Source organism: Watersipora subatra, chromosome 11 (genome assembly GCF_963576615.1).
Source record: "Watersipora subatra chromosome 11, tzWatSuba1.1, whole genome shotgun sequence".
In the NCBI taxonomy this organism is placed as follows: domain Eukaryota; kingdom Metazoa; phylum Bryozoa; class Gymnolaemata; order Cheilostomatida; family Watersiporidae; genus Watersipora; species Watersipora subatra.
In genome coordinates this window covers 15,127,120-15,255,769 of record NC_088718.1, presented here as the reverse complement: position 1 = coordinate 15,255,769, position 128,650 = coordinate 15,127,120, and the positions used below count along the sequence as shown (strand labels likewise).

Genomic DNA, 128,650 nt, shown 5'->3' with positions numbered 1-128,650 from the left:
TTTGATCAAATTTCACTCTGACAGAACTTGGTCAGAATTGTATTCAAGAATGTTTCCATAAAAGTTGACAAGTTGACTCAGTTCTATTACTATCATGCGTCGTCTGTGTTAGATATCCTAAAGAATATCCTTTTTTATATGTTTGAAATCCATAATTGTATCTTTGTAACAAATTCATTATTATAAAAATCTATATATCAAAATACCACTTTGTCATTGTATGTGTGCGTTGTTGCCTGCATGTGTGAGTTAGTCTGCTTGTTAGTATGTATGCACATGTGCTCACATGCTTGTTGATGTGTATGCATACGTGATCATGTGCATGTTAGTCTGTATGCATACGTGATCATATGCATGTTAGTCTGTATGCATACTTGAGCACGTGCTTGTTAGTGTATATGCATACATGATCACGAGCTTGTTAGTGTGTATGCATACATGCTCACATGCTTGTTGGTGTGTATGCATACGTGCTCACATGCTTGTTGGTGTGTATGCATACGTGCTCACATGCTTGTTGGTGTGTATGCATACATGATCATGTGCATGTTAGTCTGTATGCATACGTGATCACGTGTTTGTTAGTGTGTATAGATACGTGATCACATGCTTGTTAGTGTGTATAGATACGTGATCACATGCTTGTTAGTGTGTATGCATATGTGATCACATGCTCGGTACTGCGTATGTATACAGGATCACGTGCTTATTAGTGTGTATGCATACGTTATCACATGCTTGTTAGTCTTTGTATGCATACGTGATCACATGTTTGTTAGTGTGTATGCATACATCATCACGTGCTTATTAGTCTGTGTAAACACTGCGTTTTTCAATTTTAGCCAATTTCGTCAAGCTTATATGAGTGTGAAGCTTGGAAAAACTATATCTAGTTCCTAAAAACCGGCATCTTGAAGACCTACCTTTGGGCTAGCTGATGGAAGCTTTGGGCTGATTGACAATGAAATCAATCCCAGGCAGTGCGAGACTACGCTAGCATCTATAATATTTTCGTAACATATAGATTATTTAAGCTAATATTGTGATTGGGTATCAATACATTATAACCACTTTTTCATATATCTCTTAAACAAATATACGTAGCATGTGAAGTTTCGCAGGATTTCTTCAAATGATCACAATCTTGTGGGCAGCTCATTGAGCAAGCTCTTGTGCAATTAATAATTTTGTGGGTTCGCACTCTAAAAATCAAGTTAGGGTTCATTCCAAGCGAATACATACATGATTGAAAGCTAGTCATTCATTCTAACCAGGATTAGGAAAAGGGCAGACAACTTCAAGCATGCTTATTGGTCATGATGTACTTGTAGTCCATTTATTTGAGTTTTTATAATTTCTTGTTCTATTATTCAAGTTAATGAAAAACTCTATAATCTCATCTGCAAGAAATAATAATTTAAAGTAATCAGTTTCACTCACGTAAATGGATGACAGTCAACTCAATAAAGCACAGCCTCTATAATTGTGCACATTCTGGTAGAATTTCTACTTGATAAGTAGCAGTGCAAAAAGTTGAGCAAATCCAAAGATGGGATTTTTTTCTGGATGACGGTAGTAATTGACTCCTCTCGTGAAGAGGACAAAACTCCAAGCTTCACCCACTTGCAAGTAATGGGGCATAACCAACAGCGTAGCTGCAGTGATTTTCCTCCATATGTTCTAGAGTTTGCATCTACGATTGCAAAGGCAGATATCTGCTATTCTGAGATTTTACGCTCAACAATGTGACATCAGAAATCTCTCTGAGATCTCAAGATAACATCAGAGCCAATGTCTGTAAGGTAGTTTTGATAGTTTAAAAGAGTCTTGGTTGATGTTGGCAATGAACCAGCTTCACAGTTTGACATCCCAGCTTATCAAAACAAGTCCTACTTGCCAGTTCATAAAGAACACAGATCTCCAATGAAGATCAGACATTTTGCCTGAATCACCAATGGTGCTAATGATAACGTAAGCCATACTATGCATGAGCCTGAACATCCTTACTTTCTCATGAACAAACATCCTGTAGCTAACCTCATCTTATAGGAAGGCAGCAAAGGCATATAACTACCCAATCCTATCACTCTTCTCCCATAATAATTTTATAAAACCCAAAATTGTTTCATTCCATTAAGCACAAGAATGTATCTTGGTTGCAATTTAAAGACGCTTTCAATAATTTGCCATGAGCAGACAATCCTGTCACTTGTACGTAAAATATATTGTAACTCTAGATTGGATGAACTGTTGAGGTCTTTATGACTTGAGTTGTCTACTCTTGTATATTTTCAAGATGTTAAGTATGATTAACAGCAAGATGTGGTACCGTTAATTGTACTTACTCTCGCCGTGAATCGTTTGTACTTACCAACTTCATCATTTTGGCTCAAGAAAGTTTTGTTACTAGGTTGGGTTAAAGACCTGCCTGCGTGTAAACTGGGCTTACTACTGGTGAGAGGGCAGTAAACCAAGCTCAATGTTTAAGAAAGATTCGGTAGAGTGAGTTCTATAAGAGCTGAATTACAGCGAGAGCTCGAGTGAGGGCTTTGATTTACATACTCTTTGTTCAGACATTAGAGCTGTATATACAGCAGCAACTGAGAAGAGGATGAGCATAGATAGATATGAACTCTATTATCACTGGTCAATGCTGTCCAAAGCAAATTATACCATGAAACAAAAAATAAAAAATACTTAAAATACTAAAGTAAAATTCTGTATATTGGAAGAAAAAGCTCTTTTTGCATAACGCTGTTCTATAATGTGGATTGGCAAGATGTCGGTATCTAGTATAAGGTGTAGTGAATTTTCTGGGGTAGTAGGAATGTAATGGATAGTCAGCTAGGTTAGAGATGCGGTCTGAGTATTTTAAACATCAAATATATAATAACAGAGTTAGTTCATCAGCATTAAGGGCTGATGAACTAACTGTCCATTTTGAGTAGCTGAACACTAAAGCCTAATTTTTGAAACTGTTCTAATTCATCTTGATCAGTCTTCGATACAAAAGGATACCAGCTACATTGATGAATAGTCTGCATCATATGAACTCATTGTACAGTGCGATCACGCAATCGATGAAATACTAGTCCCACAGATACTATCATAAGGGAAATATAAGTCAAGCACTTCGCAACAGCTAATCACAATCGCCAAGAAGTAGTACACAGACCGTTGTGGTTGTTTGGCGAAATACTAGGAAAGTTTGACAGCTGCAATGTTTCCTCACATATCCGAGTTGCTTTGGTGACGACATCGGTCTACGGTGCAAATGGTCAATCTATAATCGTCGAGAGGATAACCCCGACATACTATGGTAAAGTGTGTACCAGCCCTAACAGAGAGAGCTGCTTTAAATGTGCGAAGTCTCAGGGCAGCTCAAGTCTATGCTTAGAGAGTGCAACAAGCTGTGGACTGTTGACCTCAACATCTATACTGCTATAATATCCCAATAGCAAAAGCTTCAGATGAATACAGATTTAATCACTGAATGGAAGGCTTTCCAGTCCTGTTTCCTTTTAGCAAATTGTTGGTATATATTGATGCTGTACTGCCATTTGGATGGCTGGAGGCATTGAGGACACAACCCAAACAAATTTAGGTCCCCATGCTGAGGCTGCAGTTGGCCAACTCAAACTGGCTCAGAAAATCGAACTAGGTACAGCCCCATCTGTGGAGCTTGATTTAATCAAACTACCTTGACCTCATCAATTTGAAAGTTTACGGCCAAATCTTTCTTTTTTATACGGAATGAACATACTCTGACTATTAGACCCGCAACTGATATATCTTAGAAGTATCTCGAGGTTTCAGGCTTCATTCTTTCTCAATACCATTGTGACCCAGTTCCGCAGGTCTATATTCAATACCATTGTGACCCAGTTCCGCAGGTCTATATTCAACACCATTGTGACCCAGTTCCGCAGGTTTATATTCAATACCATTGTGACCCAGTTCCGCAGGTCTATATTCAATACCATAGTGACCCAGTTCTACAGGTCTATATTTTTCTCAGATATTCGACCATGTTTTTGACCATGAGTTGTTGATTTTCTAGTTAACATGTATGTAGGCCCTCATTTCAGTTCATGTTTTTTGCCCTCATTAATAGCGTTATTCTGCATTTTACTATAATACATTATAATGAGCCCATAACTTGTGTTCATCACAAAAGTTATTTATTACTTTGGAACAACTCCCAGACCCTAGAATATCACTTAGATTGACATAGCTATAATTAGTAGAGCAGGAACATAAACTTATCTTTCAGCCTTTTCCTTCGGAGGGTGGGCTACTCAAACAAAGATGTTTTATAGTCAGAAATTTATGCTGAATTCAATTATAATGTTTCTACACCTATGTGTTTGCACATTTCTGAGCTAGAGACCACTTTCGAAATGGGAGGGGGCAACTCCAAGTTTGGTTGGAAAACCTTATATATCAGACAAAGAAAACTATTTTATAATCTCAAAAATTAATAAATGTTTTATTCGAGATTAAGTGAGTCAATTCTTAGCATTCCTTAACCCATGCCAAGGATGCAGCAAGACTGCTTGTTTCACTGTCTCGCTTAGTCTGTGAATGAAACCCTAGTCAGAGTGACTAAACTTCAATATGAGACAGCCAAACAGTATTCAAACAGATGGTTGATATTAGAAGAAGAGAGCATTCAATGTGAAATTACTCAAAAAGTGCTAAGCATTGAGAACTTTGATGAGAGTTCAGACTTGTTGTCATTATGCCTGTTATAAAAAGTATTGTAACAAACTCGTTATGGGGAGAGCTGAGAAAAGACATGAGAAGAGAACGAAAGAATGTGATACAGCAGAAGAGGTGAAATTAGATATTTATAACTTTACAAATTCATGATGATTACTCCATGATGATGGTACTTTGGTGGGAGAAAAAGAAAACATTTTCATTTTTGTCTGCATATTTTGTGAGCAGCAAAACTAACTCTTTGCAGTTTACATGACGTGTTATGGCCTACAATTTGGACATAAATTTATAGATAAATTACATGTATGATCCTTCCTTGGTTTTTTGCATATGACCACACAAACTACGCTAGATATGGCACGCTGTACTATGCAGAGATGACTAATCTGAAAGTATAGCGTAGCAAGGTGTATGAGGCTCTTATGAAGAAGGGGTATTTTACTTATCAATCACGACATCACTGTCCATTCAGCTCTATCGCTTGTGATCAATCTATTGAGCAAACATTTAAAAGAGACTCAAAGTCTCACGTTGGAATCATAGGGTTTACCAAGAATCATCGGCCTTTCAATGCTGGACTCTATCTCACCCAGAATGAACAGCTGTACATACAGACATGAAGAAGATGCTAGTGCCTGGTGATTCGGATGCCGCAAGTTATGAGATGAGTGAAAAGGCTTGGAAGGCTGATGAGGAAATGAGGGAAGTCATGAAAGACTCATAACAGCAAGAATAAATCCATTTGCGTTTCAAACCACCAAGCTATTACATATTACCAGTGGTGCAAAAGCCTCCATTGAAGTGAAGCAGGGTCTTGAAATGGCAAATGTGATAGGAGAGAAACAGCTTTCAGAATTGGTCCAGAAGAGATTAAGTACCCAAGAGATTGATTTCAATGCATCCATCAAGTCAAACAAGCTCAAAACCTTTACCACATTACAATCAGCTAAGAAAAAATCAGAAGAAAAAGTCCCAGAGTGTTCCCACAGACTGTTTGAGAATTTGTTAGTGATCAGCCAACAGCGTAACTTGCATTTGAGAAAAGTGTTATCATTCTCTTTTGGCAACATCAGCTGGTCCTTGGCTAACTCTGATGGCTCTATATTGAAGACTGCCAAGTCGGCTCTGATGGCTGCTGTTGAGGAAGATGTTGATGATCAACTATCAATCTATGTTAACCAGGATCAGCTACCAGTCTTTGATCTGTTGTGGTTGATGCTATCATAGCATCATAGCATTGCTATGGCCGAAATTCAGACCCTAAAATTCCTCCAACTTTTGGCATGGTTGCAAGTCAGCTTTTGCAACGGATAGTTAGTATTACAAACATATATCACACATTTCGTGTGGATTTTGTTTGTGACACATATCCTGGTATCAGCATTAAAGGAGGTGAGAGAAGTCGTAGAAGTGTGAAAGGAAGGCAGAAGGTTGCTGTGTTTAGTATGAACTAATTAGTGCCAAACAGGTCTGAATTTTTAGCAGATGGCTCAAACAAGACTGCTTTAGTGAAATTTTTAAAGGATACATGGAGGAAGTCAACTGTGAAGCAGATGGTAAAGAGACAAATTCCATCAATGAAGCACAGTGTAAGATCTTCTGCTCACTGTCTCGCACATCACAACCAAACCTACCACCACACTAGATGAGTTAAATCTCCATATATCTAAGGCTGCATATCAGGCCGCAATGTGGAGAAGAGCCAAGCAAATCATCATCAATGCCCCATCCCCCAGCAACATGGATGGTTTATGGAAGATGGAGAGCTTAAAGCTAGATAGATGACACAATAACCAGCACCTCCTGATGTGCTCGTGGACATGTTTTGTGATGCAAAACTGGGTGTTAGTGTCGTCGCTGTCAGTGCTACAATACAGATCTCAAATGTACGGACATGTGCAGAAGCAGCTGCTGTAGCAATAGAAATAAAGAGGACGGAGATGAAAGTAGTGATGCAGAAGACTCAGATGACTGTGAATTAGAAGGTTAGTATTCGAGTGGTATTGTAACCAAAGGTGCACTTCATGTTTGATTAGAATACATATGTGTCACACTGTATAAAAGACTGACTAATTGCGATTTCACTTGCATAATAAAGTAAACGGTTCAACATAATAAGCATCAATGATGAATATATGTATACTAAAATGTTATATATGCATGGTCTTAGTCTTTAAAAATACTTTTCATTTTGTTTTGCAGATCTGTAATGATATAGGAGTTGCGGAATAACAAGGACAAACTGTAAAGCTGCCACAATATCAACCAAACTGGGAATACATAATATTATATAATACACTTCTAATATTATAATATTTAAAGAAAAAATATTTGAATGTTATCAGAATTGATTCCAACTTAGGTTATTGCTAATTATTTAGTATTTATATGTCATTTTCATTATTACATTGTTGGTAGAAGCACATGAAACATTACAGACATTTATTTAATTAAAATAATATAACAATTATATTGCTCAAAAATGAACAATCTGAGAGGTGTAGAAACCAGATATTTGAAATCAGCTCAAAATTCTGTTCTAGATGCCACTCTTATCACATAGCCCACCTCCAAAAGGAATAAATCACTTTTTGACAGCTTTTTGATGCCCTCCTGCTCTACTAAATGTCATTGTTAAAGAAACGTGTTATAAGTAACAAGTAATTTAACTTCACAGACTACAAGTAGTAATAACAGATTTGACAAGCATGGCTTGGAAAACCGGTCAGATAATGTAGCGGTGGGTAACGAAAGCAAGAGGGCTACTATAATTGGGAAACAGCACCCAATGACTACAACAGAGCGGGCAAAGAAAATGAAAAAGTTGAAAAATATATCCTACATGGAGAGACGATTGAAAATTGCTAACATATAAGAGCAACTATAATCCCAGTAGTCATTGTAACATTGGATACAATAACATCCGTAAATAAAATGTGGCTTGCCAATATACTGGCAACAATCACAGGATCCCTGTCAAAATAGTTCGGTTGCTTTACTAACTAAACTAGTAATGACAGTTCACCAAGTGACTTTCTATATTAGAATGTTCTGGAAAGTCTCACAAGTATTCCATGAGTAATAGTTCCGTCAAAGTTATGCGCGCTGATGGCGCAGCCAGCATCCTTCATTGATTCAAGCTTACTTGTTCTATTCAGCTTCAAGCACCTTAATACTGTCTTCGATAGTGTGAATAATCAATAACCACTATAACCAGTGTTGAAAACTGCATTCATCTTCAGGCTGGTACACACTATATTGCCTTATGTCTTGTTAATCACACAATCCTTCGATGATCATCTGTAATAACATTGTTCACACTATCACAAGCTTAACAACGAGTTCATAGTATTCTCAATATACATGTTATGTACAATGCAGTTGCTGGAACGATGAAATAATAGTCCTGCAGTAACTATCATGTAATAAAATGCAGATCAAGCAAACGAGACAGCCAACCACCATCCCTGAAATGGTACATATTACACAGGTTGTCACACATGTTCGGCTAATTATTGGAAAAGTTTGACAGCTACAATTTCCCCACGCTACTTTGATGATGTCATCGGTTTATGGCGCACATAGTCGACGAATAATCGGTGAGAGGACAACCCCGACATATGGCTATATAGTGTGTACTAGCCTTTAGCAACAAAGCATACAAAGCTGTACCTCATTGCCAGTTACAATCCTCCCATGGTTCTTTGGAATGACTTATTTGCAAAAACACCATCTGTTGTAGGTTTCATGTCCACCAGAAACGAGCAGCAGAGAACATAGTTGAAGCACTATATAAGCTTTTGTGTCATATTGATGCTACTCGCATCTCAAAGAGGTCTGTATTTCATACAGACCTCTTTGAGATGCAAGTAGATCTACTAACAGGAAACCTTATCAGCTGATGATGTCAGCTGTTTCCTAAGTGGTTCCTAATCACTCCCCTATGAATATGGATCATAAGATCCTTCTTTGCACAGTCATCTCTTATAAGCTTATCCAACACGCAGTGTTAATGCAAATCATTCTCATCTATTCTTGTCATATAAAATTATAAAGTCCTAAAGTGTACAAGCCATGTTTGCGCTGTTTGCCCAGTGTGTCCCGAGTAGCTACTGCATTGATGAGCACCAGCATTTGAAATGACTCACATGCAAAAATACAATCTGTTGTAGGTTTTGTGTCCACCAGACACGAGCGACAGGGCACATGGTTTATCAGAGCTATAGTTGAAGCGCTATATAAGCATGCATCCCATAGAGATATAAAGAAACTGTTTGAGAAACAGGTAGGTCTATAGATTGTATTATTATTGGTTGCTTCACTTCATCCATATATCAGTAACAAGCATTTACTACTTTGTTCTAAACTGGTCATTTTCAGGTGATGAAGAAAGTTCGAGATAAAAGCATTGAAGTGAATCGAGTTCGTAACTTGACTGGTGGTCAACAGCCTACACTTGAGTGCTTCCCTACAAAGAATAGAAAACTTTATCTATTTCTTGGTTATAACCCACCAAGTGGCAACTAATATTTTAATCCTTTGCTGCTTTTTTTCCCTGTTTCCAACATTATTACACGTACCGAGGCAGTGCAGCACGTCATGAGAGATTGTCAGGAGTAACAACTAGTGATAACTATATGTAGATATACAATTACATGTATAGTGCAGTGCTGGTGTGTGGCCGCTTGGTGGTGTTGGTAGATTGTTAGTCAGTTGTGTGGAAAGTCATGAGTTCAAATCTTCATGATGTGATATTTTCTCGGATTTTCAACTGATTTTTTTCAACTGATTCAACTCGGATTTTTAGACATTCATTTCTTAAAATCTCTTGTCACTAAACTTAATACTGTCACCTTTGTTATCAAGGTATCATAATAAAAAAAAGCCTATTGTATTAGGCCAACTACAACGAAATTGGTGTTTATGAAATGTGCATACCTTCGACAATGAAACTACACAGAAAACTAACATTCTATGGTGATACGGCTAAAGATTTGTTGCACTTTGAGTCACGATTGAGCTGAGTGTTTGTAAAGAAACCGATTTTGGATTCGTTAAGAATCTGTTGTCCAATGAAAACCAAAATTCCATGTTGCTTTATCATATTAACCAGAAACAAAGCCGATATATTGCAGGCTTGTAATCTTCTGTTGGTTTCTTTGTTTCACTCAACTGAAGACTTCGGTGTTGCAAGCTTAGTTAGCGAAGACGTCACAAAAAAGAGTAAGTGGGAAATCTAGTAGTTGGTTGCCATTCTAGCATAGCAAGTACATTCTATTTATGCAAGCATCCTGGCAGTCTATTGTGCTGTGCGAGATCAGCATTTGTGTAATAAATCTAAGCAATTACCTATCAAATAATTTAATAATAACTATTCAGAAATGCTAGCAGATGGTTGCTTCGCACAGTTGTTAGAATGCTGAACTTCCATGCCGGATGTTGTGAGTTCGAATCCTGCTGTAAGTAATCTTTTTTATGTTATGAATTATACCTGTGTTTTGGGATTGGTATTGAAATATTAACATTAAAATTTGGCAAGTATAACTGCAACTAAAGACTGTAGCCACTTTAGTTAGTTAAAGTTCATCAAGTACAGTGTGGGCAATGTCACAAGACAAGACTAACAGCTGCTTCTAAAATTATCATTTCAAAATACTTTACATTCTCTTGAACTTCTATAACCTATATTAACTTTCCATTTACTGACTCTACTTGCATACAAGCTATTGATTGACCTAGCAGTACAATACGCGCTCAAGGAATTCACATAGCTGTTTGATAGGCGTGTTGGAATATCCCTAAAGCATGTAATTACTGAATTGCTGCGAGAATTGCTGCGAGAATTGCTGCTCACCTACTACGAAGTGCAGAATTAGCTTTCAAGTAAATTCTTATTTGTTTACCAGCAAAGCATTTCTCAAATCCCAGTGAGTCATTTTCCTCTCTATATAGAAAATTTCTGGTGCTTATGACATTATCAATAGATAAATGGCTGTATAGATATTTGTAAATACCAGTCATTATCAGAATGACTCATGATTTTCCAAGCTATGGAAATTCCATGTGGCAACTCATATTGGGAGTATTACTACATGCCACAGCTTATGTAGAAGTGCTAGCGCTATCATTCAAGCACCTTCTCTTTGTTTCCTATACTGTGTATATCGGAGTTCAACCTAGTTGCCAGCACTACTGAACAAGTAAGTCAAATAGAGTGTACAACTGATTTAACTACTGTACTTACCGAATGCTGCTAATTTATGATGACGATGAAATAGTATACTAACTTTGATGATATTACTACTACTCTGAGATGATATATACGGTGATTGGTATAAAATAAGTATTGTATAAACAACACGAAGTTATGATTTACAACCCACCAAGTGACAATTGATAATCTGATCTTTTGCTACCTTTATTCATGTTTCCATTATTTACTATTATATTATTACATTATTACTAAATTACCATTACTAGTACCCAGACAGTTCTGTGTACTGTGGGAAATCATCAGGTGTAATAACTATGCATACAATTATCATAAAACTTCTAATTTAATGCCTGGCACTCTATTTTTCAATTCTTCCTCTATAGTGACAGTCTATTAAAGGAAGTGTTCAAATAGGGGTTTGGGGTGTATTTCTCAAATAGCTTGTCAAAGTTTTCGGAAGATAAATTTAGCCCTATTACAGGCGAAGCAAATGTTGTCTATTTATATGTCTATAATGTTTGCTCTCTTTTTTTTCGTGGAGCGATATTAACCTTTTGGATGCAACCTCCAACTTGTCAAAGACCTCTTAATAAATAAGATATGCATCGCGAAACCGAGAAATATCTCTACAAGTTAATATCTATTGCTTGCAATTGACCTGCGATGATATTATAGCCTGTGTCCGTCTTTACAATTTATTGGCATTTTCAATTATGTTGACATATTTTTATTTTATATCTATAATTATTTAATGTTGCATAAAGCACATTGTACTCATTAATATGTTTGCTAGAGTTTGCAGCCAAAACTAACTTTTCATGTGCAATAGTAGAGGAGTTATGAGCATCGATCCATTGTAAGCCGTGTTTAGATATCCGCAATGATGCTATCAAATAATATGCTATAAACCTGCAAATTTAGAAGTTATGTTATAATAACCTATTGAATGCTTCAAATATATATTCAAAAACAAATGACATAAACCAATCATATCTATAATACATGCAGAAACAAAAATTAACATTATTGAAACAAAAATGTTTGCATCATTTACTCGGCCAGTTGCGTTCTGATTGTTGCTTCCAAGAGAATGTCTATCTTCTGGTTGTTCAATACCTTCTGCAATGTCTTTTAACCACAACTCTTCTTCTGCATTGCTGAACTAGTTGATATTAGCATCCAAACAATTTTTTCAATAGAGCATAACTTTTATGGGTTGCATTTTGCCCAAATAATGATCCATTTTTAGCCTAGTAGGCGCTAGACACATCTTTCAGCCTAAAATTAGATGTTTATATACTATCGTGAATGTAAACCGTTTTTCATATAATTATGTTGAAGGATTGCGACCATGTTGAACAAGGAACTACTATAATTAATCTGATACAGTTATTAATTATTTTGTAGAGTTGCTTTCAAAGTTTTAACAAAAAAAAACTGAAGAAAAGTGTTAAAATTAGAACAAGGATTTTAATACATACTGACACATTGAAAAACTTAATTGTTATCGATGTAACTGAGTCATTATTAATACGATTTTGTGGACACTTTTCTACTGATCACTTGCTATTATGGGTTCGTTAAGATAAACTAATGTCAAAGCGACGATCAAATGGAGGTGGAGTTCTGGAGTAAAAGTAGGGCAACTCTCGAACCAGGCCAAGCAGGAACTGAGGCTTGGGTATAGTAGCATAGGCACCTTCAATTTAACTACACTTCCGCCACTGCCAGCGTAAAAGCCGTCACTACCGACTCGCTATCACACATCCAATAGCCGACTGTGGATATACCAATGCAACGTTCAACAAGAGCCGATCAATCAGACTCTATATACTATAGCCGATAGTAGACTGTGTATACACTAGCACAACTCCAGCAAGAGTTGATAATACAGACTCTATATACTACAGCCGATAGCAGACTGTATATTTTAGCACCCCTTTTAAGCCACGCTGACTTAGTTACAAAAGAAGATGTGTTGTACTTAAATAAATTTATTGTGATATCATAGTATGCCTCACCATACTAGCAAAGTCTCGACTGACCTTTAAATGCAAAAACAACAGTCTATATAATTGGCTCGCTAGTGCTTTTAGCCTGTGCTTCCATCCTTTTTTTCGGCCTTGCTCCGTGCCGCCAACATTTAATTCGATGCTTTATTTTTCAACCCTTCTTTTTTAGTGGCGGTCTAACAAAGGTGGCGTTTAAATGAAGGGGGCATTCAATTAGAGGTTTTACAGTACGTATATGCATTTACATGCTTGTGCATACTCTAGATTGGTAGGCAAAATTCTATGTAGCAAGATCAAACAAATCCTATCTGAGTAATTTGTTTATGATGTGGTTTTTCCACAGGCCAGCCATCTCTCTGATCATTATTTAATTTAAGGCCTCAATGTGTATGTTGTTTCATGACTTAGCAAGGTTCCCGCAAGGTTTGTACATAAAAGGTTTTATAAAGCATATTTATAATTATCATTATAAACATATTTATAATGATATATATACATGTATACAACAATATATATTTTTACAATGAACAATTGCAAAGTAGAAATCAGTTGCTTTGTAAACGTATTTTAATAAACTCACATTTAGGTACATGTACGGTATGTTAAAAAAGTTTAGAAGTTTGTAGTTTTAGTTACTGTTATCTGCTCAAAAGAGCAGATAACTACATATGGTATTCGGACGAGCGTAAACTGTTTGATTCCTATGCGCGCTTGAGAGGACTGAAACAAACCTTTGGGGAAATTCTAAATAAGCCATGACGCGACATTCGGAAAGATTTGTACATTTGTGAGACAGCGGTCAGAAAAGTATATCCGGTAACTGTTAAGAATTTACCTACTCGCAAAAAAAAACTTGCATGTGGTGAATAGACACAAAAAATGGGTTTTATGATTTAACTTTTTTTATATACTTATCAATTAATAAATAACCTAAATTAAGCAAAATTTTTCTTTGGTTCAATAAATTCAAAACGTACGAAAAAACATAAATGCGTTTGTATTACGTAGCGTTTAATGTTCTAATTGGGTGTCCGGTATAATAAACTGCGCGCGACAACTTATTTTGTTATATTTTGTTAAAATGTACGTGAGTCATACAATTGCAATAGCCTTTATTGTATTAGCACTGCCGTGCGAAGTTGTCATTGTCTAACATAGAAGATGAATCGCTGGTTGGATACAAAGAGTTTACAGAGTTTTAGTGAAGCGCTGTTTTCTCATCAATTTAATCCGCCACCCAACCGTAATGACAGAAATGTTTAACTGTACCATTATGTATACTATCCATCGCTAAAAGTAGCTGTTGTCCTAGCACTGCATTGCTTTTTTGAGCTAACTAACCATGACTTAACCACGTATTAGTGAATCGCTTCCGTTCTCGAACGAGCCAACTAGCAACTTACTGAACAATCGTTGCTACGAATAATTCTAAAAAAAGCCGACCTGGAATATAGCTGTACTTTTCTGGATAAATATTCCAGTGCTCACCAGTGAAAACTGTTTTATGCATAACCAGTAGAACTGGCTAAAAAGAAAATGTAACATGAACCAACGCGACATATCAAGTGACGCTTTATGCTCAAGATACAATCGTTCACTTTGCCTCACTAATCGACTGTAGTATTAAAAAACCAGCTTTAAGGCAAATACTTTAGTTGTTATAAGCAAGGAAAATTCTGTAAAAACATCTAGTTAACGGCATTTTTCTACATTTCTTGCAACTACAAGCTGCTTCTGCCATTTTTGCCATGAAAAGTATAAAATTGTTTGAAATACATGGAGCAAATCAGAGTAAGTACTTGTGAGTGGCAACAAATGCGAGTAAGTAGGCTACATGTAAGTGACAATAAATGACAGTGAATACTAGTATGTGACAAAAACAAGAGCAAGTAAGTGTAAGTCACAACAAATGATATTAAATACTTGTAAGAGGTAGCATGGTTTATTCGAAAGCTGTCAAGAGTTTATATGCAAAATATAAATGCAAAATAAGGAATGTAATGCAAAGTAATGCAAAATATCAATCTGTATTGTCTGTATTAGTTCATATTTGACCCTGAAAATGACCGCCTTATGTCACAGCTTGGAGATTGAGTTATGAAAGTTTTACGTCTCAAAAACTGGTTTTTTCTTCTAATATAAAATCATTGCTGAAAAACAAAATACTAAAACTATATGACTATAAATAGATGTGATTTTAAAATGTTGTCAGTTAATTATCAAGCTTAAACTGATGATCACCAGCTTGGTAGATTGATAAAACAAGACGACATATGAATCTTTAAAAAACAACCCTATTTATAAGCATTTGTAAGTTGCAACATTAAAAAGTGCTGCTGAAGCAATTATCAATCTGCTTAATGCATCCAGTGTAGTGTGCAATGGATAGTTCGGCCATTGCGTGCTATTTACAATTCTTCACAACAGCTTTGAAATATGGTAACGAGAATTAGTCAGGTTACTTAGTTTCTTTCAATTCTTTTTGTGAATACCCAACCGTTTCCTTTACAGATTGGTGCATCACCATGAAGATTGCTAATATTTAAAATTCATATACAATTATTTTACTTTTATTATTCTACTAACACATCAGTTATACATGTACATAGATGTTGTATGGCAGGTCATCATGATTTCTCAGAACATTTTGAGTGGATAAAATATCCTTAACCCTTTGGCTGGGTAAAAGCTTGGCAAAAACACCCGAAAGTCGTGTAATTTATTTTTCAAAATTCAATAAAATCGATATTTTATAAACATGCATAGCTCAAATCTTTAATTTATTTCTATGAACAAAGTATTTTGTACATAAACATTCATTTACATATCTACTACTACAAAAAATAGAACCATGTGCAATTGTCCCTGTATGAAATGTTTGGAAGCATTTTTTTCAGTCAAACGCTAAAACATAGCCGAGCTACCATAACGATCGTTTTTCTCTGTATATTCCAAGTATATTAAAAGCCGAAAAAGTTTACATCACTTTTATCATCTGAATTATTTTTATTCTGATCAGACAAAAAATCACTAACGATCGCAGGATCAAATAATCTTTTATTTTATTTTAATTAGTTTTGAAAGTCCAGCCGATGTTGACTGATTTTTCCAACTTTTATTCTTTTCCAAGGAGGTGTTATTTGTTTAGCTTTTAGCCCAAAGCAACGCCTCTCACATAATCGTTTCATATTGTAAATCATCAACTAATATCTTGTTGATGATATTTACAACTTACTAGTGTTCATATCCTTTGTTTAACGTTACTAGGCGACATCTTTATAAACATCTACATAAAGCGACATAAATGCCATTTTCCCACGTAACCGGTAAACGACATTTTAGTCGTTTTCCCAGCCAAAGGATTAACAAACAGCCTTATGCACTGTGTTTGTGAGAGACAAAGTGTCAAATTACATGAAAACCTATAAATGGTTATTTAGCAAAAATTTTAATCCGAGCATTTAAAAAACGTATTTCCAAGTTACAGGATATACAATAAGTGAATATATAGTTTTTAGTCAAGTTATACTTTTATTTTAAATACAAATATGACATATGAATAGTCAAAATAATTAAAAGAAACAGCAAAAACATTAGCAGGAATAAATTTGTCAATTTATAGCTTTTAATTTATTCCATATCACTGAGCCATTTGAAATGTAAGCAAGCTTTAATCAATAAGCAGTTGTTATATTCAAGATTTTGTTCTTCTCGAATAAACATTTTTAACATACGATTGATGATGAATTTTGCTTGTGCGAGTATTACAATGATGACTAATACTCATCGCTTTTGTTACCAACATGTTTCCATGTTGCAGTTTGTCGTATAATGATATATCTTCTGCCAGTCTGTAGTTGCTGTGATTGTTTCATATTGTGTAGGTTGCTTTACGAGTATAGGGCATGACCTACTATGTAGTGTGGGTATGTAAATTATATATTGACAATGTTAACGCTTGATAGACTTTTTTCCTGTCACATTCAAACCAAGAGAACCGAAAATAACAAAAAAATTGGTACATGTAATTAAAAAAGATTATGTACAGGATTATTCAGAACCTTACTAGAAAATAGAATGCATCATTATAATCTTTATCTTGGTTTGCTGGATTTTCCGTCTCTTTCAACATCATGAATACGTTAGCAAAATTGGTGAAAAAGCTTCATCCATCATATTGCAGCTTTGATTAAATTTAAGTTTGAGTCTTGAATAATATCAGGTACTTCTTTGTTATAATGTATTTTGCCCTATACCATTATGCATTTCAACAGCGTTAAAGTTGATCACCCGCTACATTATTAACTAACCATTCTCTAAACCTTGGTTAAATCATATTTTGATCCGTATGTCAGTAATACATTTCATCTTTATGCATGAAAAGGTGTTCTATCCATGCGGGTCGTTACAGCTACATTACTATTCTAGGGTATTCTATTTTCTACTTATTCTATTATTATTTATTTGGCGATGTAGATGATGGAAGGGTCATTTTATGGATCATTTAATTCGTACAAAATAAAACATTAACTGTTGTAATTCTAATCACGATTTTTATCATTAATTATTGGTTCTATGAAGCTGCTACATAGCTTCAGAACCAGTTTTAAAACTGGTATATCCTGTTATCACATCATACTGTCTGTTGGAGCAATTGTAATAATGAATCATATTAATTTTTTCAAATATTAAATATTTTTCATCCTGAAGTCGATTTGACAGTTGCCATTAACTAAGCTATTTGTAAAACAAATCTTGGCAATCTCTGCATGTCCAATACCAGTACTGCCATCTTTATTGCCCAAGCATTGTAGCTGCTAAACAACAATGCCTAACTAAAATTCTCGAAACTCGTATCCAAGCAATGATTCATCATCTATTATGTGTCAACATGATCAAATTCAAAGACACGGTTGTTCAAGTACTGGTTTCAAGGTCACAGTATTGTCTTGATAACTAATAAAGGAAATCCTTTCGCTGTTGACTGTATCAATCAACTTTTATTACAAGGAATAAGTGGGGAAAGAGCTGTTGATGTATCCTGTTTCTGATATATTTATGTTCAACAGATAACGTACTAACTGGTATTCCTATCTGATTTTTTTCATTGGTATCTCTATTTGAATTAATTGTTGAATATTCATATACGATTATTTTACTTTCTTCATTCTACTAAAGCATCAGTTGTACCTGGATGTTGTATAGCAGGCCATCAGGATTTTCAGAATATCTGGAGTAGATAAAAGACCTTTATTTAGTAGTCTTTTAGACTAGTTTGTGAGGGACAAAGTGTCAAACATGACACTAAAACCCCATAAACGATTCTTTTGCAAAAAAGTTTTAACTCGAGCATAGCTTAAAAATGTTTATTTGTACGCTACAGGACATAAAATAATGGAGTAGATAATTTTTGAGGCAAGCCAAACTTGCATTTTAACTGCAAATATGACACATGAATATTCAAAATAATAAAATGGTGTGATTCTGACTATTTCATTAAGTTTAAATGTTAGTCATGTTATGATATACGAGCCAAGATATTTAAGGTAATAATAAATGTTAATTGTTCTGGGACATTGGCGACACAATCATTACAAGCTGACCAGAGTATTTATCAGATATTTATCACTAATTTACAGGTTAAAGTGTCAAATGTGGTTATTGAGCTCTCGCCACCGGGACATTTCCGACAACATTATTTTGTAAACGGTGACAAGTCATTGGACTAGACACTTACCTTGAAAGTTCTTTTGCCATGAATGGAGACAGTGAAACGCTTGAATATAAACGTAGACACACTGTAGACGATACTGAAGAGAAGTTTAGAGATCTTCAAATTGAAACAAAAAAGCGGCGAGAAATGAAGTCAAATGAAATGGAACAACAACCATTAGGTTTCTGTAGCACTGATCGGCCTGACTTTGATGATGTGAGTATCCTTGCATTTAAGCATCATTCATTTATGTATATATCTGTTTTAATTCTTTCTGTCAAATGGTAAACAAATGTTCTTTCCTACTGCCATCGGCTGCTGGGGGCCCGATGAACTAACAAACGTGCTGTTGTTGTAGAGCTTAGTTGCATTGTTCTCAGCACTATAAACTCTCCATTAACTCAATCTGTCTTTCTCACACGCGTATGCAGTATTTCCTCCTACTTCTTGCTTGTTACCTTATGGGAATTTTCATGAAGTGGGACATAAAACATTTTCCTGACAATGTTCTCTTTATCAAATTAGGAGGAAAGATTTGCTACATCGAACCTAGTTCAATGCATTCCCAGATAGTCTGTCAAAGAAGTATGTTTTCTAAACTTTTCTAGCAAGCACTTGTATAAAACACTACTGCTTCTTAGGCCATGCTTTATGACTTCGGTTCTAATCTACTGAAATAGTATTCTGCTAGGTTAGAGCTATTTCAACAGAATTATTTTTTAACATTTTTCTATCATAAATAGTTTTCAAGGTGATGGTTCACAAAGTATTGACACCAGCTCTATGAGTGTTGATAAAGATATGTGAAAGGTGTATGGGGGTTTTGCATATTTATTTGCTTATATTTATTATTTTTATCGCTTGAGTTCATCAGCTATCTAAAACGCACTCGTTTGAAGATAACTTCTTCATGCTTCTTCATGCGTATGTTGTTTGAATGCTTTGTTAGCGCAAGTATTTAAATACGCATTAAAATCCAACCAATGTTAATAATTACATTCTTTTGCATTCAGCCAAGCTCAGCATATGGGTATTCTATTTCTACTCCTCTACGCATACCCACGCGTCCCCACGGTAACTAACCTAGTGTAACTAATGCTGTAACTAACCGCGGTAACTAATGCTAGTTTAGGTGTTTTAGGTCGTCCTTGATAATCAAAAAACATTATTTTAGCAACTATCTGTTAGTAGTAGAAACATTTTGGCACTTGGTTTACAATTTTAAACTACCGTAAAACCTCTATTTGAACGCCACAGCTGATAGAACTCCATTACAGAGAAAAGGTTGAAAATACAGCTCCACCCTTTACTTGAATGCCACCTCTATTTGCCCGCCACCTTGACATCCTTTGTTTTTTATGACCCCATAATAGTGTGTGATCAGTAGAAAAGTGTCCACAAATTGATACTAATAATAACTCAGTTATATCAATAACAAAGAATTCTTTCGTTGTTACTATAGTGGCTGTCATGATTTTAGTGACGGTGTACCTGAGACCATCGATTGTCACAATCATCAGAACTACACTTTGATTAGAAATCACTAAGGTCTAATATCACTAATATCCATCATTTTCAGATTCATCCATAATGTGGTTTCTAATCTGACCTGAAGACTTTAAAACATTTTGACCAATGAAAATGCTCTTCCCGAACACCGTATGACATGATAGCAGACATTTTATGGCGTATTCTAACTTTAAAACATTGAAAACGTCTTTACAATTTGAAAGTGTTATTTCTGTTTTCTAATTCCATAGCTATTCCATAGAAATAATTAATAGTTGTATTTAGTTATAATTTTATAATCAAAGTAGTTTTTTATTTAACTCGGTCTGATATCATGTTTAAGAATTGGTTTAGCAAAAATACTGAGGCGGAAAGTATTAATGTCAATCCGTCTGAAGGAGAGTGCAAAATGTAGGTGGCATTAGCATCGCTTCACCCATAAAAGAGTTAGATTTATCCTCCCAAACTTCTACCCAGCTAATAAAAAAATACAGCACCACCCTCTATTTGAACGTCACAACTAATGAAACCCCACTATAGGGGAAAAAGTTGAAAAATAGAGCGTCGTGGCATTAAAATAGAGGTTTTATGGTAAGTATAGCAAGAAAGGTTACAATTGTAAAATAGTACCTTTTAGCTTTTATTCAAGGTTCTTATGATTTGACTAGATCTGTTGTACATGAGTGAGCTTGTTTAAAGGGTTACTAACCCTGTTCAAGTTTTGTCAATTGCGTTTTAATTGCATTCAAGTTTTGTTGATTTTAATCTTGAAACATCCTTGTAGTCTGATCACTTGAAACGACAAATAAAATCTCAATTGATGAAAAGATATTTATACTTTCTGATAAAGTCTTTAAAAATTTGACAGGAGTCACCCATTAATGGCAGTATTAACTTGTGTCAGCTTATCTGTACTCACTGCATTTTTAGAATAAACACATGTTTTACAGCTTTTACTGATGATTAGGTTCAAGACATTGTGTAACTTTATCTGAACAGGTGAACTATGTGGGCCAACATTTCTGTGTGCATGAAACAAAAGCATGCTTCTGGGTTGATTTTTTAAAGGGCTGCTAATCAGGGTACAAGTGATGATTTTTAGGTCTTTAATGTTTGTGTTCTGTTTACTCCATCAGGACATCCAGCCTGAAGAGATATGTTGTGCATGCAAAATGCCTGCCCTCCAGCCAATCGCAACAAGATGTGGCCACACCTATTGTGGTCATTATATGGACAGCCTGAAAAGAGAGAACGTATCTGAAACGCAATGTCTCGGGACCGATGAAGATTCGGACGATAAACACTGCCATGAAAAGATTTTAGTTCTTAACCAGACGGTCGACAAAGCGTTAGATCGAAGTATCAACAATAAACTCATCAAATGTAAAAATCATGCTTTAGGTTGTTCAGATATATTCAAATTGCGCAAGCTTGCACATCATCTAGATAATATCTGCCTGTTCGCTAATGTTCGATGTCCAAACTGCAAACGAGAACAACAAAGAGGACAACTAGAAGAGCATAAGGCGGTATGTCGGTCTAAAGCCTGTGCGTTTGCTGACATCGGATGCGAGCATGTGAGCGAGCCCGAAGGTGCAGCATCATCATCATCCTCTCAGACTCCAGAGCACAGCATCGGCCTACATCTCGCTCTTATCTATCAATTGGTAGCCTCTCTCCGATCAGCCTCCGAGTTTAGCGCTGAAACATTGGATTCTGCCATGACACGACATTCAAAGTCAGTCACGTGTAAGTGTGTTGTGTATGTAGCAATTCCATGAGGTTCGGTTCCAAAGCTGAAATTTTCAGATAAAATAGTTGATAGTCACTATCGCTATGTTTTCATCGTGTCTATGATTCATATTTGGAGTTGTGTGCACGTTGAGTTACCTTGCGATATTTGTTTCAATAAACATTCACATGATGTGGATAGCATGGGTGCTTTGTTAAAAAAGATATCCATGGATTTCTATACCAGAGGTTATGATGGGGCGTTAAAAACTGTACGAGTCGAAATGAGAACGACTGATGTATGGATAATGTTTAAAATAAATTAGCTTGCATGGCGCGTGTCTTTGCGCATCATTCGCATGTGCCGTCTGCTAGTGCCGTCTCCATTTCTCGCAAACATGAAACGATATAACAAAACTTGCTTGACTTGTGAATTTTTGCCGTTTCCATCTTGTTGATACAAACTGGGGGATTAGACGTGTCTTGGAAATATAGCATTGTTAACCCTGTGTGGAAGGAGCGCCAGTTTTGCGTATGGTGTTTTATGGACACAATAATAATAGTAATAATAACTAATTGAAACATTGCCAATGTCATTTCCACATTTGACGCGGTTGGTAATTATTCAGCTGTTTCCTGATTTCACTAGGCTAGGAGAGGACAACACCTTTGCATGCATTGATTTGCTTGCTTCATGTATCTGTCTGTAGGTGAAGTTGCCTACTCAAACTAGGAATGACTGAAATGTAAAAATGTTGTAAAAAGTGAATAGCTTGAGCATCATTCACACGTGCCATTTCCACCTCTAGCAAGAATGAAACAGGAAATGAAAATTTGTGCGTAACAAAACTTGTGGATTTTTACCATTTTCAACTAGCGGATGACGCAAACAACGGATTAACTGCATCATGAACATAAGCTATTTCATATATGACCTCTGCTATGACCTCTAGCGTAAAATTTCCTATCTTTGAACAAAGCGCCGTCGTTAATCCGCAATGTGCGAGTGTCCGTTTAAACATTTATCACAGGTTAACTCAACGTCCGCACAACTCCAAATCTGCATCATCAACACAATGGATACATAGTAATGGTCTTCCACACACCAGTATGTCAGATCAAAATATCATCTAGTAGTCGTTGGGTATGTCGCATCGCTTGCTCATTGTTCATTTAATTAAATTTTTATTTTGGTACACTCATGTACAGGTCAGGAACAGGCGCTGTCTATGCTATCTAACCCAAACCAGCAAAACTCTGAGGCTATTGCCATACAGGAGTTGCGCACCAACTATGGTAACAAACGGGGAGATGCGAAGAAGGCTTTAGAAGGTTACAATCGCCTTGTTCATGTAGAGTATCCTGCTGCTGTGGCTGAACCTGTCCTAAGGTGGGAAATTATATTACAGTGTGACATTCATGAGCTCATATAATGTAATTAATCTAATTTTAATGTAATGGGCTGATCGAATAGAATTCCGTACTCTATTGAGGAGCAGATTTGAAAGCTCTCTGTTCGTGTGAAGAATCTTTTTTGTTTGAGATAAACATCAGTTGATTGTTGAGCCCAATAACTGGTAATAACTGCTAATAACTGCTAATAACTGGTAATAACTGTAAAACTGATGCTTGAAGATTAAAAAGCTTGTAAATTATATTTAAACTGTAACAAAAGTTGTTTCACCTTACTTGGATAACGTTTTGGAGTTTATATTGTGTTTCTATACAGACAACAGTGGTAAAAACTGAATGATACTTCTGGATGAGTTGCCATCTCCGCCTCAACGACCAATAAAACATTTATTTTAGCTTCATTTTTATGATGATAGTTATTATATTGTACAGTTTATTATAGAGTAAAATGTGAGATTATGAAAATGAAGAACTCTTTGTTAAGTTATATGTTAGAGTATATTTTCAGTACAATTTAAGTAGGAGTTCCAGAATCTGGTGGTTCTCATAATCAAACCCTCAAATCCTTTTATCCAAGACTTTTTATAAGACTTCATATATACATTTCAAGGGGGGGGGTTTGTGTATCGTGTATCGTGTAATGTTTTGTCTATTGAGCAGTTTTATCTATTCAAAAATTTTTAATTATGATTAATGATTTAAATCAATTGCCTTTAAAGCTGCGAGTGCTCTAGCCTACAAGTTTTTGGTAAAGCTTTTTGCTGACCAATCAGAGCCGCAAGCAAGTACTTCGACTGATCTACCATGTCAGTAGACATTACACTCAATACATGCACTATTCCTATTAGATGTTAGTGTATTATGGGACAAATGATAGAATTTATAATCATGTTTGCATAGAGAAACCAAGTTTATTCCAATAGTGAAAGCCCTATATTAGTACCAATCACAGTATAGTGAAAGCGTGTACTCGCTATACTATGATTGGCTGCCTCGACTGAATAAGCGATTGCAAATTAAACAAATTCAAACTGCAGAATTCGGCTACTGTAGAGATTATCTGTAGAGATTAGCTATTAGACCCGTCAACCAGTTTAAACTGGTTGAGACTCTAGCTCCCTTTATCTCTCTCTCTCTCTCTAGGTTGAAGCACCAGAGCCAGTGGCTTGAGCACCAGGAGGAAGACCGTAATGAGTTCATGACTAAGTTCATGCAAGAGACAAATGAAATACCGATATTGCTGAATCATGGCCAAATGATATTCAAGGTAAGCCATTCACCAGCGCTGACTTCTTACTTCCAAGTTTATGCTTTTAGTTTTTTAGTTTTCTCTGCAAGGTAAGAGGCTTTTTAAAGAGCCAGGTTGGAACTCATGTTTTGCTTTTATTCGTGCAAGTGTACCTTCATCTGTACCAAATAGTTTAAAGTTGATTAAATCATACAAAATATGTATATCCAGTTTGTATTAGTGTTGGGCCGGTATTGGGTTATCCGCTCTTACCGATACCGAGGGATTCTCGGTATCCGAGGAAACCAATCATTTTCGGTGTCAGCTAGGTATCCGCGGCCGGTTTGATATGATTGGTATTTATCCGTGAAAGCCTACCGTTAAATGGTTATATGGATATCTGGAGAGATTTTTAAAACGCTTCATGTCGAACATGCTAATCTCAGCACGCATTGGTGAACAAATTCAACGAACACTTCCACGCTTACTGTATCTCTGTATCTACTATTATATTACGTTACATTGATAATGCCACCAGCCTCGAAGGTTTGGGAGTTCTACGCAGATGGGAGGACGTATAAAGACTCTAACGGGACTGGACTCTAATTGGACTGCGTATAATTATGTGATTACATTACCTGATTACAATATGTGATAGTAAGATTTTTTTAAACTGTTTCAGTATATTTAACAAAGAGAGCCCATTGCCATTATCTATCTGTTTGTTATTATACATAACGTTTGTATCAATAACGATATTTTTAATAGAATAAACAATAAAAAAATCTATCATGAAAATTATATTTCCATCTTTGTTGGCTTTTTAAAACAAGGAGTCTCTTTGCCGTAACAATATACTGCTGGCTAAAGAATGTTTTTTGCACAGGCTACTTTTTGCACAACGATAAAAATTGTTCAACACAGTTATGATTTAAAGTTTAAACCATTTAAAGACACACTGATAACCGCATACCAAACAATAGTACCGACAATACCGAACATTCTTAGTTGGCAAAGGATACCGAAGATGGTAAATACCGAGGATACCGATACCGGGAAAACCGATAAAAATGTGCAAGGATATCCGATCCGGCACTAAATTAGACACCGGCCCAACACTAGTTTGTATATGGTGTAGTCTTAAAATTGTTTGGAAGTTGTCATCTACCTTACTGCAGACAAGGAAGGAGGAAGGATAACTTCCAAGTTATGTTTAAACTTAAGCCCATTTGAAGGTTTCTCAGATGTCAACCGGTGACATTCATTATTTGAACTCGTTTAAATTAGAAAACATACAGCTTAATCTATGTGTGGCTCATCTCAACAAAGTTAAACAGCAGCAAATAGCGCCATTTGATAAAGAGAAGGCTTCTTTTTAGATTATTTTTGCATATTATTTTCATTTACAATTATGACTATGGGCCGAGGATTAGCAACTTCAGTGTTCAGCTGCAGTTCTTGTAAAAGTCTGGACGGTTTAACCGTAATTAAGTTTTGTCGATTTCAAGTTTGAAACATCCTGAACACGTAAAACAACGAACAAAATCTCAATTGATAGACAAATATCGATACTTGTAGAATTTACTACTATTTGATGTAAGTTTATCTTGAAGGCTCTGCCGTTGTAGCTGAAGGATTTTTCGGAGAAGAGGATGAAGGCGATAAAAGGAGAGTTGAAAAGAGGTGTGCATGGACCACTCTTCTACACGCACGAGTTTGGTTACTTGATGGTACCCATCGTTTATCCTAATGGCGATGGAGCTGGTAAGTAAGCCTGAATGTTTGTCAAGTACCGTGAGGTTGGTAGAGCTACAGATTTGATCATAAAGTTGGCCGTTACATACCTTTATGGAGTTCTTACATCACCCAGTCGATATCCTGTAATTCTGTTGAACTGTTGAACTATATGATAGCGTATAACCAGATTTTGACAGTTTAAATATTTGCTTGACAGGCACTGGAACCCACCTCTCCATCTTCATAGCCATCAAAAAGGTAGTATTTTAGGAATACCCTAGATAATATGCATGCCAATAATGGTAGGATAGGGTGTCATGCAGGTTTGATTCAACCCAAAAAGCTTTTTCGGTTAATAAAGGACATACTGCTTGTAAGATGGTTGCTTACCACAAAAAATCATTGTGTTTGATGCAGCAGATTTTAAGATATGGCCATTTTTGAAAGTTAAAATTTTTTTATAATGGCAAGCTTTTGTTTGGAATACAAACTGGCCAGCATACCAAAAAATTTTTAGGAATACATTGCGTAAATAAAGGGGTCATAATGGCTGCATTCTTGCACTTTTTTAATAAAATTTTTGCTGCAAGGTTGCAATAAAAAATTTTCTTCATAGAGTATGTATAGTTTTTGTCAATAAAATGCATACATTTTGAAAGAGCACATTCTACTGCACACAGTGGTACATAAATATTTCTTATAAATTGAAAAATTTTCACCAATTGTTAGAAGGCCCCCAAAGATGGTCCACATGTTCTATTCTGAAATGTGGTTTGTTTGCTTGACATATTAGCATACCATGGCACATCTGTGGGTCCTTTGTATCAATATGACGCATCTATGGGTCCTTCGTATCAATAGGGGAAGTTTGATGCACTTCTACCCTGGCCAGTAGTGGGCCGAATCACCATTTCGGTTCTAAGTCAACGACGGGTAGGCAGGGAGACAGTCAAACATTCTTTCCGAACAGATGTAGCTTCTCTTTCATACCATCGGTGAGTTTCGTGGCAGTCCTTTTTTCTCTTATATGTTTATCTCGTGTCTATGTTCTCTTTCTGGGTGGGATATCCAATTGAACATGCTGTATTGTGTCATATTATGACAACGGCACCTGCCACATAGTGTCATCGCAGTTCTCTGTTATCTGTGTCTGTCCTTGATGCTAGATAGGATAGATCTGCCTTTTCTAGTACTGTAGGGTTTTGTAAGGGTTTATTGTACCCACATAGAGGAGTGACACACGTGTTGGCCTTCTTGTGGAGCATATCTTTCAATTTGCAACGTTTCTCTTTGATTTAGTTCATGTGGTATGTTGTAGACCCATGCAAGAGATGAATCAAGCAAGTGGAATTCCTAAAGCTCTTGACCTTAACCTCCTGAAGCAACCAAGTGACTTTTTGGTGGAAGATACACTTTTCATTCAGATAGTTGTGGAACCACAGATAACGGACAAGTGAGACAGAATGAAGGTAATGAAATATTTTTTTGTAATGCTGAAATTATATCACACAAACATAGCTGGAGATTGTTAGAGGCTATCTTACCATGCTGAGAGCTTCAAGAAGTATCCGTTTAGCGTGTCTCCCAGGCTATAAGATGTACCAGATTATAAGGATCAAGTCACTGTCATTGTCCACATACTGTATAAGTTGCTTCGGATCATAAGCCACAATATGTAGGCAAGAGGAGTATTGGATGAGTCAGTTTATTCAACTGATTGACAATAACTCAACATTGTTCAGTTGTAGGCTAATAAAAATACAACACCATTGTTCTGTTGGAACACAAAAATACAACATTGGCTGTATTCACTTTTTTGGGCAACATGCCAGATCATTCTTTTAATACGAAAATACAAAACCTTAGTACAATCGCAACGCATAAAAAATCAGTAGTCACTTCATTTTTCTGTTCATTCTTTGTCCACATATCCTTCAAACTTTATCTTTAGTGTCTGTATTAAACAGGCAGATTCGATGTCAAGTGGGTCCGTACTAGTGCTGGGCACGGGTAACAAAACTCGTCGAACTCACAGGGTTTATCTTTTCTCGAGTCTCTGGTAATAGAAATTTTTGAGTATTTCGATCTTGCGAGTTTCGATCCGTCGAGTAGAGTGGACAAAAACTTGGTCGATTGTGCCCGGCGCTATGAGCACTGTTTAACAACCCACCTGTTATTGTTGCGAGCACGAGTATCGGTCGATAGAAAATAGTAAAAAATAATAAATAAATTGAATAGAATTATAATTATAAAATTTTAAAAAATGTTTGGAAATTTTAGACATAAAATCTGTATCAACAAACCCGATACCCAAAAAACCCGTTTGTCAAGAAGTACTCGTGCCAAGCTCTACTAGCTACCCTATACTCGAAAAACTCGAACGGAAAGGGGTGAGTATAAACTGATTGGCCTAGAAGAACTCATGCCCAGCACTAGTCCGTACCCCTGTCGCCATTATCAGAGTCAGTCTCGTCGCTGTCATACGAGTCTGCTATAGTCTGACTATGCCTATGCTATAGTCTGACTATAGCATTGGCATAGTCAGACTATGCATTAGAACCTTTGCCCAGGCATCCACAATCAATTGGCATAACTCTGGCATAACAGAAACCGGTTCGAGGTTAAACAAAACTGAAGGTCGTATATAGAAGCGTATCGTTGACTTTTGCGAAAATGTTATGATCTTAAGTACGCCTTATAGCCCAAAATCTATGGTAGTAGCCAAGCCTTGTCATGGGTGGCGCTACACATTTGGAAAATGAGGCTGATTATGAAATGCTAGAACTAGCGCCATACTTTGAATGCTTTTTGATGTACATTGAAGCAAAAAATTATTGCGCAATTTTTATCCCAAAAGTGTGTACAGTAATACTTCAACATACGAGTGCTCCAACATACGAGAAATTTGAGATACGAGCCAGCTTTTAAGCAAGTGTTAGCACTAACATACGAGCCATGTTTGAGATACGAGCACGTGAGTCAGTTGCCAAGTATGCCGGAGGTGTTTTATGAGAACAGCATCACTCTGTATTTTTCAACTGCTCAGGTTATACTTTTGTATCGTGTTTTTTTTTGTGCGCGATTTTCAGTGCAGAATTATGTGAATTAAAAGTACCGTGCGTTGACCGAAAGTTTGCCAGTAAAATGAAAAATAATGCAAAGAAAAAGCGAATGATAACAGTTAATATTAAACGGGAAATTATTGAAAAATATGCGAAATATATATGCGTGATTGAGCTAGCTCAGCAATTTGACAGAAATACATCCACAATTATCAAACAGAAGGATAATATTCAGGGCATTTAGTTCGCAAAAGGACTAACGATAGTTTATAAACGGCACAGCGATCTTCACGACCGCTTATGGAGAGACTGCTCAGACATTGGTTAAAAGATAAACAATTGGCCGGTGACAGCGTACTAAAACGATGCTATGTGAAAAGGACGGGTGCTATCTATCAAAACTATAAAAATAGACATTCGGATAAGTTGGCTAGTGGTCGTGCATTAACCCGTTGTGACGACACCTTTGTTCGTCCTGATTGCAACATGTTGAAAGGGCAACAAAGGCAAACGTCTTTAGATAGGTTTATCTTAAAACGGCCGGCTGGTCGTGAAAGCGAAACAAAGGAAAAATTAGCTAACCAGCGAGAAACTTCAAACTATGAACGCCGAAGAAATTTTAATTACATTAAGTTGAAAATGAAAGTTTGCTTTTAGGTTTGCTTCTAAGTTTGTCTGTTGAGACATTCATAAAATCCAGATTTATCAAAGTCAACTGTCGTAATGAAGGATAACTTATATCTCCCTCTCTGGCAAATGCTAGCGTTAGCTGCTATTGTATGTATTTAATTTTACATTTTAATTAATCACATTTCCTTGCATTATTTTTTATTTGTTGTTTTTTGAAAGCATGTGGTAAGTTAGGACAATAACCAACATGTTCTTTATGTTACAATATCTTGTTTTGAGTGTTTTATTTGAATTTTTTAGAGTAAGGAAACCAATCAATATATATTTAATTGTTCTATATATAAATAAATTGCACCAACATGCGAGCAAATTAACATACGAGCTCAGTCTCGAAACGCATTAAGCTCGTAAGTTGAAGTATGACTGTATTATAAAACTTACGATAAAAGTAGGAGGTTTTTTGCAACAAAAGGTAGGAATAATTATCCAATACTATGGGCTACACGCAAATTTGTTATCATTCACTACAAAATCAGTTGCAGCAAATTTGTCAAGCGATTTTGTGTAATATGTCCAGTGTGCTTTACCCTTCACAAAGATTACCTTCCTGATTTTCGGCAATTACCCAACTAGTTCTTAGCAATATGAACAGGACATTTTATCTTGAACGTGTTTCATAGATTATTTTATACAAGATACATTTATATTTGTGTGCCCCATGCCATCAAAAAGACATTGTTGATTGAAAAAATATTTTGCTCATGTATTAAAAAATGACTGCCATTATTATAGGCACCAAGTCAAAAGTCAATAAGTAACTTTGAAACTACCATTTTAGACAGGCATCAGCAAGAGGTCATCGCCAAGGCGATCAAGCTCGCTGGCCATGGATACTGGAAGTCAATGCTCCGCCGTGGCTAAACCTTTGTCATGGAAGCTGAAATGCGGAAAACAATAATTGTAGTCAGGGCCTCTTGGCTCTTGTTGTCAATGTCATGTTCTGTGTGTTTACAGAGAGTTAGCAAGGATAAACACTGATCAGTTTGAGAATTGACAGTATTCATGTAACTTGTTTAGTCATTGTATAGGCTGCTTTTTTGATTTCATTTTAATGATTAGTACAGTATTGGTGTGATATATTGCTCGCTCGTAATCCTTGTATTTCTTCTTCACAACACTGCTCTTTATTATCACGTAATAGCTAGAATTTCAATTACTGATACCTGTTATTAATGAACTTATGTTAACCAGAGTCCGTTAAAATTATTAGTCTTTCAGATACGCTTTCCTTTGTAGAATAGTTTGTGTTTTACCTTATCTTGAAGAGATGTTAGAAACCCTGTGGAAACTACTACAATATTCAATTTGAAGTTGGCCATTGCTGCTGACAGAATATGCTAGCAGCCAAATACGTAACTGTAAACTTTGACATCCAGTCATTACAATAATAATGTTCATGGTTTGTTGGGAAAGCAACTCCTTAATCAATAGATCAGCTGTTGAAATAACTGACTTGTAGTGGCGTTGGCACAAATTTTGTTCATATACTTTGACCATCGAGATTTACAATGCAAGAACTTGTAAGCTTACACTTTTTATTGATTCAGGTTACATATAACAAATAATAGTATTCTCAAAATTTTCTCATAATTCAGATAGCAATGGGATGAGTAGGAGCTAGCTGAAGGAAGTTGGAAAGTCTCATTGAGGTTGGCGGCATTGATAATGCTGCCAATAGCAACCAAGGCTTATTTTTATTGGATAACTTATCAGACTGCTAAACCGCTGCACGGAATTTCTTGGATATGATTATGCAGATTGCTAATTTCTCAGTCAAGGTTTTAGCAATTTTTTAATTCCTAAAACTTTAATAAATTTCATCCCAATTAAATTGCGATGTCGTTTACTTTCTTGAAATTTTACATAAATTCCTTTGTATTTAAAAATTCTGTTGAATCTTTATATTTATATACTTGGATTGGACAGTATATAAAAAGGTAGAACTGATTCGTACTAAAGTAGAATTAAAACAACTGATTGGTTGAAGCTGCAGCTTGCAGAAACTCCTATGCACTGAGTGGATGATTGAAAAGATACATAAACTGAAACAAAATTCATATGCTAATGGCAGATTTTCATAAAGTGGAATAAATTCGGCTAACACCTACATATACGAAGTACTACAACTGTTCTATAAAATGAAATTGTACAAAAGGGTGGCGCAACTAGAATTTATTTGCAGACTACAATGAGCTCTAATGTTTACTAGTATCGTGGCAGTCTAGTGTGCCATGAGAGATCATCATGTATAAGCAGCTTCACAATTATTCCAAATCAAATAGCTAATTATGGAGTTAGATTGGCAGTTGTTGAAGTGTTGCATTGGTGTTCGAGTGTTGGTGGCCCGCAACACTGAATGATGCGAATTCAATCACGCTAAAGGCAGTATTTTTTCCCTGCCTCAAAGTGTATTATGGTAGAATAGTAGAGATTAGCTGAAACAGATAAAAAGTCACATTATTAGTCCATACCACAGTCAGCTTAAACTGATTGGTTTTAGCTGACTGATTTGGTTGACAGGCAACTACCAAACCGAAGTACCGCAAATGTTAGAAAACATTCCGTTTCAGTCTAATAATATTTTTATCTAAAAAGGTTTTAAATTCTGCAATGTTTTGGTCATCAATCTTTGCAATAACAAAAGCCCTATCCATTTGAAGCCATGGCTGGTTGGAGTAAAATAATAAGCATCTTACAGGATTTGAACTTGCAACATTCTTCTTACGAATGCTACACTCTTACACCTGAGCTTGTCCTTCACTTTGTGGCATATCAGATATTTGTGGGCATTCTTACCTTCCATGCTTTATCAGCACACCTGACAATCTTTTAGGACACATTGGACCACCAGGGCATTAGTTTATTTATACATACAGTGTACATAATTATAGCCGAGTTTTTTTAATGAATAATAACATGTATTTGTTCAGTGAGTTTCTCAAATCAAACGAGAGTTGTCTCTCTGTTGATCATGAGTAGACAACAACTCACATATAAAAATGTTAGTTGAAGCAGTATTTACCATACATGTTTGATTTTCAAGTAAAACTAACTGAAATAGCTTTCGTTACTTCGATGAATTTTCCCTTTGCTCAATTTTCTCCCTACTTCTACCTTTTTCTAGTTGCCTATGTATCAATTTATTTTTTATAATGTATTTATGTGTTTGCCAACGCTATTTGGAAGGTCTTGCTGTATGAGTCATGTCTATATGTTATCTATATACATATATGTACATGCGCCCAGACCCATGTGCATACACATGCCTAAACTACAACACAATGTTTTATTTAAAACCTTATAACTGACAATAAAAGCAAAAAGAGTAAATATAGAAGTTTAAGATTAATACAAATGCGAAAAGTTTATTGTAGGTCCTGCAGGTAAACAACATTTTTGTTTTTCCTTGTGATGTAAAAATAGACTAATTGGCAAAAATCCCTCTTTGCTAACAAGCTATTAGCGAGAAGGGATTTTGGAGATTAGCAAGGCTATCGGCGATTAGCACAGCGGTTTTTTCCATAATCAGCGACGATAAGCGCCACTGATTATGGGAAAACACTAAGACTACAAGTTGATGCGGGCCACCCAAAAAGACCTTGCGCTTTGTCGATAGAAATAGCAACGCAAATATTGACTGAAAACTGAATTTGCTTGAACTCAAAAGACAAGTGAGTAGTGAGGAAGGGTATTTTGGGAGCAAACACAGTCTCCCCTTTTAAAGATGTATACCTGAACCTTTGTCTAAATTTACTATTAGATAGGTTATTTATTTTACAGAATACTGCATTACGACTTGTATGGAAGTTACAAATGAAACCACTTTGTTTTGTACCCTCTATGTTTTTGTTTATAACAGGGAATGCTCTCCCACGGCCAGATATGTTAACTTAATTTTTCAGCATTGTTGGATTTGAAATAATGAATGATTTAACCTCTTCCTACATGACTGATATGTTTCAATTCTCTAGTACCAGATATTTACATGATGATTGTATTTTGTACTTGCTAAAAGATGCACTCAACAATTTTACTGTCTTTTAATATTTTGTCAAAAGAGATGAGATGTATACAAAAGCTTATTATTTTTGTGTTTTGGATTGAGAATACCTCATGAAAAGATTTTTCTTTTTTATTTACTTTTTTGTGTAGCTTTATATGTACACGCACAACATTTTTTCTATGAAAATGAACATGGACTGCTCAATAAAATTACATATACATGTATATACTGTAACTAGCTGTACAACCCAGCGTTGCCCGGGTTATAAAAAAGTCTTTGCAAAGAATATTCATTTGTATTTAACATATATAACAACATTTGCCATTCTAACTTTCAAACTACATACCATGAAAAAGTCTTTTGTGTAGTTGAAATAAATTAGGAAAGAAAATAAAAAAAATTGTAAAGTTTTCAAACTTTGTCAAACAACTTTTAAACTTTATATGATGAGGAAAATGTTTCGTGCGGGTCAAATAAAAAATAAATAAAATGACAATAAAAAGGTTTAGATGTAAATGTGAAATAATCAGCAAGTAAAAGCTAAATTAAGTCACTTTTGCTACAATTACAATAAAAGATGATTCGGTAATGATACAATTAATACGAACCGAGAAAACAGGATAAAAATCTTGAATATGCAGAATTAATAATAACAATTCTTGCATAGAAGTGTGTGTGTGCGTGCGTGCGTGCGTGTGTGTGTACATGTATATAAATAAAGTTGCTGTTCCACCAAAAGCTATCTATCAAAACTTTGAATACGACGATACTGGTCTGGTACCCTTCAATACTGGTACAAATGTAAAAATGAGATATCGCACTGTCTTTGTCTGACCGAACGGAGAGATAGTGTCTAGGCTCTTCCCACGGAGACAATATAATTTTTCATGTGAGAAGAATTAGACTGGACCTCAGATGTAGTAATTGAACCTTACGAAAAATATTTTTTAACAGGGTCATCGTAACGTGTGGCCGCACTGGTAAAATAACCAGCGTGTGCTATAGCTATAGCCGGAATGACACACATATCCATATACTTTGAGAAATATATATATAGATACTAGCTGTGCCACCCGGCGTTGCACGTGTAATAGAAGAGTCTTTGGACAGAAAATTGATTTGTATGTAACATATAACAACATTTGCCATTCTAACTTTCAAACTACATATCATGAGATAAGTGTGTCGTGTAGTTGAAATAAATTAAAAGAGAAATAAAAACACCTGTAAAGGTTTTAAAACTTTGTCAAACTACTGTACCTTTCAAGCTAGTGGCCTGGCATATTGCCAATGGAAACTCCACTAAGCTAGTTAATAAGGTTAGTCTTCCAATGACAGTAAGAATTCCATGAATTTCCATGAAATTCCATGAATTTGAGTTTTTATTGTTGTACTGCTCAGCTTTTCTAATAATAGCTATAGCCGGATTTCCAACAGACATACAGACATACAAACTTTGAGAAATATATATATATAGATATATAGATATATATATATATATATATATATATATATATAGATATAGATATATATATATATATAAGTATATATACATGTATATAAAGTGCATATGCATGCATATAAAGTACATACACATGTACATAAAATACATATACATGTATATAAAGTACATATACATGTATATAAAGTAGATATACATGTATATGAAATACAAATACATGTATATAAAGTACATACACATGTGTATAAAGTAGATATACATGTATATAAAATACAAATACATGTATATAAAGTACATACACATGTGTATAAAGTAGATATACATGTATATAAAATACAAATACATGTATATAAAGTACATACACATGTATATAAAGTACATACACAGGTATATAAAGTACATACACATGTATACAAAATACATATACATGTATATAAAGTACATATACATGTATATAAAGTACAAGTACATGTATATAAAATACATACACATGTATATAAAGTACATACACATGTATATAAAGTACATACACATGTATATAAAGTACATATACATGTATATAAAGTACAAGTACATGTATATAAAGTACATACACATGTATATAAAGTACATATGCATGTATATAAAGTACATATACATGTATATAAAGTAGGCCTACATACACATGTATATAAAGTACATACACATGTATATAAAGTACATATGCATGTATATAAAGTACATACGCATGTACATAAAGTACATATTCATGTATATAAAAGTGATTTGTAAAGATCCAAAAAAATTTAAAAGGGTGCAAAAGAGTTCTTGTAAAATTTTAAAAATGAATATAATATTGTGATTTAATTGAGATGAAATTTGTACAAGCTTAAGACGTTCAAAACAATTGTTGAAACGTCACTGAGAAATTAATAGTCTGCGTGATTATCTCCAAGAAATATTGCATTCACTAAAAATAGGTTGACCTCTCAAACAAGCTTTGGTTGCTATTGGCTGAACTAAAGTAAGCGAGTCTGATAATTGGTCAACACATTCAGCTCTGGTAACTTTGTCTGCATTGCTGCTGCTCAAGTCAGCGTCATACTATTATTGTCCAAAATATTTGTTGACCTTCGATGGTTATCGTTGAATAAGTTTTTACTAATGCAGTACATTTTAATTAAAACGTAATCAGAATATTGGTTTTTATCCTTCCACACATACGTGCATGACAAACATCGCTTTTTTCTATTCCGTGACACCAACATACTACATCCACCATCACATGTTTCAGTCTATGAACTTTTTGCTACTACAAACTTCAATTCACTATCCTGGCTCCTTTGCAATATTATTAGATTACCAAATTTTAAAATAGTTTTGTCCAATTCCCTAAATAATTAATGATTTATGTTTTTAATTTTTTTCTCTTTTTTGTTATATAGCAAAAAATATCATTTTGTTGATGATAACTAAGAGCAGTAAAAGGTTATACACAGCAAATAAAATATATATGTATTTGTACGAATGAGCGTCGCAGAAACTGCTGAAATCGCTGAAACTGCTGAAACCAGATAGTCCGAGAAAACAACAACTCAAAATAAGTATATGCAAACCTATTTGAACACTCTACGTATTTGTGTATGTATCTAAATATGTGTTATGAGTTTGCATGCTTATATGTATATTCATACCAAATGGATGCCCGGCGTTGCCCGGGTGTTAAAAATAAGGTTATAAACAATGAGAGGTAATGTAGTTACCTGCCACTTGCTATTAGCCTGGCACATTGGCAATGGATAATTTTAGTAAGCTTACTAATAAGAGCTACCATTCTCCATGATGTTACCTCATCACATTGCGTTGTAACAGAGAGTGGTAGCCTATTTGCTCCCATATAGCGGACATACATCGCCTAACAAATCCATCAAGCTCGTTTGGCTGAATTGGTAAGGCGTTGGACTGGTGAACGGGAGAGTCCGAGATCATATCTTCTGCGATACGAAGTCTCTATTCCATGATTTGTTATAACTATAGCTGAACAAACCCAGACTCATATACACAAACTTTGAAGAATATATAGAAATTATATAATCCTTGCAAATATATATATATATATATATATATATATATATACGTGTACTTATATATTTATATATAAGATCAGATCAACAATTTCCTAGGTACATATATATGTTGTGAGCGAGTTGGCATAAAAGAATTCAAACTATAATTAAAATATGCCACGTTGCTGTACCTAAAAACACTTGTGTGCTTGTTCATCATTGTTTTCAGATGAACAAGCAAACCATCTAAAATATTATAATAATTTGCTTATGTTTTTTCAAATGGTTTACTTTTTACCTGGTACCAGGTAACCCGCAATTTACCTGCAATTTACTTGCAATTTACCTGCAATTTACCTGCAATATCAGGTATTCTGACTATGTCAAAAACTTCATGTGGGCTATGATCAAATACCTATGATTCTTTGTATCTTAAGTATTTGAGATACAAAGTATGATTTGACTTATGATACTTTGTATCATAAGTCAAATACGCGTAAATTCAAGGTAATAACTCTGTAACATAAGAAACTGCTCTGTCAATGAGTGATTAAACTTTGCAGAATTAGTAGTCAAACAGTCTCTTGAGTAAATTTATGTTTCACTGCGTTCAAATGTCATGACTTTAACAAATTCACATTTCCAGTTTTGACATTACCACAGCATTTCCAGAACAAACAAAAATACTTAATTCATAACGAAAGTTGTCTTCTCTTCAATATTTTTACAACATTGTAAGTAAGTAGCATAATAAAGTCATAATTTTTTATTATAACATATTGTAATATTTTTCTATTTTTATGTAACACGCTATTAAATATATATATGTACATATATATGCTATTCAATATATACAATATGTACATATACATGTGGATATGGTATAAATTTATACAATATGTAGGCCTACATACAGATATGGTATAAAATATATGTTATACAAGATACTGTATATTCATATATATTCATGTATATATAAATAACTAAGCTGAATAAGCAATTTCTGCTTTTATTATCTTTAGCTACAAAGGCAGCACAACAAACCCTTACACATAGCAAGCCTGTACACATAGCAAACCTGTACACATAGCAAACGCTTATACATCTTTCTTTTAATTAAAAAATAAACTTGTAATCTTTCTTCAGGTTTTAAAAACTTCAAAGATATACAGGAGAGGAGGGCAAGTTGGAACTGAAAAACATTGTCAGTATGCATTTAAATACAGCCATGATTTTTACCAGGTCATCAAGAAACATACTGACCGTGTGAACACCCCAGGATGTTTGTGAAGGGCAGCATGATATCATTGGTGTTATTAGAAAAATTATGAACTTAAACTACGTATTTGACAAAGGCCATGAATTTTTACATGTTTGGAGCACAAGCTAACAATCAGAGATGCATTGTAATTCGCCTTATTAGACTGTTCTGTGTTCCACTTTAGTGGCCGCATTGTTACAGAAGTGCTTTAGATAAGCCATTTTATGAACAAGAGATGCAAATGAAAGAGTATTGACTTTCTCTGTGCTGCCAGACACGGTGAGAGGAAGGAATTTAAACATAATAGCTTACGGCTATCCATTAGCATGACTTGAAGTAATAAGAATTATTTACAAACAGGTAGGAGGAGCTTGGAAGTACCGTCTAATCAACAATTGGATAGATGAGTAACTCATCCCCGTTGCTGATTGGTCAATGCTATTTGCATAGTGGTAAATGGAGCTAATAGCTATATGATATGAGAGTGATAGATAAGGCGGGTGTGCAACGTGCACTGGAGGGTCTCTCAGCCGACTACTAGTACCATAAAGCTGTCAACATGAGGGTTCCTAACTCTCACCTTCACCGTTATATCGCCATCATCTTTCAGATTCTGTCCCTCTCTTCATCAGAATTAGTTTTTCAACTAGATACGTTTGACAAACCGAGACGAACATGTGAGCCGATTATAGTTGATATTTGCAAAGGAGAGCTTGCGTATAACAACACAGGAAATCCAAGCTTTCTGGACCAGGGTTCCTACACCCAACAGCAGTCTGTCATGACTTTAGAGGGTTTTCGAACATTGGTGATGACAGGTTGTTCGCAACAATTGAAGCCTTTTCTCTGCACGGCGTTTGTACCCATGTGCGACCCGCAGGTAGAACAGCTCATTGGACCATGCAGGTCCGTTTGCGAAAATGTGAAGGTGAGAATCAACTCTGTTTTGTATTTCATCTACAACTATCAAGTGTAATGGTCATGCGTGCCCCTAACACAATTTTAACACCTGCCAGGCTCTAGGGCTATTCTACAAATTCAAGGCTTGTGTTTTGCTAGAGAAAGCATAAAACAAGTTGTATTTTATATCAGTTTTAGAAAAATTTTGAACAATATTCAAGTCGTACTTAAAAGCACTTGCAGCGGTAGGGAAGGGCATAAACCGATCAAGTTATGGTTTGCACAAACATGCAGTTTACTGGCCAAAAGTTTGTTTGTCTAAGCCTACTTTACAAAGGTTTTTTTTAATGGATCGATGTTTTGGTGAAAATATGTTTCGTTCTTAGAGTAGCAGAAATTTTTTTTATCGAAATGAGGTCAAGGAAGCTTGTCTATATTATACACGGTTTAATTATCATTTACTCTAATGTATGTTATTGAATTTTACGCTAATGTATCTGCCCTTTACGCAAACCGTATACGCGTTTGCTGCCAGCTTCTAATTAACTTCGCTGCCGACAGCTTATTTTACCTTGAGCATTACGAAGTTGAGAGATGGAAGTCTGTAATGAGTTAGAAAGCAGAAATATATTTAAATTTATTTGTATACACCGACAGTGGCAGACCTTCTGCATAACTCAAGACTTCGTCAGAAACTTTTTAGAATAAATGTCCTAATTTTCAGGCACAAAAGTTTATAGAACAAAATGGTTGATCAGCCACTATCTGAACATGTCATTTTTTCCCAGACCGATAGATGAATAGCAGAAGCTGGCCTCACAATAAGAAATTATGATCTATGTTTTTCATTTGGCACTGATAGGGCTTCTGGCATAAACTACATGAATATTATATGGCAGTCCACACATTGCGTGTGTAATTGCTTGTTCACGCCTTTGATATCAGAGCCATAAATTTATATTTATGTGCAGTTAATGAAGAAATGAGGTGATAGGTCAGAGGGAAAACCCGTTTCCATAGCATCGTAGCAACAGATCTCTCAAATAGATTTCTGACATAGATATATTCATTATTCCGGCCGACATTAAACAAATATGAACACGAAAAAGTCTCACAGACATTGAAAACGTTACGTATTGATAGGTTGACGAAACTGTGCTGACTTTTCCTACCAAATCTCACCTCTTTCTTGACTATGTGTGAGCATTCTATTGAAAATAAACTATGATGTCTCCTTAGCTTACTGAAAGCAGAGGCTACGTATAGTTTTTCCTGAGCATCATTACATAAACGATGTCTCTGCTTTCTTGATTGGACATGTCTGAGGCCGATGACAAGGGAACCTCAATGACTTGAAACACGCTTAATTTCGGAGAGAAATTTACAGATGTAATTCCTGTCACACCAGTGGGATTTTTGGGAATTGAATCCCAACCCATTGTCTGCAGGTCTTGTGTTCTAGACCACATGGCCACCACTGCTCCCACCACGATAATAACTATACACAATATACTTACACAGGCCACGCTGATTCAACTAGCTTTCTTGCAAATCTAGCAAAGTTTACCGTGGTGGAGGCTGACGCTAAGTGCTCAACTGCCAGCTGCATTAAGCGGGCATCTCGGCAGGCAGGGCATCTCGGCAGGCAGCGTGTTGGCAGGCAGCATGTGAGAGTAGCTCATCATTTAAACTTCTGCTGACACGGCGTGAAGGCAGCGAAGGATGTTCTTTATCTCAAGCCTATTACCTCTGTCTGACACCGCTGCCTATTATTATCCTTTCACTCTGGCAGCCACTTATAATTCGCTATATCAGATCGCAGTCAACACTGCGTGTTACAAACCGCTGTAATAGTGCTGTACCTGCTCAAACAATGTTCAACATTCTTAGAAATAAGGAAAAATATCATATATTTAGTTTGGTAATTTGCTCAGAAACTTGATGAACCAAAAGAAAAACTTTGAATGTAGTCTTAAAAGCTGGTATACAAGCTGGCACTATAGAAGGAAGTACAAGTAAACGATACAAAAAATTACAGTGAAACCTCTAAAAATGAATTTTGTTAAAGAAATTGTATTTTAAGGCGATGCAAGTATAGAGGCTTGACTGTACTTGATGCTAGTTATGATAGATTGATGCCTCAATAATATCAGTGACAAATTGTGTAACATTAAAGAAACTTCTCCTTTTACAGTTTCTCGACAACAACAGTATTGAATTTTGTCCTCAGCCCAAATTTTATTTTAAAAGATTGATTTAGGTAAATTTGCGGGATTTGTCAGTAGGCCCAACAACATTCCAAAAGGTCGATCTTTTTTTTAATCCGATCCTTGATGTCTCATTTTGCATGAATTGATGAATGTTGAAATAATAACTATAGTGGTCATGGCATAACGGGTGTCAGAGTCGGTAGCAATCCTGAATGACTCAGCCTCATTTGTCTAAAAATTTCTAGCCATGCTTTTTACTTTTGCTTACTTTACTTTTACTTTTACTTAATATTAAGGTTAATTTTGGCACAGTTAGATCGTTCAGGGCCTGCTGTCTTCCATGGGCGACGGATTTTTGACAAAATCGACCTTTTAAGTCTAATTTTTTTTTGGCTTTGGCCTGGTGTTGGCCTATAGCTGTGTTTACAGATAGTAGTAGATTATATCCAAAAGTATCGGTATGTTTTTATCATTTGCGATGGTCGTTGATGTTTGAGGTGATCTGACTGCTAAAATGATTTGCGACAAAAATGCTCAGATCGAGCGTTTCAACTAATTTAAAACTTTGAATTAAAAATTCAAAACCAACTATGAAAACTGAAAGCGTTTATTCTCAAGCTCATATAACACTTTTTAAACGATCAACTTTAAAACGAGCTCAGCATGAAAACCCAGTGTTTAAATCTCAACTCAGCAATGCTGATACAAACAAGCTAACGCTGTTGGCACATAACTGCAGTATGACATGGAGCACTTGTCAGTCACTGTCACTACAAGCAATTGCTAGTCGTGTCATGGCAATTGTTGACCGCCTTCTTGAAATTTTCTGTCACAATTATTTAGGATAAGAAATATCAGTGGTTTTTGCGGTGTCCAAAGATGACGTCTAATTGCAGCCGTCCATTAACATGACTCTGTCCCTAAGGCCAAGTCATCGACGATATATTGGAAACACAACAGATTCATTATTCTCTCATAAATTAGATTTTCAAAGCCTCTTAATAAACTTTTCCATTAAACTTCTGAATGCATCTAATCTGAAACCGGTTGGTTGGTTTGCGGGAGACTGGATTTATTTTGATAAAAACTGCCAACTTATCATAGGCAAGGCGAATAGTGTCGTATGAAAACAATTCTGGTCAATTTAGCCACAAGCCTGTCAAATTACTTCTCAGACAAAGCTGTAGATTAGTTCTATGTTCTGGCCACTCGGTGCTATTTCAAGCCGTTTGTCACAACATTCATCAGTCTTTATATTCTGGTTATTAGGTGCATAGTGGGGAGACTTGAGGAAACGTGCCACATCAATTCCTGCGTACCTTGTTTTACATTGAATGAGTGTTGAGTATTGCAGTGTTGTGTCTGTCATAAATCTAATAGGTTTACTATAGAGTTAACACACTAAACATAAATCTAGCAGTGTTCTATTGGTCTTCGTAGTTTGCTACCTTGTCTTTGCTTTGGAAAATTTTTGCGTTCTGCTCCAAATTTGGAATTCATGATTCTCACCGGTGTCGACGTTGGTCTTACACACCCACTTCACCTACACTCAACACTACGTCTCACTATACTACACATTCACAGTTACGCTTCCAAGAAGTTTTTTATTAATCTTCTAGAGTGCGACTGTGTTCATCGGCTCTCCATTCATCCTTTCACAAACATACTGTCTTTTTGCCGAGCAGACGCGTGATGTTTTCCAAGCTTACCAATTAAGCTCGAAGGAAGTTGATGGAGTCAACACGTCCTACTGGCAAGCATTTACCAAGATGCTAGCCACAATCAGCCACTATACCATTACCAAACACATTCACAGCTCAGGATGTTATCAATAGTTCTCGAATAAAACACAAGTTTGTTGTTTCTGGTCTGTTATCATTCCAAACATGGAAAGTGGAGAGATAAAATACCCATCACGAGCCTACTAGCCTTCCCTTAGAGATGACTTAGTGCCCAGGTGCGGTATGGCTACCTCTCGCATTTCACTCAGTCAGTTATAATTCTGTTTGCCTTCTCGAATATCCAATTTCTCTGTTATAGTATAACACTGTTAGTAGTCTGCAAACAAACACAAGTTCTCAGCCGCTGAGTTGAGCTGCCTGTGTCAGTACGTTAGCCATGATGATGTTTGCGAATCGATTTATCATTCTGTTACACGAACTACTTCTGCAAAGTTTTGCTCGTCGTAACATACAAGTGCTGTTTTGAATTTATGTCACAACACTGAGTAGGCCTAACGCACTGATGTTCTGGTGGTAAAACAAAACCACCACGGCCTTACTTTTTAATGTTTTCTTCGATGGCAATGGAGTGTTTTAAAAAGGTACATCCACAAAAACTTCAAATTTAAACTAACTGGACCAAAAAATTCTTTGCCCTTACTTGAATAGAACTCTTAAATATTTGTCCATAGAACAATACCATTAACACATTCCTGTGTTTGACTCTTTCTTTTACAAGAGAATGTATTAGCTGTCCCCTAAACTGCCTTGTGCTCTTGTGTACAGTCGAGTAATAGGACAGGACTATGACTCTGACGCAGCAGTAGGCAGGCGGTAACATGACCCGCTACATACTCTCCATTTACCGTTAGATCTTATCCAATCAGAGATGATGTGACATCTAGCTGTATCTTTTTCTTTAGATAGCTCTGTTGACTTATATCTCAGTTTCACCCTTTAACCCCTTTGCACATCTTTTTATTCACTCACAGATACGCTCACAAACCCTTGTACTCTCTCATCATTATTCACCCTCTCTCTCTTCTCTCTCTTTTTACTCTCTTTCTCACTCTCTCCCTCCCTCTCTCTCTCTCTCTCTCCCTCTCTCTCTCTCTCCCTCTCTCTCTCTATTTCTCTCTCTTTCCCTCTCTCTCTTTCTCGCTCTCTATCTTTCTCCAACTCTCTTCTCCCTCTCTCTTTCCCTTCTCTCTCTTCCTCTGTCTCTATCTCACTCTCTCTTCTCACTCTCTCTTTCACCCTCTCTCTCTCTCTTTCACCCTCTCTATCTCTTTTTCACCCTCTCTCTCTCCCCCTCTTTCTCTCCCTCTCTCAAGACATTTAATGTAATCACTTTAGGCAAGCGCTAGCGGACACATTTAACCTCAAACACCCTCCTCTTTGTAGCAGGTTTTAAAATTAACATGATGTCTGTCCATTTTAGTAGCAAGCGTGGAAGTTTATTTTTCAATCCATTCTTTTTTAAGACTAACAATATAATAATGTAAGCTTGCTTGGAAACATCGAGGTCTGTAAATGGTGATTAGCAATAGGAGACGTGAGCGTCTATCTACTCGTGGTCGAATTGTGGTTATGTCATCAAGACAGTTGCAGTAAAATATGGATATTTGCGCTGAGCTGAAGAGTTTTGAAGATGTGGTAACAATGGACGAATTTAAATTATATATTAGCATGCATATCTACAACGCTCTACAGATAGACTGCAGCTGCTTTCTTGACCAAAAGAAACCTCGCAGAGGGCAGATGGTTTCTCAAATTTCTGGCCTCACTTGGACCGAAGTTTTTCATTTAGGACTGACACTTTCGGCCACTTGCCATTCTTTAGTACAGCTGTCAACAGTTTTGATGAATATACTGAAGTGACAATTATAATCGGGTGGCTGTTGACTGGAGGAAACCATCTTTGACGCAACTGCAACTCCTGTTTATCACCGGCTATCAATTGACACCGTGACACAATGTTTTTCTCATGGTGTCAAGCGACGTTTGATTAGACCATGCCACCACTGGGTGGACATTACGGTGTTGTGTGACAGTTATTAAACTATGATATTGGCATGTCTCTGGTATACTATTCTACTTCCACTTGTTTTGACTAACAAACTTGGCTAGTAAATCTCTCCGCTGCGCTGATAGCATTCAGAACACTGACATGTCTAAATATGCTGCCTTTGCATAATGCGTAGCATTCTTACTTGCATTAATGCATGATTTTAAGTTCCCCTATGCTGTTGGCATAACAACAAAATCAGCACACAGAAAATTAAATAAACATTCATTCAAAGTTTGACACATGACTCATCAAACGTAAAGAAAATAGACAGCTGATCTTTTCAACTTTGGACTAATCCTTGAGGCTACTGCTTTCTTTGCATTAAATTATATGCTGTTGTTGTTTGGATTTATGCCATCAGCTGTGAAAACAGCAGCAAAGTTTAACTGAAGCGAAAGTAGTTTGAGAAATGCTTATACATGTATATACGAAATAATGACAGTTATGAAATCATAACTTTAAACGTTTTCCTTCTCTGTTCTAGGTATTATCTATGAAGTTATTTTTATGTTTTTCGACCCAGAGGAAACATTTTCTGTTAAGGACAGCAAGCATGGTTTTGCGAACAAAGTTATAACAAATATTATTTAATAAGGTATTATCCAGGATTATTTCTCACGACCTTTATGCTATGTGTGAGTATAAGCCCTGGAATGAGGGTTGTTACCTAACAACGCTAAGTTGCTGAACTGTGAAGTGTTCGGCTCAAATAGATCTCTATTGTCTGCTCAATAGTTGCTCGAGGCAATTTGTAATTATCTTCACTCAACGTGTCACAATAAGCGTCAATTTGTCACACTCACTGCCCGGCACTTCAACCGCACTTCGACTCTGTGCTACGAGCCAACTGATTCAACTGGCACGGGTTACGGTTGTTTCTCTGGTTGGCTCTATGAAATTCCAGTTCACTAACTAACCTTTATCATAATATTTACTATAATAAGAGCTGATCCATCCATCTGTCTGAAGCCATGCTAAAAACACTTAGAAAAAGATTTCCCTGCACAGGAATCCAACTCCGATATTCAGACTCCACGCAAATCAGAATATCTGTGCACCACTTGATTACCTTACTACATATACGAATAATTGTGTACATAGTTAATACACATTGCAATTTCTAAAGACGTGAGGTGCTGCCATCGTACTAGTTTAGGTAATACCTAGAAGTCTGTTGAAGTTTTACATAATAAATAGAAACTAAAGTAAGATTGTTATGTATTTTCAGTTTGCACATGTTTTTCCAAGATTAGCCTAGAACGCTACCATGTGTCAGGGGGTGCTAGCAAAAACACAAGCAAAGATCTTATCGCTGTCATTAATCCTACTGTAGCTCCCAGTCTATCTGTCTTTTCAGCACAGGATTAGCAACCCATCTGATAATCAGATGAAAGCCTTAAAACCTAAGCTCCATTCTCCCAGAGGTGGGGTTTGCTAAGTGCCATACAAGCCTATAAACAGAGGCTAATAGTGACACTGATGACGCATACGAATGCCTGACACCAGTTGCACTCAGTTGCCTGTTGTACTAGCTGGAGCATGCAATCTCCAACATGTCACAAGCAATTATGGCAATTAGCTACTACCTGTCATTATCTGGACCATCTATGTCTTCATACCCATAAATGCTATTACTAGTACAATAGCCTCTGAACTGTCGTATCTTTACACTTGTCAGGACTTCCACCTTCTGTTCCTATTTCTGACGGTTTAGATTTGAACTTGCCCAAAGTGTTAGTAGAGAAAGCAACGGTATTTTTTTATCGTTTGTGATTTTTTTTGATGTTTGAGATGATCTGACTGCTAGGATGTTATAAGATTAAAATCAACAAAACTGTAGTTAAAACGCTCAGAAGAAGAATACGTGTGAAATGATGTCACTAGTTGCTATCGTTACTATAGTTGATATCGGCTATTGTGTTCATGTTGCGGCGTTACCCGTCTCTGTGCTGTTGGTCACTTTGCAACTATAGACGTCATAATCGCACTTTCGCTCGTTCTGAGCATTTTAATCCTGATCAAGTTTTCTTAAAACATCGTGGCAATCAGATCACCTCAAAATCAAAAACGACCGCATATGATGAAAAATATCGATACTTTCTGATAAAATCTACTCAAGTTTTGTGTAAGTTCTTCAATACAAATTGGGGTTGCATGTAGTAAAAATACCTCCCGATCAGAAATTGATATGAACAGCAGACACAAAATATGATAAAACTGTTTATTCATGACTTGATCTATTTGCGATTTCATAACTTTTTTGTTCACTAAAAGCAAGCTACCGCAATAGAAATGTGACTTGAAAGAGAATAGACAGAATTGAATTAGAAGTAAATTATATTGTTAGACTGGTATGCGGGCAGTCTAGGCATTGTACATTTGACCCATTTGAAAGTTCGAAACTGAATTATGTTCAGATCTCATCATTGTTCTCAACTCGGGGACCAACAGCAAAAGTGTTTAATCTTAGAGTTATCTTTTCATGTAGTTAACTTACTTTGTTACAATACCTATATGCAGTTGTAGTCGGTTGTGCTTACAGAAGCAGCATTGCAATGTTATTACAAATTAGTGCACTGCGCTGTGAGACATCACGGGTTGTGATAAGTAACTTCACCAGTGTTCTGAAACACAGCAAGGTGATTGACTGGAGCGAGTGGGGAGTGTCAGTCTTCTGAGGAAAAAGTCATGAGTTCAAATCTTGTTGAAAGTAATATTTTTTCTTAACCTCCAAGTTTGACTTCAGACAACTTGGAGGTTTTTAGTAAAGTTTAGTCTCTGAGAATTAATTTTTTTGAATTTCTTTATGAAATTGGTTTTACGTTATCAATATTTGTCTGGTCGATTTGCGTGTGTCTTCCCTTTCTAGCATAGTTATTATTTTTCAACCATAACTTGACTTTTTGGACCGAGCTCTACAACTCTTTACCTTTCCTCTTAAAGTGCCATATTTGATATTGCCAATAAAACTGAATTGGAAGTCCTGTTCTCCATTTTTATGCCCAGTATGAAACATTTTATTTGGCAAGTGACATAGGAATCTTTTTAGGCGTGTTGAGGCTCAGAGTTTACTCTAGTTCAGCGTAACTGAATTAAGCATGAATGCTGACGTAGCTTTAATCTTTACTAAAAGTAAGTAATAGCATATCTAGCATCATTCGATAAAACATCCTTCCCTGTCTTGTGCAGTAAGATAAATGTATCACCATCCGTGATCAATCTTTCTAGACAACATGCCTATGGGTTCTGATCAATTTTATTGTTTTTCTTACAACAGTAAGAAAAACTATCTGCATGTGTTTTATTTTTAGAAGTATCACACTTTTCTACTGGTAGGCAAACTGGCTGTGGCTGGAATGTTTGACACATTCCACAAGTGATACGAGTTGGTAATGACATGGGAGAGCGGGTTGATATCATGACACGTTCAATGCTATTTAGCTTATTTATATATGAATGTGACAGGCCAGCGTGTATATGTTAGCAAACCTAACTTTAATGTTTTTGTCTGTGTTTTTACATACGGACGCCGGACTGAAGACATGGTTCCTAAGCATCATGCCAGAAGTAGTCAGTGGTTTGGTTGCAGACTCCTTTAACTGGCTTTATAAGTGAATTCTTTGTATAACACAAGTGTATGAACTTATGAACTTATGAACTGAACTTTGTTAAATCTTCAAAGGTTCGATGATTTACCGTTTTAAGAAAAAGTTTAGTTATAGGCGCGTCGCAAGATTACCGTTTAAGTTTTATTAATATAGGTAAAGAGCAACTAGCAACAGCAACATCCGATTTGCACCTGCTATATGATGTCTCATTCACCAATATGTTTCAGGTTTTCAATGAACACTGAAATAGTTCCTCTAGTCCTGTCACATGTCAATTGATAGCTTGTTTATTTAACTTGGCCCTATTTATTTTACTAGTAACTAAATAGACAGTACGGCGAAAGTGAAATGCAGCTGACCGGTCGATATTGGCCATTATTGAATATCGATACACTAAATCGGAACAAAAGGAGGGTAAACTTCGTTGTCGCCAACTCTCCCACACTTCATAAGCACTGATAGAACATACAGGCTATTGATTTGCTCTGAACGACTAGCGAATCAAGTATATGAAAGAGTTCATTAAGAACGATTCCATTGTTGAGATGGCCAAGTCTCTCTGTTCAGTGCATTGAGCACTAGTTGAACTAACCCCCTAATGCGCTGCATTTGTCTTCCTCAAGAACATGTACCCCTTCTCGTTACCACTTAACGCTGATTCTTTGTCTTGCCAGTTATATGTTGATTTTCTTGGACATTGGCTATAGCCCAAATTTTTAATGCTCAAAACACAGATACAAATGACAGATAAAACTATTAAAACATATTTGCGCGATGTGATTAATATTCCAAAATACCATGCCCAGAGGTGACTAATATGCCAAAATACCATGTCCAGAGGTGACTAATATGCCAAAATACCATGTCCAGAGGTGACTAATATGCCAAAGCAGTGATTTGATTAAGATATCAGTGCATCATCTTGGCGGTGACTAACATGCTGGCATTGTGCTTGACTAGCATACCAGTATATTACGCTTGATATAACTAACATACCAGTATATTACGCTTGATATAACTAACATACCAGTATATTACGCTTGATATAACTAACATGCCAGTATATTATGCTTGATATAACTGACATACCAGCATATTACGCTTGATATAACTAACATACCAGTATATTACGCTTGGTATGACTGACATGATAGTTCATTAATTAACTAGGTAACTCACAATACAAAGTATCGTTTCTAAGCAAAGTACTGCCAGGAGAAAAAAAAAATTATGTATATATATATTTATATACATATAGGCCTATTATATTATATGAATATTACTTCCAAATAAAAAAGTAGCAAATATTATGTTGTTTGTTTTATCAAATATGTTTGGTACAAATCTTTAGAATAAAATACTTTTTGTTGAAATTGACATTAATATGTCCATTCACTATGTCCAGCTTACAAGAGGTTGTAAAAAGCTTTTAAATGTTTAATTATCATTCTTACATGATTATTATGGTGTAATTTCATGACACCGGCATAAATTGGCAGAGCCATTTGTCTAGTGCAAATAAAAAAATAATTGGAACTATCTAATTTCATGATTCATTCGCAGCAACAGCGTGCAGCAACAGCGCAACCACTTTCGTACAATGCTGCAATTTGAGGCAATAAAAATTGACCAGACATAAATTGCCAAGGGCTGGAGTGAAGTAAGATGATCCATTCATGAAATAGCTTCTTAGTTGTGTCATCAGCTGCTTGAATCACACAGCGCATCAGTGTATGAACATTCTTGCACGGTTTGAGGTCGGAGTTCGAATCCAGTTTGATGCGATCATTTTTCCCAGCATTCATCCATGGCTTCAAACAGTAGTTCTATGGTAAAGATAATTGCTGTGTTTCGAAGATGAAAAACCCGCATGTCATGTTACTCGCAAGTTTTTATAAAATGTAAAATATGGAACGGTACTTTCGAATAATGCCCTAAAAACGCCGCGCAAGCTTTTCCATTTGAAATATTTTCTACATTTCCTATTTTAAAAACATGCTGTTAAGTGAGGCAGAGGTGCCTTGCTATGATCTCTAGAATAGAATTTCTGATCTTTTTTAACCAAGTGCCCACAGCAGTCCACAACTTGCGAATGAATGTCTATTGAAATACTTATTTCAATGTGCGTAGAATTTCAAATCCGCATCATCGGCATGACTGAAACATAGTGTTTATGATGAACTACACTAGGCAACTTTCTGACACATACAAAACAAAAATGAATGACAACAAAGCAGGAATGATCTATCTCAGTTCTCAGAACGTGAAAATGATTAAAAGTCAAAGCGAGTATAAAGGAAATGTCACAGCCAAGTGATGTGATGTCACATCACTAGCACATGTTTGCTTCATAATCGCTAACTCTTGACTGCACATGGCAAGGATTAAAATATATCCTTTACAGAAGAGCATTATGTTAATAAAATATGTTACCAGGTACTAGTGCATTGTATTAGTTGCCATTAGCAACGACACCTTCCTGTGTAACTACATGACCAAAAGATTAAATCACATAAAATAAGCAAACAACAACAATTATTTTATACCCAATCCGTTCACAGAAAATCAATTTTTATATTTATTTTACCAATAATCATAATTTATCACTTTGGTAAAGATAATCCAAAGAGTTAGTGAGTAGAGAAAGATAATCCCTTGCACGAGGACAGTAAGCCTTGTTTGATTTTATTGTTAGCTAGTTGACAAGGGTAAAACAAAAAGTACCTGCACAGCCTGTCAGCTACTTGTTGCTCTATGCATCTTTATTGAATGATAGCATATTTTGTACTACCCTGGATATTTTGTCTCCAAAAGTGTTAGAGGAATGCGATTAATCCAAGCATAATTTGATCCCACGAAATCGTTTGCCTGAAACTCGCATTCGACAGAGAATGCAAAGTGACATCTGCAGAATTTAAGAAGAGGAAAGTGTCAGATTGACAGATTGGTTCAACAGTGTGAAACATGCATATGATTACGTGTCATGCCAGGGAGAAAGCTTCCATGATACTTCTCTTTCATATCCTCATACAGTAATCCAATCAAGACTTAACAGACAGCGTGATAGTATAAATATTTTGTTCAGAATTGTTCTGACTAGGGGTGAGTGTATAGCCCACCCATCAACAGACTTGATCTAAACGGTAAATACAGAGCAACGTTAATTGATGAAAGGTGTTAAGATTTAAAATTGTGTAAACAGTGCCTGCTGGAGGCATGAAAGCAGTATACTTATTATCAGGCAGCCTACTAGCAGCATGTATACAAATAGCCATTTTGTCTGGCTCCTCATAGGAGAAGTGGAAAATCACCGTATTTCCATGAGGGCAGTTAATTCACCAGTTTGTGTCGTCCATGAGATGGAAACACAAGCCAAGCAAGTTTTGTTGCTCGCAAACTTTTACCCTGTTTTAAACTTGCAAAAAATAGAAACAGTATTTGCAAATGACATGTACGAAAAAGCTGTACAAGCAATTCCACTTTAAACATTTTCTCTACTTCAGTCATTCCTATTTTAATTTGAGAAATTCCAAATGCGTCACTACAACTTCTTGCATAGATATCCTTAGCTCTTTTAACAAAGCGTCTGCTTTATTCCGCAACATGGAAATGTCAATGAAACACTTATCGAACAGCAAAGCAATGGGAGCACAATTCCAAATCTGCAGCATTCGTACGTTGGAAACAGTGAATATGAAGTCATATTGGAAAAAACATGTTTTGATATGTAGTGTTTTGAAAATAACAATCTTTTAAACTTTTTTTAAAAACCTTATTCGCTATTCCCTCATATTATATGGAGGAGAATGATTTTTACTACTTTTTTTTAATATTAACTGTGGCTGAATAGTGAAATAAATACAAACTCGATGTGCTTAAGATTTGGGTTTTAAACAAAATAAGCTCTTACCTTTTTGAAGTTAGCCTAACTAGTTTAAACTCTCTTTTCAATAGTTTTAAATGGACTAACTTTTGTTACAATGAAGGCCGTGTCCTTCCATCCAAAACCATTGTTAGATGTTGGAAAAGGATTTCTGTATTTGGGACTCAAACTCATGACCCTTTCCACACCAGTCAACTCTCTAACACATGCACTAATCAACCGCCTTCCAGTGTTTTGAAATAATTGTATACATACTTATTCTACGTACTTTATTGGCACACCTCATGATCGCTCACTGAACGCCGGACTGTTATACCAGTTATACTAGCCAGGATACTAGTTATAATAATACTCATATAAGTATTTTTCTTTGAGTGAGCAAATAATTGTCATTCATTAGTATTTTATAACCTTCATTAATAGTTACTGTTACGTAAAACTATTTTCTCTCAACTAAATGTATATTCATTGCTTTTAAATTCAAGTATAAATTTTTAAATTTATTTTTGAATTCAAATTTTTCTTCAAATTTTACACTACCTGAGCTGTATATCCATAATAACAGTGGGAATGTTTTAGTTCCTTAACAGTTAGTTGTTATTCTACATTTCAGAGACGCTGCCAACCACTGTTCAATGCTGTTAGTCAACCGTGGCCGGCAGCGTTGAATTGCAGTGTCTTCCCTGAGCACAACACAGAAGAAACCATGTGCATGGAGTTTCCCCAAGAAGACGGTGAACTAAAAACCTTGCTGGAGTTGACTAATACCCCTCCATCGTCTACTAAATCACCTGCAGACAGCCTGAAGCAGAGACCTTCAGATTTGCTTCCTTCATTCAATGTTGATCTCTGCTCTGACAAAAGAAATTCATTTGCCTATCGGTTCAGCAACAACAGTGGCGAGTGCAGAGCTAGGTGCAATGTTGACAACCTATTTACTAACAGGTGAGAATGCTACCTACCGAATCAGGTTAAATAATAAAACATTACACAATGTTAGATGTTAGAATGTTAATAGCAATAATATGCGAAATATTTTGTTTTATTTATAAAAAAGATTCATTCAGCGAAAGACCAAATGAAAGTCACAAGGTTTCATTCATTTCAGTTGATATCAAGATTTTTGCTGTTCATTGGTATAAATACTATTACACCCTAAACTCGCCTTTGGTTACACTTCCAACTATAACATTTGACATAACAGACCAGCGTTTTAGTTAACGAAGTGAATTGCGGAAACACTAACATTACTAAATTGAAATATTTTGAAAGATAAACTTACACAGAAGTTTAGTAGATATTATTAGAAAGTATCGATATTTTTTATCAATTGTGGTTTTTTTATGTTTGAGGTCATTGACTGCCAGGATGTTTCAAGAATAAAATGGACAAAATTCATTGCAGTTGAAATGCTCAGAAAAAAATGAGATCACTAGTTGCTATAGTTGCTATAGTAGATATCGGCTGTTGCGTTTAATTTGTAACATTGTGTCTCTATTCTGTTCATCTCTTTGCAGCTACAGACATCATAACCACACTTTCACTTGATCTGAATGTTTTAATCACCATCAAGTTTTATCGATTTTAATCTTAAAAAATCCTGGGTCAGATCAACTCAAACATCTAAAACCGATTGCAAATAATGAAAAAGTACTGATACTTTCTGATGAAATTTACGTAACAGAGCAAATACTCTGACCCTAAATTGGCTTGGTACATGCAAAGTTATTCTCCTTAGTAAATTATTTCAACTGTCACCCGTTCCTAGCACGTGCCAAGCCAAAGCGGTTAAACGTGTTTTGCGCAAGGTATAGTAATGGTCTTGGGTTCAGTTGTTTTTGCATACTTGAGTTAACCATCATAGATGAGTCCCATTGAAATGGTGACTGATCATACAGCCCCAGTCTATTTATGGATATAGAGGTTTACAACTGTGGTAAACAAGCCTCTTTTGTCTCAAGATTATTTCTTATTTGACTAGTACAGCCGCGGAATAGTAGTTTCCTAGATCCACTCTGGTTAACCCGAAAGTGGTTATATTTTGAGTGTTTACTGCTATGTCTTTGTCCTAGAAGTGCTTTGACTTGGACCCAGAACTTCTCATACTGGTTTGATGAAGGACAAGGGGACTCTAAATTATTTTTGTAAAGCCATTTTTTTAGATTTTTATTTACTGGTTTATGTAATGTAATGGTAAGAGCAGATATAGACCCAATTTTAATACAATTATTACAGTATTGTTGAGCCAAAGGTTAGCTTTGCAACTTATAAACCTTTCCCAAATTGCCACATATGTAAAAATTTAGAAAATCATTCCGAAAGCCTATAAAATTGTGAAAAAATAACCTTGACATTGTTATCGGTATTTGATCTTGCTGCTTCCTTGCAGTTTTGTGAAAGCTCGAAGTTTTAGTTTATTATATTTAAATGAACTTCTTTTGCTGAAGTTTTTGTGTCTGACTTACAAAGGTATTAATAAAAAAACTAACATACTTCCGCCTTCACACTGATTCAATCACAGCATAACCTCTCATAAATCCTTTTGTAATTTGAATGCTTAGATTTAACGTCGAATTTGCAAAGTTGTCAATATTTTCCAGCTGCGCTACCACTGATATGAAAACCTTTTTTTTAAAAAGCTGAAGCTTATAGCCAAGTTTTTTTGGACTCGTGGTTTTCTGTCAAGAGACGCCCAGTTATGAAACCCCCATAAAGCCTACATCACTTCCTGTTCACGACTTTTGCAGACAAAGTATTACAAATTACCTGTTGTGTCAAGAATCGTGCTGAACTTGGCATGCTGAATCATTAGAGAAATATTTTGCTAATTTCTTCTGACCTTTTACAAATGACTGACCTGCTGACCTAACTAATATATCGCTTGTCTAAGAGCAATAATGTTGTCAGCAAGAACAGGTATGATCACTGCAGACAGACCAGCAGAGACATTTCTCACCTTAACTAACATAAGCAAAGGCCAAGACTCTCACTGGCTGCCAAGTCTTGCCATTGAAGTCAGCAGTGACTTAAAGTTTCCAATCCTATAAGCTGGGGTATTAAAATGATAAAAATTGTTCCAACGTCAGCAACGATTTCTACTTTAACACTTTCTATAATGGAAGCCCGTACGTTATGATCGCAAGATGTGAATCTTGCATATCTATTTTTGGCTGCCCGTATTACTTGACTAGACATGCTGGTATTCTTCAGTAAGGTTTACCAAAAAATCATAACTTGGTACCACACAGTTGCACTATACAGTGTTTCTTAGACTAGGGGATTGTAGGTGCAACTTTTTCAACTTGAAACTAGAATTGCTATAGGAGTAATAGTAGTAGTAATAGTAGTAGTAGTAATAGTAGTAATAGTAGTAGTAGTAGTAGTAACAGTAGTAGTAATAGTAGTAGTAGTAATAGTAGTAGTAACAGTAGTAGTAATAATACTAGTAGCAGCATTATAGTTGTAGTGTCTCTGTTGTCTATTATCTTTGTTATCTGTTGTCCTGTTTCAAAAAACCCTTCATCCAAAAAATTGCCATTCAGTGCAATTAAGACATGATTCTAGCAAGGTCATATCAAGGCCATATCAACATGAAATTGGTATTAATTTTGTAGCGAGAAGCAGTTTACCGAGATTTGGATGGCAGTCTGGACATCCTTCTGCTTCCTGTTCAGCGTTCTTACAGTTATAACATTCTTCATTGATACATCCAAGTTCAAGTACCCTAAGAGACCCATCATATTCCTCTGCCTCTGCTACGCCATGTACTCTATCGGGTACTTGCTACGGCTTATCGCGGGCCGCATGTTAATCACATGTGACAGTGAATATCTCATGACAGAAGAGTTAGAGAACACAAATTGTGCCGTTATTTTTCTCCTTCTATACTATTTCAGCACGGCGGCAGCGCTATGGTGGGTTATCCTCGGACTGACGTGGCTTCTTGCTGCCGGTTTTAGATGGAGTCATGACGCTATCGAATTATATAGCTCATACTTCCATCTAGTAGCTTGGGGAATTCCATCTGTGCAAAGTATCGTGATTATCGTGCTACGGCATGTTTCCAGCGATGAACTAACGGCTTTATGCTTTGTCGGTACGGAAAATCCGGACAGTCTATTAGGATTTGTAATTGTTCCATTTGCTATTTATTTGTTTGTTGGTATTATATTTCTTTTAACTGGTTATATTTTACTTTTTCGACAAGAAAAAAAAGAAACGACAAAGAGTGACGACAAAATAGAAGTGCTACTAGTACGGATCGGCATATTTAGTGTGTTCTACACAGTTCCATCGACTTGTCTCCTCGCTTGTTATTTATACGAGTACGTACATCAAGAATCCTGGTATGATCGTTCTTCCACTAACACACCGAGTATCGAAATTTATACACTCAAAATTCTTTCAGGTCTGCTTCCAGGGGTAACTAGTGGACTATGCGTTCTTGGCTGTAACAGCCTTGATATTTGGGCAAACTCATGCACAAATAGCTGTAACAAATACTCCAGCCGTTCAAGAAAAGCCTCCTATCAGACAAACAATAACAACAATACCGTGAGACAATATATGCCTGTAAAAAACTTTGCTTCTCGACACCCCGCCACCCCGAGTCAGCATTCTAGTGGCAGAAGCAGCAACCATTCGCAGCACAAACATTATCCTCATCATCACCGACCTATAGGAAAGGTTCTAGGTTCATCTTTGCAGTTTCCTGGTGAATATCATGTTTGAGTTTGACAATCTTTGTATTTATTTTCTTTTTTTTAATGTTTTTGTATCTCACTCTCATAAATTATTGTATAGTTGCGCATTGACAGCTACACGCCCATACCTAAACCAAAGACTGGTATACTTCGACTATCCGCTATTAATAATTCCCATAATTCTCCAGCATCCTGCTATTTATTCCCTCATTCATGTCAATCAAAATGATCAGCAGATGTTCGCCTAAGCTGAACCACCTGCATACCTATGTCAAGAGATGACATTTCACTCTAATATGTAACAGCCTGTCTCACCCTGACATGTAATACAAGGTGTATATTGACCACTCAAGCCCTTCTATTTTTATACAAACATGAGTACCTCTTGAACTATATATGCATCTTGTAGTTACTTATGTATTTAACAATCATTGTCCCAAAACTGCCATGACGTTAATGTTTTTTGTTATTACACATACTTCATTTTTGTGTAATGCCATGAAGATAATATGATTATTTCTTTTGCTTTGTGTTGTTTTTGTGATACAGTCAAGTAGGCGCAGCCCTCAGTTTAATAATAAAACATTTTAAAATTGCTAAAGCTCGTTCTAAATGACTGTAGCAACATGATTGCATTGTATAAATTTTGATTAACGTACAAGTTAATTCTATGGAAAACTTTACTACTCATTGAATTTTATAAAAATGTCACATGACAATGACACATAATGACAATGACACATAAGAATTCAAGCAATAAATCCATATATGGTTCAAAGACACTTCTCGGACAAACCTTTACTACAATCTTTACTATAATAAAAGCCAATGTTCATCTGTCTGAGGCCACAGTTGGATATTTAGAAAAAAGATTGCTTCATGTGGGGTTCGAACTTGTGACTTTCTTTGTTATCACGCTTTTTTGAGCTCATTCTTAAATATGCAATGTTAAATAGCTTATTTACTTGTCAGAAAAGACTGAGATTATTTTTAGACTGAATTTAGATAATAATGGATTGTAAAACACCCATCTCTATTATTCTAGATTGGTCTAAACATTCTTAAATTTCGTTCCTAAAAATCTAGGTTACGTCACGTATTTATGGGCGGAGCTTGTTGTGCCAACCGTGTTGTTTTCGAGACCGATATTAAAACGCTGTAAAAAAGCCTTCAATACTCTGAAAGTTAGTGGACCAATCTTTATTTTGAGTACAAAATCGGAATCAGCATGTCTGATTTACCTAGCAAATAAAATAAAAGTTGTACGTGACAGTTACGGTTTAAGTAGAAAGGAAAAAAGAAGCTTTACTCGGTATTGCCTTTGAGTGAAGACATCACAATAACCTCCTGCTATGCCACTGGATAGTTTCCACATGTATTGATACACTCTGTCACTGAATAACATTGTTGTGTACTCAACTTCACTGGGACCAACAGCGTTGCTTTTGTTGGCTCAAGCGAGTGAAGTGACAAACACAATAAGTTACTGTCCTGCAATTCACAGACGACTTTCGAAGAGCTCTTGAGAGTCCACCTGCGTGTAATTGCTTAGGGCTACAAAGCCACTAATAATCCAATTTATATTGTTTGTGTACCAATATTGACTCTCAGTAAGCCCTCTTTTCTCTGCTAAAGAATTTTAAAAGCCTGCCAATGGGTGTTGTGTGTTTAATGCACTCGAAGTAGCGTGGTTCCAAGAGATGGTAAATTAGGGAGGCTGCTTGAATGACCTTCGCAGTCGGGCAAATTTCTTAGCCAAACAGGGAGTCCATAACTTATTGTCTCAAATTATCCCGAAAGCAAATGCTGGTCAAGTAGGCTTGAACTTGCAATCCCTAAGTAATTATTCTAAACCGTTGGGTCAACAAGAGGTGGAGAAAAAAACCAGGGTGGAGCTAGCTAGTCACACAGACGCGTATCGTTGTTTGTGGACAGACTAAACACTGTACACAGTATAAATGTAACACTAGCCAGTTTTTTCCTCAGATTCCTTTGCGGCGTGGCGCTACTGGGGTACTTTGTTGATAAAAGCTCACGTTATGTTCCTGTTGTATACAGTAAAAACATCTAGCTGGCTTCTTCTATTAATTGAGTAAACTTGGGGTTCTGTGACTCGCGTCCCTCTTGGAATCTTTCAACCAGCTCGATGAGAAATTCAAAACTTTGAGCCACCGATTTTCTGTCTGTCATGTCTAAACATTTAAATATATTAGTTTATTGGCAATAGTTTAATTTCAAACAGAAATGTTTTTTTAAAAATTGTGTGATACAAGAACCATAAAACAAAAAAAAGCAAACAGTTAGTCAATAAAATCAAATAAATAGTTTGACATATAATGTAAACACAAACCATGAGCGATCTTGAGACCTTGAGTTGAAGTATAATAAGCATTTCGCAAAGGTAAAGCACGAAGATGGAAATATTTGGAAACATCATTCATTGGAATAAGATATGTTGAAATATGATATAGATTTGCAATTAGTCAAAATTCTCTTACATGCAACAAAAATAAATTATTAGTGACGTATCTTGGAGCTAGATTATAATAAATGCGTATATAAATGCTACCATAAATAATATGGCAAAAGATAAACTGGTAATAAAAATCTGACAAAATAGTTTAAATGTAAGAACTTTACAGAGATAATCTACTACGGTGAGCTTGTCTTGCTGATACATGCTCAAAACAAACAAAAAACATTTATTTATAAACATTATTTATTATCTGCAAACAGACAATTATTTTATACATTACAGTCACAAACCTTCTTCTCAACAGGACTTGTCTCTGATTGCATTACAGTCACAAACCTTCTTCTCAACAGGACTTGTCTCTTATGATGTAAAGTTTAAACTAATCTCAGGCTTTATATTTAAAGGAACAGCATTTAAGATTTTCAAAGTATCAAAATTATATAAGAAAATGTGAAAGTTTAAACCAATTGTGAAATTGTAAAAAAATAATTAAGTCATGTTGTTTTAAACTTCCTCTAGTCAGGTTATGATGTGTGTCTTTGCTATAACCTCCTCTAGTCAGGTTATGATGTGTGTCCTTGCTATAACTTCCTCTAGTCAGGTTATGATGTGTGTCTTTGCTATAACCCCTTCTAGTCAGGTTATGATGTGTGTTTTTGCTATAACCTCCTCTAGTCAGGTCATGATGTGTGTCTTTGCTATAACCCCTTCTAGTCAGGTTATGATGTGTGTCTTTGCTATAACCTCCTCTAGTCAGGTTATGATGTGTGTCTTTGCTATAACTTCCTCTAGTTAGGTTATGATGTGTGTCTTTGCTATAACCCCTTCTAGTCAGGTTATGATGTGTGTCTTTGCTATAACCTCTTCTAGTCAGGTTATGATGTGTGTCTTTGCTATAACCCCTTCTAGTCAGGTTATGATGTGTGTCTTTGCTATAACCTCCTCTAGTCAGGTTATGATGTGTGTCTTTGCTATAACTTCCTCTAGTTAGGTTATGATGTGTGTCTTTGCTATAACCCCTTCTAGTCAGGTTATGATGTGTGTCTTTGCTATAACCTCCTCTAGTCAGGTTATGATGTGTGTCTTTGCTATAACCTCCTCTAGTCAGGTTATGATGTGTGTCTTTGCTATAACCCCTTCTAGTCAGATTATGATGTGTGTATTTGCTATAACTTCTTCCCATCCCATTCCCAGTAGGTCTGCACTTCTGTTTATCTGTTTCATTGGTGAAAAAACAATACAATTGTTTTTGTTTAATAATTTGATATTAAATTATTATATATTATATTATATATATGTATCTATAACTTTATACATATGTATCTATAACTTTATACATATGTATCTATAACTTTATACATATGTATCTATAACATTATACATATGTATCTATAACTTTATACATATGTATCTATAACTTTTTGTTGGCATTAGTAAATCGTCAATGGAAATGATTTTGTCATCCATCCATGTTACATGCCAAAATAAAAATGCTAAGACAGAAATCAGGAATTATTTAATGAGTTGAACAAAAGTGTTATAAAAGTTGGTAATCTAATAGTATTACGAAGGAGTTAGACTAGTGAATTGGGAAATGTTCTGGGAACAGTTTTGAAACTGTAACACAAATGCAAAAATGAGCAAGTTTAGGATAAGGCAATATGTTTAAAAATTTTGTGAGGCAATTAGTGTAAGTGTGCTTAGCCTGGACTACGTGATCAGTAGTACACAAGTCACAGTATTTATTTCTGTAAGAAAGATATCCTTTTCTGCTGTTGGTATGATGACGTGAAAAACATATATCAATATTATTGATCAGATGGCAATGCATAAATTAAAAATAAAACAACAGCGCTGTCTTTTCATGATGACGTTGATATAAAAAGTCAGTCATGGAGTATACAGAAAATTGGTTGCTCTCTCCTGCCAAATTGATATTCTTGGCATATGATATATTCATGGCATGCCTATATGTAATTGTATAGCCACTGAACCAGTGGATGTTAACCTTGTTGAATTTACTGAACTCTCCCAGCTTCATATGCGCTTTATTAGACAAATTATGTCAATATGTACATCAATGGAAAACTAAGGATGTTTTACATATAATATTAATAAATATATGTTTTGACTGTTGGTAGCAGACAGAGTGTATGCAAAACTTGCTTCTCTAATATGTATCTCATGTCTGGTCTGAGATAATAAAGAGAGTTTATGCCACGAATGAGAAATAATATGAAAAAACCTACTAGCTGGTCGCATAATCACCATCGTGTGTTAAAAATAATATTTTCCAAATTTTCTTCGCAAAGATATTGCTAGAGGGCAGTATTGAAGAAGAGCGGGTGCCTAGGAAGGCATCCGCCTGGATAGTTACTAAAACATCAGCAGAATACTCCTTGTTAAAACTAACCCTGTAGTAGCGGATAGTCACTTTCCAATAGGTCTCAAAGCATGCATTGCATCTACCTGGTCGTTCATTTTCTTACTTGTTGTTTATGCAATAAACAGCACAGCGCAATGCAATATACTTCTATAAAATATTCTATTTTTAAAATGTAATATACTATTATTTACTGTAATATAACATATTATAATCCTAGCTATGCTATAACTATATAGCATAGCTATAGCTATGCTATGCAGTTAGCTATAGCTCCTATCTATAGCTAAGCTGCTGCCCATGTGGGTCCTCATAGCACCTTTATATATAATGTATACATAGCGAAAATGTAAATCATATGCTTATATATATAGCAAAAATATAGATCATATGCTTATATATTATATATATTAATATGTAGGTCATAACATATATATTTATAGATATATACTATGACCTACATGTCTTATATGGCCTGCATATCTTATATGACTTATATAACTTATAAAATAAATATTTTAATTAATGACCTACTTTTTATACGACCAATATAATATACCTTATATTGCCTCCATATTTTCTATGACCTATATATATATTATATGACCTACATATCTTACACGACCTTCATATCTCATGGCCTAAATATCCTAATTTGTGACATACTTTTTATATGAAGAACTTTTGTACATGATTTACCTTTTATATGATCTATATATTTGCTAAAGATAACACGAAGTATTTAGTACTATTTACTAAAATTTGTTGATTACCCTTTTTAGGAAGACAACTCCTAACTTCCAAGTCAATAATTTCAGTGAATCTGATTTTTGCAGAGATAGACATACTTTGAAGACCTAAGGTATATCTCAAGCTGGTAGTTGGTTGTAGGTAGTTGGTAGATAGTTGGGTTGCTGGTTGCACAAAGTTTTTGTAGACTTTATCAGGTATTATCAGCAATATTTTATCATTTACATTTGTTTTGCTGTTTGAGGTGATTGCCAGGATGTTTCAAGAATAAAATTGATTAAACTTGATTGTGGTTAAAATGCTCAAATTAAGCGAGAATAATCTTTGAATCCTTTGATTTCTTTATGGTTGCAAAGAGACTGATAGAATAGAAATGCATGACGGTGGAGTTGGTACCCAATAACTGATATCAACTATCACAACAAATCTAGGGGAATTTTTTATAACTAGTGATGTCATTTCGCACATATTTTTCTTCTGAGTGTTTTGATCCCAATCAAGTTTTGTCAATTATAATAGTGAAACATTCTGTCAGTCAGATTAACTCAAGCATAAAATAAAATATCAAATGATAAAAAGTACTGATACTTTCTGATAAAAGCCTACTAACATTTTGTAAAAGTTCATTTTTAAGCAAACAACTTTCTTAATGATGCAGACAATTATTTCCTGACGCTGATAAGTAGCTACTGGCTACTATTATTATGTTATTATGTGTCAAGATCTCTCACTTTGTTTCATTTTCTTTTGCTTTTGCAACTTTTTTTCATGCAGTTTTAATGCAGAAAATTTATGAAGCTTCAGTTTTTTTCTAAAATGAAGTAAAATAAGTATATTATACTAGGTATGCCTACAGAATAGTAGGCAGTTTCAGCTGACAAGCCACTTTAATACTAGTAAGTATTATTATTAAAAGGATGATTTTAAGTTGGTCATAAGATTAAATAAAATGAATAAAAATTGAATAAGATTAAAACGGTACCAGAAGAAACTAATCAAAAGTAGTAAAGGAGGAAGTTCCCATTTTATGAGCAATGGGACACTTCTGGTTTCTACACTTTAGGGTAGAACTCAGCTATGCCAAAACTAATAATTGACCTACAGTGTCTGTCAGTTAGAGAAATAATCTTTTGGCGTGGATATGTGAGTGTGAATTTTGGACGTGGATTTGTGGGTGTGAATTTTTGACATGGATATGTTGGTGTGAATTTATGACAAAGATATGTAGTTATGAATTTTTGACAAAGATATGTCAGTGTGAATTTTTGACGTGGATATGTGGTTGTGAATTTTTGATGCGGATATGTGAGTGTGAATTTTTGAAGTGGATATGTGGGTGTAAATTTTTGTCGTGAATATGTGGGTGTGAATTTTTGATGTGGATATGTTGGTGTGAATTTATGACAAAGATATGTAGTTATGAATTTTTGACAAAGATATGTCAGTGTGAATTTTTGACGTGGATATGTGGTTGTGAATTTTTGATGTGGATATGTGGGTGTGAATTTTTGAAGTGGATATGTGGGTGTAAATTTTGGACGTGGATATGTGGGTGGGAATTTTTGACGTGGATATGCGGGTGTGAATTTTTGATGTGGATATGTGGGTGTGGACCTTTTTACGTGGATTTGTGGATGTGGACCTTTTGACGAGGATATGTCGGTGTGAGCCTTTTGACATGGATATGTGGGTGTGGACCTTTTGATGAGTATATGTGAGTGTGAAAAACATATTTCTGTTACAAAAGCCTGTTCTTGTATATAGAAGGCCCCTGTTTCTAGACAAACCGAGTCAAGCATAAGCATTTTTATAATTCAGCTTAGTCACAGCCAACTATTGACCTGCTCGTGCCTGTCTGTGATGATATAGCTAGAAAGTTGACACTTGTATAATGATGATAGCAGGCAAGAGAAGAGAGATGCCTCATTATCTATGCTAAGTTATACCATGTTTGACACATTCAATGTCTCATACACCACAAGTAACAATTGGTTGATACTGTAAATCAATTCATTTCAACCCAAAATTATCTGCCCATATTGTCATGACAGTAATGGTAAAAGAATTCTGACAATTTTAGGCTTAGATTTTTCGCTGGTCGATTGTTTAGGCATGTTGACAGTTGAGTTGTTTTTTTGGGTTATGCAATTCCTAAATATGACCAGGAACTTAGATTATAACATTGACAAGCTTTTGGTTTCAAATGATTGTTGGGTGTCAGATAGGCGTAGGTTATTGGCACGCCGTGGCCTAGGCCAAAGTCTCCAATCTTTTCGGTCTGCCTTGACTCGGTAGCACCTCTCAGCTATATTATTGCTTCAAAGTCAACATCGGAGAAGACAGCATTGTTGTAGACCCAAAGGGCAGGGCCTTGACAGTCTTTAAGTCCTAAAAAGTAATATGACAAAGGATTTTTAAAAGGCCATTAGAACGAAACCCCGACTTGAGATCAGCAGTAGTGTAGTGGTCTGAAAAGCCTGACCTACAAACGACAGGTCGGGGTTCAACTTCCAGAATTGTCCGCTGGTGATAGGAATGACACCCAACCTTAAATTACCCTCTGTGACTGGGCATGTCTTTCGTCATTAAGGTTCCCTTGCTAGTAGACTGAGACACGTCCATCCAATCACAGAGCCATTGTTGGTGTAACAATGCTATTAAGAAAACGTACTCAACCCCTACTTGCTGTAAGGTACTCAGTCTATGCTTACAGTAAGCCAAGCAGACACCACACATACTTGATTTTCGACGAACACACAGACAGACATTGACAAGCTAACTTTTTATCATCTCATCTCAGTAGTCTGTAAAAGTTTCTACCAGACCAGCTAGTAACTTACCAATTTTTTATATTGGCTAATCCCTACAGATATTTTAGGGTTGCAACACTTCCAAAAGATGCCATGTAATTCTGTCCGTCGATATTTTCAACACTATTATTGATGATGATACCATAACACCATGGTTCTTTGAAATACAGTCGAGGCTTCTATAACGAATACATCCTATAACGCGATTTCAGATAACGTAAAAAAATGTATGTGAAGTTATGCTTTCTACTACGTAAAAATTCCAGATAACGTAAAGTGTCAAGTCGGGCGAGTTCTCAAATTCGATTTGAATGTTAGTCTATCTCGCCGCACTTGCGAAACAAAAAATGCCATGAGTATAGAATTATACCTACATGTTATATACATGTATGTATAGAACTTTTGCAACAATCTAGTTTGTCGTGATAGATCATCAGATATGTTGACAAAACTTAGATTAGGGTAGTTGCACATTGTCTCATAAAAACAAAGACGATTGATTGGTGCAGGTGCTACAGCGTCGGTCCACCAATCTGCATGTCACGAGTTAGAGTATAGTCGAAGGTTTTCTTTCATCCTAACCTTGACCCCTGAATACAGATAAATGATGAACAGGTTTTTTGTAAAATATTTTGTTGTTTTGCTTTCTTGTAGACATATAAAATATTTGTTATTAGTTTTACTTTAAATAGTAGACAATGCTGTGTAGATAAATGAGCAAATTGTTATCCCATCAACTTATCACTTAAAAACCAGTGAGATTGATCATAAAAAGGAGAAAAGTTGTCTGTGCAAACTAGTAATGCTGCAGCTACGGTACAGCTTGCAGATAAAAAAGTTAAGTCAACTTTTTCCTTTCTGTATGCCCAGAGGTGTGAGTTTGAAAAGATCTTGGAACGGATTAGGCAGTTCACATGTATTTTACTGTTTTTATAACGTAAAATTCTTATAACTTAAACGTTCCTAGAATGAATTATTTACATTTTAGGAGTTGATTTGTTTCAATGGAAAATAGGTTATTTAAAGTGAAATAGCATTAAAATTATAAGGTATCTTAAAATTGTTTTTATGGGTTTCACTAAAAGAGTCACTTTTGCCAAATTTTAAAAGATTTTATCAGAAAGTATAGATATTTTCCTAGCCTTTGAAAAGTTGTTTGTTGCTTTAGGCAATTTGACTTCCAAGATATTTTGAGATTAAAATTGACAAAAGTTGATTGCAGTTAAAACCTCAAAAAAAAAAGATGCTCATATACTTGCCCAAAAACGACGTCAATAGTGGTGCATATTATTTGTAAGTAATAAATATACATACAGTCTCATCAGCGTCAGGTATTCATGTGTTTACACAGCATCTAGAGCAGGGTTCTCAACATTTTTCATTAAATTTCCCCTTTTGCCTTTTCATAAATTTGATTACCCCCATACTTTTAACTCACATGACTAAAACAACCGATACAAGTATAATCCCATTTTATTGTACACATTTGAACATATAACAACATAATATAGATTTTTATACAGCATGCATACAACATACAACAATACATGACCTTTGGCATGGCAGTGAATTGGTTTATGACTATGTTAACTTATTATTCAATCAAAATCTGGATGGTTGTGTTCACATATATCTGGGTTCTGACTAGTAGCTCATTATTAGCAACTAGTGTTATAGATGAAACCAAAATGTTAAATGATGAAACCCAAACTCACACGACACTGCAGGACATAAATCGAAAATTTATTAAATCAGATGCCTTTCTGTCCTCCTTATATATTCAAAATTATCCCCTAGGTTGGAATTTCTCCCTAGTTGGGAACCATTGCTCTAGATTCTAGAGGGAAGCAATGGGATAATTTCTAACCATGCTTTAAACCACTTGATACATCTATGTACTTTTATCTATTAACACACTTCAAATGTACTTTCAGAAATGTATCTGAAGGTACATTTGAAGTGTCATTCCAATCATGAGCAAATACACAATATAATGTATGTCAATAGACACGCATAACATTGCAACTCGGCCGCAATAGCCAATATCATAACGAGAGGGACAAACAGACAGACAGGCAGCAGTGCGACTACTGACATCATTTTCGGAGAAGTAGTTGCTTCTGAGCGTTTTAACTGTAATCAAGTTTTAAAATACTCTGGCTGTCAATCACCTAGGTCAACAAACAAACTTGAAAATGATTGAAAAAATATCTTTAATTTCCATTAAAATCTCTTAAACTATGGTGTTAGTTATTCTTTAAGATACCAGGCTTAGTTAGTCTGTAGAGCAGCAACAATTCAAAGACTGTCACTTTATATTGTCAACAGTAGTCGTCAACAAAATGATGTTTTTCATTACGGCCCAAAAGAAAGAAAAAAGCAGAAGACAGTAATCAGGAAATATTGAGCAAGTTGAGCAAGTGTGGTTTAAAAGTTGATAATCTAATAGTATTGCAAAGGAGTCTGGATAATGAATTGTAGGTTGTAGTAACAGAAAGTTTATAAACTGAAACATGTGATGGTGGATGTAGTATGTTGGTGTCACGGAATAGGAAACGATAGAAAGATCTGCTGTAATGAAGGGAAGAGCTGCTGTAACTCCGTTGGATAGGCAGACAAGATGAAGTTCACTAGTCAAAGTTATGACAAGGCTTTCTGAATCATATTTTGCAGTTAAAATCATTTAATTGGAGCTGTCATGAGCAATTAGCTATGATTGGCTAATTTATAATGTTAAGCCATTCCATAGAAGACACTCATACTGATAATGTGAAGGCTGTCTACACACTCCTATTAGCTTCAGTATCACACCAAGCTATGCAGTTATCAGCAATGCATTAATATATTATAGTGCGCGACTATTTTTTGTCATATATTCATGTATCTGACACTTGTTCTTCTTTGGAAAATCTTTATAACTTTATACTGTAACAAGTTCTGGATTTTAGTTTAGTCACGTCTTTTAGTGTTTTAATGGGGCTTCTTGTTGTTAATTAATGTTCAATATAGGCTATGACTCATACTTTGGAACCCCAAATATATGCTGAATAAGACGTCTCAGCCGCATCTGCCGACTGATATTTGCCAATATCGGTCGGTATCTGCCGCTTTCATCATACACAAGGAAGCCCTAACTTTGGAGGGAGATACCGGACAACTGCTGACTAACTCTATTAGTAATAAAGTTAGTCAGAGATTGATATCTGATAACTATACAATTATACAGTTTTACTCTATGGTTTAGATACTGTTTTATTTTATATCGTCAATAAATGAACTTGTGCAAGTACAAAGTTGAAAATAAGAAGTCAAGTAGCGTTGCCTGCAGTATAGATACAAACAAGCGCCAGTACTCTTTCATTTTACAATTTACAATCTGAATGACAGCTGCTGCCGAGTGCCATATCCACAGTGAGAAGTAGAACTCAGTATTATATGGCTATTAGTAAGGCAGTCTTTTAGCATAAATTTCTCGAGTCTCCAAAACTTTATACCTTGCTGAAAAACTCAGGATTTTTGCAACAAACTGATGGGCATTTCTTTCTTAATTTATAATGACAACTTATAAAATAAAATATCCCATGGTTATATTGGACATGCGGATTTAAATAAAATGGCTTGTCATCAAATCTATAAACCGTGCAATTACAGCTATGCATTGAGAATGTTCTGGAAAAATTTATGAGTGTTTGAATTTAGCTTTTAGATTTACAATCATATTACGTAATAAGCTTGTTTATATTTAAAATTAAAACAAAAAGGATTATTCTAAGCGTTTTCTCTTTTACCATTGTTCTCTCTTATCATTGGTCATTTCAAATGATAACTGCTGCTCTATGCTCTCATAAGCCTTTGTAATTGACGAATGGGAAACAATTGATGCATATATGATTGCAATTTCCATCGTAATTCCTTCTTTTTGAAATCAGCTTAATTTGAGATTAATTTAAGCTACGATAACTCACAGCTTTGTCGTTAATAAAAGTTGATTTTTGAATCAATGATAAATTGCCAGAAATAATAAAGTGCAGCATGCGTGTCAAGTCGTTTATTGTTGTATTACCGTAGCAGTTGTTTTAAATGTGCCCACTTTCACTCGATCACAAAATTCTGTACACGCATGAATAAAAATTTTACTTGTCTTATTTTATTAACGACATAAATAAAATATTGACCAAAACAAGGATCAAACCCATGATACTTACCTTATTATACTGACGCTCTACCCAACTGAGCTATTCAGTTCCAGAAGTCCCGCATATCTGTGTCATTTTTATTCTCTGTGCTTTGCAAGAGAAAAAGCTAACAGATGGACGAACAGATGGAAAGACATCAGCCAATAAAAATACATGAAAACATTTATTATAGCAGGAGAAAGCTTAGACTGATTTAATCTCTGCTACAGAATGTGTGGTAGTTGGGGGGTCATCTTGTAGCAATATTATGAACTGAAACCATGAATGAACTTTGAAGGGAAGCTCATCAGTAACATGTTAGATGGTCAGCTTATCCTCCAAAATATTTACTATAATAAGACAGGTGTTTTTTTTCTGTCAAAGGACACAGTTGGAGGTTAAGAAAAAATATTGCATTGCACAGGATCTGAACCTAGACACTCGGCTTCGCAGCCAGGCACACTACCATCTGCACCACTCAATCACGTTGCTGCAGTGTGAAATAGTTGTATACATACTTATTACACCTGATGGTCTTTCACGACGCTACCATGCTGCCTGGATATTAGTACAATAATTACTATAATAAGAGCCAGGTCTATTTGTCTGTCCAGAGCCATGGTTGAAGGTTGGAAAAAAATTACATTGCAGGGGATTTGAACTCACTGTGGGATACCAACACTAACGACTGCATCAATTAACTTCCTTCCAGCCTTTTGAAGTAGTTGTGCACACTGTTATTTTTTGTGTTTTATCATTACACCCGAGGCATCCTAAACTGTCCAGATACTGGGCATATGATAATTTTATAAAAAAAAAGTTAAAAAGATTTTTCTTGTCTCAGACTACTAACAGCATGCCAAAAAGAAACTGCTGCTAGAAGTTAAAGTTAAAAATCCTTCTGCTAGCTCTGCTATTGGTTAAAAATCCTCCTGCTAGCTCTGCTATTGGTTAATCTCGATTCTCTCAGCTTCAAAATTGGCTGTTCGCATTCATATTGGCTTCTATTTGCTTTCTATTTGTATATTTAATATATTCATTGACATATATCTCTTCTGGTGTCTATGCGTGTTGCGATTGCCATATGAATTATATAGGCTACATAAATGTATGTATTTCGAAAAGGTGATACATTGGTGGTATTATGTGTATAAATCCTCAATTCTAGTGGCTATTGTTCTTATGACCTTGAAATTTATCAGAGATAGCAGGTTACACAAATTCAGTTTGACGTTTTGCAATTGGGGAGACAACTCCTTGACAAAGCTGATAAATATTGACAGCTACTAAACTCTTTATTTAATTCTGTTTGCAAAATTAAACAAAAATTTATTTTGGTATTCAATAAAAATATTAATCCTCACCTAACGCAGAAAGCTGTGATTTACATTTATGTGTTTTTTTTGTCAAAATGATCTGAGGACTGAGCTGAAACTCTTATAGCAACGAAATAGTCCTAAATAAAAGTTAAAGAAACTTACTTCGCTTTGATTCAATAATGTTGACAATCCATATGTAATTTGCCTTCATTTGTATGTTTGTTCTATATAAAAAGGAGCTTCTAAATAAACAATCTGTATAAAAAAATTTGCCTGCGGTTTTTTGATACTACCAGGTTTTGGACCCAAAAGGTTTTGTGATCATCAGGTCTGAAGGCTTTAGGTTAAAAAAAGACATAAAGACATGAATATTATTTGATAATGAGATGAAAAAATGTTGCCAATTCATGGTTTGAACATAAGGCACTTGCTTTAGTTGATTTACTTCCTGTTTAGTAAAGTAAGAAAAGGTTGGTTCCACAACCTGACAGTCTGACAGTCCTTAGTTGCTCGCTCTCAATTCTATTTTTTGGAGTTGTTTCATCTCAGTTCCATTGGTTATACCTATGCTTCTATGTTAGTGAAATACCAATTTGATTCCATAGTACATAAATCAAGGCTTCTGAATAGAGTTGCTCGCACACATATGGGGCGTGGCACGTGAATACTGCTTTTCCAACTCTCTTGAAAAGAGCGTTGAAAACTCTTGTTCCATTTGCAACAACCTGGCTGCATAAATCCGGATTTTCATCTTTTTTATACATCAAATTAAATAGTGTAACATTATCAATTCTTGAAATAATCTGCATACATATTTCACTCACCCTCGAGGAACCACATATCAATCAGATAATAGCAGAGAAGAGGCAGGAAAGAGTCAAAGACCATAAAGTGAGTTGTTTTTATATGTTGCTGCTGTGTGAAAACATTGGCATTTTCATAGGATGACCTTTCAATAACGTATTGTTTCTATATATTTTGAATGTCTGTTTTTCATAGTTTCATTTGAGATAAGGGGGTGAAAGACTGTACGTGTCAGTCGTAGGGGGTTTGGCATGGAATTGAGAAGGGAAGCACAGAGAAAGATGATTACTCGTAACTTCAAATACCATGTAGTAGTAGCTCTCTGGTCTGCCGAATGGTTAGCAAGTATATCAGAGGTACCTAGCGTTTATATGTGTCACCTGTTCATACGTGTCACTACATTGTAGAGAGTACATATTAAAGAGTCATTTTTAAAAGAGCTCTATTCCATAGTAAGGTCCTGAAATATACAACATTTACAGAGTTTTGGGCAACTAAACAAAATAATTATAGTAGTTTTTCTATCAGCCAATCACTGAACAGAAAACAATTGTTTTTCTGGGAAACACAACTCTCCAGAATGCAACGATTTTACAGGTTCGCTAGTGAAAGACTTTACCATCACACAAATATAAAATTTAAAGTGTTGCTATACAGTTATTTGCTTACGTGTTGCTTTTGTCCAGCCAACTCTGACTCTTTGATGTTACATCATATTTTTGTTATTTATATTCTACAATTGAAAAACATTTCATAAATAAATGCTAACTCATTTTTATCAGTCAAGTAGATAGAAGAATTAAGATTTTTGCGAGAGTAGTTTAGATTTTAGCAGAGATTATACTGAATTAACAAAACTTTTCCAACAATACTATGGATGGTTCAGCAGAATCTAAATGCCAGACACAAGGAATGCAAACGAACATGATGGGAAAGCGTTTATGATATCATGGTCTGCTTTTCATAGAGCTAACAATAAATGACACTCTACTAAAATTTGGCAAAAAAAATTGTTTACTTTAGATATTATTATTATTTTATTGTACTAATTACATTAAATTACTTGATTATAATATTAATATATTATAATTTAACCGCGTTTAGACTACAAGAATTTTTGAAATGTATATCCTTAAATGCATCTTTTGGCGTCCCGGTAAGACCAACTGCTGTTTTGAAAAGTCGAATTCTTTAAACGCTAGCAATCTCTGAGTACTTTCAAAGTCGCTGCACAAGCTTTGGATGAGTCAGTGTGATAAAACTTCTATCATTGAATGTTCTACGCAACAAGCAGTAGTTTACTCCAGCATATATCTATGAACTTGGAGTTAGATTCTATATGTCGCTTTTAGTGATATTTGACTAGCTTGCGATTGAATACAATGAAAAGTTTTTGGAGTTACAATGAATTAATAATAATGCCAAAATAAATGTGACATGTTATCTCATAAACCACAATTATCTGATGAATCTGTTATCTGAGGCTGTTATTTTATAATCATGCACAAGTGAAATTGCAACGATCCGGAAACAAAACGTAATGTGTCTCTCAGGTACTGACATATATGGGCCATTTAATCATCAGGTTCTCTGTGCAAACCCTGGAGGATGATCAAATGTTGGCAAGAGATCATGAAATATGTAAATGATAAGCATTTGTTTAACTCTATGCAAATCCTTAAACTTGGAGTTATCTTCTATAAGCTGATTTCAGCGATATGCGATTAATATTTTAATAACTCTATTGATGATTTGCAAAGGATTTTGTTAAAAATTGAAGTTACAGTCAGAGCAGAGGCTGTTCTATATTCAACTTATTAAAAATCATATTACTGTCACATTACTGTCATATTACTGTCATATTACTGTCATATTACTGTCATATTACTGTCATATTACGGTCATATTACTGTCAGATTACTGTCATGTTACTGTTTACATTTTCATTTTTTTTGTTACAGAATACATTTTTATGCAGTCCTTTGAGAAAAAAATAGAAAAGTTGTTAATACAAGCCAATAATACCACAGTCATTAAATAAAAATGTTTAGTCTTTTTATTTGAAAGGCCAAAGCGGTGAATTTGATACAATCTTGAAATTGATCAGACAATTTACATATATTTTACTGTTTGTATAACGTAAAAATCCTCAGTATTGCGTTTTTACGTTGTAGAAGTGTCTACTGTATTTACTACAACTTTTTGGTAAACCCTTGTGGAAAAACAACTCCTAAATTTCAGGTGCATAATTTTAGTGAATCTGATTTGTGCAGAGATAAGCATACTCTAGAATAATCAGTGTGATATAATACCAATCGTTAAATATGCTATTCAATAAGCATTGGTTTACCCCAGTGCATATCTATGACCTTGGATTTATCTACCCCACACTGCTTTCAATGACATGTGTGACTGACATGATTAGTACTCTATCAAGGACTAGCTAAAGAGCGAATTAAAACATTTTTCATGTATGCCTGTTTTAATGTGATCATTCGTTTATCATAACCTACAAATATTAAACTGTTTTTTAAAACCTCAGGATACAGTTTTCACTAACTCATCAACAAGCATCCAATTAAACATTGAATGTGTATTTACACCAGGACGATTTATTGGAGTTGCTTCCCCGGCGACAAAGTCTGTTTAGTGTAGAACAAAACTGGTTTGTAAAAGTGGCTTAATCCCAGTTGCCGACACAAGATCAATAAAATGCTGCATACATGTTTGTCCAATTTTATACGGAGTACAACATGACGGAGTACTACATAGAATTGACCAATCGTATATCACAATGTGAATAGTGCCAAAAATACAAGCAATGGATATCGATGTTGTATTTCATTGGTTGAAAAGGTGACACATTTCGTACAGTCAGAGTTTGAGTTGGTGTGATATAGTCTTTGTTAAAAGGTATTTCAATTCATAAACAGACTAGAAGTCACTGCAACTCTCTCAATGGAAACACAACTTCAAGAAATCGTGCTAGTGTAAACGCATATTAACTGATTCGGTTATCATATATCCTTTTGTATTCTATTTAAGGTAATGCTAAACCTCTCATACAATGTTGAGGTGCGCACGATTGAAATCTGAAGGCCAACTAAGTATCTGATTGCCAAAACCCTGCAGAGGAAAATCAGAAAGCACCAACAAGTATACACAACTGTGAAATCTATATCTCGTCTATTAGTGGTTCTTAACCTGAGTTCAATAAACCCGTAGAGGCTCGGTGAGTCAGTCTCAGGGGTTCAGTAGAAGTCACTCAAAGGTCTGTATTTATAAAAGTATATGTAATTTGTTGTGAGTTCAGGCATTGTATTGGCTTTCCTTGAACACAGTGATGTTAATGTACAGTACATGTTATAAACCAGCAAAACATATAACTTTTTTGAGTGTGAACACAATCATATTTTATTTATCAATAAAGGAAGGCTTAGTGGAAGCGGGTATGAAACTGTAGGGTTCTGTATGTCCATCAATGTTAAGAACCGCTGTATTAGACATATATGTACAAAACTCTACACTCGACAGCAATCTAGCCAGCACTTTCAAAATGTTGGCTCAGTAACACGACAGCACGCATCTGCTACTTGCACTTGAAGTTGAAGGCGAGCCATTGTACTAAAGTCCACAATTAGCAAAGCAAACAACCTCAGTTGCTGGACTAATCGTTTGAAACCTGTGATTTGTAATCTAGTCAGTTCTAAACATGTTCGCTTTGCTTGACAATCTCTCTCATAATATTCGAATATCCTAAGCAAAATAATATGTACCTTACATCATTCTCGACTGAGGGTTCTTTCATCACACCACCAGCGAGCGATCAATCATTAGATCTAACAAAGTCTTGCGCTGTTCTTAGTCGATAGTCGATACGCTATTCCTGCATGACAGACGTAAAATCAATCTCAGGACTTGTGTTCTTCAGCATTTGAAAAGCATTCAAGATATTTTGTAGTTTGTTACAATGATATATTTTGTTATTTTTTAAGCTAATGACTCATATGAAACTTATTTTTTCTGCGGGTCATTTTTATGGATAACAAATCAAGCCTTGGCTTGGTTGGTTAGGTTGTCGGTTTGTTATGGAAGCGGGCGTACCCCTACAACTGGAGAGGGCAGTATCACACTCCCCCTTGGTTCAGAATGAAGCAAAAAATATTGTAATAACTGCGAATCAAATATCTGCATCAACCGAACTGAGTAAATTTGTAAATAAATAAAATTGAGAAACCATTGATTTTTATTTTTTCGCATCTAGAAATAATTCAAAACAGTTAAGAGTCTACCTTATTTTGTACTAGAATGACTTGCTGACTTGGGTTGTGCTTCAGATAGCCAAAAAACAGTCAATTTTTATGCTTGTTCTATTAGCGACAGCAATAAAAAGTGCTAAAGCGGTAAAGAGAAAAATGATAGGTGGGATAAATTAAGTTGACCAGCAATCAGACCAGTTGAATCAGCATCAGCATTTTATCAAGCGCTCAAATAAAACCGTGCCACTATAAATGCCAACAATTTAGCATACAACACATTACACGATTGTGGTAAAATCATGCAATTGTAGAGTTGTCGGTATAGCATCGAAAAGACAACTCCCATTTGCTGTCAAAACGTCTGATATGTACAATGCTAATTAATAAAAATCAATTTATTTTTTGCTTAATAAAGTTAATGTTTCTGTTTCTTAAATTTTTTTTAACATAAAATCTCTTATACAGATTTAGTTTTAAGGTTTATGGTTTTTGATATTGTCAAAGATGAAGTTAAAATTTTTGTAACTATCTGCTTATGAAAAAAAGAAAAACTGCAAACAGTAAATAGAGTTTGAGTTTTATTTACAACTTTTGATTGTTAAAACCGTAAGAATTTTTAAACTTGTACTATTTATAGCATTTTATTCGGTGCAGAACTGTTAAAATCTTTTTTTATCGATGGTTACTTGCTAGTATCATATTGTAATACCAGTAGAGCATATTTTAATGAATGCCGAGTTATTTGCTACAATCCTATTTACTATTTGAAGTTGTCTGCTCATTTGATGCCACATACCTTGATTAATATAAATATGCATAACTCCAACAGCTTGAGTCTGCCAGGTCCCATCCATATCATAACTTTAGTAGCAGCTAGAAATAAAATTCTGAATAGTAGCGGCTCCAGTTTTAAAGAAAAATATATTTATAGGCATTTTTGTATTATTTATTATGTATATAAAAAAGTTATCATCTCCAAAATATTTAAGATTTTGTATTTTTGGCACCAAAAAAAGAACTATTTATTTTTTTATATTTTGATACTTTTATTTTTTAGCATTTTGTCCCATTTAACTTTCATCTTTGTATTTTAATTTTATATCTTGCTAAAATATAATTTAATTGCATCATAAACCGTAACAAAAAATGCATAAAGACTGATAAGCCTTGCGCTTGCTGTTCCTTGCTCTTGGTTGCAGTAACCATTTAATATAGAAACACATTTGAGACACTCTCACTTTTTGTTGGCTGACACTGTTCAGCTGACTCGCTGACCCAGTTACTTCACTGACAAGACAATCCAAATACCAAACTAATAAGTTTGTACTATTTTAGTTGAACTTGTTAATGCATTAAGACGTGGACAAGATAGCATTTTCTCTCAAGTGAGGTGGTGGCAGAGAAAGATCAGAGCTGACTACCAGCCCTTCTTTTACAGCTCAGGACAAAGAGAGTAAATCAGTTATAAATAAATATTAAATAAAATAAATTCTATTGAAAATTTTACGTTACAAACAAGTAATAATATAAATAAGAATAATTTAAAATGGCTTCAGATAAGTGGGAAAGTATATAAAATTATTACCATCAGCTTCTAAATTTATAAAAACCAGTACTCTGATAGTCCTGTGCACCGTGAGAGATCATCAGGTATAATAACTATGCATACAATTATTCTTTCATTTGGAAGTAGTACAATTGGTAGCGTGCCTGTTTGCAAAACAAAATATGTCAGTTCGATTCTTGAGTAAAGAAATTTTTTTCACGCTTTCAATGTGACTTTAGAAAGACAGATGGACAGACGAACAGACGGACAGAGGGACAGACGGAAAGACGTACAGACGGTCAGACAGACAGACAAACGGATGAACGGAGGGACGGAGGGACGGAGGGACGGAGGGACGGAGGGACGGAGGGACGGAGGGACGGAGGGACGGAGGGACGGAGGGACGGAGGGACGGAGGGACGAAGGGACGGAGGGACGGAGGGACGGAGGGACGGAGGGACGGAGGGACGAAGGGACGGAGGGACGGAGGGACGGAGGGACGGAGGGACGGAGGGACGGAGGGACGAAGGGACGGAGGGACGGAGGGACGGAGGGACGGAGGGACGGAGGGACGGAGGGACGGAGGGACGGAGGGACGGAGGGACGGAGGGACGGAGGGACGGAGGGACGGAGGGACGGAGGGACGGAGGGACGGAGGGACGGAGGGACGGAGGGACGGAGGGACGGAGGGACGGATGAACGGATGAACAGAGGGACAGATGAACAGATGAACAGATGGACAGAGGGACAGACGGACAGACGGACAGACGGACAGACAAACAGACGGACAGACGGACAGAGGGACCAAGGGACATAGATCTTATTACAGTAAAGATTAGCTTCCCTGTCATTGTACAATACGCATTCATGCGATGAGTTGATTCTAGTTATTAGTCGCATGTGCTGTGCGCTTTTGGTCGTTTTTTTCTTGTTCAGAATGAATAAAGCTGTAAAGAAAGACTTCAGCAACAACGCTTTTCAATAATGAGCAAGAGATGTAGAAAACTTAGTGAGTAGTGCACACAGACAAAACGTACCAACTTTATTGATGCCCTGAGCAGAATTAAAAATTAATCCCTATCTTTTAGCTAAAAGCTAAAGGCGTAATTGCTGTAACATATTAACTCTTTGCTGCAATCTGTATTTTGCCAGAATTACCAGAAGATCTCACAGATTCCTTGGAGAACCCTGCACAGTTTGACCACATTGATGCTTACCTAGTTACTTTATGCTTGGCACAGCTATATGCACACTTTCAGCAAATATAGCGGGCAGCTAAGTACTTTAAGGTGTTTCTGCAAATGATACAGTTCAAAAAACTCTGGCCACAGTCTAGAAATACCAAGCCTGTGGATGCAACTGAAGATGAAGTCAATCAACAGCCTATAGATATATGACTAGGAATGACTTGACCACAGATGTCTAATGTTGAATTGAAAGGAACTGATGTCTCTCTCAAGAGAAGTACAAGTCAACGAGAGATTTTACTTCAGAAGTATAGCAATAGGAATAATTAATATTTAGTATCAGGATATTGTTAATTATTCACAGAAAAAAAAAGGGCATCACAACATTAGAATCATCTAAGATTTCACCTTCTTAAAGTAAATGGAAACAGAAGTATATCAACTAAATTACAACCAAAAGGATCAAATTGATAATGGATCATGATTTAGGTAGGTCTCTACTAGCATTTGTCTAGAGACACTGTGACGGTTAAAGAATATGCCAATAGTATCCTGGAAGTTTTTACTCCTATAAGATTTGATTTGTATATATTTTAACCTTTATTATAATAACAGTCATGTTTATCTGCCTGTCTATCTGCCTGCCTGCCTGTCTGGAACCAGGTGAGGAAAAATATTTCATCATACCGGGTTCACAACTGCCCAAGTTATTCGCCTTCCATGAGAGTAGAATTATTGTGTACATACTTATTCTCTGGGCTTTCTTAACAGACATGAGAATCTCTCAAAGCACAGTGGACTGTTAGGGGTGATCTACAATAGGAGCCATGTCTGTCCCTCTCTCAATCCGAAGCAGTGAATGCAGGCTGGCAAAAATGTTGCATTCTGCGGGATTCAAACTGGCGGCATTGTAGACCGACATTCTAACCACTGGGCATTCTGATGCCATGGAATAATTGTGCACACGGCCATTACATTTGACAATCTCTCATGGCTCATTGGACTGTCTGGGTACTAGTTTATATGAAAGAAAATAAAGCTAACAAGATTTTGGGTCGGCTAATTTCAGTTCAAGCAGACAATAAAGACACTGTATTTCTATGACTCAAAAGGGTCCTCCAATCATCAAGTAAGCCAATATTTAAAAGGAAAGAGCGGTTCAGTACTTTGTCGCTAAAGAGTCATATAATCTTCTCTGGCCTTGCAAATGACTGGGTAATTTAGATTGTGAAATGACTGAGAGAATCTTCTCCTCAGCGTCCTAAAATAGCATGGAAAGTTAGCTCAGTTATTTCTTTAGAATAGTGTTCAAATACACAATTTCCAATTAGAAGTACTACTCTAAATTCATGTTTATATCCTGCTTACGCAATTACATATTTCTTGATATGTGAACACTGCTGTATATCAATTTAGGAAATTGAAATTGCATGTTTTAATATATTTTGTATTTCGTGGTGCTATAAAATATGCATATTAATTTGATTTTATATTAAATTTTCTTCACTGACAAAAAATTAAATTATATTTCTTTTCTACTTTAATATTATTATATATAAGTGAGTACTCTGGCAGTTGAGCCTGCCGAGAGGTAATCAAGAATAATGACTATACCCGCAATTATTCTCAAGACTTGGAAGGAGGTTGATTAGTAGAGTTGGTAGAGCGTCGGGTTGGTAGGTGAATGTCCTTTGTTCAAAGTCTGTGTGAAGCAACTTTTTTCTCAACCTCCAACTGCGGGTTCAGACAGACAGATTGCAGACATGTTGATATTACATGTGAAATAATGATTGTATAATTTTAGAGCAGTTAGTTTTGAAAAAATGTTGAATGCAGTTGGACAACTCTTTTCTCCGATTTTAACCAATGGACGAAAGAGCAAAAATTAAAAATTTTTGCTCTGTCTAATTTAGTATAGCAAATTTATATTTTACTATTTTATATTTGAAAGGAAATGAATTTTTAAGTGAAACTCATGTTTTCTCTGCTTTATGCCTTTTCGACTATCGTTTTCGTAAAATTGCGGAATTTAGAAAAGCAGCTTAGTGCAAAAAGAATTTTTGAAAAAATCGTTTAAAATTATTGAAATCTTCATTATTAATTTTATTCATTATCGTTAAACTTTAATTTAGTTAATTAACTTACTTGATTAATTTTAATTTATTAAAAGGCCTTCAATTCTCAAAGGTTTTTCTAATTTAATATAACAAATAATACAACTACTGAAAATAAGTTGCAGCGTACGAGATATAAAAATTTGAATACTTTATACAAAAACACTTTTCACTAGGAGTATTGGTTCTGTTTTTGCTCATAAAAACACAAACGGAAATACCAATATTTGTATTTATGCCTGAGAGATTGAGCATGCTGATAGAGATTTGATCGCAAATAGATCAGTCTACTTGTATTTGCCCTCTCCACTAGTCTTTGGCGTGAATACAAAGAAATGCCAAGAACTTAGGAATGTAGTTTTGATACACTCTCTAGTTGCATAGTCTACTGTGATTAACCCAAAAGAGTGATGGAATCCACCAACAGTCCTTGAGTTCTGAAGTCTGAAAACTGCGCGGCCAAAAAGCTTAAGAATGCTGTATCTGTTTGATTCTCCAAGCTAGCGGGTCAGGTTCACTTCTACCTTGACCTTTTCAAAGCAGCCAGCTTCAGACGAGTTGCTCAAACATTATTTTAGAACAGGTCTACGCACGTTTGGTCTTTAGAGCAGATGCGAGCTGTAGTTGGGAAAGTGCAAAATCAATTTTGAAGACAAGGAAAGTGTGTTTAGTATTGCAACAACTGGTTTATGTGAATCCAGTCTTTTACCTCTTCTATAGATTGAAAATAAATATTCTAATGCCATCAATCGATGCTCTGCGTATTTCATTCCCCAGCAAGGAACCACATTTTGATAAGAAAATAGCAGAGAAGAGGCAGGAAAAAAGTCAATGACCATAAAGTGAGTTGTTGTTTATATGTTGCTGTGTGAAAACATTAGACTTCTCTTAGAATGACCTTCGAATAACATATTGTTTTTATATCTTCTAAATATGTTTGTTTTTTATTAAGTTTGTAGCTGTTTTGGTTTCATTCAAAACAAGAGGTGTGAGATTACTCTCATCAGTCGTAGGGGATTCAGGGATAAAAACGAGCTGGAACCACGGGGTTAAAGTATAATTTCTAAGCTCATGCTAGGCAAAGGTGAAATACTGTTAGAGCAGTGCACTCTGTATGATAATAGCGGGTAGAGTTGATCTGCTGAGTGAAAGAGAAACTAGATCATTCATCAATCACAGGCTCATTTTACTAGCTGCGCACTTCCTGACTAGCACGGCCGAGTAACGCCTGTGGACGCCCCAAAAGATGATATCCTAAAAACCACAAGACCATATCAACTAGCTTGTCACTCTACCAATCAATGAGTCATATTGTGCCACTGTGTTATGACGTCTGCTTAATGACGTCTGCTTAGAGTGGAAATACATCAGGCGTCATTTATTTGTAAACAAGTTGATATGATTTCATGAAATGAACTACGACTCGAGGACAAAATGTTTTGCAAAACAATAATTCTTCAACAAGCTGAGAATTGAAAATGCTGGACAGTTATGGCATACCTCTGAAAAGTTAAAAAGCTTTGGAGTAAATTTTTGGTTGAATCTTTGCTAGACTGCACTGAGTGATGATGAGGCTATGTTAAGAAGCCAGATTTATCCAAAGAAGCTGGCTTTGATTGTTAATCACAGAATAGAATAAAATGGGTGCCCGATAAATGGATCGTATTTTTGAGAATACTTTTGGTGGCTGACAGAGTGTCTATAACATTAGCCTCTCAACTATATAATGTATAGTATGTCTGACATAATAAAGGAAGTTAGGTTATACTATAAATGAGAAAGAACAAGTACAACAGATACAAGTTACTAATATTCATATGTAACCGTCCTTAGCATTTTATGGATGTGCATTTAGGTAGTTATAATTCCTTTAGTATTCACTATAATAAGTGCCATGTTTATCTGCGTCCGAAACCAAGCTTCGGGAATTTCAAGTTAGAAAAAAGAATTACCCAACACTGGAATTGAACTCAGGTAGGAGAGCTTCACATACATAAACACTGCCAGCTGCACCACGAGACCAGTGTGCACATGATGATTACAAATGATGATATAGTTTTAGGGATCTGTAAAAACTTAACAGTTATTCACGTCCAAGGTTGAACGACTATGCCTTGCTGATCGTGTGTCCAAACTATTTTGCCTGACACTATATACTAATTCCATTGATTTCGTAACCCCTCTTGACACCGCTTCTACGCTTCTAAACTCAACTCTGAAAGACAAATGGTAATAAAACATCTTTATTTTTGTTTTTCAAGCAGCAGACGAGATATAGCCTGCCTAGTCATCATAAACTAGGGCTATGCAAACACTATTCATTGTTGCTGCAGATGTTACCACAACAATTATGGAAAATAATAAGAGAATAAATTAGCCTGTCAGTTGGGTATCCTTAGAAGATGAATGAGAAATACATAATAGGTTCTTTACCACAAAAAACTCTCCCATAAGAATACTTAGTTGAGATACAAGTACTATTTTTAGTGCGGCGTAATGCGAGCATCAATGATAGCTCTATAGACATATATTTTCTAGAATTTACATAGTTCTATGAAAATAAAATTAAAACAATTACTTTCTCACTGGTCACAAAACGACGAATAGTTGGTGTTCTCAAGGGAAGTAATGCTGCGCCACAACCAATACGCTTATAATTACAAAAATTAAAAACTGGAAATGTAGCCTGGAGAACTAGTTTGTAGCATAACTAGCAATAAATGTTCAAACAGTTTCACAGAAGTGATAGATCTAGGTCTATAAAATGAACTGTTGCCTAGTTACCTTATTTGATACAAAAACCTGCTTCTAATTAAACCCACTCTTCAAGCCGAGGCTGAATAAATTGCATGTAATAGACACTTGTGGCTGGCTGAGTAGGTCTGACCTTGACATTGTACTCAATCTAATTTATTGATTCGTCGTCTTGCCCAATCGAGAAGAACTTCCACAGCTCGTTTTTCGTTGATGTGTGATATGAGAGTCGAGGCTGAAGGAGTCGCAACGGAGGTTGGTTCGGTAACTGGTTCTGTCACTTGCAGCTGACATGGTAGGCAAGGTGTCGGCTCTGGAGGTAACTCGTTGTAAGTTTGGTTGCTGACACAAATTCCATTATAGAAATATGGTAGCTGGGGATGTCTATCCAGTGCATAGCATCGAAGATGAGAATAGCACCTGCAAAGCATGTCTCTATGTTTTATTCATTATACAATAGGAAGCACCTGCAGATTGTATGGACACTGCTTCGGCTAACCATGAAACACCTGTCAAATGTCCTTTGTAGCTAGTAATGTGTAGAAACAGGAAATGACACTCAGAACTTTAACAGCAATATATGGTGAGTTATGTTAACAAAACAAAATTATTTAAATTTGCTATTCCTGATGATCTATTGTATTAACGTTACAGACTTTGTTTGCGCCTCTTTATTCATATACACATCTTAGTGTGTCGTTGTTTTAAACCTATAACTCTATAAATGTTATATAACAGGGTATAAAAACTTCAATAATATTTATTGCGCCAAAAGTGTAAAGATTTTGTATTAATATGCTCATTTCTCATAGACTCAACCATCGAAGGAGTTATCTTTTCCTTGTTCATCAATTGCCTTGCATCATCATTTGTTATATTACACATGTACATGTACACTGTGATCATGAGTCTCGTTGCTGACACATCAGTTTACTATATGCTAGACCTTCGGTGTTGCTATCACATGATTGGTTTCAGGGCCGATCCTTGACCTGTGAACTTAGTTTTTAGCAGACGACTGCGTATTCCTTCAAAATGATCCACTCCGCTTTACTCGCAGCTAATCATGTATTCAATTACTGAAAGAATTCTTGTTACACAAAGTCCCAAAGTTATTTATCAGGAGGAAAAGGTACTAGTTATAAACTTTGATATTCTGTTTTTAATCTGTATGTTCTTGTTCTTTCATTGCCTGGTTGTACTGCGCTAACAGCTAACATTGTGGTTTAGCGATTCATTCAACTAGTTTTAACCTTTGTATATATTACTTGCATTTGTTTTTAGACTCCACGATACTGTCGTGGTTAGAAATCAATATTCAAAGCCAATATAGTTTGTGATAACCACATGCGCACACCCGCGCGCACGCACACATCAGTAAGGTCATAATCTCTCAAAAGTTCAAAGTCCTAGCATTGTTCCCAACTTACTTAAAAAGTGAACTGATAATCTCTGAAAGGAAGGTAGATGTTTTTGCTATACTGCAAATGTGTTATTTAATTCATTACAAATATAATAATTTATGGTGAAGTGGCAAATACGTGTATATAAAAATGTCCCATATCTAAATATCAATTATCTTTTGCAAAAACTAATGGTTCATCTCTATATTGTTAAATTGAAAAGTAATATATGATTAACCTTTAACTTGTTGTGTTCAAAAGTTTTCAACAATAAATACAACTATATAGATCTTACTATATACATGTACATAAAACTATATGCATAAAACTACAACATACATACAACTATATAAATACCAATATATAAACACAACTATATACTAGTGTTGGGCTGGTATTTGGTTATCCGCTCTTACCGATACCGAGGGATTCTTGGTATCCGAGGAAACTAATCATCTTCGGGGACAGCTAGTTATCCACAGCTGGTTTGATATGATCGATATTTATCCGTAAAAGTCTATCGGTAAATGGTTATACGGATATCCGGATAGATTTTTCAAACACTTTTTTGACGAACATGCTAATCTCAGCGGGCAATGGAGAACAAATTCAACGAAAATTTCCATGCTTACCGTATCTACTATTATATTACGTTACATTGATAATGCCACCAGCCTTAAAGGTTTGGGAGTTCTCCAAAGATGGGAGGATGTATAAAAACTCTAACGGGACTGGACTCTAATACGACTGCGTATAATTATGTGATTAAATTACCTGATTACAATATGTGATAATAAGATTTTTGTAAACTGTTTCAGTATATTTAACAAAAAGAGCCCCTTGCCATTATCTATCTGTTCTCTATTATACATAACGTTTGTATCAATAACTATATTTTTTAATAGAATAAACAATAAAAACATCTATCATGAAACTTATATTTCCATCTTTCTTTTCTTTGTTGGCTTTCTAAAACAAGGAGTCTCCTTGCAGTAACAGTATACTGCTGACTATAGAATGTTTTTTGCACAACAATAAAAGTTGTTCGAGACAGTTATGGTTTCAAGTTTAAACCATTAAACTTTAAACCATTTAAAGTTTAAACACACACTGAAAACCATATACCGAACAACAATACCGAACTTTCTTAGTTGGCAAAGGATACCGAAGTTGGTAAATACCGAGGATACCGATACTGGGAAAACCGATAAAAATGTGCAAGGATATTTGATCCGACACTAAATTAGATACCGGCCTAACACTATATACATACCAATATATAAATAAAATTATATACACATACAGCCATATACGTGCAACTATATACTTACAGCTATATACATACCACTATATACACATACAACTATATACATACCACTATATACACATACAACTATATACATACAACTATATACGTACAGCTATATACATACAACTATATACACATACAACTACATGTATATACGTACAACTATATACATACAACTATATACACATACAACTATAGACACATACAACTATATGCGTACAGCTATATACATACAAATATATAAATACAATTATATACACATACAGCTATATACATACAACTATGTACACATACAACTATATACGTACAACTATATACATAGTACTACAAATGTGCAACTATATACACATACAACTATAAACGTACAACTATATACATACAACTCTATACACATACAACTATATACGTACAACTACATATGTGCAACTATATACATGTGATTATAACGGCGTCTGTAGGTAGAAGTTTAACTATTATCTATAACTATTGATAAGGAAAGTAAAAGGTTTGACTTGCAACAAAATTCACATTACAGCTATTTGGTATCAAAAGATTCACCATGTCTTACTTTGTTGTGTTGTAGGTGCAAAATATGTGGGAATGTGATTACAAGCTCTTAAAAGTTCAAAAACGAACAGTTAATCGCAGCCATCACGAAGGCGGCCGTAGGATGGAATCTCTTTCAAAATGGCTCAAATGGGACGTAGTTGAACAAGATGCGCTTCTGGTTACACTTTCATTCAACCTCATTCGTTGAAATATTTTAACAAACATACTTCACGCATTCAATAAAACCATGTCTATAGTCCTTATGCGTCTTTTTCATTATTGTTGTAATGCTGTTACTTTGAGCACTGATATCTCAAAACCTAGCCAAAAAATCAGTTTAATTCTTTAACCTTAGCCCGAAGGGTGCATATCATCCTCTGATAAACATGAGGAGCCTGTTGGTCACCTGTGATGGTCAAAAAATACTGCAGAAATCATTCGCGCCATTTGACGAGAAATTTAGGCCAAATGATCATAATTGTTATGACTAGATGATTAGACCAAGCTGAAACGAAACTGTAAAGTAGCGAGCATTTATATTTGATAAGGGCTTTCTGGTAGAACCTGAAGTGTTTGTCATAAAACTAGTGCTACAAGAAGTGTTACATTGAGCCTTCTATTGGCCTTTCATTTCACGTAATAACATCATGTGTCAAAACAATAACCCCATCGAGTTGAGAACTTCATCAAAATAAAGGGATTCCATCCTACGACCATTTTTTAACGGTTCGTTTTAGAGATTTTAAGAGCTTGTAATCACATTTCCACATATTTTGCACCTACAACACAGCAGAGTAAGACATGGTGAATATTTTGATACCAAATAACTACAATTTAAGTTTTGTTGCAAGTCAACTTTTAATGATTTTTTTTATTCACTCTACAAAGACTCTATAAAGTCATGTAGATAAGAATAGCATAACTCATATTTATTTTCGAGTATTTTTTATAAGTAATAACGCAAAGGTGACCTAGATTTGGAGTAATGACTAACAAATTTTGATTGGTTCAAACAGAACAATAGAAAACCTCACAGAGAATATTTTAAGTTAATTTCTCACGGGCTTACTAAGAGTATAAGAGTAATAGAAATATTAGTCTGGGCGATGCTACCCTAATTTGCAAACAATACACATTCTATCCTTATTTATTTGCATATAACTATAAACTGGTCACTATTAGAAATACCATTGGTCATAGATTCCTTATATAGAATACAAACACATCTATTATGCACATTTGCAGTATAATGGAACATCCAAACAGCCTTCTTCAATCTTTCTGACCATCCATTACATTCCTGCTACCCCAAATAAATCGCTACAGCGTATACTAGACACCAACACCTTCCCAATTTACATTATACATGTAGAACAGCGTTATGTAAATTTTTTGTAGACGTCAAAAATGTAGATCTTTTTCTTTTAACATAAGTAACTTTACTTTACTATTATTTATATTATTTGTAACTCATGGTTTAATTTGCTTTGGATGACGTTGATAAGTGATGATAAAGTTCATATCAATCGATTTATCTATCTACCTACCTATCTATAGATTTCCATCTATTTATCTATCTATTTACCGTAAATTCCGGTATAAAGGTCAAAGATTTGACAACAAATTCCGAGCTAAAATCCATCCTTGACTGACATGGTGGTTATGTTTTTTTATGACTCGAGTTTTAATAAAATTCAAATTCAAATCCAAATTACATGATATGCCATATAGGGATTTATTTATAAAATAGTAAAATACTATAGTAGTCCTACTCAACATGAGTTGAATCAAACACCAAGCCCATTTTGTACCATTCAAGTTCTCATCGCTAGGATTCTCTTATGGAACAATGCGTTTTTTTAGACTTTAATGTTTTCTTTCGTAGTATCCGTCTACAAGCCCACACTTCAGTAATCTATTTGACACATTCACTATTGTTCATTTATCTTCTTTTTGTACTTGAATCACGATTCCTGACAGAAATCTGTCTTGTGGTATTGCTTTTTTATCAAATACGTATTATCAAAGGTAGCAGTTTCTATTGGCTAAGCAGACCAATATGATGGTGAAGTGTTGTTATGTGCTCTGTGATCTTCATTAGCACAGCCTTCTCTCGTTGTTTTGTTTAATTTTCATATTATCGATGGTACCGAGAACGAGCGCTTTTGCTGATTGTGTTTTTTAATGTCATTTCTTCAGCTACACGCTGCCCGCCGCTGATGCCGTCTAACAATTAGCGATCAAGTGATTTGAGCCATAGAAGAGAAGGTCAATTTATACGGCACATACATGTCAAAACCAGGATTTTTAACCTAAACTTTAGACCTCGGCTAAAACACCGAGTCGATTGTACTACAGAATTTATAGTATTAATCTATCTATCATCTGATCAGTTCATGAAGATGTTTGACCTGATAGAAATTGGTAAGCTACACGCCCATATAACAACCTAGTAAGAAAAATTACAAATCGGTGTCACACAGTCCTACTTTTTACAGACCAGAGCAGCTACAGTTTATTAGCTGTGAGCTTGTGAGACACCCAGAACCTATTATCTAGTCTTACAAGTTGCTTTTATTTAAAATGACAGTTTAAGTTGGCTTTCTTGTTCCTCTGTTTGATGACCAGGAAGATTGTCTCATGCAGCTGAAACAATGTATGACCTTAACCTATGTAGTCTTTAAAAAACAAAAGTGTTTTTAGCTTTTTAAAATAGTTTTTAATTTTGCAGTATTCTAGGTACAAAGCTGGCTTTTTAATTTTTTTCTAACTATTGCCAAATACATGCTGATGCCACTGCGTCTTTTTTCTTGGCCCGTGAAATAAAAACACTGCATTTGAAAAGCAAATGAGATGTTAGGCGAGCGACAGATAAGACATGAGAATCATTTTAAATTTAAAAAACAATGTATCCTTGAAATTTTTTAAAATTAACAGTTCTTCTTTAAAAGTGCTGTAGAAACGTTTTAATTACCAAGTGTGTAAGAGCTTCGCTACTAAAAGCACCTGCTCAGACATGTAAACTTATACATATTACATGCCACTTATTAATGCTCCACTACATAATGCACTTGCTGTTGCTTGTCTATAGGCTATCTATGGCTACATTACACACCAGCTGATGTATGTCTGCAGCTAGCTATATGATATCCGTACTGATGCTTGTCTAAAATAGCTATATAAACCACCTGACGATGCACAGCTGATAATGGCTACATGACACACCTGCTTATGATTGTCTATAAATAGTTACATAACAAACCTGCTGATGTATGGCGACAGTTGGCGGAACTGTGTGGCATCATCATTGACACATGTCTATGAATAGCCGTTAAAGCACCTACTGATGCGCATTGAAAAATAGCTACATTACACACCTGCTGATGAATGTCTAAAAGAATAGCTGTACAAATAGCAACCCATTTTCATACTCTCAGCTTTTTGGCACACAGTCAAAAACCTGAATCAATCCATATCTGGAGGATGTCAGAGTTTGCATTCTTTCAAAGCGTGTGTTATTATTAGGTTGCTATGGAGAATATTAAAATCACTTTCAGATGTCTATGTTGATAATACTAATATTGTGGGCTATCTTAAAACAATATAATAAACTTACGGTGAAGTTTCTGTGCATTTCTCTCCAAGGTCTTGACCACATTTGTCACAGCATTCACACAGGCCTCGCACTCTTTCTGACTTGTGACATTGCGCGATTGGACACTACAAAAATGGGCAGTTACGCGTTAGACAGATGAGGAGGCAGTCTGCCTTCAATCCTATTGTGGTAACATGAACAATCTATACTGCTGTTCATCATGCTATGCTCCTCCACTCAATACCCTCGCAAGACAAGATCACAAAATCTACCTCCTTGCAATAGAGAGTATAGACAGTACATAGAATGCATCATTTGATTGTCTAACATTTATAGATAGACAAAAAATTTTAGAGGGTAAAATTTTGCAAATTATTATGTCATATTATAGTATAATTTAATATAACACAATATACCTATTAATATGACACAGTATAATATATAATACTGCATCATATTAATAGGTATATAATATGATGCAGTATAATATATAATACTGTATCATATTAATAGGTATATAATATGATACAGTATAATATATAATACTGTATCATATTAATAGGTATATAATATGACACAGTATAATATATAATACTGTATCATATTAATAGGTATATAATATAATACAGTATAATATATAATACTGTATCATATTAATAGGTATATAATATGATACAGTATAATATATTATACTGTATCATATTAATAGGTATATAATATGATACAGTAATTTGCAAAATTTTACCCACTCAATTATAAATTCTTATATTACTTCATCTTATATTGTATTACATCATATTATTAGATTGTGCTGTACTATATTCTTGTCCAATATCTGATATTTAATAATGTCAAATAATAAAATGTGGCTACAAAACATGGTCTCTATTTTAATATGACAGCTCTTCTAGGATATTCTAGGCAGCTAGCAAACCAGCACTAAAGCTGTGCAGCAGTCACTCTCTAGACGTGTGGCTGTACATTCACGCAAGCTTACGATTTAGCTGATGTAAGGATAATTTATCTTCTGCTGAAGATGAGCTGCCCTATAATTGATAAGTTTACTTACCCGCATAATGACATGGGTATAAGTTTGGCTGTTGACACATCCAAATCTGGCATGGCCATTGTTGCAGCCCTACCAGTATGGTTATCAGTTTAAACACGTGTATGCTTGCTAATTGCCTAACAGGTATGAATACTGGCATGGTTCCACTTAGTAGCTATAATGTTGTTGATTGGTAGCTATAATGTGGTTGATTGGTAGCTATAATGTGGTTGATCGGTAGCTATAATGTGGTTGATCGGTAGCTATAATGTGGTTGCTTGGTAGCTATAATGTAGTTGATCGGTAGCTATGATGTGGTTGATTGGTAGCTATAATGTGGTTGATTGGTAGCTATAATGTGGTTGATTGGTAGCTATAATGTGGTTGATCGGTAGCTATAATGTGGTTGATTGGTAGCTATAATGTTGTTGATTGGTAGCTATAATGTGGTTGATTGGTAGCTATAATGTGGTTGATTGGTAGCTATAACGTTGTTGATTGGTAGCTATAATGTGGTTGATTGGTAGCTATAATGTGGTTGATCGGTAGCTATAATGTGGTTGGTTGGTAGCTATAATGTGGTTGATTTGTGCAGGGGAAAGTTATGAGATCGAATCCTGGTGAAAACAATCTTTTCTCTTGACCCCTAAGAATGTCGGACAGATGGACAGACATACGGCTCTTATTATAAAAAGGTTAGCAAAACATAGTCAACTAAGAATGGTAATCTGATCCCATTATCGCAGCTCTATATGCAATAATACTTTCATACATGAGCATAGCTTGTCAGAATAATTTTTGGAGAGATGTGCTTAACGGTATGACCAGAAGCATGCTAAACGTCCTTCACCTTCATGTTAGAAAACCGAGTGACACTACCAGCTACACTAGAAATAAAAAATCGTCGTTTTGTAGTTATTTGACTTGAGATCAAGGTGCAAGATGTATGCATATTTTAGAAAAGGTGTGTCATTCTTCCTGTCTGTTAATCACTTCCAGCACGTAAAACATCGAATGGAGGAAGCTAACAAGCACCACCCTTAAAGTTTAGACGGAACAAAAAGTACTTGTGTTCAGGGTTAATCAAATATAGGTGTACCTTGATGACGTTATTACCTTTTTTCTCAGTAAACTCTTTTATTCTGGTTAGATATTTTTGGTACAGCAATTATAAACAAGCCCAAAGATCTTCCGGATGGTAACATGCCTTCAGTTCACAAGTACAAACTATGTTCTACATATTTACCAAGGTGTAGTTAGGTGGCCATTTTATTTTTTTGTTATAGTTGAGCCTTGATCCCTGGGTGGATTACCATCTATTTGTATTGTATACGCAGTTTATGGCTGTATAAGTGATAATACTGACTTTCCATACAATGCTAGTGTAGTGGCACCTGGGAGGGCCAGTGCTGAAGCACCAATCCGGGCCAACAGGCAGATCATGTTTCCACAAAGCAAGTAGAGACATGGTTGTGTGATGCCTTATGTCAAGGCATATATGTGCGTATGAAGCAGCAGGGAAGCAAGGCCTATATGCATGCACAATTGCAAAGTCGTCTGTCGCTAAGGCCGTTTCCATGGCACAAAGATGGCGCATCACACTAGTGCTTTGTTCCAAACAGTGATACGGAGTCACGACAGAATGAGAGTAACACGGCTGTTTCTATTCCATGATGACATTGCAGCACCATATGGTGGTGTGTCGCTACGCTATCACTGTATGGAAACTTGGTAAATGTTGTACAGTAGGTATAAACTGAGCTGTACTACTGCTCTGTTGACTCAGTTTATGGTAGGGCTTGACAATCAGACAACTTGTAACCTTGTCTAAAAAGGCCCACAACTACGAGTAAAATTCTAGTTTAAACAATAGTTCCCATACGTTTGACAAGCCATCTGTCTTCTATCTGTATATACAAGTCTCAGTGTTTGTCATTTGTTTGTTTGTTGGTCTGTCATTTGTGTGTCTAGCAATAGCGAAAATGTTTTAGAACAAAAAAACGGCTGCACAGGATTTGAACTATGATCTTCCAGGTCTACAGGGAAACAGTCTATCTACTAAACCAAGCAGCTACATTGCTATACAATGGAATAACTGAATTCATTACATTGATTTAAATACCACAATTGAAGCGTCTGCAGAAATACTATTAATTACTACTCACATGTCTTAAGATCATTATTACGATCTTAAAGAGAGAAAGAGATCATGATGTGTGACATCACACATAAGGTTCGCAAACTGGCTCTTATTATAGTGAAGATTTAGACAAGCTTAAGTTACTAGCTTAATTTATTCAAATTAGCCAATTTGCTAATTTGGCCATTGGCCAATTAGTCAGCCTTGCCAATGGCTACTACATTAGCGGCCACTGTTTATAGGCTATTTTATTACTCATGCATTGCAGGGCCTTCATTTAGGGACGATAAAAAATGCAAAGATTGTAAACTTTTTATGTTTATTCGTCTTTATGGTACTAAGAACTGCATCCATATGTAGTCATTGTTAGAGGGTAGGAAAAGGGACAACATTCCACAGGGTTCGAACTCGCAACTTTCAGCATAACAGCCTAGCACACTATCAACTACACAAATCAACCACACATTCACATTGCAGAATAGTTGCCCAGATAGTTACTAGCCCTTACAATAGTTCATGACCCCCAAGACTCACTAGTTAATATAATTCCTTCTAGGATGAACTTACACAACGTTTTAGTTGATTTTATCAGAAAGTATCTGTATTTTTTTATCATTTTTGGTTGTTTTTGTTGTTTGAAGTAATCTGACTGCCAGGATGTTTCAAGATTAAAATCAACAAAACCTGATCGCGGTTAAAATGCTCAGAAGAAAATTCATGCAAGATAATGTCATTAGTTGCGATAGTTAACATTGGCTATTGTGTTCAAGTTGCAGCGTTAGACGTCTCAATTCTGTCGGTTTCTTTCCAACTAGAGATGTCAAAATCACACTTGAAACATCCTGGCAGTCAGATTGCCTCAAACATAAACAATCGCAAATGATAGAAAAATACTGATACTTTCTGATAAAATCTACTAAAGTTTATGTAAGTTTATCTTTAATACATTATGTTAATACTTACCAAATCATGAGCTTCCTGAGAGCAGGGTATGCATGACAGCGCTGTCACAGAGACAAGAAAAGACAATCCTAAAACTGTAACCTTCAGCATTTGTAGTAAGGAATATGACACAAGTGTGTTGTACGTCAAACGAAGTTAATAAAGAGATCTGTCTTGCACGTCTTTTCAGCTCAGTGGCTTGTTCTTTACTGTCGAATTCAGCCCCATGTCATTATATTGTAGCGGAGGGGCAACAAACAAGTAGGGTTGTCATAACGCAACCCGTACACTATGCCATTAATTATGCAACCAATAGTCAATGATTTTGACATAATTTGAATAGTTTTTGATTAATGAGTTTAGTTGAGAGGCGTGTGGCTACTTGTCTGTATAATTTGTGCCCAACCTTATTTCCCACTCCCATCTCCTCTCATAGAGTGCTTTTCTATTTCCTAGGTGTACTACAGAAAGGTATCTGTGAGAAAATATGGAAAAGTATATGCAGTTGAACTGGGGAAGCAATCAAACTTTGTTTACAGATAGATAAAATTTATCCATCTGTAAACAAAGTTTGAGGGTTTGAACAGCATTGACCAATAATAATAAGGTTCATATTTAATATGAACTTTATTATTACTGGTCAATGCTGTTCAAACCAAATTACATGTAGACCATGAGATAAACAAGAATTGATAAAGAATAGTAAAGTTGGTGTCTAGTATAAGGTGTTGGTGTTTAGTATAAGGTGTTGGTGTTTAGTATAAGGTGTTGGTGTTTAGTATAAGGTGTTGGTGTTTAGTATAAGGTGTTAGTGTCTAGTATAAGGTGTTGGTGTTTAGTATAAGGTGTTGGTGTTTAGTATAAGGTGTTGGTGTTTAGTATAAGGTGTTGGTGTCTAGTATAAGGTGTTGGTGTTTAGTATAAGGTGTTGGTGTTTAATATAAGGTGTTGGTGTCTAGTATAAGGTGTTAGTGTTTAGTATAAGATGTTGGTGTTTAGTATAAGGTGTTGGTGTTTAGTATAAGGTGTTGGTGTTTAGTATAAGGTGTTGGTGTTTAGTATAAGGTGTTAGTGTTTAGTATAAGATGTTGGTGTTTAGTATAAGGTGTTGGTGTTTAGTATAAGGTGTTAGTGTTTAGTATAAGGTGTTGGTGTTTAGTATAAGGTGTTGGTGTTTAGTATAAGGTGTTGGTGTTTAGTATAAGGTGTTGGTGTTTAGTATAAGGTGTTGGTGTTTAGTATAAGGTGTTGGTGTTTAGTATAAGGTGTTGGTGTTTAGTATAAGGTGTTGGTGTTTAGTATAAGATGTTGGTGTTTAGTATAAGATGTTGGTGTCTAGTATAAGGTGTTAGCGTTTAGTATAAAGTGTCAGTGTTTAGTATAAGGTGTTAGTGTTTACTATAAGGTGTTGGTGTTTACTATAAGGTGTTGGTGTTTACTATAAGGTGTTGGTGTTTAGTATAAGGTGTTGGTGTTTAGTATTAGGTGTTGGTGTTTAGTATAAGGTGTTAGTGTCTAGTATAAGGTGTTGGTGTTTACTATAAGGTGTTGGTGTTTACTATAAGGTGTTGGTGTTTAGTATAAGATGTTGGTGTTTAGTATTAGGTGTTGGTGTTTAGTATTAGGTGTTGGTATTTAGTATAAGGTGTTGGTGTTTAGTATAAGGTGTTGGTGTTTAGTATAAGGTGTTGGTGTTTAGTATAAGGTGTTGGTGTTTAGTATAAGATGTTGGTGTTTAGTATAAGATGTTGGTGTTTAGTATAAGATGTTGGTGTTTAGTATTAGGTGTTGGTGTTTAGTATTAGGTGTTGGTATTTAGTATAAGATGTTGGTGTTTAGTATAAGGTGTTGGTGTTTAGTATAAGGTGTTGGTGTTTAGTATAAGGTGTTGGTGTTTAGTATAAGATGTTGGTGTTTAGTATAAGATGTTGGTGTTTAGTATAAGGTGTTGGTGTTTAGTATAAGGTGTTGGTGTTTAGTATAAGATGTTGGTGTTTAGTATAAGGTGTTGGTGTTTAGTATAAGGTGTTGGTGTTTAGTATAAGGTGTTGGTGTTTAGTATAAGGTGTTGGTGTTTACTATAAGATGTTGGTGTTTAGTATTAGGTGTTGGTGTTTAGTATTAGGTGTTGGTATTTAGTATAAGATGTTGGTGTTTAGTATAAGGTGTTGGTGTTTAGTATAAGGTGTTGGTGTTTAGTATAAGGTGTTGGTGTTTAGTATAAGGTGTTGGTGTTTAGTATAAGGTGTTGGTGTTTAGTATAAGGTGTTAGTGTTTAGTATAAGATGTTGGTGTTTAGTATAAGGTGTTGGTGTTTAGTATAAGGTGTTGGTGTTTAGTATAAGGTGTTGGTGTTTAGTATAAAGTGTCAGTGTTTAGTATAAGGTGTTGGTGTTTAGTATAAGGTGTTGGTGTTTAGTATAAGGTATTGGTGTTTACTATAAGGTGTTGGTGTTTAGTATAAGGTGTTGGTATTTAGTATAAGATGTTGGTGTCTAGTATAAGGTGTTAGCGTTTAGTATAAAGTGTCAGTGTTTAGTATAAGGTGTTGGTGTCTAGTATAAGGTGTCAGTGTTTAGTATAAAGTGTCAGTGTTTAGTATAAGGTGTTGGTGTCTAGTATAAGGTGTTGGTGTTTAGTATAAGGTGTTGGTGTTTAGTATTTGACATAGTAGATTTTATGAGAAAGTGGCAACTGATGGTCAAATAAATCGGAGATGCGTTCTGAGTATTTTAGACCACAAATATTTAACAACATATCTAACATTTGGCTCAACAGCATTAAGGGTATTTAAATACTGATCATAACTGTCCATATCAGGTAGAATAATCTTAAAACAATTTTTGAAAGTGTTTTCTATATTTTCTTTATCAGTTTTCGATACAAAGAGATACCAGCTTGAAGCAGCGTAAGACAAAATTCGATTCTGGTAGGACAGTGAAATGTCTTGCTGTTTTACGCCTATATTTTTGAGCTGACTTAGAGCATGAGTTCATGATCTAGCGTTTGAGTTGTCTACTCTTACATGTTTTCATAAATTTGGAGTTATCCTTCACCATTTGCTTTTAGCAAAACGCGATAACACAGTAATTACTCTATCAAACAAATCAAACAAAGAATTTTAGCCGGGCAGAACATTTTTGCTATAAGGCAACTGTTTGGGTATCTACAAACACCCTACAAACCCTACAAACACTAAAATATACTGTACAAAGAGCTCGAGCTACAAATCTTACGGATACGTCGACATGTATGCTATATAAACTAACACTTATCTGGGGTTGTCACTAGAGGCAACATTAGCTTCTATCTAGCTTGGTAATTGTGTTCTCTTGTGTATCAAGTAAAGCAAAAACTACTGTAATTTTCCTACAATTGTGAAGGGTAGCCGTTTGATTCACTTGTAGCCCAATCGCATACACCACACATAAAATTTTTGCATTGTGCTTGCTAACACAAGGCCTATTTATGTAACCAGCCTGCAGTGGTTGCGATTATGGATATTGACAATAGGGAGTTGTCTGTCCATACATAAACTCGCATCAACTAACTTCAATTAGAATATCACTCGCCTCTGTGTTACCTGTTAAAGCCTTCAAATTAAGTTTACAGCACATATTCAATCAAATCATGCAAAAGATGTTGCAGAGAGTTGTATGCAAAGGCTTCTTTCTATCTCTTCACTCTCGCACTTACTGTAGTGACTCACAATCATTCATTTTCTTGCGCAAGAGCTCATGGCTACTTTTTCAATTAAACCTTGCAATTAGTGTAAAAATCTCAGCCAGGTGCAACTGAGCTTTGGTATATGTTGAACTCATTAAATGGTTAAAAATTATTGTGCTTAGAATAAAGTGTCTACTATCACCAAGTCTCTCTGTCTCGCAGTGGTAGCCTGTCGGAAGTTGGCTGGGCTCCTCATCATTGGTTCTTGCTGCCTGTGACTTGATGTTTCTGGCCCAATTGTAACTTTAAAGTCATCTACCTGGCAGGGAGGATTTTGACCTGTTGCCAGTTTGCACCTAAACTTGAATCTGCGAGCACTTATAGCTAATGATAGAATGTTTTACTTCAAGGCAACATATAGCAGCTTTTCTACAGAATAAACAGATTGGGATTTATAGAGGCCCAGCTCAGTAATTTGTCTTAAATTTTTGTTTTAATTAATTTAATTTACTTGAATTGTGTTGAAATTATGATGCATTGTTATGTATGACGTGTGATTATGCAATTTTACCACAATTGATGCACAATGTTTTCAACTCTATGTAACTGTGTATCAGCTTATATTATGGCCACCAAGACTTATTGTTTACATGTAATTTAACAGGTTTAACATATGTGATATAACATATAACACATATATAAGTTATATATATGTATACTATGTTAATCTATACTATACTGCACTCGTATTATATTTTATTATATTTATTATCGTTTCAAAATTTAGGAGCTCTATTATTACTGAATGGGTAAACGTAACAACTGTTAATGTAGTTTCTATCTACATATAATATAGATAGAAATAACAACAATAATAATAATAGATTAATATTATTAATCTCAGTAATAGTCTTTTTGTTAAACCTTGTGTCCAGTTATAGCAATTGTAATATAACAATGAAATAATCTAACCAACACTGGATTTGATCTGGAGACTTCCAGATCTAGACGGCGAATCTAATCTATTAGCTACACGAAATACATGTACAATAGACTTCTTGGGCAAATAGTCATAACATCGATTAAGATAATCAGGCTTTAGGCGCTGGTTTAGGTTTTAACAAGTAATGTTGACCGTGACGGGAATGGTTGTTAAGCTGCCTCAATTAAACGCTGGTATTAATTTACTGCAGTAACAATTTTAATAAAGATCTAGCTTTTTAAGTAAGTTACTCAAATTCATTAAGTAATTATTATATTAAGCACACAACTCGACTAGTATACACACACACACACATATATATATATATATATATATATATATATATATACATATATTAATGGTAGCGTTTGTCTGTTTTTTTCTGTTTGTCCAAATGTTGGTCTGTCTTTCATGTGTCCAGTTATAGCGATAAAGTTTTAAGAACGACGAACGCGCTTTGCCATAAATTTGAACTCGTAACCTCCTGGTCTGCTAAACCACTTGACCAAGCGACTTCATTGCTATACAATGGAATAATTCGGGTCATATTCGTTATGCAAAAATACTAACACTTAACGTCACGTGTAACGATTATCAGCTGGCATCACGACTCTTATTATGGTAAAGTTACTAGCTTAGAAGTTTCAGTTACTAGCTTAAGTTACTCAAATTAGCCAATATACTAGTTTTGTCATTGGCTAATTAGTCACTTAGTCAATGGCAATTACATTACTTGCTACTGTTTTTAAGCTTTTTTATTACTTGTGTTAAGCCGAGCATTCAACTAGTAGCATAATATGATATAATACGATAGGACACAATATAAAAAACTTTTAATGTAATGCAACATAATATAATGTAGATAGTATAACATGATTTAGTATAATAAAATATAGTATGATACAATATACAACATAATATAATATTAAATAATATACAGTCATACTTCGACATATGAGAAATTTGATACGAGGAAAATTCTGGGCAAATTTTTGCCCTGAGATACGAGACAATTTTGAGATATGAGCATACGAAATGGTTCTTCATGCGGTTGTTAGATGGCCGAGTTTACGAGAGGAACAGCATTGCTCAGATATTCTATTTGGGAAAAAGTTTGAAAAGGTTCTAAAAGTGATGACAACAGTGAGTCTAAAAACGAGGCAAAAAGCAAATAGAAGAAAAACTTACAAAGTTGAAAATGAAAACAAAACTAGGATTAAGTTTAGTGTAAGGTAAGATTAACAGATACCATATTTTCAAATGTGTATATGGTAGGGTAAGTTTATTTGAATTAAATTAAAGTTTTATGTTATGCGTTGCCACAAAAGTGTAGCCTACTGAACTTGTCATCAAATCTCTCTTACAGCGCCGTTATTTGCTACGTCTCTCTCTAAGGTAAGAACTCCATTGAGGTCAATAATAATAATAATACCATAATAATATTACATTTTATTGCTGATCTCAAAAACTAAATAAGTATTTGTTACTTTGTGAGTGTAAGTGATCAATTCGAACAATTAAAAGCTTGTTTTTCTAACATTTTGTAACATCCTGTTTTTAGGTGGTTTTTCAGAAAATTTGAACAGACTTATTTATATTTAACTATCCTATAAAAGAAAAATTGATTTGAGATGTGAGAGAATTGACATACATGCTTCCAGAATGCTTGATTGTGTAGGTATAACTGGTATTGAATTGAATTTTTTGGTTAGTAAATTAAATACTCGGTTATGCAACTATAACAACAAAACTTCACATTTGCCTTTGACCTTGTGCATAACAGTGCGGAACATTCCATATACATTTTAATGAGGAGTTTGAAGTTGTCTGCCCGTAACAGTTTTAGCGGAAGGCATAGGCTTAGCCTCATAATGGTGCTCCTTTAGACGAGTCTATGCTATGATGTATCCAATGAAGGTCTGATCAAAGCCTTGGACTTACAGGCTGAACCACTATCTATGTAATTCAGCTGGCCTCTATCTAAATATACATATTGAATTTACTCTTAATGAGAGGCCTCCAGAGAGCTTATGAAAGAATTCAGAATCTCGCTAAATCAAGCTTTGCTAGGAACAGCTGCCACCTAATCAATAAATACTACGGAGATGCAATTATTGCTGCCACTGCGTCAGCTAAATATCATAAATCTGAAAGATGGAAAGCTCTTTTGTGTCTTTCCTTTTAACAAGTTTATAAAAACGCAGCAAAATTTAAAAAGCTAAAACAAAAACGCTTAAAAATGAGCTTGCACAAAAGTTTATTAAACTTTATTGGATATTTTTCAAATATTTGCGATTGTTTTCTATGTTTAAGACATTTTAAATGTCAGAATGTTTCAAAATTAAATTGATAAAACTTGATGGCAATTAAAACACTCAGATCAACAGAAAGTGTGAATATGAATGTCTATAGTTGTAAAGAGACTGACAGAATAGAGACACAATGTTACAAATTGAACGCAACAGCCGATATCTACTATAGCAACGATAGCAATTAGTGATGTCATTTTTTTTTAGCATTTCAACCGCAATGAATTTTGCCCATTTTATTTTTTAAACATCCCGGCAGTCAATGACCTCAAACATAAAAAAGCCACAAATGACTAAAAATATCGATATACTTTTTAATAATATCTACTAAACTTCTGTGTAAGTTTATCTTTCAAAATATTTCAATTTAGTAATTTTAGTGTTTCTGTAACTTGAATGCAATATCCAGTATCAACTATAGCAATTATAGCAACTATAGCAACGATAGGAACTAGTGATGTCATTTTGCGCATGTTTTTCTTTTGGGAATTTTAATCGTAATCAAGTTTTGTTGATTTTAATATTGAAACATTCTGGCAGTCAGATCACCTCAAACACCAATAAACAATTGCTAATGATAGAAACATACCGATACTTTCTGATACAGTCTCAATGAGCTTTGTGTGAATCCATCTTTAATTGATTTGTTGCCAAATCAGACTGAATCAAATATGAAAGAAGTTATAAAAAGGTCTCTCCTAGATGCAGCCTAAACGAGTTTATGATTTAGTCATTTAAACTTTTAAACTTTTACATTATTTTTATTTTATTGCATTCATTATATTTGAATAAAATAAACCAAGGAGGAACTTAAATTTCAAAATAGGCTTACTTGTGGTTTATAAGATGGCTAAAGTTCCAGAAAGTGTGTTTGAATGGAGTTTTTACCATTTTGGTTGTTTGTTGCTGCAGTCTCTGTCTTTTCATACTGATGATTTCTCAGCTTGAGCTGTTTAACCTTGTAAGAGACTGCGCCTAGTAACACGAGTGTGAAGAAAAACCCTAGAACAATTAGTAAGGGAACCATACTGCTATCAAGTATTAGAGGGATGGTGCTAAACACCCCGCATTCTTTGACAGTACTAAAGCCAAAGACTTGAACTACTGTTTCATTGACGTACGCAATCAGGCATACTTTATACTCGGTGTCTGGTTTGTGAACGTAGACTGTTGCTAATTGATATTTTATATCAATATTGATGGATCCATCATAGCTAGCCCTGTAGACAGCATCAGGAATGTCGAAAGCTGTCACGCTGTATCCAATTATTGTGGTGTTAGGATCCGTCTGATTCCAAATTATTGTGATAGAATCAGTTCCGAGAGAGTGCATGGCAATTTTGATTGTTGGTGACTCCATATCAGTATTTTGGGCAATGATTCTTGTTTTCCAGCACAGCAGAGAAAGAATAACTCCGACGCATAAAGATCTGTAAAATGCCAAATGATAAATGACAAATAGTGGCATCTTTGCAGCTATCTTAGCACGACTTACAATGGATCAATGTTCATAACTCTACTTCTATTGCACACAATAAGCTAGTTTTGGCTGCAAAACGTAGCAAACATATCAGTGAGTGCAATGAGCTTTTATTCAACATTGTTAGATATAAATATAAAATAAAAATATGTCTTCAAATCTAGAATGAAATGAAAATTGAAAATGCCAACAAATTGCAAAGAAGGACACAGGCTATAAAATCATCGCATGTCAATTGCAAGCAATAGGCATCAACTGGTAGAGATATTTCTAGATTTCCTGATGCTCATTTATTAAGAGATCTTTGACAAGTTGGAGGTACGCTAGTAAATTTATTGCTTCCATAAGGTTTACTATCGCCCATCGAAAAAAGAGAGCAAAATCTAAGTGATATTCGCTTTGTCCGTAATAAGGCTAAATTTAACTTGCGAAAATTCTAACGAGCCATTTTAAAAATACACCGCCAGCCTCTATTTGAACGCTGCCTCCAGTTGGCCGCCACTATAAAAGAAGGGTTGAAAATAGAGCACCATGGCATTGAATTAGAGGTTTTACGGTAATGTAATTATAATATGGTTTAGCATAACATAGCCTAAGCTGAGATAACATAATATAACACGCTTTTATGTATTATTGCATTATATAAGATAAAATAAAATAGTATCATATACGGTATGATAAAATGCAATATATTATAATCTGGCAAATCAAAATGAAACTTTTTATAATAAACTTTATCAGTATATATTATAATACGATATTGTGTAGTATAACAATGAAACCCAATACAATATAATATAATAGTATATAATACAATATATATAGTATAATACAGCATAATATAATATACAGTACTATATAAATCTCAATGTTTGCCATATGTTTAAGTTAGTCTGTTTGTTGGTCTGTCCTTTGTGTTTTCAGTTATAGCGAACAAAAAATCTGCTTCACGCCCGATTTGAACTTGGAACCTTGAAAATTTTACTTTTTGTATCTGCAATAGTCATTGAAGTGCAAACACCGCCATTCTTAAAAAAACTTTTAAAGAACTAACTTTTTGTGTAAGAGTTTTGAACTGCTTTCAAAACATCTAATTCGTTTAATCAAAACTTTGTTTTAACAGAATAATTAGGTATATGCTGGCAGCGTCTATTTAGTATTGCACAATATGCTTATTGTTGTACCAACCTCGCCAAACGGAAGTTCATTTCAAAATGAAATATTATGTCATTATTCATAATTCATTGCAAAACAAAGAGATTAAATTGACAGGAAGTGACCACGAACAATTGAACTTCTAACTCGTCATACACACAGCTATTCACAACATGGCCTGAGTGAAGAGTGAAGTTCTTAAGTCATTAGTAAATGTTGTTATTATGAAGTGTAGAGGTGCTCCTTGCGATTGTTTAACCAAACCTGCTCTGAGTTCACCTAAACAGCTTATTTGCCTTGCCTAGTATGCCTACTGGCCTTGGTGTCTAGAACTCTTGACCTGCAAATACCAGGCCAGAGTTTATTTTCCAAAGAGGCCATGTATGGTGACAGGAATGAAATCCAACCTTAAATTGCTCTCTGCGACTGGCATGTCTCCAGTTGTCTGGGTTCCTTTGCCACTGGACTCCGACATGTTCAGCCAGGATCACAGAGCCAGGGTTTGAGCAACACGTATTCAACCCCTGCTTGCAGTAAGGTACTCAGTCTATGCTAGCAGTAAGCTAAGCAGACTATGCCTCGCAAGCGAGTTTTTTTTTAAAGACCACCAAATTCTTTTGTAAAATCTTCTACTGCCACCCTCCTCTCAGGCTGAACAAGTTTATTAATTGCTTCAATTATGTTTGAGGTTCTCACATCAACAGGTCTATCTGATCTCTCTTCATAATCAATACTTATTCTGCCTTCTCTAATAATTTTTGCCCGTTTGTAGACATTGTTCTGGCTGCAACTTTTTTCTGCATAAACATTCAACGTTCTTCTGTAAATATCACTGGGTTTACACCCTCTAGCTATCAGCAATTGGATAACTAGTTTTTGTTTAGTTTTGAAGCATGTGTCTCGATCAACCATTTTGGAAAACCTCAAAACAGATCACATGACCAAATAATGAGTCATCAGTAGAGAATACATAAGCTTTAAAGACGTTTAGACTTCTGCTTATAACAGAGCATTTAAAAAAATAAATTAACTTTATTTATCTAACGGCCCGAGTATATATGCTATGTACAGTATCTACCGACTTCCAACAAGTGAGAGCATTATAACTGTGTCTAAAAGAGCCCTAGTAACATTCCCTGTCTGTTACTAATTCACCAATTTTATTGTCCTTTGTTAATTAAAACATTGTTGTGTTCGGGTCTAAGGCGCCATGAGAGTTGTTTCGATGTGTTGTGTGCTCGGCCAACTGTGCTGGGGGTTCGGCAGTGGAATCGGACTGTCTTCGGTGGCCGGCCCTGTGTCTTGACACGTTTTTACTTCTTGTAATTATCTTCCATCCAAGCTTGGCATTATGATTTTTGAATTTCAACGACTAACACGCAACTGATGATTTAATTGAGGATTTTTCTGCTCAGAACATTTTGGCATTTATTGTTAGTTGGTTTCGTTGAACCTCTTGATTTAGCTGTGTGAGTGTTTTTAAAGACGGCAAAAGATTTGTGTCCATAATTTTATATTTTCTATAACATCGTTACTTTTTGTATTGCCGTGGAAGAACTTGTAAATATGTTAATCAATTGTAGATTTCACGGTTTCGGTGTTGACAGAATAAAGTAGCAACGAGTCATCTTCAAATCAGTGAATCCTTTCCAGCTTAATACACTCACAAGCTACGAACCTAGCGTAAACTGCTATACTTTGTTTTCTCACATGCTTCAAGACTAGTACACAGGGTATTTCTGATAACAAATCTTTTATGTTAAACATAGCGTGAAATACTTATGAACTGAACTTAGCTATAGCGATTAAATAACTATGGGTATGGAGCTACCATGATGAGTCATTTGAAAAAAAGTTGCTTACGGAGATCACGATTTTTCGGAAATTCCACAACATATTTTTTGTGACTTGATTATCAGCAAATTAAATCTAGACTTCATCAATGACAAATTTCAACTGCCCTTTTTAAAATATTTGTGATCAAATACTTTGCATTGCATAGGAAGTTTAAATACAAGTAAACACAGATCATTAAAAATGTTTCTTGAATTATGAAGTGTTTTTCTACACAAGAGAGTCAGCCTAAGCGTGGGTGAAATACAAAAGTCATACCTATGCAGCAGTTGGCGTAAAAAGGCACAGGAATCAATGACACGATTATTTCAAATTAACTCATTTAAACAAGGCCTTCTTTGTGAGTGGGTGTAAAAGGTCAAAGACTTATAGTGCAAAAACATAATAGAAAAAGCTAAAAGTGCTAAATTTATCTTCTCAAACTTTCTAACGAGCCATTAAAATACAAAGCCGGCCTTCCCTTTGAACGCCTCTTACAATTATTGACAGCCACTATAAGGGAAGAGTTGAAAAATGAGCGTAATGGCATTCAATTAAAGGTTTTACGGTATATACATCTATATAATATATGTATATATATTATATATACATTTATATAAATCTCAGTGTTGGTTTGTCTGTCATCTGTTATTCGCCTGTCCAGCTACAGCGACGAAGTTTCGGGAATGAAAAACCCACTTTCTACCGGATTAAAGCTCCCAACCTCAAGGTTTGTAGACAGGTGTGCATAACTGCTAGACTAGACTAACTCAGCTACAATCAAGTGCATCTTAGTACAAATACGCAGATTAAGTGAGGCCTAAATTCAATAAGACAAGAAAATAATTCTCAGAAAAGTTTTAAATTTCCCGTTTGGCAATCTGTTGAGAAACTAAGTCCCAAAGAGGCTGACTGCTTATGGTCAGTTTGTGAATATTTTCAATGATTCAGTGAAGATTGTTTGACCAAAGATGACACATCTAGGAGACAAGCTATTGATTGTAAAGCAAACACTTGTGATGCCAGCAGAAAAACTTCTGCCTTTCAGTTACCAGATCAATAGATAATTCAAATACATAAGGGGTCTGGCAGCAGTGATACAGAATCTTCTTAGCTGCTGCTTATTACATTTATCAAATTAACCAACGTATATTAATAACATTAGTGGCAGCATCAGGCAGCTAATACTGACATGACTTTATACATTGCTATGTCTATTCTAGCATAACTCTATGACCGCACACGTAATCGGTGCTTTGTAAACAAATGTAAAAGTTATTTCAAGCAAGAAGATTTTTGAAAATTTGAATATTGAGTTCTGCTTAACTTACGGCAAGCAGAGGCTGTACGTGTTTTAAAAACAATATTACACAAACAATGGCTCTGTGTAGAGGTGGAACGAGACATGAGACATCTCGAGTATCGACCTGTCTCATCCTGGATCGATCTCGTCTCGACCTAACTATTGCCAAACTCGAGACAGGAAATAAAACTAAAGCGCCTGCGTACAGCTGTTAAAACATGGCTTCTTGCGGTAACAACAACTCCATATATTGTAATGGATTGCTGGCAACTGCCTTTAAAGTTATACCCGGTCCGTTACTACCGATTGTTATTGATTATGTTAGCCACCGAGTCTAATCATGTAGTCCGGACAACGGCCCTGTTAATATATTGTAGTCCGGTTCTGTGTCCTTAAAACAGATACCGGGTCGTATCCAATTACTCTCCGGATAATCTGGTTTGATAAATAAAACTGCTGCGGGTAAAATATCTTACGTATTTTACCCTTACCTTACTTTACCTTTACATAAAATATCTTATTTTATCGTATCGGGATAAAAAATATATTTTATCACGATACGATAAAATATATATTTTATCATATCGTGTCCAAACACCAACTAACCTTCATAAAATTCTGGCCTCTTTTGTATACAACCAATTGTGGATAAAACTTGCCCGGACACGGAGAAACGAACTAAAGGCTGTGTCGACTATAGTGCGTGTTCCGGGTAACAATGACATTATCGTTAGTTCAATATAAGAATATATACAGTAATTCATATAATTTCATGGTTAAAATTTAAATATAGTTTACATACTACTGTTAATACACAAACAAAACTTAACATAAATGAAACAATAAGAATGAAAGTGTTATCGTGTGTTCTTTTGGTTGCGGTACTTCTTTGTAGAACGGCGGCTATCGGTTTCATTACACATTTCATTACAATATAAAGTAAGACCTATTCAATAGATGGTAAAAATATACATTTAAAAAGCAATATGTTTATAATAATTATTATCAATCAAGCTCAAAATTTCTAGAAATATATAACTTTGCTATTTTAGAGCTGTTTGTGTCACTTTTGTTTACAAAAAATACATGCATATCGCTATTAAAATGTTGTATTTAAATCGTTTACACCAGGATAAAAACCAATATAAATAGAGGTTTATCAATTTCATATATCAAATGCGCTAGTCCTTGTGTAGTGAAATCATCACCAAATGCTCATTAATTTACTCTCTCATGCCTCGAGTCTTGAATTTTTACAAGACAGTGTCTTGAATCTCGTCTCGAACTTAAAAACCTGTTTTGTTCCACCTCTAGCTCTATGTTCTTGGCTAGACGTATCTGAGTCCAGCAAGAAGGAAACCCAGACAACAGGAGACACGAACAGTTACAGAGAGCAATTTAAGGTTGGATATCATTCCTGTCACCATCTGTGACCATTTTGGGAGATTAACCCCCAACCTGTTGTTTGCACACTACTAGACTTCAACTGAAGCATAAACATGTGACCATGAACCAATGTAATAGCTGTTTTAACCAATTAAAATGCTCATGAAAAACATAGGAGAAGGATTAATATGCACCCTCTCGTTCCAGAACCTTCGGTTCTAGTGTTACTGTCCAAAATATTGTCAGAGACTGTCAAAAGAGTATGTATTCGTTTATATGTATATTTATCATAAAATGTATTTGTCAAGTAGTGTTTAATAAAATTATTAGATAGAAAACAATTAGTGCACTTGCCTGACTTGGTTATTGCTAAATATGCCATAGCATTTTATATATTTTTTGCACGACCATATGTTAAACACTAAATATGCCACATCACAGTCATTTGACACCAAATAAATTCCACCGACATTAGTATATGCTTATTGCATGACATTGGAATCAATAAATACCAACTAAACTCCATCAACATTGGCATATGCTGACTGCACTCCTCTAATATTTTTACCTACCAACTAAAACCTACCAACAAAACTACAATCACTTTTTAAAATGGTAGATAATCCACACTCATCTTGGTAGTAGACACTTAGCGATGCCGACACTATTATGTACCAACTAGACAGCATATCATGTAAAGGTATTCATAGCAGTAAGTCTCGCTTTTATAGATATCAGCATTGAGAGACGGCGTAATCTTTACTATAATAGGAGCTGTGTCTGTCTGTCCGAAGTCTGTTGGGAGTAATTGGGCACGTATTTATTACACTGAACTGCCAGTGCTAGTAATTTTTACTATAATAAGAACAGTGTCAATTCGTCTGTCTGTCCGAAGCCTTGGGAAAAAGATTGTCTTGCACGGGTATCACACCCAGGTCATCAAAATCAAAAGTAAGCATGGTACGACTACACCACTCAGGCACCTTACTACTCCATGAGGTAATTCTCCATATAATGATTACTCATGACGATCTCTCACAGTGCAGGAGATAGGCAGGCGTACTAGTTTATTATAAAACCTATAACCTCTTGTGATGTTCAGGCAACTCCTCACTTTACTAGACGTAATTAGCACATTAAGTATTATTAGCTGAACAACTAGAACACACTGTACTGTGTTTAAGTTGGATAGTTTAACTATATACATAATTTTAATGTTCGCTATGGTAAAATTTGACTTTAACTTCACAGTTTGCATTCTAGGAAAATCACAAAATCTATGAGCGTGTAGCCTTATCCTAAACTTGCTTATTTCTGCATTTGTGTTACAGCTTCAAAACTATGCCCATAATAGTTGTATTCATCCTTCCATATATATAACAAACATCGTGTTCTATTCCGTGACATCAACATTCTACATCCACCATCATATCTTTAAGTTTATAAACTTTCTGTTACTACAACCTTCAATTCACTATCATGACTCCACAATACTATTAGATTATCAACTTTTAAAACACTTTTGTTCAACTCACTCAATAATTTTTGATTTCTGTCTTATCATTTTTGTTTTTAGCATGTAATGGACAACATAACTTTGTTGATGATCTCTAAAGCCAATAAAAGGTTATACACAAATCTATATATATAGTTCTCAAAGTATGTGTGTAGTACACACTGTGTACGCATTCTGGCTATAGATCTTAAAATTTGGAGATAAAGATTCCGAACCAAAGAAGATTCGATCTCGGACCCTGCCGTTCACCAGTCCGACGCGCTATCCGCTAGACCACAGAAATTGAAATGGCACCTGACGTATAAGTCAGTATATGTCAGCAAATCCCCAACAGATTTGTGTACAACCGGGTCATAGCATAACGTCATGAGAAGCTGTTGCTCACATTATTAAACGGACTGGCTAATAGCGCACAGGCTAATAGCGAGCAGCTCTCACTACTTCACATTGTTTGTAAGACAAAACACTTTTTTCATGATATGTAGTTTGAAAGTTAGAATGGCAAATGTTGTTATATGTTAAACACAAATCAATTTTCTGTACAAAGACTTTCTCTTACACAGGCAATGCCGGGTAGCACAGCTAGTCTAGTTACATAGTTAGTCATGTACTTTTAAAACACATACCTGATTGTCATCGTTCTGCTAGCAGTTGTTTTGCTGTCAATATGATGTTGACTTTATATATGTGCGGCCAACAAAGCCGCTGTAGGCAAGTTTGACTGACAGCAAGTTTGCAGTAAAAGCATCTGATGCCACATCCCCCACTCAATTCACTTATTGAAGCTATTGATTTTTTAACAGCGCAAACATTGCGTGCGGCGTGATGCCAACAGTCAATTGTAATTTATACATTCTCATGAGCTTTAATCATAAAATGAGTAAAATAACTTTGCACATGAAAAGCCGTAATCACAGTTTGCTTGTTTAACCAGAAGTTCTTTAAAATAACACAAGAATTATAAGCAAATATGTTTCAAGCAAGCGCGTACACTTATGTAGTGGCAGACCAAGATGCATTTGATTAGAACACTGATGCGTCATTGTGTCTCCTTAAGTTATTCCGGTAGTGATAAACACACTTTAAACACAAGCATTTAAAAAAGATTACTGACAAATCTAATAGCAACTAATAAAATTGAAAAGTATTGTTTAAATTGCCTGGGGATCAGAGGTATTGCGCATGTGCAGATAACTCTAAGAAGAATTGATGAAATGCCTGGAGCGCAGAGGTACTGTCCATGTGCAGATAACTGTGAGAAGAATTGATGAATTATTAAGCATAGAGAAAAAATTACATGTATGTCCATCGCCAAATATCAATGCACTAAGACCTCTCCACTGCTGATACCCATGGTCATGGAATTTAGGGACTGTATGTCGTTAGGGATTGTATAGCAGTTCTTTTACAAATAGAAGTGCTCAGATTTTTATCAAACTCTAAACTATCATCAGTCTTTTGTCATACTATAGAAACGCAAGTTGACAGAAAGAGGGAGAGAGAGAGAAAGAAAGAGAAAGAAATAAAGATAGAGAGAGAGGAAGAGACAGAAAGGTAAAAGAAAGAGCAAAAGAGGGAAAGATGAAGAGGAAAGGAAAAAATAGAGGAGAAAGAGCTTTTTTATTATCTAAGTTGGATAAATTCTTACAAACATCTATTATAGCTTACACATGTCAATAATTTGGTTAACAAGACGTCAGCCAGTTGTTCCGTAACCGATGGGGTCTACAATCACTTATCAAACAGTTTAGCTTGATCAGCTTGTCTATAAAAACGTAGTGCTTGTTCTAGTCTTTCTCAAGATATAATAATAAAACTAATCCATAGATTTAAATCTCAGTGTTTGTCTGTCATTCATGTGTCTAGTTATACCGGTAAATCTTTAAGAATGAAAAGTTAGCTTCACACCAAAATTGAACTTCGAATCACCAGTTCTGCAGACAGGCCAGGTGTTCTATCCATTAGACTACACATCTAACTGACCCTACCAATGAATAACTGTGCACATATTTATGCACCTACCAATCTTAAATGCCGATTGGTTAAACTAGTTGCTTCACACTTCAGCTAGTTTATTTCTTGATTAAGATCGCTGGAAAATCATTAAAATCAGAAACCATCTTTTTTCCTAACTTTGACTTAAGTTATAATAACAGCTCTTATTATAGTAAAGATTTAGAATAGTTTAAGTTACTCAAATTTATTCGGCAAAGAAACTTAGCCAACTAAAAATCAATTTTCTATCCAAAAACCTTTTTTCAACCGTGCAATGTCGGGATATTTATCTAGCACACTTATGTGAACTATAATTCTAAAAATCTTTATACCAAACCAGAATATACAGAGATATTGAGAGTTGTGATATCTATTGCAAACTGTCAAAGAAAGTAGACAACCCCTAATCATTTCATTAGCTAGCACACACTACTGAAATTTAAGCATGTTCTTGCGTAGACACATAAATTTTTTGTTTTTCTAGCATTTGCATCACAACCAAATGTAATATTTCTGACCATTATAGCTCTATTTTGACTTTACTCCTCACAAAATTAATATATCATATAATATCATAAATAAATCATAAACAGTGGCTAAACCTTTTTGCAATAGTTAAAAAGTAAGGACAATAATAATATAGTATAATGCATGTATAACATTATATAATATAGCAGAATATAATAGGATATAATATATAATATTACAATATAATGTATTTCTATAATATAACACAATATCAGGCACTGAAGGCAAACTAGTATAGGTAATATAATGTTGTCATACCTTTAATTTTTATACTATCTTCTGTCCTTCACTTATTTTCTAAATTTTCTTTGCTATAAATTGAGACTTGCCTTTATTGGTCTGTCTATTGTATGTTTAAATGCTGCCGATCGTGTGTCTTTAGCTGCCAACACAACATTTCACGGAAGCCTACAGAGTGAATGTTAATATTAGCCATGTTTTAAAGCTTCGATATTTGGTAACTTCTACATTTTGTATGCGCTATATAAAATATACAAAATCAAAATTAACTGAAGCAACAATATGAACTGATAAATTATGGTTTTCGCGGTCTTTTTGAATGCTTTACAATGTTACCACAGCAATACAATATAATTTATAGTCATCACGTAGCAGGCCAAATAGAGTAATATCACAATACAGAGGTAATAGTATCTGGCTAGGTAATAGAGCTATTACAACTTTACCAGGATAAGCAGCCTGTAATATTTAATAATTGTATATAAGTATTATGCAATCTGGATCTAAAAAAAGAAATAAAATACAATATATAGTGTATGATATATTACAATATACTGTATTATATTCCAACCATTATTATTAATACTAGAAATTCCCCTGTAATACAGCCCACGACCAAAGTTATAATGGAAAAAAGAAAGGGTACTGATAGTTGAGAAAGGCAATATTAGCCATCAAATGGCACTTCAGTGCAATAGGAGAACTGCAATGGTAGCTGTAATGTACTGGGTGTTATTATGCGCAACAAACAGCAATAATGAAAGGAAAAGATTATATGTTTATATATCTCCCCTGCAATAGGGGAAATGCAATATTAAAAGTAAAATGGCAAGCTGCTCTGTAATATACACAGTTTGAAAGTTAATTGTGTTGGATGTAGAATGGTTTTGGTAGCGGCCTGTAACAGAAAGCAAGCATTAGCATTCACGTGTGTCTGGAGGTTTTCTGCGAACTGGAGCAAAATAAAGGAATGCTCTTGTCATAAAGGGGCATTGTAGTTTGGCGCTAGCTTGTACATGTACATAAGATGTAAAGAAATTTGGCTAATGTTCTAGATCAGGGATGGGCAAAGTTTTTTCTCAAAGAGCCAAATTTCAAAGTTGCAAGATTTTTGAGAAGCCATATAACATGTATATTACAGTATAACATTTCATACTGATAATACAAGTTTGGTAATTGTATTGTAATTAAATTTATTTATTAGAATACTTTTACAATAGCATTTAATAATGTTGAAGTGAGCCTAAAGAGCTTTGTATGACTTAAAGTTTAGTGAGATTTATAGAATTGTTTATGGCTGCTTATTGTCTCTTGGTAATCTGGCGCTCTATTGCAGCATGCTATTCTTTGCTATTCTTAGGAGCTGACACAAGTGATCTCGAGTCAAAGTGGATCTCAACTTGCTCTTGACATTATTCATGTATGAAAATGCTGATTCACATATATATGTAGCAGCAAACCATTTTCCTAGTTGAGCAAGCTGTGGATATTCAGCCTTTGTTGAAGCTTTCAAGTAGAAGCCCTCCTCAATTTCATTTATATCTGTACCTTTGAGGTTACACAACTCCAGCTGCAGAGATGAGGCATTAATACTCTTCAATGGCAACTGAGTAACCCACTCTCCATTAAGCTTTGCCTTCTGAGGTGCTTTTATGAGTTGTATGATGTTTTTCAAAGATTGAAACTGACTAAATCGATTGCTAAACTCTTGTTGCAGCTTTTCTATAAAGTGAGTGTACTCAGCTGTACAAGAGGCCATTTGTTTATCCTCATCTAAAATTGCTTTTAGAGTAGGAAAGTGAAGCATATCACCTTACACATCCACTAGAAACAATTCCAACTTATGGGAAAAGGCTTAAACAGCTGGTAGTGTATCAATAATAGTCTCGTTCTTCTCTTGAAGCTTGAGGCTCAGATCATTCAAATGGCCACAGATGTAAAAAGGAAGGCGAGGTCACTCATATATTTAGAAGAGCTCATAATCCCTTGAAACTGTTTTGCAATCAGGCTTGTGCATGTATTTAAAAATGAGGTTAGCTCCTGATGAATACTCCACAACCTCGACAGAGCGTTTCCCTTACTTAGCCATCTAATGTTGTTTTATGTTAGCAAATCTTCACTAGTGGCATCGCTTTCTTTGAGAAACTTTCTCAAGTTTTTGTGTCTGAGAGCTGATCGACTTCTGAGGAAATTGATCATCTTCATAGCCTTACACATTAGTTGCTGCAAGTGATCTTTTAGCTTTCCGCATAAAACAGTTTGGTGGATAATGCATTGGAATGCTAGCATTGATGGCATATCCTTCTTCAATATAGCTATGACACCTTGTTCTCTTCCAACCATGGTTGGAGCGCCATCTGTTGTTACAGATATGCATTTGTGGAGAGTTATCTTCGTGTTATCAAGTCGTTTAACGAGGGCGTCATAGATAGCCTGGCCATTAGTTACTCCTTCTAATTCAACCAAATTAAGAAGCCCCTCCTTCCTTTCTTTACCATCAAGGAATATGTAACACAGGGTATAGGACTAAAGAATTATACTATGCTTTATAAAGAAACATGCTGATGCTTTATGAAGAAGCATGTAGTATAAATGTGTGGGTTAGTATTTTGGAAACAAATATCAAAAAATGGGTGCATCTTTTTTCTACTTGGAGTTATGTTCTCTCTTTACTGTCTTTTAAAATGCACTTGTATGACTTCAGCTTGCAACTGCATGGTAAAATGACATGACCAGTTATTAGTGTGCACACAATAGCCTACATACCTTACAAAAACTGCTAACTGAATTAAACCCATTATATCAGTAGATTCATCAGTAGCGATTGGAAAGTAATCTGCCTGGTCTATATGGTTTAGCAAAGTCATACTGAGATAATCATAAATGCTTTTAATTCTACCAGTAGCAACTTTCTTAGAAAGTGGTATTGCGTTGACTTTACCAATCACATCACGCTTATCGGAAAAAAGTGTTTCCATAGCCTCAACCATGCATTATTTACAATCTCAGCATGAGAATAGGGAAGCATTGCTTTTGTTAGAATCTTCGAAACTCGTAGAGATGCTTCTGTAGCACGTTTATCAGCAGCTGTGAAAAAAACTAGCATATTTTCTAAAAAGTTTAATGATTTCTGAAGTTTATCTAACTTTTGATGCCTAGCCACAGATCCCAGTAGAAATGTACATGTAGTAGTAAACTCTGTGTGTTGCGTCTCATGATGGCGTTTGATGTTCGTCTTCTTGTTAGCGGAGACCATCTCCTGGCAAAATAGAAATTGCGGTTTGCCAAGCCTAAAGATGAACGCATTTTCCAGGGTCCACTCATCTTGGAATTATCTTGTAGATCCGTTTTTATTTTGTTTACTTTGTGAAGTTCTCATTGTAACTCTGGAAATGGTTCGTTTTGTTAAAGATGTCATTGCTACTCCCACTGCATCATTTGGCTTAATAGCAAATGACATGTTCAACTAAGAGACAGCATCTTACACAAGCCAACATTATGAAATCATGATGAAATGACTTCTTGATGAACATTTCTAGAGCATTCTAATTTTGTCCTCATTAGGTCAGCAACAGACGTTATTACATCGGAAAAGCTACCTGTGCATGATGCCATGAACTATGACTCATGATGCATGTGTAGGCTATATATAATGCAGTAATAGTGCACATTTAAATAAGCCTAGTATGTCACAATGCATGTAGTTTTGTACAGTATATTATAAGGGTATTTTTATATACGTCAAAAAATTTGAATTTTCACAGAGTTGAAAAAGCTGCAACAAAATTTGCAAAGAACTGCATGCGGCTCTAGAGCCGCACTTTGCCCAGCCCTGTTCTAGATAATTTAATGAAACCTTCGTTAAATTAAAAAACATAGGCTGATAAACTGTGTACCACATTTTTGTACCTGTAAATCGGTCTACGCCTCAAACGGTCTACGTTTATTACAGAAACCTTCGGCATTTGGACAATGTCATAGACTGGTGAAATGTGCACGTTTTTTTCGTAAAATGCGCACGACTTAATGCTTAGATTCTTTGACTTTCCTCTCTCTCCCTTTCCCTCCCCCTCCCCCTCCCTCCCCCTCCCTCTATCTCCCTCTCTTTCCTTTCCTCCCTCCTTCTACGTTTAGAATGATCCCATTCTCCCTGCCGTTTATTTTTGGTGCTTCATTTGATTTTGTAAATGTTGTTCTCTTCTTTAGAAGTACTCTGCTTTTGAGTTTGTTAAAATCAAACCCAGATATTTGGATACTCATCTAAGCAAGCCACCATCTGCACCACTCGACGAATGTGCCATGGCTTGGAACAACTGTGCACATAGTTAGTACACATGATAACCTCTTATGGCGCATGTAACTGCCAGCGCCCTGGCAGAATATAATGTGACATAACATACATTATATAAAGAATATTAACCTTTAGTATATTAACAGTAGTGTCTATCTTTCAATCGAAAGCCATTGCTAGAAGTGGAGATAAAGAAGACCAACACTCCAACACCTGCGCTATCTGACAACCTTCCATAACTTCAAAATAATACTGCACAGACATATTCTTTGCGCATCATTGATTTACCTGCTAGCTTACTAGTGAATATAATATAATTTGTACTGTAATATCATATGTATCATTATATAATACGACATTACAATATAAATACTATAAAAAATTTACTGCAATGTAATATAATGAAATATAATATCATACATTATGATATAATATCATAATATAAATCGTTACAATGTAATGCAATTTGATATAATATATAAAATTACAGGATAGTGCAAAATATTATAATATAATACACAGCAGTATAATATAACAAAATATCCGGCAGTGAAGTTAAGTTACCACTTGTAATATGATTCACTCATATGATATCATAATTCATATGATATCACAGTTCATTCGATATCGTGGTTTATGTGATATCACAGTTCATACGAATTTGTAGTTCTAGTAACTGAAAGTTCGAAAACTAAAACATGTGATGCCAAGTAGTAAAAAATGGTATTGATCATGTATATGTGGAGCGGTTTACGTCTGGTTAGCATTATGCTGCGTGCCTCATTTTACAAGACCGTATGCATCAAAGTAATATTCTTGTATAATTTAAACCAACATGGCTCCCCCGTGGCCTTTCAACACTCAAACATCCTAAATCGGATGTTGTGCACGTGCAGATCAATCGAAATAAAGTTATGTCGTCATTCAAACTCATTCACGTAGGTTTTCCCAAAAGTATTATTATATAGCCGTCGTATGAGGACTAGGATCACGTTAGATCAAATAGTTGTCCCAGCTGAGGGTTTGTCTAATATTAATGACAGAGTTGCCTTGTACCAGACAAAACAAAAGCAATTACTGCCAATGCTTCAGTTAGAGTTAACCTTGAGTTGCTAAGGGCCATTCTCATTGCACTGATCCAATTGATATTTGTAAAAAACTGCTCCGAGTACATAAAGGCTAGTAGTAGTGAATGCGCTACTCGATTAAATTTATGTAAAGTATTGCAGCGCCAACTCACCAGAGCTCACCTTTGTCAGGGGCACCTTGTCCAAATGATATGAGGATTTTTTTATGCACAAGCCAAAACTTTGAGATAGTGAGAGGAAACTGTAGTTGGTGAATACACACTTTCAGAACTTGGATTTATCGTATCTTAAAGGTTGACTTGCAACAAAATTCACATTACAGTTATTTGATATCAAAAGATTCACCATGTCTTACTCTGTTGTGTTGTAGGTGCAAAATATGTGGAAATGTGATTACAAGCTCTTAAAAGCTAAAAAACGAACAGTTAATCGCAGCCACAAGAGATCGCCTTAGTTTGGATTCTCTTTTCAAAACGGCTCAAATGTGACGTAGCTGTGGTAGATGGTTTTTGTTTACACTTTCATGCAACCTTATTCGTCAAAATATTTTCACAAATATACTTCACGCATTCAATAAAACCATGTCTATTGTTCTTACTCGTCTGTTTTATTGTCATTGTAATGCTGTCACTTTTTGCAGTGATATCTTATAACTTACCGTAAAAATTCGTTTAATTTTTTAGCCTTAGCTCGAAGGAGTGCACATCATTGTCTGATAATCATGACGAGCCTGTTGGTCACCTGTGATAATTGAAAAGTGTTGCAGAAATTATTTGCGAAGTATTGGACACATGATCAGATTACGACTTGCCGATTAGACCAAACCGAAACAAAACTGTAAAGTAGCGAGCATTTCTATTTGATACGGGGTCTTCGGCAAAACCCAGAGTGTTTGTCATGAACTAGTGCTACGATAAGTTTTATATTGAGCTTTTTATTGGCCTTTCAATTTACCTGAGAACATCACGTAACAAGACAATAAATAAATTTCATGACTACGTCAGAGAAATAAAGAGATTCCAATCTACGGCGGCTTTTCGTTTTTGAGCTTTTAAGAGCTTGTAATCACATCTCCACATATTTGGCACCTACAACACAGCAGAGTAAGACATGTGAATCTTTTGATACCAAATAACTGTAATGTGAGTTTTGTTGCAAGTCAACCTTTAACATTGTTAGTTTGTATATTTTGTCATGTGACCAAAATATTGTCATGAGACCAGGCCAAAATACCATATGTAGGTAGTTTCTGTTTCTTTTTTCTGTTCTTTCTTTTTGCGAGTTTTAAAATTAAGGATGGAGATGGAATGCTCAGTATTAAAATGTAATTGCAGTATTTCATCTTAAATGAGCTGAATCTAACCTTAAAATCTAACAGAGCTAAAAATTGAATCAAAAACTAGTTACACATCTAAGCCTCATTAAATTGATAATTAAATTTGTGAATAATTATTTTTTCAGGCTAAATTTTTCTATAATTGTTTTGAAATAGCGCCAGTCAAAACCTTCAATTGATGGTGTGTAGTTTAAATGCAGATTTACACCCATGTTTCTTTTAGCCTTTTGCTTTTCTGAAGGTTCTAATTTAACCGAGACAGCTGGCTGTGGAAACTCTACTATAATTACAATAAAGTGCATATTTTTGCTGGCACTTGGAAAAAGCTTATCGACAAACTTTTTCATGTTTGTACGAAAATCGCAACATTGTAATTGAAGAGGTTTTATATGTACTAGTACCCTGGTAGTCTAGTGCTCTGTGGAAAATGAAGTGTGCCGAAAAATCGCGGAGAATAACTCTCTGCTCAATTATTCATAAAGGGTTGTACGATTGATTTTCACAGAGTGTCAGTCCAGGAAGTTGAATGTCGAGGGTTCAAGTCCTGTGCGATGCAATCTTTTTCTTAACATTCAACCTTCGGACAAATAGATGAACTAACACGACTGCTACTGTAGTGAAGATTATTTAATACTAAGACTCGGTGTTGTCAAATAAATTTTGTAGGAGTTGTCTTTTCCTTAAACACAGAGTTTTATAAACAAATTTATACCATGGAATTTAGTGGATTGTTGTGTTTGAACCATGATAGGTTTGTAAAGAAGTAAATGGGCGGTTGGAGTTGACATTCTAAAAATGGATTGTTTACATTGTAGAGGCGTCTACTGTATCTTAAACAAATTTTCATAAAAGCCTAAATTATTATTCATAACAGAAATTACAACAAGCTGTCATGAATGCAAATTGAATATTGCTGACATCTGTTGAAATCTTCAAAGTTACCATCCTCCAAAAGACTGGCGCGTGGAAAATTAACTTTCATAGGAGAGTGAATTGCAAATATTCGTATACTTTTAAGATATTGTGTTTTGAAGAAATATATTATCGAGAGCCTATATATGAAGCGGGAACATTCTGAGTATGTTATCTGATCCAGTTTTGTTAAAGTTGCGTTTGGATTTCCTAAAAGTTTGTCAGAAAGTTTAAATGCTTGACAATGGCCAAAAAAGGCCTATTGAAAATGTGGTACGGGATTGTCTCTTTAGGCCGCTTTCAAAGATATGTGACTAACATGGTAATTACTCCATTGGAAATCTGCAAATGAATGCAGTAAAACATTTTTAGCATACGTAGAATGAGTTTGTCATAGGGCCACATTTGGACAATTTGTTTCTTGTAAACGTTTGAAGCACGATCAAGTTCTGTAGACTTTAATCTTAAACCATCCCCGCAGTCAGATCTCCTTATACAACAAACAAAATCTCAAATGATAGAAAAATATCTCTATTTTTTGATAAAACCTTTTCAAATTTGATGTGGGTGATTCTTTAAAAATAGTCTATGCTGCCCAATTAGAGAGCACCTAAAGTTGTCTTATGTACTGCACTCACTGCTACTGCTACAAATATCACGCAGCGAATGCCGCAATACATGAATTGAATCAAGATGAATGAGAATTAATTCGCTGGCCTCAAAACCACTTCTTCAATTCTTTAAGAAAACATTGCACAATTAATCTGCTATAGAATTGGCTGAAATGAAGCATGCTCTGATTAAACTTACACAAGATTTTTCAAGGCTGCCTGTGTTTGCATATTCAGAGCAATTGTTCAAGTCTATTATTAGCATATGTCGCAATGGCGTCTGTTCTCGTCTATGAAAAACGTCTATTGTGTATGGTACTCAGAGGAATTTTTTGCCCAATAACAATCATACTTGTATAATATTGATTGAACAAATATGCTTCAAATGCCGTCCCCTTTTGTGAGCCGCTCATGCGTCTACTGGCTCCTTTATCACATGGTTGGCAATCGATTTCATTACGAACCGTTAAGAAGAAGTACACAATATAGCATGCTAGACAGTAGACAAATCTTTATGTTCAGTTATTTCCATCAAACTGAGCCACATTATCCTAACGGCGCACAAGTTAAAGACACGCTAAACTCTTATCAAAATGTAAAATGTGAAGACTTTGGTTTTTTGTGAAATAACTTTACAAGGTGACTCACAGTAAATTTCAAAAGATTCTATCAGAAAGTACAGATATTTTTCTATCATTTGAAATTTTGCTTGTAGTTTTAGATAATCTGACTGCCAGAATGTTTCAAAATTACAATTGGTAAAACTTGATTGTGGGCAAAACATTCAGAAGAGAAGGAAACACCCAGACGTCCAAAAATGGTGACACTAGTTGTGCATATTTTTTATAACTGATAAGTATACAGTCTTATTGGCATTGGGTACTTGAATATTTTTACAGAATTTAGAAGAAAGAGTTGGACAGTTTCTACGCAACCTTTCTTTAAGTTATTTTAACCATCTATAGGAATCTATCTGAAGCCACAAATAACAAAAACAAAATATACATAAATAGAGACGTGTAACACAGCAATATAATAGCCAATGTCATCGCAAAGGATGCCGACTGGCCAAACATCAGCTTGGATGAAAACCCGGCAGCCAAGTAAATCAAAAAGGAGACAGCACATCCCTGCCGTGCTGAGAAGGAGCCATCTTGGCAACATCGAGCCGAGAAGAGAGGCAATCAGCTCGGTTGAGATAATGACCAGCTAGGCGCTGCGAGTGTGTTACAAACAAACACATCCAGATTGCAGGTGTTTGTTCGTAACACTACTGCATTGCTCGAATAATAATATTTTGGTTTGCAAAACATCAGAAACGACTATTTCGAAAGGATTTTTGCGACTTATTTAAATAAAAAGCAAATATGAACCAAAATAAGTGCTATTGATAACTAGCAACCAGATAGTCCAGTGTGCCATGAGAGATTGTCATGTCTGCCGATAAGGCACAGAGAATAACTACCTGTAAAATTATTTAGGAACACGAAAATGTGCTAAGCATGTCTGACTAGAAAACTGAATGTCATGAGTTCTAATCCTGTATAAAACAATCTTTTTTCCAACATCCAACAGCGGCTTTAGACAGACAGACAGACAGACAGACACACGAGGCCCTTACTATTGTGAAGAATATTATTGTGACAGTCTAGTGTGAGGGTGAGAGATCATCAGGGGTATCAATACAGTACAGAGAACAACTATGTGCACAACTATTCTAAAATACTAAAAAGTGGTATTGTCTCGCCCTAGTAAGTGTAATATAATCGATATAAATATTTGGAGTCCCGTTAAAAGCAAGATCTTATCATAATCTCTAACCCAGGCGTCGGGTAAGCTGGGCACAACATTTGTGATATAGTGAAGGTTATTAAAGTAAGTTATAGTAAGTTACATCAGACAAGGCGCAATGCAGAAAGAATCTGCTAAATATATAGTAACATGACCAAAAAGATGTCAAACAATAGCTGACCCAGTTGTTATGCATAAAAAGTTATGTTAGTGCAGTCAGTCGACTTCTAGGTGCTCAGCAGCATCGGTGCTAAAAATCTAGTAATATTATTTTCCAGGAAACAAGGATGATGTTTTGCCTGTAACTATAAAGATATTATTAATTATTAAACACTGAGAGAGGAGCTTCGTATAAATTTATAAATATGCTGAACATATCATAACTATTGTATAAGAATGTAATATGTATATAGATATATTTAAAAACTTAAACTGTTTTCTTTTTACAAAAGAAAACAGGCTCACAAGGCTGACGGCCTTGTGAGCAATCCCTCGAAGATCGAATAGGATGTCTCGTTCGCAGAGGCTGTGCGTGTTTTTAATAACCATTGTTGTACAAACAATGGCTTTGTAATCTTGGCTGGACGTGTCTGAGTCCAGCGATAAGGCAGCTTTAACAACTGGAGACATGACCAGTTGCTGAGAGCAATTTATGGTTGGATGTCAACCCTGGCAGCAGCAGCAGAGTTTTTTGGTACACCTGACTTGCTGTTTACAGGTCAGGTGTTCTAAACCATCTCATTCAAATAGAGAGTGTGAAGCTCATCAATGCATTTGGATGAATACATGAAAGTTCATCTAAGTGCATTGAGCTGAATAAAAAATGAACTATTGTGTAATGTCTCTCCCGGTAACAATACGATGCAGTAGAAGGTTGCACCTGATGCTTTGAATGATGCCGTGTATTTTATTTATTCCCTGATGGTTAACGCAGAAGTGATCACTATTGTGAATACCGTGAAACTACAATTCCAAAAAAGGATGCAAGTATATAATAATGCAAACTCAGGATATAAAATTGGCTAAATAATACAATATTTCCTTGCAACAAAACGGTAATAATTTTGCTTTATAATAAGCTTTTTGCAAAACAAATTATATTAATGGTTGAAACAAAAACATAACTCTGTCACATATGCGAAAGAATGTTAATGGTATATTTTTATCTATGATTGGCAGAACAAAATGTAACAGATTTAAAAAGATTTTAAAGACTGAACCATTGTCTGGTTTTCTAAACTCTTACATCACTATAATTATAGAGATTAAACCACAGCTAGGATAATTTAATTGTGCAACAGTCCTGGCACACAAACAGGTAATATAAATGCACATGCATGTCGCATTGTACCATCTAAAAGATGACCAACAGGCAGCAAGTGTGAGCTTAAAAGTTGAGCTGCTCTGCAGCTAGAGTTTGATAATTGGATCAGCCGTTACTACACGTGGCATTACATATGAATGATATGGAAGCATTTGCGTATAGATATACAAATGCCACAAGGTCAACAGTTGAATTCCTATTGCAAACAGCGATATGTGAAAGCAAGTCAATTAGACATTGAAGAATAGGCCTTAGAAATGTTTAGGAATGTCTTATTCACTGACATCTGCTGAGATGCTAGAGTCGGTTATTTTTTGTAAAGACAAATGCTTAACACAGACATATCCTAACTGCAAAGAGGTGGAGCGTGCACCCATTTCCTAATGGAATGCTGATGAAGTGAACAGTGGTTTTCATATTTCTTTTGTAATACCTTTTATATTATAATGTATTTTTTGTGCAAAGATAAATTTTACATTTTTATTACAATTTAAAATCAATTAGAGGGCTCGAATTTCAATCATCAGAGAATATAAAAATGCTAATTGCGTAAAACAAGATTACAGGTGAGCTGCCGAGTTTGGTACGCTCAACAGGATGCGTTCTGCTTTGAGTATCGATGGCACAGTCTCAACCCTAGCCTTGCGTCTCAGCCAGTTAAAGTTACATTTACTTTCACATGCACTAGCTATGGACTTTAAGTCATAAAACCATGAGTAACAGTGTTTCCTCTCTCTTTAAATGGCGTAACTGCAGCAGATATAAAGTTGTATCGGAATATAAGCGCAAGTACAATGAGCACAGTGGTAGTTTTATTTTATTTCACATATTTATCTATGAATACATCTATGAATTTTTATGTCATAACTTTATTGTTTGTGTTGTGATTGACTCTGTCTACAAACTCTGTCTACAAACTCTGTCTACAAATTCTGTCTACACTCGCTGGATAATTTTCGTAGAGATTGTAATTAAAGTCTGTGAACTAACCTTCTCTTCACTCTTACATACTTCTAATTGAACAATTATAGTTCTCAGCCTCTTGAAATATATAAAGCTACCCAATATTTAATTAGATGTGAAATAAATAACTTAATATTAGAACTCTAATTAAAGAATATAGGCCTATATTATTATTTGATTAGAGCCCCAAGTATATATTAATACTTGGGGTTCTAATTAGAAAAAACACTTTCGAAAAAGCTAAAAAAATTGATAAATATGCCAAAAAAACCAGCACATTTATGCATGATTATCAAAAAAGTAAAAACTGCCTCAAAGGGCTGATTAGTAATAATTGAAACTATACATAGTATGGCATATTTTCAACTCACTCAATTCAGTGTATTTTAAATAAAAAAATCTGATTTGTCTTTAGACTGGTTCAATCTGACCTCACAGCATCTTAACATAAAATATCTGTACGTTCTTCTTTTTCTAGGAGATACAGACGAGGCTTGTTTGCTTGGATCATACAGACCGGGCCATGTCTGGGCACTGAAAAACTCTGTTCATCAAAAATGGGATACTTTACAGTACTATACATTAAGCAACCTACATTGTCTCACATACTTGCACGCACACGCACACACCCACGCACACGCATGCTTGTTTATGGGTACCAAAATATATATAGGCCTATACAAAAAATATATATCTATGTCATTATATACACATTTCATTATATTTATGTATTTCGGTATATATATATTTCTATATACAATAAAGTATAGGCTAAAAGTCAGCATAAAGTGCTCGATACTAAAGTAGAGCTTCCTATAAATTTGGTAAGAAATTTATTAAAATTTGACTAAGCATAAAAATTACTAAAAATTTCATATTACACAAAAGGTGTGTAACACTCATCAGATAAAATGCTTTTATCTGATGAGTGTTACACACCTTTTATGTAATATGAAACTTTTAGTAATTTTTATGCTTAGCCAAATTTTAATAAATTTCTTACCAAATTTATATTTCGTTATAGATATATTTGCAAAATTAATACATCTTGAAACTTGACTTGACTAAAACATTTTGGGGGCCAAAGATTTAGCTAGAGTGGACAGAGATTATCCGTGAGCAGGAGGTTAATTGTACAAAATTATTGTATTAAAAAGCAACACGTCCCAATAAATCTGCTTAAATTTCCAAATTAAGGAGTATTGCTAAAGTATTTCTCTAATAGCTATGTTAAACACCCCATGTTAGTGCCTCGTGGATGAACAAGGGCCTATGCTATGCTAGACTATAGGCTTACTTTTTGACCCTCACCGAAGCTTACTGGAAGAAGATATTGTTAACGTGATGTCATCACTTGTTCGCGCTTGGTAGAGAGATAACAACTCTCAGGCAGACACGAACCCAAATGCCAATGAACTGGTAGATGGATAAATATAGAGCCACATTCTCTTCCTGCCCCCCCCCCCCCCATAGACCTTTTCCTTAACCAAATCTCAACCTGCTATGCATGGGTCTATGTCGATGACTAGACTGCTAGGCAACAACAAGCTACTCTCGGTAGGGAAAACAAGCATAGAATGTTTACAAAGGTTTTAAGTTCAGCTCTATTAGGCTGGGATACACTGAGCTACCAATACCAGTTAAACATTGTGTTCGCTCAAAACCTTGTAATTAGAGAGGAGCATTCGGTTGGTTAATATTTGTTAAGCATTTAGTCAATAAAATTGCGGCTGTCACATTTATATTTCTTTGTTGTGTAGTTTATTATAAGAGGTTTATTTTGTGATTTATCGATGTCGCCACAGCAACAAAGCAAAACAGAAATGCTGGTACAAATAGCAACAAAGCTAATGAAGGTACCATGTTTGCTTGTTTAATACATTCTATATAGAGTGCTAACTTGAAATCGTTAAAAAATAAAAATATTATTTGAAATAGCTCATATGACTATGCGTACGATTTGCCATAAACTGCACGATTTTAATGTTTTAGACGCTGAAAAAATATCTTTGTCTGTTGACTGGATGTTAAAGGTTTTAGCAATCTTATTATCGAAGACCTATAAAAAAAGTTAGGACAAGTTCAACAATTCCGTTTTAAGGTTCAGCTACATGATATTAACAGTTATGATCAGCTTCTAACTGCCCTTAATGCTGAGGAGCTGTTTAAGGTTCAGCTACATGATATTAACAGTTATGATCAGCTTCTAACTGCCCTTAATGCTGAGGAGCTGTTTAAGGTTCAGCTACATGATATTAACAGTTATGATCAGCTTCTAACTGCCCTTAATGCTGAGGAGCTGGGTTTAGATACTTGCTGTCTTAAATACTCATATACCTCCAACCTGTCTGACCATCCATTACATTCTGCTACACCTTATACCAGATACCAACACCAATCCAATTATACCGATACCGATACCGATACCGATACCGATACCGATACCGATACCGATACCGATACCGATACCGATACCGATA

At 35.3% G+C, this 128,650-nt stretch overlaps 3 protein-coding genes and 1 long non-coding RNA gene across 4 annotated transcripts; 2 read left to right on the top strand and 2 right to left on the bottom strand.

Moving 5' to 3' along the window:
* Positions 1–7,147: 7,147 nt before the first annotated feature.
* LOC137408690 (uncharacterized) lies at positions 7,148–8,527 on the bottom strand. The gene is made up of 2 exons (XR_010980114.1): positions 8,395–8,527; positions 7,148–8,022 (listed from the first exon to the last, which is right to left on the bottom strand). It is a non-coding gene; the product is annotated as an uncharacterized lncRNA (long non-coding RNA).
* A 5,443-nt stretch (positions 8,528–13,970) lies between these two features.
* On the top strand, positions 13,971–31,223 carry LOC137408364 (TNF receptor-associated factor 2-like). Its single transcript, XM_068094862.1, has 10 exons — positions 13,971–14,031; positions 18,588–18,877; positions 21,307–21,919; positions 23,111–23,291; positions 24,458–24,581; positions 26,171–26,306; positions 26,497–26,537; positions 27,141–27,274; positions 27,598–27,748; positions 30,810–31,223. The coding sequence occupies exons 2-9, from the start codon at positions 18,704–18,706 to the stop codon at positions 27,734–27,736; spliced, it is 1,542 nt and encodes a 513-aa protein (XP_067950963.1). The 5' UTR covers positions 13,971–14,031; positions 18,588–18,703; the 3' UTR covers positions 27,737–27,748; positions 30,810–31,223.
* Positions 31,224–39,303: 8,080 nt separating this feature from the next.
* Positions 39,304–58,491, top strand: LOC137408343 (frizzled-4-like). Its single transcript, XM_068094839.1, has 3 exons — positions 39,304–39,730; positions 53,809–54,140; positions 56,810–58,491. The coding sequence occupies exons 1-3, from the start codon at positions 39,362–39,364 to the stop codon at positions 57,924–57,926; spliced, it is 1,818 nt and encodes a 605-aa protein (XP_067950940.1). The 5' UTR covers positions 39,304–39,361; the 3' UTR covers positions 57,927–58,491.
* A 25,457-nt stretch (positions 58,492–83,948) lies between these two features.
* On the bottom strand, positions 83,949–95,660 carry LOC137408556 (uncharacterized). Its single transcript, XM_068095127.1, has 3 exons — positions 95,483–95,660; positions 91,353–91,456; positions 83,949–84,895 (listed from the first exon to the last, which is right to left on the bottom strand). The coding sequence occupies exons 1-3, from the start codon at positions 95,570–95,572 to the stop codon at positions 84,622–84,624; spliced, it is 468 nt and encodes a 155-aa protein (XP_067951228.1). The 5' UTR covers positions 95,573–95,660; the 3' UTR covers positions 83,949–84,621.
* Positions 95,661–128,650: the final 32,990 nt, after the last annotated feature.

Bases quoted from the DNA above. Each gene is read 5' to 3' on its own strand.
- LOC137408364 (XM_068094862.1), top strand. From the start codon at position 18,704: ATGAATGGAGACAGTGAAACGCTTGAATATAAACGTAGACACACTGTA. The intron at 23,292-24,457 runs GTGGGAAATTAT...CTCTCTCTCTAG, and splicing joins GTGGCTGAACCTGTCCTAAG to GTTGAAGCACCAGAGCCAGT. The intron at 24,582-26,170 runs GTAAGCCATTCA...CTGCCGTTGTAG, and splicing joins ATGGCCAAATGATATTCAAG to CTGAAGGATTTTTCGGAGAA.
- LOC137408343 (XM_068094839.1), top strand. From the start codon at position 39,362: ATGAGGGTTCCTAACTCTCACCTTCACCGTTATATCGCCATCATCTTT. The intron at 39,731-53,808 runs GTGAGAATCAAC...TCTACATTTCAG, and splicing joins CCGTTTGCGAAAATGTGAAG to AGACGCTGCCAACCACTGTT. The intron at 54,141-56,809 runs GTGAGAATGCTA...TTAATTTTGTAG, and splicing joins GACAACCTATTTACTAACAG to CGAGAAGCAGTTTACCGAGA.
- LOC137408556 (XM_068095127.1), bottom strand. From the start codon at position 95,572: ATGCTGAAGGTTACAGTTTTAGGATTGTCTTTTCTTGTCTCTGTGACA. The intron at 91,457-95,482 runs GTAAGTATTAAC...CCATTTTTGTAG, and splicing joins CTCAGGAAGCTCATGATTTG to TGTCCAATCGCGCAATGTCA. The intron at 84,896-91,352 runs GTAAGTTTATTA...CATGCTTTGCAG, and splicing joins AAATGCACAGAAACTTCACC to GTGCTATTCTCATCTTCGAT.